The following is a 124,603-nucleotide window of genomic DNA, read 5'->3' on the forward strand; positions in this document are numbered from 1 at the left end:
CCCGAGGAGGACCTTTAATGTTGTTTCATCCCACATTAAAAAAGGAAAATCTGGAAATAACAGAACATTTTGTTGGTTCACAACTCTATAGGACTGGGGGAGCATCTGCTGTGACAGGAGGTGAGCATGGAGTGACCTACGTCAGATAACTTCTAGACACACTGGAGCTCTGCAGAAATGGAGACAAATTTCCACTATGAATGTTTATTTTCCTCTTTGTGAATAAAGACCATCTGAGAGCAGGAAAAAGCCTCCCACTGATTTCGGTAGTGCCTTGTGATCTCAGCTGTCTTCACCTATCAAAACAAAACAGGAATAGAAATATTTTTGCATCAAAAAGTCAGGACAAAATCACCAATTAGAAGTTGTGAACGCAATAGAATCACTTCTGCTTCGGGGGAGAGCTGCAAAATCGGGACCCAGAGCCACAATTAGTCAGTTTGATCCTAAACCTTATTTTTTTCCTTTTAAAAATAAACCTTTTCATTTGAAGATGTTAATAGGACACCCATAACTAGAACAACAAAAAAAAAAATCTTCAAATTCTCTTTTTTTTTGTTTCAATTAAAACTTTCAGAAACACGAGAACAAAAAATCTTGGGCAGTTCAAGGAACCCCACTACAAAAGCAAAAACAGTCAGAAGCTCATTGTAAGAGGAAAATGAGTTCAGAAACCCAGAGCAACAAGCAAAAAATCATGTGAATGGCTGTCAGTGGTGAAAAATTTCTTTAACTTTGCGAATATGGATCCCCATCCCTTTCCAGATTGTACAGACCATAATGCAATGTTTGGCTCTTTCTGACTGTAATAGTAGTGTGGGATTTTCGAAGATGCTCTGTGTTGGCTTCATTTCAGTTCTCACAAAGGCAGTGGAAGATTCTTTATATTTCCTCCTTTTCTGACCTTTTGTTTTGGCTGACCAAGCTTTGAGCACTCATGCACTGAGCCAGGTCCAAGAATCCTTTATTCCTTCTGGCTGCTGGTTAAGGACTCCTGAAAGGAGTTGGGGCACCCAAAGACTTTGCTGAGCTCACCTTTGGAGGCTGGATCTGAAATGCCTCAGTTCAACCACTACTGAGCTGAAGATGGAAGTTACACTATATTAACAGTGTAATATTCAAGATATATGGTTATCTTTGCTTAAAGACTCATTGCTGTCACTTAATTTCATCTCATCCCATTCAGGACACCAGGTTTGACGGGGTTTTGGTGAAGATCAGTTTGAGCTCTCACTGATACCAGCTCTGGTGAAGTTTGACTTTGATTGGAGGCTAATGAATGCAGAGTAAACAGTTGTCACCAGTCTACAGCTTCCAGATCTTCCAACACAACATTTGTTTGCATTGATAACATGTAGAAAAATTTGTCTGATGTCTGTCAAAGCAGTGTGTGGGTGAATCCCATCCAGAGTGTGGCTATCCTGTCATCTCTCAGTACTTTTCCCCTAACTAGGCAGCTGCTCTAAGTGCACCACAGACCTTGCAGGCACTGAACTGCCCTGCCAGCAATGGAGCCCAAACTCTCCCCAAGCTTGGAAATATTCATTCACTAATAAGCAATAACAAAAAGTTTAGTGAGCAGGGAAAGCCTTCTACCCTCATGAGCAGAAGTGACCCAAGCCCAGGTGGGAAATGCTGCAGAGGAAGACATTCTGTAGTGGCCCTGATGCCCCCAAAAATCTGGATTGAGGCTGGTGGATGGGCTGGGAGGTGACTCTGTGGAGTCACACCTGGGTGCCTGGGACTCAGCAGCACCTCGAGACTGGGAGAGCTTCAAAGAAGGCAGCAGAGAGGAGATGGGGTGCAAGGAGAGCTGAATCCACTTTAATGAGTCATGATGTTGATGCACTTATACAAGAATTTCACTGCACAGAGATTCTCTGCTCCCCCGAGAACACAAAGACAAGAACATTTCATTCCTTTCTCTTTGTGCTTACTTAAGAGTAATATTTAAAATTATTCCTTAAGAAATGCTTAAAACTAACAGTTCAACGAGTTATTCTGATTGAATTTGTGAAGCAGATGTAATGACCTCAACACAAACCAGGACCTAACTCATCACCAGTCAGGACAAAGAGTCTTTTACTTGATGTGAGCAACTGAATTTTTCTCTCTTAAAAGTTGCTGTGTGCAATATTGCTAGATATGGGGCTGGTGAAACCAAAGGATGGGCACTAAAACAGTATGTCTGACTTTTCAGTGGTATGCCTTTTTTTCAAAGATTAACCAAATCTTCACAATTCAAAGCAAAACAATTTCAAACCAAGGAAATTCAGTTTTCAAGCAAATGCGTCCTACATAGTTTAAAAATCATGTAAACACTATTAATTTCCTATTTACAGCACATAATTCTGTACTCTTTTTAATCATCTTTTAAACATGTAATTACTGTATATTGTAATGCACATTAATATCGTTTATTGTACATAGTTTATTTTAACAAAATAAATGTATTACGAAGTATTTTGACAGCATTCTTTCAGATACATGTGCTGTTGTGTTTGTTTTCCCAGATGCTAATCACATCCACCTTGCAGGATGTTTCAAGTAAGAAAAACACCTTTTTTCAGGTAGGAAAAACACCTGCAGGCATATTAGCAAGGAACATGATGAGCTGAGCTCCCTGTGGTCCAGCAGCCAGGGCAGGTGGAGTCAGGAGGGAAAGTGAAAGGTTTACAGTGATGAAGAAGTTACATGAGGAAAGACAGCCCTGCTGGTCTGGAAACAAAAATACTACTGGCTCCAGACTTCCAGGGATTCAGTGCAGAGGTGTGGATCTTGTCTTTTAAACAATAACAAAATTAATTTTTAAAAAAGTGCCTTTGTTACCCAACTGTTCATTAAAATTTGCTTCAAGACCAGAAGCAATCTCATTGACCACCTGTCTAGAAATCCTGCCATTCCTGAACAACATCCCTGATCTTGATTGGACCAAAGCAAGTTTCACCAGAGGAAAGCTCTTTTAATGATCCTGCAGCTTGTGAGCCTCAGCAGGTTTAACTAGCCCTGCCTGGAGCACTGGCAGAGAAAAAAACAAAGCATATCAAGGTCTATTCCTGATAAAAAAGAACTGCAGCCCAAATCCCTGGCTGCTATAAATGGTTATGTCCTCAGAGGAGCAGGACAATCCAAGAGGACACAGCATATAGCCTGGAATTTATTTTATTCACCTTCCCCCAGAGGAAGCTGGCATTACTCACCAGAATTCCCATGGCCTGATTTTATCTGGGAAGAAGTGGCAGGAGCACCCACATGTCTGAGGTTAACAGCAATGTGCCAAAGGCATCCCCCAGGGCAGAAAATTCCTAAATTGCTGCCAGACAAGGCTGGGTGGATGTAGCCAAGGGAAGGATTCCTCCATGCAGCCCTGATGCTTTCACATTTCCCTGAGTACCCATGGCTGGCCACACTCCCTGGCAGGACATTGGGTGAGACAGGCTTTGCTCTGACCTAGGACACTGTTCCAATGTTTTCATGTAAATGGGTTAACTGCACCACCTAATTAGTGGCATGTCTTCATTTTCTTTTGTCTTCACTCAGAGTCAGGATTTAAAACACAAAGGAGACAAATTTCTTGTGTTTGGACTTGGTTGTTTATTAAATCTCATCTAAAGTACAGAGAGTTCTGCAACACTTCTACCTACCAGCTAAAAGTGAGCAAAATTATGGTGAATCCAGCTAGTTGCAAGATCTTTTAAAGCTAAGCAGTCCAATAAGGAACTAACACCTATATTATTTATACTTTTGACCCAATAACCAAACTCCTGTGACTGCCTGTGACAGCACTAACTGTCCAACCAGAAATTACTGCCTGAAACCATGATGAAGAAGGAAGAAGACAGAAAGAAACAACACCCAGAAACCTATTACTATATTCTAAATATCTCAAATTGAAAACCCTTCACCATGTTAAATCACACACTTCTAACTACACACCAGAGATTTTAACATTTTCATGTGAGTACAATGAGAGCAGGAGGCAGCTGCCTGCCCCATCTTCCAAAGGGAAATCCAGTCAGTGCAGGGAGCATCCTGCCCTCCCTCTCATGGCAACTCAGCTCTGTAGGTGGGGTAAAACACAGATTTCTGTCGTGGTTGTTTGGGCTGGCACAGCAGCTGAAGGGGAGCTGAACCTCCAGGGCCAGAGGACTCTTGTGGCTGTCACAGAACAGGAGGGTGTTTTGATAAATAAAGCACTGCACAGCAGTGACAATTGGTGCTCAGGTTAAATGAGCTACAATAAACCTGAGGCACTGCAGGACACAGATGTGGCAGGTCACAAGGGGCATTGCAGCCTGTACAAGAAAAAACACACTGAAGAGAGGAAAAAAATCATCTGCAGCATCATTGCCAGTGCCCAAAAGGGAAACTGAGGCACAAAGAAATCCACTGCTTTTTGTGGGAGAGAGAACACCTGAGGTGTCATGGCCTGTGTGATATCTCCTTTGGGTGGAGATCTAAATCCATGGCTTTAAAGAGCATTAAAATGTTCCCAAGGAGGGGACATTTGCCTGGGAAGAAGTTTCTCGTGCTCTGAAGCACGTGGGCTGTGTTGACTGCCTACAGGTTCTGAGCAGGATGCAGCAGCTCAGCTGCAGCATTAAGGATGTGCAAACTGAAGACCTGGTCACAAGCTGTGACAGGACAAGGAGTAATGGTTTTAAACAAAAAGGGGGTTGGTTTATACAAGAAGTTATTTATAGTGAGCTTGGTGAAACACTGGCTAGAGAGGTGGTGGATGCCCCTGGATCCCTGGAAACATTCCAGGTGAGGTTGGACAGGGCTCTGAGGAATCTGCTCCAGTAGAAGATGTTCCTGCTCTTTGCAGGCAGGCTAGACTAGAAACAACTCACACTGTTATGTGATTTTAGGTATGAAAATTGATGTGAATTTAACAGGATTAAGACCTACTAGTGTCATAATTTCTGGGGGGAAATTTATAAATTTGCAATCTGGTGTTGATTGGGCTTCTATAACTCAGGGCAGACCCAGAGCATCTCTCTTGCTCTCCTCCTTGAAAGATCATCTCAAAGTGGCCTTTTGCTGCCTTGGTTTCAGTCGCTACATCCTTCCCACCTCCCCCTGCTGCTCCCAGCCTGGCTGCATCAGTCCAAGCCCTTTTCCCACCCTGCAGTGTTTTGTTCTGATCACTCGCTGAGGTTTCTCTGTCTCACCGTGTCCGGGTACAGCCCTGATTTCCTGCTGGCTGCAAAGAAAGGAAGTTTGCCACTTTCTAACCCTGCCTCTAATCCTCAGACTGCAGCAGCACAGCCAGACTCCATCAGAGAAACTCAGTGAAGGAAATGATTTCACACCAAGGAGATGTTTTGCAGGTGTTCACAGCTCTGGCAAAGAGTTTGTAGGAGCTTATAGATGTTCTATGTGAGAAGTCTCTGCACACAGAAAAAGAGGGACACAATGCTTTAAATTGCTTTCATACTACAGTTTTGAGGTTTATTAAGAACACAAAACAATTTGCAGGTTTCCCATAATAACTGTAATGCCAATTGACAAAACCAGAGGGATCATGAGATGCAATTTGAAACAAAACATGAGGGCTTTTTAAAGGGTAGTTAAACTCTCCATCAGCAAAGAAAACTTCTGCTGCTGCTGCTGGACACAGCAGTCTCTATTCAGAATTACAGAAGGTAGGGTGATAAAATCACCTCCTTCCTACTCAGTCATAGTACAGCCTTTACAGATTAAAAAAAAAATCAGCTGATAAATTACAGGTTAAATTTAATCTGTCTCAGTGTGGGTAGGACGCCTGGGGAAGTTTCAAGCATGCATCCGTGTCAATGAAGGTGACTGCATCCAGGAGACAAGGCACTGAGTGGGGGCAAACAGGTGCAGGTATTACTCTGAGCAGCAATTCTCTCCTAATGGCTATCTGAGAAGGTGTCTTTGTTTAGTGAGCTCCTGTGGGCCTCTCCCACTTGGCAAATCTTCCTTCGTTCACTTAATTTCCCATTTTGCTCAGGGGAGAAATGAGGGATGAATGCGAGTGTGTCCTCCTGCAGGTGGGAGCCAGGGAACAAAGGCACCAGTGTGGCTGTGGACACAGGGGGCTCCTGTGGCAGCTCCCAGGTGTCCCCCTGCTTTGTAAAAGTGGGTCAGAGGAGGTGTGAAGTGTCCTGTGGAACGTCTGCTCTCTTTCCTGTGCTGGACTTGTCCCACCCACCATTACTGGACACTGCACAGCTCTCCTGCCAGCACATCTGGCTGCCCCCCAGCTCTGTGTGCACCCCTGGGGGAGCAGGTCTCCATGGAGCTGAGCAGCTCAGGGAAGTGTGGGAACACCCTTCCTTAGCCCCCTCTTTCCCACCACCTCAGCCAGGGGCTCACTGACAGCAAACCAGCATTGTTGCATTTTGGCTGTGTCCCTGTGACTCTGGAAAGTGTCAGGAGAGATGCCTTGGGCTCTGCAGAGTCTGATTCCACGTGAAGCCATTTCCCCTCCAGTCCCTGGATAAAGCAGATGGTTCTGCACATTTAATGTGTTTCTCTCTTTTTTTCTTTTTTTTCAGGGATTGTCCCTTGTGAAGGTTTTGTTTTTTTTTTTTAACACAATAGCCCAATTAAGCAAAGCACAGAAATATATGCTTAACTGTAAAAGTCCACTGATATTAAGCAAAACACTTAATCATGAGCTTAAGTCCTTGGCTGAGTCAGGGCTGAGTATGCATTCTCCTTAATTTCAAGGTACTGATCTGAATATTTACTTCCATTTCATTTGCCTTGACACCTTTTTCTTTCAATGTTATTCCTCAATGACTGCAGGGTAAGATTAACTAATGGGAGGGGGAGGTGGTGGAAGTGCTGGTAACTGCATTTATGTGACTGGGAAGAAGCTGAACCCCAGATGAATCAGGTTGTTATGGAGGAGGCAATGCCCTTGTGGGGTGTTCCCAGACATGGCTGTTCTGTCCATGGGCACCTCAAGAGGAAAGGAAACTGCAACATTTCTTTTTACCACGGGATTTGCTATTGTAAGGCTGCGAGTTTCTACAGCAATAACGCTTTGAGCAGCATGAGGAGAGGGGATTAAGCCTCATCTGCCCAGAAAAGCCAGTGATTAGGAACATGACAGGGCAAAATCAAATTCTGGGAGGTCAGTAGGTCTCACACTCGGTGGTGGCAGTGGAGCAGATGTCACAGGCACAGCGGATGGCCACCGGGTAGGTGTAGGAGGGGTCCACGCCAGGGGCACACCTGGGCAGCGTCACCGTCACCATCCTGGTCTCGTTGTAGGTGCAGATCCGGTGGTGGGACTCGATGTAGGGCGGCTCCAGGATGGGTTTCTGTGCAGGAGAAATGCAAGACAAGCACCTGGAGCCCCACTTTGCTCAAGAGGATTTTGTGTAAATGAAGGAGCTACTGGGTCAGATGGAAGGGGCCATGGAAATAAATTTTAGGTTACATCCTTCAACGCTTTCCTCTTGGAGCCCTGCCATGGAGGGGAGTGGGTGCAAGTATGTGTTTCAGTTTATTTAAAGCATAAAGCTCCAATTAAAGCCTGCTTGAAGGAAGACAAAAGATTATCCCTAAAGCTGGTTTTTAGCAGAGTATGAGTGTTTCGATCAAACGCTGCCAAAAGCAGCTGCTTTCTTCCAAAAGCATTGATTTTCCATTAAATACACTCTGCTCCATGTGCACAAGCTGCCTAAAAGCAGAGGTTCATCCAGGTGCCAGAGGCTGGCGTTTTTTCTCAGCCAGACCAGTCTTCCCTGTCAGGCTGCACTTCCCAAAAATCCCAATGGCTGCATTGGGGAAAGCTCTTGGCACAGCAGCCAGCATAGAAATCTGTAATTCCTCCTGAGAAAATCAGCTTGGCCAGAGATCTCAGCCATCAGAAGATGATGGGAACCTGAAGGCCTTGAAATCTACCTTGCCCTGTGGTATCAGAGTGGCATTGGTTTTGCTGAGAAATGATTACAGGGACACCCATTTTCCAAGGACTCCAGGAATGGGCAGCACACACAGGAATGAGAGCCCACTGCCTAAGGTAACACAGCCAGCAGACATTTTAATTTCTTTTTTTCCCTCTGTGCTGTGCAAAGAGCTCTCCCTGCGAGCCAAGAAGGACAGAGTGGGAGAGAACAGGGGGAATATTTCAGCAAGAAGACGTGCAGACACTCTCCCTCTTACAAAGCCCCCATCAAACACATCCTGGTGCCTTCTGGAAGCTGTTGAACCCACAGCTGAACTACACCCTGGGGGTACTGCAGTACAGCAAGAGAGGCTGCAAGGTCTGAGCTGCCAGATGAGCTTGGGAGCAGGGGGCTCAAGTGATCCCTCAAAGGAACCTCACTCATCCCAGTGTGAAATCTGGCCACTGGTGGCCTTTCCCCTCATCCCACCAACTCATGAAGAAAGGGAGTCAGAGCTGGCACACAGATCCTGGCTCCTCTGGTCACTTATGTGGAGTCCTTGTCTTCATGTGGACAAAACCACTCTGAGTTACTTGAGGTTTTGTGAATAAATTAAACTGGGATTGGCCCCTTGAGCTTTCCAGTTGCAGAATGGCACAGTCAGAAACTTGTTCTCTGACGTGTGTGGATATACTTGTGCTCTTTCTTTCTCCCTCTGTACACCCCTAAAATTTAAGTGTTTCATATTTATACAGGGCTGTGACTTTAAACTGGACCAAATTAGAAACAGACATTATCTTTGGGATTTACTTTTTGGAACAAAATATATTACCCATCAATTGGGAGCTCCATCTTAATCTCCAAGGAACACTTTTTTTTCAAGTGAAGTAATAAAACCCCCCCTCTCCTTAAGTGTTCAAGCTGTAAGAGGCTTTCAGACTGCGTAGTAAGAGCATTACACAAGTGCTTCATTAATATCATCACATGGCTTCCATTCCCCTTTGGGGCAGTGGGGGAGGGAGGGGACAACCAACAACAAACGCGGACAGCGGCAGGCGGGGGGTGATGGACACTGTGGGTGGGTGTCTTTAGAGGGCTTTTCCTGGGGGACAAGTACCAGCCAGGGATGGCCCTGGGTCACAGCCTCACCTCCCAGGTCTCGCAGCGTCCCCAGCAGGCGTCCGTGGTGACCCTGAGCCCACGGCAGCCGGGTTTCCTGGCCAGGAAGGTGAATTCTCTCACGGCACAGCCCACGAACGTCCGCAGGTCAATGGCCGAGGCCTTGGTGGGGGCACCACGGCCAGACAGCAGCAGGATAAGGAGGGCTCCCAGGGTCAGGCAGTGGAGCTGCATGCTGATGGCAGAGGGAGAGGAGGGTTGGATTGGATTGGATCAGATTGGGTTGGGTTGGATCAGATTGGGTTGGGTTGGATCAGATTGGGTTGGGTTGGATCAGATTGGGTTGGGTTGGATCAGATTGGGTTGGGTTGGATCAGATTGGGTTGGGTTGGATCAGATTGGGTTGGGTTGGATCAGGTTGGGTTGGGTTGGATCAGGTTGGGCTGGGTTGGATTAGATTGGGTTGGGTTGGATCAGGTTGGGTTGGGTCAGGTTGGGTTGGATTCTGTTGGGTTCTGTTGGGTTGGATCAGATTGGGTTGATCAGGTTGGGTTGGATTCTGTTGGGTTCTGTTGGGTTGGATTGGGTTGGGTTGGATTGGGCTGGGCTGGGTTGCATCAGGTTGGGCTGGGGTGGGTTGGGTCAGGTTGGGTTGGGCTGGATTGGTTTGGATCAGGTTGGTTTGGGTCGGGTTGGGAGGGCCAGCACAGCCCAACAGGCAAGAAGTACAAGTGGACAGGCTCAGCTGAAGTAGGGGTAGCCCTTCCTGCCTTCAAACACAGAGCTACCCATCCTCACTCATCCTGGGACAAGAGGGGCAGGTGGAGGAATGAGTGGCCACCTCTCCCAGAAGTGAAAACCTCAGTAGGAAGGTCTGTCACAGAATGCAGCAGTGTGAAGACTTTCCCTGCAGAGCAGTGGGAGCTGGCCTGGAAAAGTCACCAGCCCCACTGAAATCTCCACATTACAGATTTGTTTTGCAGCACCTGCCTTTCTACCATCCTATATGGATTTTCCTGAGCTCCCACAAAGCCAACAGCTGCATAGCTGGGAGCCAAGCATCCCTGAATTTGTGCTATAATCTCAGGATTTCCCAGAAGTATTACTGGAGGTGCCAGTGCCAGCACCCTGTGCATTGGACTTGAGCCATTCCTCTCCCCAGAGGGACTGGCTGCCCCTTCAGCACAGCTCAGACCCAACCAGGCCACCAAGCCAGTGATCAGAGCTGGTCAGACAGGGGGGACATGGCCAAGGTGAGCAGAGGAACCCTGAACTCCTCACACCTGAGCAGCCCAGCATCTACCAAGACACTCTGATACCTGTTGATCTGTCTCAGCAAAGAAAGCAAGCAACTTCTCTGGAAGAGCTCCTCTGCCAAAAAAACAGAGCTGGAAAGTAGCTCTAAGCCATGAGGTCCATTTTACAATTCACATACTGTCCCTGCATTTAACTACATTTACCTTGCAAATACACCTATCTCTGAAACCCCACATTTGACACCTAATTTTGAGAAAGTCAGCTACTTCTTGGGGAACAGACTGATGTGTGCTGGGACCTGTCCTCAGCTGGACAGACCAAAATTAAATGAGCTGGGACTGCCATTTGTCTGGTTGATGCTTGAGTCTCTAGGCTCCTGTTAAACAAAATGATTTAAATTTGCTACATCAGAGCTTTAGATCAGCACATGATGTTTGCATCAAGCATGTTTCCATGCATACACAGGAGTCTTACATGTGATTGAAGAGAGTATGTTCATATATAACTTTCAACAGGGTAAAAAAATGCTAAAAATCCTTATTTTTAAAAGAAAATAAGTAGAGTAAAATATAAAAACTTCAGAACAAATCAAACATTTATGCTTTGCCACTTTAGCAAATTCTACAACTTTATTCATGAGCCAGAGCCATGACAGGGAGCAAACACAGACATGCACTCACCTAACTCAGAAGTCAGAATTCCTTCTGCAGTTTTAAATTGCAGATGGTGTTTCAGGATGTCAGAGTGAGCAGCACGAGACCTGCACTGCAATCTCTGTGTTTGTGATCAGCAGATCTCCCCAGCAGCTGCTACTGGGATGGCTAATTGCTCAAATTTATAGAAAGGGTCTTGTCAATCAAGGCAGATCCTTACTTGAACTACCCAAAGCATCAAAGTCATTGACTGTAAAGCAAAGCTCCCCTTTCCAGCAGTGATTACCTTCAAGGGATTTATTGTTTTTGCAAGTTATTGTTTCATAACCTGATCAAAAAAGGAGTATCTTGGTGAGTGAAATTATGAGCATGCACTGGGGCAAAATGGATCTTCCTTTCCATAATGGAATATCAACACCTTGGTGAAGGAATTGGAAGCTGACTCTGAAATTATCATTACCCCTCTAATTAACAAGCCCTAAGTAAATATCCTCAAGGGAGACTTCTCAGATATTTGTACCAAAAAAAAAATGCCTGGATTTTTGTCTACTGCAGAAGATTTTTTTTTTAACTCAATTTCTCTGTACAAGCAAGGGCAAGGGATGGGGGGAGTAGGTGTGAGCTTGCAAGGAAAGAAAGTGTTCTGTTGGAGAACCAGGCAGCTGAAACACAGGTGAGCACCACTGGGAAAGGAAATTTGGAAATCATGTCCTCTGCCTTCACTGTGCAAACCCAATTTTCAGCTGTCCACAGGACAGGGAGCAGCTGAGGAACCTGATTCTGTGAAAAACTTGCTGGTCAGTGAGTTCATAAAAGATGAGTGGGAGAGAGAATTGCTCCCACAAGCTCACACAGTGGCCTGGAGAAAGTCACCTCCCTTCCTCTCCACCATGGATGGACAGTGACTTCCCAGCTCCAGTACCCAGAAAAATCCAGAAAAGACAGGGCAAGTGTCAGGGATTATGGACCCCTCAGGATGATGCTGTCAGAGGCAGCCACAGCAATACACCCAGCCATGAGAATGGAGCACACAGGGGAAACCTTGATTCAAATAAAATCCTACAATTAAATTCAAATAAAATTCAAATTTGGAGCAAAAAACAAAATGAGTATAGAGCAAAAAAAGAGTAGAGGAAAAAAACACAACCACCAAAGTAAAACAGCATCTGTTGATGTCCAGAACGTGAATCTTATCTAATATGAAGCAGTGATTACTATGAGCTTGTTAATTTACTTCAGAAAAATCCAACACATACTTCTGATGGATTACATTCAGCTTTCTGTAGTGTGAGCTATGGAAAATGGCAAATTGTCTTTGAGGAAATGAGGTATTGAACCATTTAAGGTACACCACAGCAGTGCTCTCCCTTTTTCAGGGTGACTGACCCATGGCTCAAGGTCCTCGTTTCACTGCCCACATTTGGTGCAGCAGCAGAGCTCACACTTGTTCTCAAACCCCTGGGAACCCCAGAGCATTTTGCTGTGTTACATTATTCAGCTTGGAGCAGCCACACAAGCTGGAATGTAAAAATTTGGTCATTCACTCTCAAGGTCTAAATTAGGAAGCTGTGATTGGAACAAGTGAAAGAGGAAAGGGGTTGTCTGAAAAGCAGAAAAGCAGCAGGCATTTAGTGCTGTTGCCATATTGCCATGATGACATGGGATACAACTGCTTCAAATAATTAATTCACTTAACAGAAACCAAAATAAAAAAAAAAAAAAAAAAAAAAAAAGAAGGAACAGAATTTTTAATAAAAAATTTGAAAACTTAGGAGGGAGGGATTGTTTAAAATCTATCCCAGTATTCTCCCTCTTCATTGTTCCCAGTGTCACTGGCAGTAAAGGACTCCAGGTTCAAGCGAAGGGTGACCAGGTGAGACTTTGGAGTAGGAATGTTGAATGGAGGGGTCTTAAATGTCTCCATCAGATCACCAGACAATATCCCAGACATCTTTTTCCCCCATTGAAACCAATAGGGAAAAGCAGGAAACTCAAAGACTAATGAGATCACAGGGAAATGAAGAGGACCAGCCAAAGTCTATTCACTGATCTAAAATGATCAGCAGCTTTCTACAAAAATAACCCTAAAACTACTTTTCTGTAATTTTCACTGACCAAAAATAAAGCTAGAATATAAATTCCTAAAGCTTTGTTCAAAAATATACAGTTTAAAATTTCCTGACTTATGGGGAAAGCATGTAAAAGTGAAAATACTGAGCTTAAGTCCCCTTTATATGATTCTGGAAATGTGCCAGCAAAAATCAGCCCAAGATTAGAGGCAGGTACAGGAAATATGTGCCAGATTGCAGATGAACCAGCTTTGACAGATCCCTCTTCTTCCAGGGATTAAAAAACCAGGTGCTGTAGTTTTTGTGTAATTCAGCTTGGTTTCAGTGACTTCAGCTAAGTAAGATCCTGTTCTCATCTCCATTTGTACTGAACAGCCTCTTAGAGTGAAACAAAAGAGAAATTGCAGACTCTCACTCACTCTGTCTCTAGAAAATCCTGTTTGTGGGACAGACACCAGTTCCTGAAGGATTTGCTTTGTGTTGTCTGAAAAGTCTGAGTCCTGGCATTTTCCCACACAGAGTTTTGCTGTCTTGCTGTTCTGTGAATTTATCTCATTCAAGTTAATCAATAAATACATCAGTAGGATTTCAAATTGGGTTGGTCATGAGAAAGGAGCTGAGATGAGCTATTTAATGAGACAGACCAAGGGAAATACCAGTGCTGAGGGGCTGCACACTGAAAGCACTGCAGAGAATCGTGGGCTGTGGCAGGCCAAAAGAACCTGGGGACCATTCAGGCAAGACAAGACAGTGACCGGACAGGAGATATTATATATATATTTATTTATATATTTATATATAAGGTACTGCACATGAGAGGAGTTTGGAAAGGTGGGTTTTAGCTCAAAATTAAGACAGAAGGAGAAATGGGTGAGGAATCAAGGTGGTGTGGGATGGCTGGCCAAGTTCACAGGACGTGGCATCCAAGAGAGGTTAGGGTTCAGTTCAGAACAGTGATAAATCTATCATGTAGGATGCATAGCTATAAATGTCAGGTGCAATTTGATGAACTCATGGAAAAAAATAGCACTGGAATCACTTTTCCCTATTCAAGTTAACACCAGACTTTTTGTTAATAGGTTGTTTACTCCTTGCTGGTACTTTTGCAAAGAAGATAACCTTTATGTCCTGAAAACAGCATTTCAAACAAGTGCACTAAGATTGTTTAATCCATCCCCACAGCTGCTGCTTTGTCTTGCTGTGTTTGTCTTGGAGTGTGACTTTCTGTCATTTTCTACATTTTGAAAGAATGCAAAGAGTTGGTTTGTAAAGACAAAGCAGGTTTAACCTTGAGAGGGCATGGCTGATGTGTAAATGAAAATCAAAGGCAGCAAGTAAAGCTCCTTGAAAGGCTCTGATAGAAACACTGCCAAGTGCAAGCACAGGGAGCACAGTGCAGGAAATGCAGGAATTAGATAAATGTGGGCTCTCCCTGCTGACAATGGGACACCAGTCCCTGCTGAAGGTCTCAGGCTCACAAAGCCACTTCTGCTTTAAAAGACTTTCTGCTCATTTTGCTTCCTGGGCTTAGCACAACACGAGCTGGCAGCAGCTGAATGAGCATTAGGGGGAGAAGAATTCAGTCAGGAAAGAGGATTTCTTGAGGCTGCTGTGGTAGTAAATCACACCACACTCAGTACTCAGGGGAATGACCCCTCTCACAGAGGAGATAAACACTTCCTGCAGCTTTGGGGCTACCTGTGCTAGGAATGGCAGAACACACCTGTAAAATCCAGCCCTGCAGATCTGATGTGCTGTGGAAAAGCTCGCTGCTGACTGCAGCAAAATCCCAGCTGTCTCAGCACAGACACTGCCTCAGCAGCACACTGTTATAAGGCATCTGTCAGACACTATTCTTCTCTTCCTTTTCCATCAGACTTGGGAAATGAAGTCCAAGGGTGAGGCTTAACAGTAACAAAAAACACTAATCCACAGTTTGCTTGAGGCACATCTATCTTGGAGAGATAACCCTCTTCTGCTCAAAAAGGCCTGCAGCTATGATGGATTCAATCCACAGAGAGCTAATGAAGGTCCTGCAGACACTAGAAGAGCTGAAGCTTCTAAAATTTGGTAGTGCCCATCTCAAACATACAGGTGTTGGACCCAAAACAAGGTAAATACAATAATAATAAATCCACAGCAGAACTGCAGGTTCAGCTCAGAACCTGATCATAATCTGATTTGATACTATATGGACAAAAACTATAATTTGAACACATTTACTAAAATTCCTTTTTTATATGTTTATACACAGAGTACCTCAGAAAAGCTAATTTCTCAAACCTTACACTTTGAGCAAAGTGCTTTGCAAGCAGAAATCAGAAGGAAAAAATATGAAGGCCAGAAAGGAAGTAAAGACTCTCCATTGTCAAGAAAATAACAGGTTCCAACAAAATTCATCCTGACCCAATGGCAGAGGATAGCAAAATTTAAAACAAAAGATGTGGTAGACCAGACCAGTTTGTCTGATATCCATCCCAGTTTGTCTGATATCCGTCCCAGTCTGACTAGTGCCAATATTGATCCCAGAGTCCTGCTCTACTGTGGCTCTAAGTTATATTTTGCAAAGATTGACACACATTTCTGAAAGACTGACTGCCAGGAAGAATTCACCTGCAACAGGGGCATTCCTGGGGTGTTCCCTGGAGGTTTAGGGGTTGTGATAAATACAATGGTAAGAGGACAAACACAAAAACACATATCCAGGATGGATGAGGAGGAGACTAAAGGTACAACACTGAGCCCAGGCTGTGGAACTCCTTTGTCATGGTCCTTAGGAAAGCAAGGCTCATTTCCTCATTGCCATATCCTTGCTTGGAAAGGTGTATTTGTCAAGCATAGCTCCTGATAGCAAGCAATCAAACACCCCTGAGTTTTCTCAGTTTTCTCAGGCACTTTGGAAGTGTGTGCACCCTCACATTGTCATCAAACACAGCCACATATTCTTCCCTATTAAACTTCATGGTGATGATGCTGCTCACATTCAGCCCAGAATCTGAATTCAAGAATTCAAATCCAGTGGAATTGGCTGAATATTGATGTGGGAGAGAACTGGGCTCTCTAATTGGACACCAGGGAATTGCCTGGAGATTTGATCTGAGTTCACTGCAGTGTGGAAAAGATTTTTCCAATAAATACAGATGCTCTGCAAACTTCATGTGGCTGACATTAACCATGTTAACTCAAGTCACTCCTGCACTCCATAGCTTTCCTCTAATAGTCTTTTTTGAAAAGGCATTTTAGTCTTTTAGGACAGACTAGTGAGCAATGACACAGCTGCTCTGGGCTCAGAATTTGAAGATGAAACTTCTTAATCAAAACTACAGAAGTTCAAAGATACATTACCTTAATTCAATAATTTCCCTGCTGTTCAAGGCCAGCGCACTGGAGAACAGATAGCTTGTCTGACTCACATCATCCCTGTGCTAATGCTCCATTTTTAACATTGCCTTCGTGATGAGTGAGGTTTGCAAATTACACAAAGCTGGAAATGAAGTCTCCTGAAACAAAGCTACTGTCTCTTCCTGTGAATCCTGTCAGAATAAACTCCTAGAACTTTGAACTAATCCAAATCCAGCCAGGAAAACAAACATGATGAGAAGTCCCAAACTCCAGAGAGGCACTTGGCCAAATCAAACCTTGGCACAGCATAGACCCAGACAGCAACAGGCAAGAAATGTCAGAAGCAGATAGAACCAAATCTTCCAGCCTGAACTCTTCTTACCCTGTGGGGAAATGTAGATCTCAGTCAACACTTTGAGTCCTCAGACTATTTCCAGTTTAAATTCTTCACCCTGTTTCTACTGATCTCAACAATTCCTTGTGGGTGCAGATCCATCCCATGTCGTGGGGCCAGCAGGACTCACAGAGGCCAGGAAGAAAAACAGGTTCCAGCAGGCCAGGAACAAACCCCACCACCAAAGAGACAGCTGAGGTACCAGAGACTGCCCAGGTTTCTGTTTGTATTGAGTCAACAACTTATCAGCAACTGAAGGATCACCAGGGGAGGAAGATAAGAGGAGTGAGAGATAGCAAAGCTCCATCTTTCACCTCTGAGCATCACTGCCACAGCCACATCACACTGTGACAGGCTCACCACCCTCCCAGGGAGGAATTTCTTCCTAATTAACATCACTCACTATAGTTTACGTCTTCTTTACAAATTCTGATTTCACTGCAGTAACAATTTCACCTGAGCTGAAAGTTCAGGTCAGAGCCTGCACTTTCCTGCATATGGATTAATCAATAGAGGTTAACTGAAAAGAGTACCAGAAATTCAATTTTATGGTGCTAATGCTGCACCTCTGCCTTGCTTCAAGCATGCTTTTTATTCTGCAGCTTTGTAAGCTATGTCTACTTTCATTAGATCAGTCAGATAAATCCTGATAAATACAAAACACTTCTGTCATTTAAAGACACTTTCAAACCAGACATTAATTTATAAAGATTGGACAGTCTAACAAGACAAGTTTCGTGTTTCACAGAGCTTCATACAGTATTTGACAATGTCAGCTATATCCTCTGAAGTTCAAAGGTCAAATATGTAAATCACAGCTGAGTATAATAATTTCTTGCTTTGCTTGCAGCTGCCATGTGGCAAATAGATGTTGAAATCCAGCTGCTTAAATCCTCGATCATCCATTTAAGATTTAACCCAGCAGTGGAATGACTAAGAGGTATGTTTGCAGAGGTGTGTGCCAAACTGTGCCCCAGGGATTCCTACTCCACTCAAAGTACTAAAAGACTCTGAACTTCTTGGACATGTGAAGAATACAACGTACAGATGTTGCTTTATAAGGAAAATGCATTGCAAATGACTCACAGGTTAAGCTGGAAAGATAATAAAGTGGTGGGTTTGACTCGAAACATAAGGCTAGAAAATTAAATTTCAGGTTTGTCTCTTTAATTAGCATCAGGGATCATTTGTCCTGCAGGCTCCAGTTTTTGAACACTTTATAAAGCATCACCCAAGAGCAACAAGCACTGTAGGTTAAATTTACCAGGGTTAGCAATTGCCAAATCTCCACTGACACTGAAAGGGGAAAACTGCTGGTCTGTACTTCCTTTAGAAAACCCTTCTTACAGAGATTGGCAACAAGATGCCAAGAAGACACAGAACAAACTCCAGAGCCACAACCCAACATTTACTGATTTTCCTGCTTTGGGTGACATTCCCTGCATGGCATGGAGAGCTGGTGGAACTGTAATGTGTCTCTAAAGAGACTGGCACCAATGACAGCTTCTGGACATCACCATTTCACAGCCTTTTTCAGCTGAGAAATCACCTTATTCTTTTTAACCCAAGGAGTCAGAGTGTTGGCAGATAGATTAAAATTATCTAATCTGCTCTCTCCCCTCTTTTAAGTTGTTTGAGTGCATGCACAGGACCGTGTCCAGGCAAAGGTTTTCCAGACCTTCAGTTAATACATAAGAAAAGACAGTGGCTGCAGGGTGGGCAACACAGATTTTGCCTGACCCAAGGGGAACTCTGGAATAAAAGGGATTCTCCATGTCACAGGAAAGTGGGAACTTCAAACCATGGTCCACGAACCCTGCTTTAAGTGTGTGCTTCTTGACATCATTGTCAAGGGGTTTTATCACCAGAACCACTGGACACTGAATTTTCATACATATTTACAAAGGTTCAGGGCACTTATCCAGACAGGGCATTATTCACAATCTCTCCTCTGCCAGACCTGTTTGGCACATGCAAATAGGAAATTACTTGGGGCACTAAATACAGCTCCCCACTCCTTCTGTTACCCCTCCTCAGCACTGAAGAGAAGGACAAGAGCCTCTCTAAACCCCACACAGAGCTCAGCCTAAAATAGTCACATACAAGGACAGGTAAAACCATGCAAACATCAAGGATGGAAAATACTTTTAATATCATTGAGTCCAGCTATTAATCCAGCACTGCCAGGCCCACCACTAAACCACATCCCCAAGTGCCACATATGCAAATCTTTTAAATACTTCTAGGAATGGTGATTTCATTTCCCTGAGCAGCCTCTGCCAGTGCTTGACCACCCTTTTGGTGAAGGAATTTTTCCTAATGCCCAATCTAAATGTCCTCTAGCACAACTTGAGTGGTTTCTCTTGTCCCACTCCTTGTTGCTTGGGAAAACAGATTGACCCTCACCTGGCTACAGCTTCCTCCAGGGACTCTAGAGGGTGAAAAGGTCCCTCCTGAGCCTCCCCCCAGCTTGTGCTCCAGACCCTTCTCCAGCTCTGTTCCCTTCTCTGGACCTGTTCCAACTCCTCAATGTCTTTTTTGTAGTGAAGGGCCCAACACTGACCCCAGGATCTGAGGCTCAGCCTCACCAGTGCCCAGCACAGGGGACAATCCCTGCCCTGCTCCTGCTGGCCACAGTGACACAGGCCAGGTGCCACTGGCCTTTTTGGCCACCTGGGCACACCTGGCTCATGTTCAGCCACTGTTGACCAGCACCCCCAGGCAGGCAGAGCAAGAGATCCAGGCTGAGCTTTTGGCTGACCTGGCTGAGACCACCCTACCCTGATGCACTGGGCAATAGGAGTAAAGTGTTTTCTTGGCCATGAACATGTGACATGTTCAAAAATGCCTTGTCTCCTTAATTCCTTGAACATCTGATCACCTTTCAAGGCAGATAAATGTCTGAATGTTTGATTTTGGCTGGTCTTTTCATCTCACTGTAGCACCTCCAGCTCTAAAACTTCATTCCAAACCCACATTTTTCCCCAGTGTCCTCTCTCCTCTCAGGTCTGGGGCAGAGCAGCACACTCCATGCAAGGACCCTTTTTCCACAGTCTCCAAAGTGCTGGTCCACTTCCATCACAGGGTGCCAAAACAGATGGTACACACCTTGCTTCTCAGCATCAGTGACATTTACTGCAGTCCATACAAAATACCTCTCCTGGATGCATTTGATATTCTCCAAATACAGCAAGTGAAGTTATACTGCTTATTTTCCTTTTTTTTTTCTCATGTCAAAGAGTAAGTGAGCAGGTTTTTTCACAAGAGAGTATGTTTTATGTAATTAATAATAATGGAGAGTCTCAGAGGAGAAAAGTTTTGGTGACACCAGTCATGAAATGACAATTGCACCAGGAAAGGGCAGTTCCCTGCTCCTGAAAGAAAAAAAAAATCCTTTCCATTTCCCCAGTAGCAGAACAACATCTTTTGAACAATGCTGCCCTGTTCATAACCAAATTCTTTTGTAGGCAGACATTGTGTCTAGACAGCCTCAGAAAAACTGCCTCACTTCACATCCCAGGGCTGGGGCTCACTGTGTGTGCTGAAGTGTTCACCTGAATGCTCAGGTACAGATCACAAAGAATGCAGCAGAGGTTTATTCTGCATTAATAAATCCAGTTTTTCCCTGGAGCTGATGGGTGTCATTGTAAAATAGAGAGGAAGCAAACTGGGATCACATATTCCCTCTGAAGCCCATCTCCATAAAAGCTTTCTAGAGGTCAGGCAGACAATGTGCACACAATAGTGGGTGACATGAATAGGATCCATTTACTGCAGGAAGAGGAAATGAGTCCACGTCACCCCTGTCAGTGCTGTCAGTGCTGACCACTTTCCCACATAGACACGGCAGATTTGTCCAATCTTCTCACAGATCTTTATTTTACTTTTGGTGACAGCAACAGGACTTCCATCATTGACTCTGGCAGGAAGAGAATTAAGTCCTGCAGTTTACAGAAGAGCTGTACTTAATCTGTCTCATCATGTTTCTGTACTTGGAAAAGGAAAAATCTCCATCATTCAAGTTTATATTAGTGCAGTCATAGTAAAAATAATAAAATATTCTTTATAAAAAACCCCAAACCTTAGCCTTGGATAGAAAACCAGTTGATTTATCTTTGAGATTTAAACAAAATCCCCTTCTGAAAGGGACAAACCCTGTTCCAGACTAACACAAACCTTTTTTCTGCATCTCCTCCCCTCCAGGCATGTGATTCTTTGGGAAGTGAAGAACTCAGGGAAGTGTGTGGTGGGATGGAACACCTAAGGACTGGGGATCCAGTGGAGAGGGGGTGAGGGTTACTCCACAGCCCTCTCACCTTCTCAGTCTTCATTTTGAGGGCAAAGAAGAGCCTCAGCTCTGGAGAGAGACACTTCCAGAAGGCGAAGCACTACTTGGAAAATGTATTAGCATGAACGGCCTGATGGGGATAATGGATGGGAATGACAGAATGTGAACACATGGAAAACAATTCAAGGTTACAGTAAAGGAAAATACATTTTAAAGATGTGTTTTAGGGAGTTCATCTGCTGCCAAGTCAGGCAGCACAGGAGAAAAATCAGTGGGGAAGTAAGGTCACAGAAGTTTAACTGACTACCAGCATTTCCATAGCAAGCTTGAAATCTCTGCTCCTAAACCTTCTCTCTATTTTGCCTACCCTGGCTACTGAAAAAGAATGTTGCAATTGAAATGCTTTTCTTTCATCTGATTTTTCTGTTTCTGGTCAATAAAGCACTGGGATATAAAACTGAACCCATTTCTCCCTTGAACTACCCTGCCACAATGAATGAAGGTTGGCCCAACAGCAATCCCATGAAATCAGGTTTATGTTGAAGCAACAACTTAAGCATTAGAAATCAAATTTTGCTGATTGCTGCAAGATCTGGATTCCATGCCCACACTCCCTGCAGCACTGATGATGCAATCAAAACAGGATATTCTACATCAGCGACTAATTGACACCCAAAATGTCACTATGATATTAAATGGCTTATTTAATGGTTTATTTATTATAGATTCTGTTTTCCTACACAATTAATTCAAGCATATAAATTTAATTATTAGATTTAAAATCCTAGTAATAGATTCAATACTATCCCATGAAATTATATACAGCATAAATATCATTGTCAATGATTTTAGAAGGGGTTGGTAAATTAGAAGAGGAACTGAGAAGTTTGATGGTGCAGCAATATAAACTATAGCAATTTTTATTGGGAGGGGAGAGGAAAAATTGTGTGTGTTTCTACAGTCTGATTTAGTTAATCTCTTTTCCAAGCTACTGAAACCAGGGTGAATTCTGGGCACACCTGATTCCTGCTGAAGTGTTCTCCTGCACCTGAATGCCAGGGCTCCTTCTTGGTTTAGTCAAGTCTGAAGAACTGGATGTAAACCAGGGGGATCTTTGTTACCAGAGTGTATTTAAACTGCAGAGAAAGTCACTAACACACACCCAGTGCAAGGAAACCAGATGAAAAGTTCAGGGGAAACAAAGAAGCTGAAAAAGTTGAAAGTTGAGGGACTAAAATTCCTTGGGACAAGCAGCCACCTCTGCTCTCCCAAATTCAGACAAAAAACTACAAGCAAGCAAGAGCTCTTGCACGTACTTGGCCTGTCTAAGCTGCATTAGGAGAAGAATCCAAGAGAAGAATCCAGAATGTGCAGCTTGTGAGTTTTGGATCTTTGCAGATATTGTTCAGAGGACTTTTTACAATCATGTGTAGTGAGAGGGGGAATGGCTTCAAACTGATGGAGGGCAGGGCTAGACAGGATATTGGGAAGAAATTCTTTACTGTGAGGGTGGTGAGCCCTGGCACAGGCTGCCCACAGAAGCTGTGGCTGCCCCAACCCTGGGAGTGTCCAAGCCAGGCTGCACGGGGCTTGGAACAACCTGATCTGGTGGAAGGACCTCTAAAGAAATCCCATTTCTTTAGCTGACCACATGGAGAGGCATTTGCTTGAAAAAGCCTGAAATGCCCCGTGGTCTGTAGTTATGTTCCCCTTGCAACAATCTCAACTAGAACAGCACATTTTGATTAAATTCAGCCCATTACAAGTCCTTACACTTGTGTTTGCAGAACCTAGGGCAGCACAGGAGAAAGAGGGGCTGGGGGCACCACATTGCAGTGAGAAATATTCTTTTCTTTGTACTCCTGAGTAATTTTTGTCTGGCCAGAGCTGATGTTTGCAATGTGCATAACCACTCACTGTGACAATTATTGTCTGATGAGTGTCATGGAGAGAAAATAGCAATAATATCCCCTTGTGCTTGTGAAATAGTCTGTGGACTAACAAACTAATTACCTCTGTCTGAATTATACTTTTCCTTTCTCTAGAAATCAAGAGTGTCCTTTGCCAAGGTGCAGTTTACTCCAAGATCTGGCACCTGCAGACTTGAGCCTGGTGCCTCCAAGATGCCTGAAATGGAAGATTATGTAATGCAGATGCCCATATTGGTTAGAGACAGTTAAATAAATATACAGTGATTTTCCACTCATGCACATCACAGACATTGACAAATATCTAAAAAAGTAGGGGAGTTGCTGCATAGCCTTTGGGATGACAGATGAGCATAAGCTGTAACCCTGCTCAGTACACTTTGCAGAATTAGTATTAAAACCTAAATCTGAGCTGGATCATTTGTCCAGTTTGCTCACACAGCTCAACCACGTGTGCTGAAGGTTGAAAAGGCAAAGATTCAAACCTGACTCGAGCCTGCTCAGCTCACAAAAGGTTTGCAGGTAACCTCTGCCCTCACTGCTGGAGGGCTGCACAAATCCTTGGGCAAACACAAGGTCTTTCCTTCCTGGCTGTCAGAGCCTTTCTGCCCCAGCTGCTGCTGCTGTGGCTGGGGCTCCAGGAATGCTCACTGCTGGGTCACTGCTTCCTCTGTCAGGGAAATGCAGAGGCTTCATACACAAGGAAAAGCTTGCAAAGTAAGAATTTTGACAAGATTCAGGTGGTGCAAAGAATATTCCTTTCTCATTCTCTATTTGGAAGCCCTTCCCAGATCCAGGGATCTGGATCCAGGTTCCCAGACACTTTCAAGCATGTATCCAAGTATGAACCACTGTATAAAAAGCAGACATTTCTTTAAATGCATCCCAAGCTTTCCATCCTTCCCGAGTGACTCTGACCTTTCACACCTTCAGTGATTTCAAGGGGGGATAATACTGAATAGACAAGATGGACAGGGGGAAAACAAAACCAACCAAACATAAATACAGTGTGAGATAAAGTTTTTGTATGATCATTTTTCATGTCACAGAAACTCCCAGAAGAGCCTGTGGTCACTGCTCACAGTGGGCTAGTACACTTGCTTTCAAGGTATTCACTAACAAATTCATATGTTTGTTTCAGCTCCAGCTCCAGTGTTTAATCTTTAAAACGACAGAACATAATTTGAGACGTTGTATCATTGTCCAGTTTAACTCCCAAGCTATTCCTTCACAGTACACTGAGGAACTAATTACTGCAGCCTTGGGAACAGCCTTTATCTGCACACAGAACTATTTTCATACACTATTGTGATCTGAAGTCTTCACTTAATGTAAGACAAACCAGGCATTCTGCTGCTGTATGAGAAACCAAAACGACCCTGAGAAGGAAAGAACAAGATGAAAAATTAGCAAAGCAATTATCATTACTGAAAGCAGAATCTAATTTAAGTTTTTAATTCCAATCCTGTAAAGGTTGATTTCTAACTTGCAAGTAAGAAGACAAATCCTACCCTGGAGGCCAACTTACTGCATGTTCTCTTTTTTTTATAACTTCTTTAGAAAATACTTGCCTTGCAACAAGAAAGTAAAAAGACATGAAGTTGTTAAGTGATCTGAATATTGTCTTACAAGTATTTAAAGAGATTTGTAATAATGAGGTCTTCTAACAAAATCAGGCAAGATCCAACTGTTTAAAATTAAAGCTGAGGGGAAAAAATTGAAAGAATTAAGGATTAGACTATTGGAACAAATAATGTAAAAAAACTTATTTAAAAATCTGATGTTTAATAAATATTTTCTCATTTTATTGAACAGCCAGCTCTCCTACACTGCTGCTGAAGCTGTTCACCTGCAGTGCCCCTATCCATGGCTCTCTCCAGAGGGTCTCCCCATGTATGTGACCATCTCCAGCCTTTCCCTTCACCTCCAAATTGCAAAGCAGAACAGCACGAGGACTCAAACACGAGAATGCTGCCATAGAGGTACAAAGTCCTTCACCAGCTGCAAAGTGTAAGGCTCAGAGGGTTCCCAAAGAACACCGTGTGGCTTTAATGCCTCTTTTCTGCACCCTGACCTCCCTCACAGGGGGTTCTTTGAGGTGCAAGGATACTCACCATCACCAGAGGACCTCTGAAAAAAATTACTGAAAAACTAGTGTTTAACTATGGCAATTCTGGCTGAAACTTAAATTACCACCTCATTGCTTCGTTTTTCGGGGTATTTTTCTCCAGACAAGAGTCCTTACATTTGATACATGCAGATGGGTACCTGATTGCTGCAAGTTCACTGCTGAAAAGGCTGATCAAGTTTAGACAGGAGGAGGGGAAAAAAAAGCCAAGCACCTGGAAAACACTTCATTGCTTCTTTATTTAGATGCGCCCACAGTACAGAGCCTCTTGAGCATGTGCAAAAGAGGAAGGTAACACATTTATAGCTGGGAGCACCATTGAGTTTGAGTTTCTTTGATACCATTTTTAAGAAAGTAAACTGTTTCCAAAGAATGACATTTGAATCCAAGAGTTTAAGACCTGCTTGTACTTTATCCAGAGGTGGAAGATATTTTTATTATTACTTGGATGTAGAGTAGAAGACATTTTCACAGTCTGGTTGGACCAGTCTATATATTTTCATATGCACCTTTTAATATATATAAAAAAGTTTCGTTTTTCCCCCCTACCCATAGATAGTTAGATGCACCTAAGTTTAAAAACAGTAATGGGACCAGAGCATTCCTATGGGGAAAAATGAACTTTTGCTGCCCTCTCCTGCTTAAACAATGAAATGCTAAAATATTAAGATCTATGAATCTAATGCTAACCTTGAAACAAAAAGCATGACAGGCCATTCGCTATACTACAATCAAAAATAGGACAACAACAAGAAATGTACTGGTACTATTTATATTTGAAAACTCCTCATGGCTCCATGAGGTTATGAATACAACATATTTACAGCAGGTGATCCAAGTAACAAAAACTCTTACTCGGAGAGGTCGTGATAAAAAGCGCACGTTTCTGTGGACGGGAAGCAACACTTGGATAAAAGTTTTCAACCAAAAGTAGTTCCATTCTGTCTCAAGATGCTGTTTCATCAAGTTCAAAATGGAAAACTGGGCTACATAAAATCTGCTGTACATACCAACTAGGAAAAATTAATTCATGGCTCACTCCAGAGCTGCTAAGGGAAGCACATGAGCCAAATTAAAAAAGCTACAAGTAAATAAAAACATTCTTCAACCTTGAGCTTCATCACCTTTGTCTTCTTTAAGGGCAGCTGCTTTGGGGTAGTGGTGTCACACAATTAAGAAACAAGGGCATCTTTGTTTTCAAAGACAGAGCTAAAAGGAAGTTAGGTTAGTTTTACTTGGAGGGAGAAGAATCTCATCTTTCCCACTCCTCACAAAACAATGAGGAGCTTTTTACAGCTCCTAATATATTTTCTTTTCTATCGAGTGAGAGAGCCTAAGGCTGCACTTACGCACACATAGTGTAAGTACAGCTGCTGCCTTTCTTACTGAAGCAATTCTTGGCTCCAACATCCTCGACTTTTCCACATATGAGAACAGATAAAAAAATAAATTAAACCCTTTTACTTACGCTAACAAAACCAAGATTAAATTTACTGTAACCCTGCTAGCGAACGCTCCAATGGCATTAGAACACTTTTATTTAAAGCATTCCAACCTTTGGAAGAAAGACAAAAAACACTCGAAAGCAACAAAAGGAAAACAGCAAGGGGGACGTGCAAGATGAAGAAAGCAACGTGTGGTCAATTCAGAGTGTATGAGAGGAACTTTACTTGTACAGTTGTTACATCCCCATGACCCAACGCCCTCGCAGCTCCTTCCTGTGAGCACAGTGCTCAACCCTTCCCAGAGACCAATGTGGCCCAGGACACGCAGGACCACCCCACGCCTGCCGGACGAGCAGTCACCAACAACATGGACACAAACAAAGGTGGCTTGTGGAACTCAAGAAGCAAAGAGAAGCAGAATTTCTGACGCACTGATCACACTCGGGCCCAGGGGCTGCCTTCCTCTTGTTCCTCCTGCAGCTCCAGCGGGAGCCCCGTGGGGCCAGATTCTGGATCCTGGCAGCAGGTGCTTCTTCAGGTGCATCACCCAGCCTTTAGAGTCAAGTGACTTCACAACAGCACATCATCTCCTTCTCCTTAAAGGAACATTCCTTCTCAGAAGTGATAAATCGTCTACAAACGTCAGACACTCCCCGCTGTCCCCGCGGCAGAGGCCACGAAATATTGCAACCCACCAGGTTCTCCTCAGTTTTGTATGATCAATAGCAGAATGACATGGCAAAACCAAAAATAGATATGAACAAACAACACTCACCTAAACTCTAAGTACAGGACAAGGTGCTTTTTCTAATTTCACATTGTTGTGTTTTACTCCACCAGGTGAAAAACATGAAGCTTTATTCCTCCATTCTTTCTCAGTTTTTCACAATGGAACACAGTCTTTGAGCATGAGTTTGAGTCCACCCTCTTGTACTGTGAGTGATCATTTCACAGAGAAATCACACCAGGAAGTTTTTTTCTTTTGGTAACAGAAATAAAAGACTGTCAAAATCAATGGGCTAAGGGACATGATTTGTTATAAATTTATTTAATCTTCAGTATTTCAGCTTGCACCTTTGCTTCAGCACTTTAAAATAAAATGTTTCAACTATGACAGTAACTGCCTAATTTACATTGCGTCCCAGTCAATGTTCTTAAAAGCTCATAATAATCCCATAAAATCATGTTGTGTTTGGTGTTGCATATGACTAGTTCCACTTTTTTTTTTTCCCCAGAATTAACAGTGTCAAGTTCTTACAAAACCTTGAGTTTACAACATTTGTGTGTGCAGACCCAGGAGTACAAACTGTGACCTGATAATCCTGAAACAGTCAGTAGTCTAGGAGGGAATTCTTTTTTTACCTTTTTTCTGTGCCTGAAAACAAGAAAACTTCAAATTCTACTGTATATTTAAATGGTAGGAAGAAAAATATACAAGCTTGTATTTATACTGTATTTCTATCAATGGCAACAGGTCATAAATTCATGTTTGCAACTATCACAAAGACTCATGAACACCAATTCATTTTTATACTGTAAATACTGCTGGATTGATGGTTTAGGATTATCAATTCACTGTTGTCATATCAATAACAGTTCAAAAGCATCCTGGAGAAAAATCCTGAAACACATACCTTCCGGTATAGAATAATGCAACTGCATTAGCTAAATATATACTGTACATAAGTCTTATCAGCATTTTACCTACCAAAGATGTAAGATTCCACTTTCAAATACAAAGCAGATAGCCAATAATGTATATTTATAATACAGCCCTCTTCTTTGTTTTTGTTTTTTTTTTTTCCTCTTTTGTTTTAAACAATTTGGTCACAATGCACCTTTGATATAAAAGCATTTTAAACTTTATTATTAATACTCAGAACATTAGGATTTCCAGAATCTTTTTTTTTTTTTTTTTCAGTAGCATTTGTAGAACCACTTTTGGTAACAAATACAGTAGTTAGGAATGAGCATCCAGATGAGAATGCAGAAGTGTATTATCCAGAATCCTTTCCAGCTAAGACCACAGGGCTGGTACTGTGATGAGTAATAGTACTAGAACCACAAAAACACTAGAGTATGTTTCTTAGAGGCTACATCCTCTTTTGCTGGAACACTTTATAAATACATATTAAAAAGTAAGGCAACAACTCCAAACTGTCCAAACTGCTATCTCGACTCAATTTCCAATTAAATCCATGACCACTGGAGATACATTTCATGTTTGTGTTGTTTAGCATGTGTCTTTGTTCTTTCTGAATGGTCCAATAAGAACATACTGCAATAATTTAGCAATTGGTGTTTCTAAACCAATTCTGGTACTTGTGTCCAATGCTGCATCACTAATACTGGTTAGGTACTGAAGTCCAGGGTGTTACCACTGCCCTTTTCTTTTTCCAAGGATTGTGGACACGAATTTGGATTTGCAATAAATAGGTGCACGAATCCAAAGCTCCCTTTCCTACAATGTTTATCACCTACTTGTTTTTTAATTCCTAATGTTCAAATTAAGGAAGCACCAGAGACAGCCTGGTACTAAAAAATGCTCACACCAGTAAACAAAACTTTTATTCAGGACCAATGTTTTTCATGGCCCTGATCTGAATGGACATTCAACTTATGAAGATATGCAAAAGGAAAAGAAAGTCAAATTACAGTAAAGTTATCCAGAGAAGGAGGATGTTACACAAACTCATAAGGAAATGACAGTCTTTTTTCTCTTTTACTATAAATACACGTAACAGTTTAGCAGAAAGACAAGCTAAATTTTAAGATTGTTCACATTTGAAAGTTGTATTATACTCTCTGCTAACGATAAATAAGGAACAGGTCCTGACAATGGAATCTGACATTGCAATTTTCATCAACAGATCTTTGAAGACTGGTTTTAAAGAAGGGTTAAAACAATGATTATGTTTGCAAAGTTCTGAGAAGTCCATCTGTTGTCCAAACTTTGGATTAAAGTCCTTATTTTTTTCCTTTACTTAGAGACAGGTATATACAGTGCTGTTGTAATAATGAAACAAATGTGAAATCTACTGTAAAGTTGCACAATACAGAAAACTGTTGCTCCATCTTCTACTACATAAATGTGTGACTCCACAGGTTAATAATGCTGTTTTGTTTTTTTGTTAAGTTGGGATTATTCCATCACGTCTAAGACCTCTCTTTAATTCCAAATCCTCCAGTTTTTTCCACAGTTCTTCACGTTCTTTCTCTTTCTTCTTCTCACTGACAGATGAAATAAAACAAAGAGTTAGCAGGAGAGAAGACTATAATATTTGTTAAAAAACATGTAGTTGACATTAAATAGCTGCACTAATTTTCTTGAACACAACTGTAATTTCCTAATATATTATTTAACTTTTTAAATATTTTTTCCTTGTTGTTGCCTACATAAATATAACTAAACAAAGCAGTATGAGAAGAGCATAAAATGTAAGCTGAGCAAAGTGACAGTGTTCATAGACACTAATTTGCAATGAGGAATTACAAAAATGCAGTGGACTTTTACTACAGATCTGTCAAAACTATAAAAAAAACAGTTTGAACTAAGTTATGTCATTATTTTTATGTTTGCTTAAGATATACATAATCTTCTAAATCACAGCAACTTTCTGGAAAGCATTCCCTGATTCTTTTAGAATCACTATTTTTACTTACATTGACTGCTGGCTTCCCTATAGCTTAGGCACCAACCAAGGCAAAGTTCAACCTACAAGATGTGCATTTTGTTCAGTGAGTTACTCTTTTTCCACACCAAATTCCTGCAAGATCTATGTAGCATTTGCTTTAACAACAGACTTCAGTGGCTGATTTGAGAAAATTAAACAGCAAACCTAACATTTACTTTACCTGCATTGTTTGCTTTCTAAATTTCCTGTCTCTGCCACAGCACACTGTGAATAAATTTCCTTGAGACTGCAAGGCACAAAATACTTTCAAATTCTATGACATCACCTTGCAGGTTTAGATGAAATGGATATCTAACAATGACAGATACACAGATTCTCTACCAGTCACTTTACAGAAGTCTTGAGAAGTTTTTCAATAGATTAGAAATATTCCTACACAGTCTGATTCAACATACCAACATCTCATTTGTTTGGAATTTTGATTTCCCAAAAGGATTTTAAACATATAAAAAAATACAAAACAACAAACAATAACAAACAATTTTCAGATAAATCCCTGCAGAACAGTAAAGCAAAAAAAGAGCCTATTGTTACTAGAAAGTATTTGAATTCAAATACACGAATAAGGGAAATAGCCTTACATTTTCAGGCTACTTACCAATATTTATCTTCTAATCATTAGGAAATACATGCCTGCTTACCTAAAGGTCTATTAGAGGATGATCACCTCATCCAACTTGCCTATTTGATCTAGCCTAGTCATTAATATTGAAGGTATTTCTCCTCAAGCCTTAAGTGGTATCAAAGCTATCCTTTTGAAATGTAGTTTTATTAAGATGCTGAAGATTTTCTGAAAACATTAAGGTAAATATCCTGGTTTATGCATTCAGATTTTAAAATTCTAAGAAGTAAATAAAAATGGTGAAATAGTTAGCACCAGCCTTGTCAGCAGGTGCAAAAGAAATTCTTTGTGCAGTTCAGCCACTAAACTTTCCCCATTATCCACACAGGGGACACACCACTGCAGTGTCTGGTCCTGTTCAGAGCAGAATTTCTCATCTTCAGGGGCAAAGGGCAACCACAAATTGATTCAGGTCACTAAGCTGCCTTAGTGAATAACTGGATTAGATGAGCAGTCCTAAAACTCTCTGCATTTTATCTAGGAAACCACACAGTTTGTCTGAGCTGCACTTTGAGATTGGCACTTACTTATCAATACATATCAAGAACATCCGAGTTCTTAGTTTAAGTGCATCTTTAAACAAGTCTCTAGAAGTAAAATACCATATTAATGAACTAGCCTGTTATGTGCAGATCTTTTGGGCTATAAAACAAAGTGGAATGAAAGGTCAGTGTAACTCCAGTCACACAAGTCAAAAAAACAACAGCCAAGAGACTTTCAAGGTTGGACTGCCCTAAAAAATCTCTGCTGACATGGAGTGCCCTCTGCATTGCTTGGGGGAATCCTGAGTTGCAGCCAGGGATGACTTAATTGATGTTGCAAACTGTTCAAAGTTTCTGAAATTTGCTTCTTTTGTTCACCTAATCTTTGCATAAGGTGAAACTTTTTTGAGAAAAGATACTGCAGTGTAATGGAGAAATAAAGATCAGGGAAAATAGAAGAAGAGACAAGAAGCCACTAGAGTTGAACTAATGCCTCTATGAATGATGTATTTAATGGATCCTGCATAGTGAAAGATATATATAAAATATTTAATAAAATATATCTGACAGATACAGCAGGATCTCTGAATAAGAAATAAAAAGCTGAGAGATGCCACTCTGCTTTAAGACCTCATCCAGCCTACAAACAGCAGTTTGGAAAATCAAATCTTAGGGGTGGTCCCTCATGTCTCTTTCCAAACCTCAATGTAACTTCTTTTTTTTTAAAAGTCTTTAAGCAAAGAGTTACCTTTAAACCCTTGTTTTCCTTTTATTATTGAAGATCTTGATACTCTTAAATGTTTTGGAATGGGCAGTCAAAAAGGAATTGCATGAGGAATGTGGATTCCCAAGCAATGCAATGGATACTGTATTTAATAAAGGCTAAAGAACAACCTGCACACAAATTCACATCCCTGCAATGAGAAGCCTAATGAGCAGCCAAGGGCAAAAATGGAGCAGTGTCTACTTTGTCTGAGATTCTGCAACTGCACCTGAGTGTAAGGGGAGAACTAAACTGCAGGCCATGTGCACAGCTGACAAAAAAAAGCTTTAAAAGTTACCGCTGACGATCTGACTTGTAAGTGGCTGTCAGCTCGTCAAACATGGTGCTGTTCATCTCCATAAATGCCTTCAACACATTGTAGACTAAAGCCACAATAGCCCTGTGAAACATGGAAGAAGAAAGAAATCCATTAGTTTCAGGTGAAATCAAATGTGAAATAAAAAGCGTCTTCTCTTCCCAGCCTTTCTGTGACCAATTCTGTTCCTGCAAGTATGGTTATGTAAATTCCTCGATTTCAGTGAAACTCCTTTTGATTAACATACCTAAAGGTGAGAATCAGCTTTCATGTCCCTACTGACTACTGAAAGGGAGCAGGCCAAAACTCCAGGGTAAAAGGCAACAACAGAAAGCTATTACACATAACTACAGTCTCTTCTCTCATGCTGTGGAGCAATTCTGAATGCAACTTCAGAGATTCAAATCATCAATGCTGGCAGAAGGAACAGAATTCAAACACAAAATGAAAGTGATTCATATTTCCTTATGACTCTTCTATGAAGCTGAATATTCAGTGCATCTATGCAAAATACAAAGCTGTATTGCAAGAGTGATTTCCTTGTGCTCATACAGTTCATATTCATTTTCCCTTTCACAGTTCCTGATTCACTACTCTGGCTGCCATATTCAGACCCAGGGCTGCTGAAGAAGCAGCTCCTCAGCCAGGAGGCAGTGAATCAACAGCACAAGTGCCAGGAACCTTTGGAGCTAATCCTTACAGCACACAAACTATGTATGTGCCATCTCCCACGCACCCCTGTCTCCCTCTACTCTTTAAATAAACTTTCTTTTTTGTTGTCTGCATGAATTTTTTTTTATAAATATAAAAATTCATTTAATATGTCCTTTATTTTAGATGTGTGTTTAAAACTGTCTCATGTAACAAAATTTCTATGGGTATGAAAACTCTGAACTGTGGCACTGGAATATTCTCATTACCAGAAGCATCCCAGTGCATAATATAAAAGTTGGAGATTGGTAATGGGAGTGCTGTGCCATGGAAAGTGTCCTTTTTGACCTGCTTTCCAGCAGCACTAGATTTGTCATGTAAGCACACAAACTTGAGAGTTTGACTAGGTACAGAACAAAAAGACCAATGTCTGAAAAGATGAAACATTTTACAGTAAGGTCTCAAAGCAACTGGGACCTGAACATAGCACAGCTCATTAGAAATACTGGGTTTACTAAATGCTAATCATCTTGACTTAGAAAAACTTTCCAACTAAAATATAGGATATATGTCATCTAACTGTGGCAAAATTTTTCATTAAAACACTTTTTATTCTGCAATTCAGTTTAAAATGAAATTGCCTAATTATCATGATATCAATATAAATTAACTGCTCAATTATTGTCATAGAGAACAGCTGTATTTAAATAAATTTGGAAAAAACAACCTAAGAATATACTGTCTGTATGTTTAATGGATGTTTAAAAAAATGCCAACACCAAAGGTCTCCCAGAGGTATCAGTTGGTGATACAGCCACAAAGCTTTATTAATGTCAAGTGATATTCTTCTAGACAATTTACAATCAGGCTTAAGAGTCAACCCATTTATAAAAAAACTGCGTAGGAGAAACACTTGATGAGCAACATTTTTCCTTCAATAACAATGTAACATTTAATTTCTTCTTTTTTTCCTACTCTTGAGAAGGCCTATTTTTATCCCACAAGGTAGTGATTTTTGTACACATACCAGTTAATTAAAAACACTGAGACAAGCTCAAGTGCAGACTAATATATACTGGCATTAACAGAGTTGCACTTGCTCAGAGCAGCTTTGAGTCTGCATCTCTCCCATTCACATGTTCTTCAGCAGACATTCCCTAATTTTATCAGTGGGATGTCAAATGCTAAAATAAAGTGTAAATGCATAAACTTACGGATTCCAGTGCTCTTTAGAAATCCTGTAAAGGCTGGAAAACATGATGGGAAGTATAACATTTGAGTTCTCCTCTATCAAACTCATGATGTATTCGTTATTCCAATAATACAGCGCTCTTTCAGCCACCTTTGAGTCAAAGAAATAAAATGTTAACAGGAATTCAGAGACTTGTAATTTTGTGATTTCCCGAAGGAAAAACAAATCACAGAGAAACTCCACAAAGAGGAGCTAATAAGAGTCATTAGTTTTGGAATTAAATTCAAATCAGTAGCATAACATACATTAATGGAATTAAGTTCCTATCCTGTAGCTCTGATCCCACAGCACCCCCTCTATTTCCTGAGCAATGTGTTATTGCTCACTGAAGACTGGATGCAGACACAGCATCAGTGCTGCAGTTGAGGAGGGGAAAGAAGAGCAAAGACTTCCCATCACCCTCTCCCTCAAAATCAGGAAGAGTGCAGCTGGAAAAAAACCCAGCATCATTGGGATAGCTGAGGAAGGAAACAGAGAAAAGCCTAGTAGCTGGGCCAAGAGAGGAGAAATCTTTACTGTGGGGAAGGTACCAAGGACAGTAATTACACTGGAGAGGAGCTGGGGGTTGGGAAGGAGGATGCTGATCTGAATTATGATTTAAAAGAAGATGTAGTCCAAGGAAGAGCTGAAAAGTCACATCTGTCTTTGTGCCAGGACAGATCACCAGGCTTAATTCGGAGACACTACAGGCCATGAACTCTATATCCTCTTCACACATCCATTTACATCCCATTCATTCCCCTTCCTCCCATTATACAATGTGATTAGAACAAGTTACAGTTTGTGTCACCTCTAACCAGACACATGGTTACATGGTTAGAAGGAAGCAAGTCAGAAAACAAGAATTGCACAACACTGCACCATAGCAAGGGAGCAAAGCCATCCTCCCTGATCTCCAGGGCCAGCACCTGTCACTCACAGTTAGAAGGGCTCAAAGTCTGCTTGGACACAGCTTAAGGATTTGTGAGGGGCTCAGAAGGACAAGTTCTGTGCTGTAACCCCAAACACCTCCAACAAGTTATTCATGGAGCTCAGACCTAACCTTCCACCCCAATGTACCCTCTTCAACAGAAGACAAGTGTTTAAAAAAATAACATAAAATAATATTTACATCTGGGGGAGTTATGTTTGAAACTAAGACTATATTTTCCTATACAAACAATAACCTCTACCACTGACCTGAAAATGAGGGCTAGAGACACACTTGGCAATTTGTTTAAACAAGGGTTCCTGGATTTTGACAAATTGTGATGGTTCAATTACATCCAAGATTTCCTCCAGCTCTCCTAGGAACATGACCTAAAGACAAAAAAGAAAGCATTGAATATAAAACCTCCAAATCCTCTTGTTCTGCAGAATGCTGGTAACCTTCAAATTCTACTGCTTCAGGAAGAAATGGAAACCTCACTAGCTCAGTGAGACCCTCTCTCAAAAAATGTAATCAGTTCTATGTTGGCAGCTTTTGGATTCAGTCCCTTAAAACAAGGACAAGTTTCTTTTTCAAGTGCTGCATTTAAAGTATTTTGAATTCAGAATTGCACCAGTACATACATCCAATGAATACCTTGTCTCATACAAAGATCTGAACAACTAAAGCTTAAACCTTAATAACTAAGGAGATTCTCCTAATTTTACTTCATTTTTGAGAGCAATATTCAAAGTAACAGTTCTGCTGTGTCACAAAACCTCATTAGAGAAACTCTGATTTGCATCTGAAACAAAAATGCTCGTGCTTAACTGCATCTTCTACATGTTTAGTAGGTAAACACCACCTAGAGTATCTTTCATCCCCACTGGAAAAATACTGCTGTCAGATATAAACAATTTCAAGTGTGACAGACTTTTCCAACCTATCCTCAACTATGTTTATTTTCTCCTTTCTAAAAAATTCTCAGCAGAAGTACCAGGACTTATTTTATGAATAGAAACCAGAGCTAGCAAACTTTTCACAGTAAAACTGTTCAAAAAAACTAGAATTACAGTATTGAAAAATCATCTACAATACATAATACCAAGATTCACCACAGCATGTGCTATCAACCACAAATTATTTCAAGATTCCCTGCTTATTATGCTTTAGAGTAAAATAACTCTTTCTTTATTTTTTTTTTAATCCTAGCATAACACTTACCTCTTTCTGACTGCAGGTTTTTGGCCAGAATTTCATTAAACCTCTAATGACCTAAATTAGAAGGAAAAGAAATTAGATTTTTTACATTTCTCTCCACAGGGTAAGTCATTCATATTTTTAAAAAAAAATTATGAAAGAAATATTTACCGGTTCTGTGAGTGAAGGGTCTTTCTCCAGAAACTGTACTATGCAATACGCCAGCTGTGAAGAGGCAAGAATTTATTAAAAAAAAAAAAAAAAAATTTAGAGCATTTCTACAAAGAAACCACAAAACCCCAACTTTTTAAAAAAGAGACATTTAAAGCAAGATGCTATTCAGCTGTCTCAAACTACATCCAAATTTAGATTGAGATGCACAGTTTGCACTGTGAAAATCCATTCAAAGTTCAGTTTATAAGAAACAAGAGGACACTTTACAAGAACAATTAGACTGACAAAGTAGCATATAAAAATCAGAACAACTTGGAATTCTAAATACAGTCATACAAGCAATGTTTTGAAGCTTCTGCTACTCTCTTAAACTGCATCTTTTTACTAATTTTATACAGCAAAGTCGTGAGAATTCTTGCAAGATGAGTCGACACAGCTAAAACCTGGAATAACATACTTAGAAAGCAGAGCTTTATCACCATAAGAAATATTGCACTAACTGAAAATCAGAAAGAAAGGTAACAGGTAGCAGTTATCAGAGGGAAAATTACATCATGTAAGCTGGAGGTATAAAAAGATGTACGAGAGCATAAATGCAGTATTAAGGAATCCATGAGGGAGAATATGAAATGAAAAAATGGGGATATTAGTATTCAGAAGGTTGCCAGGGCGAAGAAGAGCCTTGACAGCACAAGACTAAGGAAACCCAAACATCCTCTTGGGGGAGAGAATGGGAAAGGCAAACTTGTGAAAATGAGAAAAGAGCAGAGAGGAAAACCTAGAGAGAGTTTAACTACTAAATAAAATTTCCAAAATATTACAGATGTATGTTATGCTTTCAATTATCTAATCAGAACAGAAGCTAGATGTTTGTCATACAAAGGATACTGAATTAATTTTGCAAAAATCTATTGTATTTTTTCCACATATAAAATTTTTCCCCACTTTATATGTACATGTAATTAAATTTAAAAAGCAACCTTAAAAAATATGCATATAATTCTTACTCGATAGAAAATATTTTCATAATTTCTACCTGTGCATGGAAGAGTGATAAACTCCTGACAGTGTGTAAAGGGATCAGCACCTTCACCAGAAACTGTTTATGCTCTGCCTTGAGAGGTAAAGCAAAACCATTGATAATACTGGAAATTAGAGAAGAAATATTTGTTAGTGTCATCATCACAGAGAGCAATACTGAGGTCTGAACAAGCACTTTCTAGATTAAAATATATTTAGCAGTCATCACCTGTTTACAAATAGCACTTGTAAACAGGTGCTGACTTTGGTCCTGCTTTATATTAGCAGGGCACTACATATCTAGGTAGCAATCCAGCTCCCATTAGGAATAATCACAAAAACAGCTGCACAATCCTGCTGCCAAACAGATAAAGACCTTGTCTATGTGGTCTGTAAATTCATGTAAGCAAGGTGGTCTCAAGTAATTAACCTACCAAAATTAGATTCACTCAAAACATTCACTCTGCTAAGTGTGCTCAGAAGAAAATAATCCTCCAGCATGTAAGGAGTATTTAATGCACTCATACACATAAAATCAATCCAACACTTTGGCTGCAGCTTCCATGTAGTTATATATTCTTGGCAAAGATGTGACAGAGATTTGCACATGGGCTTAAAGATGAGCATGTGCACACATCTGTTTTCAGAATCAGGGATTATCATAATACTTTTTCCGAACCTGACACTATCCTGACGTGTCCACAAGGGAAGTCTGAGTTAGATAATAAATAAAGACTTATTTACCTTCCTAAAATTTCCAACAGTTCAGCTACGCCATTGAAGTGTTCAGTTTCATAAACAAATCTAAAAAAAGAAAAGTTAAATATAAGTGATATATCAGTTTCCCAAAGCATTCATCAGTGAAAAGCACCTTCTTCCACAACTTACCGTAGAAAAATATTATTAATCTGTTTTCGGATAAATGCTCTAAGACCCAGGAACTTGCCATAAATTCTGTGCAAGACTGTTTTTAGGTAGTCTCGTTCTCGAGGGTCTTCACTGTCAAACAGTTCCAACAGCTGTGTTTAAAGGAAAAAGAGAACTGAAACAGGAGACATTTGACAAGTAGGGCACACAGACTTCAGTACAAAACTGAATTCATGAGAACACATAAATGAAAGAATGTGACATCCATGGCACCCAAAGAGTAGATATCCAGTATTAATAATCTGCTGGAATCTCAGTACAACATCACAAAACTCAGAATAAATTTGTGATTAACTAGCTTCAAAATGCTGCCTTCCTTCTCCCCAAAAATAAATATGATAAGACAGTTTGACTTTTACCATCCACCATTCCCTGACTCTGCAGAACCAGAAGATCCTCATTTGATCTAGTACTTTGTTCTCACAACACTGTGTCAAGGTCACATTTTTCTAATTGCTTGTAATTTATATGATGAGCTCTTAAGCCTTCCTAGTGATTGTGTGGCCTTCACACTGTGGAAAGAGTCAACAGGGAAGTCATGCCAGCACTGGATCTGCTGTTACAGGATCTCCACCAATTGCCATAGATCAAAAGCATCAGAGAGAATTAATCCTTCACTTTGAACAAAATGGTGATTTCATTATCAATGCTGATTAAAAAAACCAAAACAAAAGAATGAACAAAGAAAGAAAAAAAAACCAACAACAGAAAACCCACATTTACTAAGTAGCTCTTAAATAAATAAACAGCAAAATGGTTATGTGAGACTCAGTCAAGAGACAAGGTATTTTGGTGTCTAGTATTGTACAAAATATATCCCAAACACTGACACCTGAAGCTACATGAAATGAGCAGCAGGAATATCAACTGCAGATCTTTGTTTTGTTCCCCTTGAATCCCCTGCCACAAAAGTATGAGCTTTCCCTTGGCCACCTTCTTCGTTTTTTTGTGACACCACAATATTGGCTGTTCTGAGGATGTGAAGAATCAATTCAGAGGTAAACTTTACCTAAAAGCAAAAAGCACAACCAACTGCCACAAATGTGCAGAAAACAGGGAATTTTAGGTAATTTGTAGTAATCATAAGCAACCAGTATCTGTCTTGCATGAAAAAAACAGCAACTGTCAAGCAGTACCTATCTTGCAAGAGAAATAAAGATAGTTTGTCAAACAGGTCTTGCAAATGGGTGAGATGCTGTCAGAAAATCATTACAGGAGTGGCAGGAAACAAAATTATCTTAGATTCACAAACAGATAAATTATAAATACCTATTACAAGTAGATATGTCAGTGTGTGCATGCTACACCTGATCTCTGTTAAACTGCCACACAACTTTGAGCAGGTGAAAAATGCTAGGAAAAATAGGATTAAAAGTTGTTAGGCTGTCTGGGATTTTGCTTTCTAACATCCAGGTCTAGGACTGATGCACACATTGTTCCTCCTTGCTTTGAACATTTCTGCAGCTTGCAATGACACCTCACTGTATTTTCCTTGCAGCAAGAATCTGTGGTGGGAATTTCATGAGGGAAGTACAAGGTTTGTCAGCTGCCCTCCAGAGGTTATAAACACATTGCTTTGTTCAATTAGTTCTGGATTTAAATAAATAGTCACCTCATCCTTCCCCAAATAGCACATTGCAGCCTAAGACAGCAAACAGCTGGAAGCACTTAGGTTTTTAGTTTTCTTACTGGATTGAAAAGTATTTATATTTGAGTTCTCTTATGCAGATCCTCTGTGGAAACACTGCTAAACTAAGACTCAGTCTCTCATTTAAAAAATAAATAAATAAGACAATTATTTTTCTATGTCCAATTTGTTATTAGGTTTCAACAATAAAATCTTATTTTTATGGATAAGCTGCAAGACTTCCATAATTTATGTTGACTATTCTAAACATACATAGAAAAGGGAAATTAATTTTCCAAAATAGCAACCCACATAACACAGAGACTTGTGGATATATTTGAATAGTATGTCTCTTAGCAACCACTGCCAACCATTTCAAACTGTACATAAGCAGGATTTAGAAATGAACAGCTACACTGGTAAATACAGTATTTTATTAAAACATACAGCTGAAAGCCAGAAACACAGCTATACTTAAAAAAAAAAAAAAATCTAAAGCAAGTAAACAAGCAAAAAGTTTGAGAAAAGTCCATTAAAAAAAAACCTGGAACTTTTTAATATACTTTTTTCATACAGGCATCCTTACTGCCAAGAAACACTTCATTAAAATTTTAAAAAAAATTAAAAACTAATTTTGAGGAAAACCTGATTCCAAATACTCCAAATGTCCCAGGTGTGTTGCCAGTGTCACAAGACACCAAAATGCTCAATATTCTTAAGTCCCAAATTGCTCTCCTGTGTAAGGGGTCTCAGTTGTAGATACTCAGGAGTTACTCCTGACACACAACAAACACAACAGGAAATGGAAGGGCACCCCAGTTCCTATAGTTCACCACGAAGGATTTATACACATGCAAATAAATCTACTTTCTTGTATATGTATATATGGCTGAATAGATTTTTTTAATAGAAAAATGTGAATTTTAAATTGACACACTGTGCACAGGAACATAAAAATGTGCATCACCAAACCACATGGCAAGAACATAGAAATCCTTAGAACTCCTTTGACCTCTTAATTGTCATGTTTTCTGATAAGAAGGTTCTGATAAGTATCTCTTACAGTAGGTACTATTCTTCCATTTGGCAGATTTAATGAAAACCACGATTTAAAAAAAAAAAAAATTAAATCTTTGGTTTACACCCATTCCCCTGTGCCAAACTGACAGTTTTGAATGTCTTAAAAGGGTGTGAGTGGGATGTTGCCAGTCATGACCAAGTTCAGCAGCACACAACAGGAGCATCTAAGAATTATTCTTACTAGATTTTGAAGGAGAACACTTGCATTCATCCTAATGCAATCCTGCTCTATCTAATCAAACTAAAACTAGCCTGGAAAAACCTGTCAGGAGTCATTTATCATGCATATTCTTTTATCTCCAGCAGGTACTGGATGAACACATTGGTGCATTTCCTTGACAAATCAGTACTGAGAGGAACAAAAAGGAAACTACCAGAGATTTGATCCAGATGAAAAATGCTCTTAATGTTTAGGAGATGGATATAATAAAAATGTAAGTATATCCTATTGCTTTTTTAGGACAAAGAAAGTCTTGTGATACTGAGAAGGAAACTGAATTCCCTTCTTTGAAGCTTTGAATGTAAGGACAGAAATTGTTCTTTTCACTAAATTTTTCAGGTATTCTTCATCCAAACAACATACATGAACAGTAAAAGCACAACTTCTATTGCCTGAGCAGTACAGGGAAAAATAAAAGCTCCATGAGTGCTGAGGGGCAAGAGAAGGGTCTTCAGAAATGCTGAGCATCTCCTGCCAGCTTTAGTTGGTTTTTCATTCAAGTGTCAGCCTGCAAGGAACTCCCTTTTCTAACTAAACAGGAATCTTTCTAAATTCCCCTGATTTCAAAAGCAAGCTACAGACAGTATCAAGCAGAAAGTTCTTTCTGACTTTGCAGTTATACAAAAACTCACCAATGGAAAAGAAAACCCAAGACAGGCCTATTCTCAAATCTGAAGACAGAAAAATGTATGAATGGAGTACCCTGGTTTATCCCAGAAAACAACTTCCTTCAACCACCTCTGTTTGTATAAACAATACTAAGACACATTCAAACTGGTGTTTAAGTAGTCTCTCTAGATAGAGAGAACAGCATTTTGAGACTACTTGGTAGCAAACTTTTCATTTCTCAACAGTTACTGTTTCAGTTCTGTCTCAAAACCAGTAAGTCAAATATTTTGATTGAGGTATTGAAACTGGATCCAAACCATCTATTTTATGTATCTATAGCAACAGAGATTGACATATAAACACACACACCTTTTTGCACTACCTCCATAGATTGAAAACTTTCATTTCAGATGCTGGTTTAGCCTTTTTCTGTTGCAAATGAAGTTACACTTCCAAATTCTAAACAAAATCCTTTAAAGGATTTTTTTTTTTCAAAAGCGACACCAAGCCTTAAAGAAAACACACCAGCTTACCTGCAATACAAATTTCTGATCTATGTACTTTTTGGCAATGCTGGGCTGAAATTCTTGGCTTTCCAAAAATCGTATGAAAAACTCATATACAAGCTGCAAAAGAAAAAATAAACAAAACACAGGTTTATTTTATGACTTCATTATGCTTTTTTAATATTTTCAGTATTTCCCTAAGTTATTTTGTTAGAAGATTAAATGCTTATTTTTCCACAGTACAAAGGGTTTAAAAAAAGGGTTAAAAACATATTTTTCTCCTTTATTGAATTGCCACCTTTTAGTTAAAATTAATTACATGATCTTATTCAGCTGCCCTTGCTTATTTAACTCCAGTCAAAGACATTTCATCACCAAGAACAGGCACTGCCATCTTGTAATGCTTGTTATCATCTTGTAAAGCTTCCCAGAGTAATTGGGAAGCACATTTCAACTGCCCTCTGAACTGCTGAAGTCACATCAAATACAGACATTACAGTTCTGAAGGGGTTGGCAAAACAGTTGGAAATATTTAAATTAAATTAGAAACTGCTTAGAGTAGTGTTCTAGTACAACTTGAAACAGGAGAAGAATACAAACCAGAATTTATTCAGAAGTTCCTCATTTACTGTAAAGATTAGCCTCAGGGCTGGAGAAAATCTGCTTATTTTCATGCAATTCCATCTCAACCTACACTCTTCAGTGGGACAGCAAGACTTTTCATTCAGTGCAGAAAAGGAAGAGTATAAAACCCAGGGAACAAGGAAATGAAGTGAAACAGAGACTGCTGTGGCCTCTTAAGACAGCAACTCTGATCTGTCACTGGTAATGAGCTACCAGCCACCCATTCTCTTTGCAGAACCTTTTCATAAAGAGCAGTCATTGAAAATTTTCTCTTTTTTTGTCTTTAGTGAGTATGAATATTGATACTGAAAGGAGAAAGGAAGCTTAAAAATTACATTTTAACATAATTTTAAACTTTTCCATGAACAGCAATATGCTGCAAAACTGCTGCTGCTACTTTATAACAGCATTCTCTGACTTCTGAAAGGAAGCAATAGGAAATCAAAAAGCAGGAGAGAGGTTTAGAAAAAAAGTGACAGCTTACATAACACCAACATTAAATCATAAGGAAATCAATTCCATCGACTTTTCACAAATGCTTTGGTGAATTTCTTCTTGACAATGGTAAGTCATCCACTGGATGAGAAATTCCATCATTTCCATGCAAGTAATGACTTTTTGAACTACAGCACCAGTGTCACTGAATGTGCTGTTTCCAGGCAGGCACAGCTCCTCAGAGCTGCCTTGACGTTTTGAAGAGTCTTATTTTTTGTGAAATTTAAATATAAATGAGGGATGAACCTACATTTCAACAGATTCTGAATTAGAGAGCACAAAAGAGTGAAGCAAACCAAGTGAAGCACAATCACAGGATTGTGCATGCAACTGTAAAATAAAACCCTCATTTCAGGCTAAGATCAATTTTGCTCCTTTGCTCACAAAAACTCTCAAACTCCACAAACTTACTCAGGCAAACTTCTTGTAAATTTACCAGTGGTGTGAGTCATTATCCTGACTAACACAGGATCTTCATCTCTATTTTCTATAAAAGAATTTACTGCATCAGCATCAATGATGTTTTGTCCAGTTCAGTTTATGTTCTTCATTCAAAATCACAGAGCAATGGAATGGTTTGGGTTGGAAAGGACCTTAAAGATCCCCTCATTTCACCCTGCCATGGTAGGAACATTTCCAAGACCAGGTTGCTCATCCAAGCAGGGCTTCATCCAATCCAGCCTTCAACACTCCCAGGGATGGGGCAGCCACAGCTTCTCTGTGCCAGGGCCTCACCATCCTCACAAGTCAAGAACTTCTTAATAAAATGTAATCTGAATCTCCCCTTGTCCTATCACTACCTGACTGTGTAAAAAGTCACTGGAAGGCTGCAATGATGTTTCCCTGGAGCATTCCCCAGGATGAAGGCTCCTATGCCCACAGGACAGGTGCTCCAGCCCTCTGATCATCTCTGCACCCTCCTTCTGATCATCTTTTCACTCTTCTCTCTGGATCCACAATTTTCTTGTGCCAGTAACTTCAGACCTGCATGCAGTGTTATTCCACATGGGGGTCTCAAATTCCTTGTTTTGACAACTGGAATTCAGAGGAAGGGATGCTACCCAGTGAGCTTGAATCCTGCTACAAATACCTGGGAGCAAACCTTGACTCCAGGAGAGGAAGGAGTACTTAGATAGGGATGCAGCTTCTCATTCATTTTTCTGATCAGCTGCCAACACTAGTGCAGTTTCATATGAATATTAACCACCCTCAATAAACAAAACTGCCAGCAGTGTCATCCTCACAATGCCCATGCTGAAGTTGTTGAAAAACACTTCTGCATCAAAGCAGTTGGGAAAGCAAAAATTTTTAAATCAGTGAAGGAAAACAGGAATATGAGGGACACCATCAATATAATTTTGAAAGAAAGCTTTAACATTTTGCAAATATCATTAAGTTTTCTCCCAGAGAACTAGTTCTGATTCATAGGTTAAAAAAAAGCTGAGAAAAAAAAAAAGCTGAGAGAGTTATTAGATACACTAAACAATGACAAGAACTTCTGAGGTAAATAATCAAAAACCTGTAAATGCGGCCACGATGCCTCCAAGGTGGGCTCATCTTCTTCTGGATCAAATTCATTGCTGTCACTAGGTGGGAGAGTTCTGAAGATATTGCAAGATACCTGAAAAGGCAAAGAAAGCAGGATGAGACCCATTCTTCCAAGAGGTAATAGATTTCAGGGTTCTGTATATCTGCACTTGCTCTATCCTCCATCACTTTTCCTGCTGTCAGACAAGGATCTTTAGCAATGGCACAGCGCTAAGGAACCTGTCACTTTACAAACCTGCCACCAGCCTTGGCTTTTCTCCTTTTCTCTGATACCCCAGCATTATCCAGTCTGGCACAATGTTCCAGAGGAGCCCACCAACATGGGATTGACAATCCTGATGGCATCAATGGGAGCCAGCACTGCTTAGGAGTTGTAGGAAATACCATCAATGTGTATTTATAAGTGTTGTCATACAGCACTTGGTTATTTTTGTCTGTACAGAGAAACATTAATGATTAAGGTCTCATCTGTCAGCACTTGTTAGGAGTTGCCAGTGCTACTCACACATTACTGGACACCTCATGCCAAGTACAAAACTTGGTAATAAATGAAAGTAAATAATAGTATTTGCTCAACACTTAGCCTACATTTTATTTCATGGCTGGCTCACTTTGCCTAATCTTATTTAGAGGCACTTTGGTGAGACTGCCTGGCTTTGTGAGGTTCATGCTATCAGCAAAGACTGAGGCAGAGAGCTTTGCTGGGTTAATTAGAGTGCTGAATGGAGCGTACAGCTTATTATGCAGCAAATCTGATAAACTGCAAACATGCTATAGGGCCTCTCTGCACTTGGAAGGTGATGATGTGCCTTCCTTGCACTCTGCTGCTACGCATTTGACCCATCCCTAAGCTGGTTAATCAAACAGCTGGGAAAAGCAGCATGTTATCCCCTAATCTATACATGACCCCTTCATAGTAGTTCAGACAAACTAAGCTATTTAAGACACAAAACTAGTATGTTCTTCAGCATCCTTGTTTGTTTTTCCAGCTTCTTTGCTCCTGTAAATGTTTTAGTCTGTAAGGCATATTTTCAGTATGTTGGCAACACAGTGAGAAAGGGCACTTTAAAGCCCACAGTTTAAATACAATCCAAATACTGATAAAACCAGATTTAAATAGGGTGAAGTTTTAGAATTTGCAGGACAAACACAACAGATTCAGGCACTGCATAAACAGAAAGATGAAAGAGGTAAGAGCAGGAAAGCACACCGGTGCACCCGAGTGAGGGATGTTCACTGAACACAGAGAGCGAGCAAGGCAAACCAGGGAGCACAGAAAACAAAAGGCCACACTGGTTTGTGCTGGGACTTGTCCCTTCCTGCCACAAGAGGGTGTGTGCCACTGCAGTTCCAGTCCTGCAGGCTCTACAGAAGCCCCAGTCTGTAAAGCTCAGCATCGCTTTCAGCCTGGAGAGACACAGACTCACTCCAGCCTGTGCTGATGGGTGCTGAACTCCTCCTGCCTGTTCCCACACCAGCCAAGTGACTGCCAGCATTCTCCAGGAGATCTTCTCCTTCCTCCTTTCAGCCTCTTCCTCAACTCATTCACTTCTCTCAAGAGCCCCTTCACAAAGAAACATTTCTAATCTCATGAGGGGTCAAATAACTATTCCAGGAATACACACACGTTACAGTTTGTCTTTCCTCAAGGATTTCTGAGCTCTTCCTTCTACTATCCCTGATACGAAAATGCAGGGAGAGGAGTGATCAGAATTAGCATGACAGAGTTTCTATGGTACAACACAAAAGAGTAGACAGCCCAAAGAATTCCCAAGTAAAAAGTGGGAAATGTACCTTGAATCCAAACATCTGGTATTCTAAAATAGTTACTCAAACATTTTTTGTTAATGCTTCCCAGTAAAAAATTCCAACTCTTTCAGGATTTGGACCAAAATAAGAAACTAAGAAAACCAAAGTCAGTTTGGTTTTTTTTTTTCCTTTTCTGCTTTAAATTTCATTTGAAACAAAAAAAAAAAAATTCTGCAAATTCAACTACACATATATTGTTAAAACTTGTACCTACAGATCATTCATCAGCTGTTTTGTTTAGAAACTGGAAAAAATACTGAATTATGACAAAAAGAAAATCCGCAAGGTGAAGTATATACTTTCAGAATGAAAAGCTAAACAAAGACAAATTCCTGTAAGACTCAAATTAAGTCAAACCAAGCCTCAAGCAGTTACTGCTAGGGCCTTACCAGCATGATAGAAATATAAGAGGTTCAGCAACAATTAGTTAAGTGCCAGCACTGACACCTGGATCTTGAGCTTGGGACAAAATTAGTATGATTTCTGGAGAGTGCCTATTAAAAAATGCCAGTCCCAAGGCAACTCAAAAGCAGGTTTTTTTGCATAAGAAAATTAACATGTAGGAGCAAATGCAATGCAAGCTAGAATATGGTCCTAGTATGCAGTTTGTTCTCTTTAATTTTCTGTTTTGCATGAGGAGTAAAGATAAGCCATGTGGAGCTAAAATGCAGCTATTCTGCTGAGAACAGACAGAACAGGTTATCTTTAAGTGATTTCCCCAGGTTATCATAACTTTAGGAGATAATGTGTGCCATTACAGTTACATTAATCACCACAACACAGCACGATAGCTCATTTACATGCAGTGTCAATTTATAGCATGCTTATCTAAATCAGTAGCCTCTGGGTGGTTAATGTTTATAAGCCTCTAAGGGAGAACTGAAGGCAACAAGTCCTTCCATGCATGAACTGCCCAGCTGTACATTGGGACCCTGACAGCCACCACACTAAGACAGGAACACACTACATCAGATCTGGAAAGACTTTTTTCTCAGAGAGGCATAAGGCAGCTATTTCCTATTTATCCCTGGGCCCAAGCAACATGCCAAAATTCCTTCAGCTGGATAGCTGAATCATTTCTCTCCTGACCTCTCTTGGATCATCAAGCCAGAGGACATCCCTGCCAGCCTGCATACACAACCCCCAGTGCTCCTCTCCCAAAGCCAACACAAATGACTGTGGATCAATCCTGACTTCCGTCTGCCACTGATTAGGAATGCCTCCAAGCCCAGATGATCTTTTTGCAAGGCAAACCAGAACTCTAATATTCTACAAAGTTGTATCAAGACAAATGTCCCCTTTCTGTTCTCAAAAACACCTGCATCCCCCTCTACTCCATGGCTGTACCTTTCAGAAGCACACATCAACTTGGGTGTACAAAGACCACCACAGCTCCACCACGCAGATTCTGAACACCCAAGTGCCAGAAACCATTTAACAAACAGTTACATCTACCCATTATTGGCTCTGAATCTAAAGCATCCAAGATCAAACTGAAAATGCTGAAATGACAGATTTCTGGAGTGGAGATGCACAGAAATCCGAGCTGTGTGTCAGTATGTCAGTCAGGCACAACTCACAGACTCACAGAGTGGTTTGGGTTGGAAGGGACCTTAAAGGTCAGCTAGTTCCAATGCCCTGCCAGAGGCAGGGATGGCACCCACTAGACCAGGCTGCTCCAAACCCCATCCAGCCTGGCTTTGAACACTTCCAGAGACAGGGCAAATTCTCTGGGCAGCCTGTACCAGTGCTTCACTTGCCCTCTTAATAAAGAATTTCTTCTTAAGACCTGATCTAACTCCAACCAGAAGCAAGACAAAAACTCTCCCAGACAATTACAAGTCAATGTCAATTCATTAAGAACAAACAGGACAGGGAAGGCTGCTCTGTACCCCCCCAGAGAGTGAGCTGCAATTTCTGAACAGATCTGATGGCTGGTACCCAGCAATGCAGAACTACAAAATTGTGAACATACAGGTAAAAGCATCAAGCTTCAAGAAAGCTTTATCACCACATTTATACTTGAAATAACTTTCAGAAAAGAAGGTAGTAAGAGGCTCAAGTCTGAAATCAAAACTCATGTTTTGAGAAGTCCTCTTTGCCCCTCACTGGAGTGCCATAAAAGTAACAATGCTGTAACAGAAACACTTCACAAATTGAATTGCAGCTGAGCACTTCTACTCTGTGTTGTTTGAAACAAAGATTTTTATCAGTAATAGTCTTCCTGAATGAAAGCTGAAATGAAAACAAGCACACACACTGCAAAGTCTAATATATTCTCTATATAAAACCAGGCTAAGTGGATACCCATTTAGCTTACAGGGAACACCTGTTCTTCAATTAAAAATATGCGGAATCATCCACATGAACCCCATGTACATATAAAATTGAAACCCAGTATCTCTGCTCACAATATTTAAACTGCTGTGCATAATAATAACACAGAGAAGCAATGAAATGTAATTAAGTCATGAAGCCATGCTATCCTGGAGACAACACTGGTCCCTGGAAAAGACACTGGAACTTGTCCTTCTGAAACATATCTGCATATGTGAAGTTTTTTAATATTGTTTACAGATTTACATATTCTAGTTCCTGAAGCAACTACTGCAGCCACTCAGCTATAATCTCTCTATAAAACCCTCTGAATTGTTCCCAGAAGTTTGACCAAAAAACATCTTAACAAAATGTAGCACCTAATTTTATCTTAACAGATTATAAACTGCTCCACCAGCTCTCCTTTCCAGTTTCACTACTAATTTTACTACAGCACTGCTTCTGATCTCAAGGTTGAATCTGTCTGATATCCTGTTGCTTCTTGTTAAACCACCAGATCTCTTTTACACCTGTACATATATTTGCATATGCAGTGTGTGTCTATCTATAGATAGGTATTTTTATATAGACATGACAACTCTCAACCTCTGTGTCGTTAAATGGAAAAACAAAGCTCCTAAACCCAGGCAGTTGTTGGTTTCTCTGTTTGTTGTTAATCCTGTGATTATTTTTGCTTCCTTCCTTTGACCTCCCACCTGTGCACAAGTGCACAGGGGTATATATAAAGAGCCAGACCATCTCCCTCTTTTTTCCTGCATGTTGTCATATTAATTTATCAACATTCACTTCTTTGAACAGTGCAGTGTACCAGAAATTCGTATTAAGATACTCATGATAAGCAATCCACAATGTTCAGGTTCTTTTCTGCATCACTGCTTGCCTGAATACAGTCTTTCAGGGTTCAATATTATGTGCTTTCTTTTGCCCAGCAGCATTACTTTTGACTTGGCTGCATCAAAATGAACTACACTGGATTGTGAACACAGTCAAAAATCCAGATCACAGGCTGGGGGGAAATAGTTCACATTTTCCCTTGACCTTTTAGTCTACTAAAAATTCAATCAATAACCTGCAAGAATTTACCTCTGGATCAGGGCTCCTAAACTTGTTAGCTTACCATCACCCACTTCAGTGGTGGCAGCAGCTTCCATCCATACAGATGAGGAGCAGCAAGCCTGAGATCCTTGGGCAATGTTTCTCTTGGCAGAACTACAACAGGAGCGAGTTTGTAGGACAAAACAGCTGGTGCTCAGGTGCAATGTCCACACCATGCATGTTTAGAGGGAGCAGTTGCTTTCTATTGATATCCTGAATAAAGCAGTAGTTATACTCCTGCAGTGGATGCTTTGCCCAAAAGAAATCAAATTTACAAACCCTGAAACTTCCCACAGAACCACAAAATGGTTTGGGTTGAAAGGGACTTTATAGGTCAACTAATTTCAACCCACTCTGCCACAGGCAGAGCAGACCAGGCTGCTACAAGCCCCATCCAACCTGGCCTTAAACAAGGGATGGGGCAGCCACAGCTTCTCTGAGCAACCTGTGCTAGTGGCTCACCAACCTAATAGTCAAGGATTCCATCCTAACACATAATCTCTCCCTGTCCCCTTCCAAATTCAAGTCATTGCTCTTTGTTCTCCCCTTCCAGTTTAAAGCCATTATCCCTTGTTCTAATCTTGTTCACTCCAACAAGAATCAAGGTGGATTACAACACTTTGGATCTGAATTAGAAGCGTTAGCCCAGACCCTGCCTAGGAACAGCCCTGGGTCCAACCAGGGCTGCTGGAAATTGGTGCTCTGCAATTCCTCTCCAGGTCACCTAGACCTGAACTGTATCTGGATACCCTATCAGTAACCTCATTCATCACTCTCTCCTTGTAAAAAAGTTTTCAGACGATTCAGTGGAGGAATTTTTCATTTAATCTGTGCCCAGGTAATTCTAAAATACAGTCTGAAAAATTACAGCAGTAGTTCAAGTATCTTCAATAAATTAATGCACGGTACCAGCAGAAAGAGCCCATCACCTCTAGAGCAGGCAGGAGACCAAGTGAAAGGTTGCCAATGCATGAACTCAAACTCTAGACAGCATTGCAAAACTCATGCTGTCCTGGACTCCAAAGTAAAGAACAAAACATACAATTCAAAACCCAGGAAAACAATCCCTCAGAAGAAGATTAACACTATACTTGTCCGTAGACAAAATGCTTTACAGGTACTTAAGAGGATGACACAGCCAAAATAAGGTGTGGGGATGTAAAGGTCTTCTAAGTAAGTAAGTAAATAAATAAATAAATAAATGTAGCTCAAGTGCTTGGAACAAGAAAGTGTTTTTCCAGTTTATTTCTTTCCTTTAGACCAGTCACTGAACTGTTCTGCAGATAAAGTCTGACAGATGCAAGGCCCACGTAACCAACTGCAGGAATAACGGATACAGGTAAATGCAATTACAGACAACTGCTGCAAGAGGAGCAGCCTCCAACTGAGTTTTTGTGAGGAGCACAGAACATCAGTTCCTCTTCTTTTAATAAGCATTGTATGTTTAATACGAGCTAGGTGTATAAAGAATGTGAATAACAAAAATATCTAACAAAAGTATTTGGAAATAATGCATAAAGAAATCAAAGATTCTTTTCTTGCTTCTACACAATTGATAACTCTCACATTAAAGAAAGAAGAACAGAATTTAAAATATGATGTGATTTTTACGGTTTTTTTTTAAATAGCATGTTTGCTCCATTGTGGCTGCACCTACATGACAATTTTTTATTTAAAAAAAAAAAAAAAAAAAAAAAAAAAACATTTGGGTGGGTGGTCAAAGGACATTGCATTTTCCTTCCAGCATTTCAGATGGCTTCAAAATCTGTTCCACTTCTGAGTCAATTTAAGTTCAAAATTAATTCCTTATCTTTTACAGAATTCCTGAACTTATATAAAATTGCCATTACAAAGGGATACGATTTTTCAATTCATGTGAGAGTATATGATTTCATTTACTTCCCTTAGACTCAAAATCACATTCACTATTATATTTTGAAATCTAATACAAGAAGCAACAGGAACATACATGCAGGGTTTTTGTTAAATCAAAAAGGTAAGACTGAATATAGGTGGACCTGCAGAAATATCTCTATCCAAGAATATTCAATACAGAAACTCAGAAGATGCCATACTTAGTCATAAGGCATGGTTAAAGGTATAGAAAATATAAAAACCATAATGCCTATGAAGTCTAACAGCTAGAACACTTCCTAAAAATAGGTTCCTCAATATGCTAAAAAAAAAAAAATAATAAATCACGGCTTAGCAAGATATTCTTTATGTTTAATGGGTCTGTCACAAACAAACTCCTGAACAGACTCTGCCCTCACATCTGTTGAGACAAACCTGCAGTAAACTCAATGCAATCTCTCTAGATTTATGTCAGTAGAAAGAAGAGAGAAAAAAAAATCCAAACCAGAATCTGACATTTAAAATGCATTTTTTTGTGTTTATTTGGGTATTGATTTAACCAAGTTTCTTTCCTTGTCTTGCTTAACACAGTTTCTACACCACATGACATCTCCTATGTTTCACTCTGGCTGTACAGAAATTACAGGCTTATTTTACTCGACTTGCCGTTACAGAAAAGATAGATGACAATGGGAAGCCAGAGGCATTTCAGCACTTAGAAAAGAGAACAAAGTATCACTATTCCATTCTAAAAGATGTATCTGAAGAGAGTTTCATTAGCCATCTCCTGTGGGCTGGCAAACACACACTGATGTTGCACAAACGTCAGGGCCCTGGTTGACAATTTCTAAAGAAGCAAGTAGGAGAGCTGAAAGGTTGCTCACCAACAAAGAGATTCATCCAGACTTCTCAGCTGAACAGCTTGTCAATTTTTTCATCCAGTTTTGAAATTAAACAGATCAGTTTCCTCAATTTGTGTTTTAACATCCATCAAACACAAACAGCTCAACCACATACACCCTTCAGGATATCACAGATAATAACAAACATTTATTTCTTGCAACTACCACTGCTTAATCTACCAGCAAAAATCAGTATCATTAGTTTAAGCCTCCACATTTTGCTCAGACAGGGATAAATTTTAGATTAAGTGTCCAATTATTGGCTCAAAGTCCTATCACTGGCATTTCCTTCTTAGCAGAATGTGGCTTAATTGGCAAGGCCATTTTTCCTAAGACTTGCCTAATTCTAAAGAATGTCATCTACCCTTTTGAACAACACATCAAACTGCAGGGGAAGCATGTTGAGCAATACCCTCCTGAATAATTCTGTTCAGCTCATGGCCATTAACACAAATCCCAATCACTCTCCCATCAACTGATATTGATGACATGGATGAGGCCCCTGCAACTTGCTTTGGTGGTCATTAGGAGATTCCGGTTTATTTTATTTTTTTTAATAACAAATAACATGCCAGGCACTGTATCAAGCTAAAGAGGGTGGTTTAAGGAAGCAGATTTGCACACAGGTTGACAAACAGCCAAGTGGTTTCACATTTAGCTATACACAACATCATATCACATGCTCAAGAGAAGAAGATGAAAACATGTGATATTACAAGCATGGGTAAAGCTTTTAATGGCATAAATTTTAGATGATTAGCATGAAAAACATCCAGAAGTTATCTGGCTACTACAAATTACTCTTTCAAACCCTTGTATTTTAGAAGCAATTAAAAAATCTCAGTTCTTCTGAAGAATTCTACTGGTAACCTTTTCCTAGCCTAGTATGTCTAGAGCCAAAAACCTTTTGGGTCATCAACAGAGATCATTAACATACACACACAATATAAAACCTTAGAACAAAAGAAATCTCTTCCACAGATACTACTTTTTTGAACATTTTAGATTATTTAGGTGAGAAAACACTTTAGCCATTAATCCTTCTCTATGAATATTAGTAACTTTAAAAACACCAGTTTTAGATGGGTGTCACTTGCTTTTTTCCCTGCTCCTAAATGATGCTAAAACTCACAAAAGAACTTTTTTCCCTTCACCTTCAAATCACAGTAGCCTAAAAGAACAAGCAAGAAATATTAATTCTTAGATTCATAAACACTAAACATAACAGGGACATAGAAAGGGACATTTCAAAGGGACATAAAACAACTGGGTCCTGTTTTGATCAGTTTTAAGATCCTGGTCTTTCAATCAAAACACTCCCATGACAATTGTGGCAGGCAGGCAGTGGGGATGCTAATTTTGTCAGGATGTAGATGCTGTTGTTTTCTTCACTACATGACAGGTCTGAGACTGTCAACGTGACAGCTCCCTTGTGAACACAGCTGGAGACCTTGGTGGAAATCCCCAAAAGCATATGAAGGTGGTAGTTGCACTCATGAAGTAAACTGTGCACATTTAAGTCTGTCTCAATGTTTGATTATGGGCACAAAACTGCCTGAAACAAGAACATGTACTTAGAGCAAAGAACAAGTTAAAAAACAGTGCTTCAGCACCAAGTGACTCATGCCATCTCTTCACCAGGCAGCATGTGCTGAAAACTTATTCTATATAATATTAGAATAACTACCTTTCCCTCTAGGGCCTGTGTAAATGTGTTCAAAGTGGTACTTTAATAGGTGAGGACCAGCACATAAAAAGAGCATTTTTACCAGACAGTCTATCTGCAAAAAACAAAATACCTGCAAGCCTCAAAAGCCCTGGTGACGTGGCTTAGCAGAAACACTGCAATAGCATTCAGGAATCATTCATGCATCTGTTATGGATTCACTCACACAAATCCTGTACCAGAGCACTGCATCCTGCTGCCATGGAATACAATCACCAAAGGGGTTTTCCAGCAGCACATACTCCAAGAACACCACTGGTTGTGACAGGTACAATCAGGGGACTCCAGCTTTCAACTGCTTACGCCTTCACCAAAGCTCAGGTGGCTGTTGCAGGCTAGAGTTCCATCCAAAATTCAAATTACAATTTACAACTACATTTACTTAACGTTTTTTCAGGAAATTCTTTAGGAAAAAATCATGTTCACTTCCTTAAATACTTAAGCATCTTTTTACTTGTAAAAATAATCAGGTTTGAGTAGTCAGGGGCCACTGAGTAGCCAGACATAGGACATGAGAATATTCACAGCTCTCCCCTGCTTCAGTATCCTGGCACTGCAGAGGAAACAGCCTGGGTTCAGCACCACAAATGCAAAGCAGAAGAAAGCAGAATGAAGAAGGGCATGATGCAACGAAAGGAAAAGATGAGAGAACAGACTTCTATCAAAAAGGAGCTAAGCTGAAACTGGAATTTCTTAAGCTCCATTAGTAAATATCTATAAAATCCACTGGAAGCATTCAGGTTTATTTTCATTTCCAATAACTTCCAACATTGTAGATACAGACTATATTTAAGGAAATTATTCAAAACCATGCTTTTCTTTAGGCAATTCATCATTTCCTAAAGTTAAAAACTGTTGTCTGAATCAATACAAGTGACTGCAGGAACAGTAGGACATGATAATAAAGGGGTTTTGCATCTCTTCTACAGTTCAAAATCAGATTGTTCCACAGATTATGATTTATGATTCAAATTGAACTTTATAAGCAGTTAAAAATCAAATTCTTCTTGTTTCTTGGGGCCCAAGCTGAGGCAACACTAACTTGTAGAGCTTTTATTCAAGAGCTGATGCTGTAGCCAACAACTGAAGTCAACACAAGAACACAACCTCAGCAACAGAAATGCTAAAAAATTACTAAATTCTCTGAGGAGATAAGTTTGGAGGCATCCTCTACAGAAAAAGTCCCCCACTTTATTGTATTTATCTGTGCATCAACATCCTTTCCATGCAAAGGGTGTGATATACTTTGTTCATCACAAGGGGTACACATTAGATTAAACTAACATTTGCAAACCATTTAGATACTACAGTACAGCACCAGCAGAAAAATTCAGGGGAAAAAAAAAGTCATTCTATATTCTGCCTGGTATTTGAATGGTGCATGAGTTCACATACTGAAAAAATAGCACAGCAAGTAGTTCATTCACAAGACTGGTCGAGTGCAGAAGGGGGCAAGAGAGGGTGAGGGAGAAGGGGAAGAATCTGATCTCATAATTAGAAGCTTTCTGACAATGCATACACACACAGAAACCATATTAAGATTTTTTCATAAACCCTTAATTCTCTTTTTTCCCTTCATGATTAACTGCTTGATGGTTCTGTCACAATTTACAGCTATTTTTAAGTATTACAGACAAGCAACACAGCATGTATCTGTGTGTTAGAAAAGAAATGAGGAGCATACACAAAGCAATCCAAAAACTATTTACATTTTTCTTCTTACAGCACATAGCTAGAGGATTCCATGATGACAGAGTATCATTAGGAAACTGACATCACCAAATCTGTATTTAATTAATTGCTTTCTCATTTAGAGAACAGGTTATAAGGGTTCTGTACAGTAGCACAGAACAAACGTTTTAAAGCAGTGATTGAGATTTTGCCAGTTGCAATGAACATTCTTCACCATACAGCATCTGGTACTGTTTCCATTTTTAAATTGAAAACACTGTTATTTAACAATTTATATATATAAGGTATGGCTTTATAGTTGAGCAATCTTGGTCACTCTAACAACAATGAGTCCACATAACCCAGCCAGGACATTTTCCCAACAATCCTATACAACAATTTTAGCATTTATTATTTTAAAATTGTTACCCATGCATACTTTAAGCTATCTCTGCCTAAAGCAGACACCAAGAGCTGAGAGAAAGTTCAAAGAAAGATAAGAAACTTGCAAAAATTATTCCATTATTTATGCTGGGGAGGAGAGGGAAGGTAGATTGGAGAAAACGTGAGGGACTCTGATTTTACGGTTGCTGGTTTTCTCCATCAGGAAACAATCCAGATTTCCTTTCATACATTTGTGACACTATAATAACTACAATCTATTTCACTTTAATGAGAAATATATAAAAATTAATATTTTTGTCTTTGGAGAATTATCCCCAAGCAATGTCTATTAGCAAATACAAGCCAAAGGCATCATTTAATCCACCTACTCCAGGGTTCAATTTTGCCCACAGTGTGTAAATAGAATTGCAAGTGGATTTAAAAAGAGACCATGAGAAAAAAAGAACTCACCATTCTAACTACTTCAGGGTAAGTCTGCTCTGTCAAACAGCCTCTGCTTATTGTAATGTAGTCCACCAGTTCATTAAGAGTGGAGCGCTTGTATTCTTTCATTTTAAGGTCTGAAAGCGTGTCCATGAAGTCAAAAATGACACAGCACTGTTGAAGTTTCTTTAGGAACAATTCAGGCTGCTCTGAAGATGGAACGTCTATGAAACAAGAAAGGAAATCTTTGTGAGTCTGGCATCTTATTATACAAAACAGGATTTCTTTTTGAAGATCAATTTCAAAGGAAAGCAGCATTCATACAATTCTTGTAAAACAGAGCTCAGATTAACAAATGAACCACTTAGAGGAACTGTATTACTATTGTGAGTTTGAGATCTTGAATGTATTGTAGAAGGAATTTAATCACCAACTGCTATTAGGAAAATAAAGTTCACCAAGAAAGTCCAGGCTGAAGTAGAGAATGGAAACACACCAGCATTCAAGACTTAATTTTGCAATAAACAACTACTTTGACTGGAGGCTGGAATTCACCATCGTTAACTTAAACTCCAAAGAAGGATGAAAGAACTGTCAAACACATCAGGCTTGATTAATTTGTATTTCTAAAAACACTGTGTCATTTATAACCCTGTATGAATATACATGAATACATATATATGAATACACAGCAAGACCATAATTCCACAAACAACTTTTGAGTTTTAATCATTACCCCCACGCTGACACTTTCCATAGGAAAATCAATTTCACTGAAATACAGTGAGGATTTTTTTTGCTGTACTATGAACACATAACATGCATCAATAGGAACATTTTCACAAAAAATAATATGTGCTTGACCAATAAAGTAACAGAACTCACTACTTTTGCTCTGTTTTCTTAATTCTCAGGAAATGAAAGGACTTAATACTATAAAAGGAATGTCAACTTCTTAGTTGCTGGTTACTTTACCAAACACATTAAAAGAATACAGAGACAGATTCATTTATCCCATATTCATGTACACAAGAAGACAGCTGTAGCAGAAACTTGTAGAAATGAAATCCACATTTTTACTCTGAAGGTCTGTCCTTTGAGCTACCTGGTTTTATTTAAGGCACCAACGCCTGCCTCAGCAGCAAAATCCATTGGCTGACCTTCCTGATCTCACTTAAAAACTGTAATAGTGAAGATTTTATGTTTATTTCTCAAAACCTGGACTTCTAAAAGGCCAATCTAAGATGGAACTTCTCATTGCTGACACAGGAGTAAGTCACAGTAAAGAACACTTAGCAAATGCTGGGAGGTGGTAGTAATTGTATGGTAGTTTTAAGTAGTTTTAAGGCTTAAGTACCACGAATCTGTTTTGCTTAAACACAGTGCTTCAATTTAATTAAAACCAGTGCTTAAACACTAAAAAGAATAAACACGGATTGCAGTACAAATAAAGATGCAACAGTTTGTTCAACCTGTTTCTGTTTACAGCACTGAAGTAGTGACAGGATTCAAGAGGGAATCCACATGGGAGAAGAATCCTCCACAAACACCTCTGGAAAAAGAAGGTCCCAAAACCAGGCACCCTAAAGCTATTCCACTGGCCAGCTTTCTCACACGTTCAAACACCTCAGAGGAGGCAGAGCTGAAACCTGAGATGAGTCAAGGAGACAGAGAAACTCATTAGCCTTCACCTGCAACAAAAAAGATCATTTCTATGCACGACCTTTCTAAGGTTACAGCCCTACAGGACATAAAGGGCCTGGGGAAGGGATTCTGGGACTGCTCTCTTGACTACCTGCCTTCAAATAATAGAGAGATGAATGGACTTCAGAATTCACTGTTATTAACAAGCAGGCAACAGCTAAATGATGAAAACTTATTCCAAAAACAGCCTTATATACAGGCTGAAAAACAAAAAAGGAAAGTGTAATTGGTTACTTTTCAAAAGCTTTATTTTTAAAACTTACACTCTTTTCTTTATTACAACTATAATCCATCACAGACCTTGAAAATATTTAAAAGATACCAACACAATCCATGTTGTTACATGACCATAATGATCATGTTCTACATGATTTTTACATATTTGCTTTGACCAACAAGAACTTACAGTTAAAGAAAAACAGGCTGAAATCAAGTGAGAATCCATTAGGATACAATTCAGCACAAATTAAAACCAGACTCATACATATGACTCAAGATTACAGTCATTTTAAGCAGGGTTCATATTAAATAAAAATTTTTAAATTACTAAAGCATTAAAACAAGTCATAAACGTTTGTTTTCTTTTTCTTTCTCCAGTTAAGTGTCTGGAGGTGTGGGAACAAAACAAAGAATATAATTACATTCTTCTCAAGAAAAACCACTCTAAAACCCTTCATGAAATCCATGCCAGCCTGACTACATCAACAGACCATATGAACCATAGGTGAAGCTAAGAAACACCAAACCACAGCCAACCAAAAAACCTACAAACAAACAACAAAAAAACCTCAAAGCCCCACAGAATAAAACCCCACAAACCAATTGTTCTGGTCATATCTGCTTTTCTTTATTAAGCAAGTTGCCACTCACACTACGGAATACAACTCTAAGATGTTTCACTCAGTAATTTTTCTCAAATGTTCCTGGGAATTTGGGGTGCCTAGGGAACAGGGTTACCTAAGGCCAGAGGTTGTTTGTACTTGGAAACAGGGGAAGTATTTGAGAGTAAACATACTTGAAATATTAGGGGGTCCTAAGGAAAAGGTGGTACAAATAAATAAAATCACTTTTTCATGTTCCCAGGCTCCCCACACAGACCATGGCATTAGCTGGTGTGATATTTTGGGGTGGGGGGTTCTTTTTCTGGTATTTGGGGCACATATCTACAGACCCCACAGCAGAACTCCTGAACTCCTCAATGCAGCAACTTGGAATGAAACCCACAGTTCCTTACAGATGTTCACAGCTGGCTGATGAAAGACAGCAAACCCTTTTCTTCTCAGCAGACACTTAGAGCTTTCAATGAATTTTACTCCCATGCTAACACACAGCCAAACATTTAGCTCCCAAAATTTAATAACCTGCAATATTACCATTACCAGTATCTACTTTCACATAAAAGAACTGAAAATTGAGCAACCACTCTAATAAATCTGTGTAAATACACATAATACTTTAATAACCTATAAAATAAAATCAAAGTGACACTATTAAGTGGCATGTGTGATTTATGGCAAATGCACAGAGGAGTATACATTAATTAAAACCAAAATTTAAAGCAAGATAAATTTCTGTCTGGATGACTGTGAGAACTCTCCTCATTTTCAGGTCTTTGCTACAATTTAATTTTCAGGCTTGTCAGTTTTCTCTTTAGCCATTCAAAACTGTACAGAGCTTTTGAAATACAGGGAGTATTCACAGATTCAAAGGAAATCGGCTTAGTGAAAGCACATACATCTGAATGCTGATTATCAGGACAGAATCAGAGCTTTAAAGTCAAGTTTTCATAAAGTTATCAGAAAAACTGACAGAAAGTGCTATATACTTTTTTTTTTTTTAGACATGGACCATCACTTTTTACTGCAAGGGTCGAAATACTAATTCTAAAATGGCTAAAGCAATTCTGTTTCTCTCTTAATAGCCTTTTCCCAAAATAATCCTAATCCAAGCAGCCCATCCCTTCTCATCAGGCTCTGCCTTCTGCACCCTTTTATGAGCTAAAGACATAAAAATCTAGCACATTTTTATTGCAAGTCTCTAACATCAATAAAAACATATTAACATTTATACTACATTCATGTTTTAATTAAAGTAATTCACAAGTAACACATTTTGGATTATAGGAAACAAACTATGCACCAGAGAAACTGCATCCAGGGAAGTGAGCCCTGGCTCTCCTCTCCCTGGCAAGTGAACAGCCAGGAAGGGGGAGGACCTGGATCAGTTCCCTGATCCACTCCTGCCTGTAGTTTTGCAATGAAGGATACAATGCTGGGAAGTGAAGAAGTGAAGATGTGGGGAAGGATTGGGTTGCTCAAAGCAGCAGATGTGAGGAAAAGCCAGGAGATTGCAGACACAGGGCAGTATAGGGCTCAAAATCAGAATAAAACAAGACAAAACATGCAGATTATGTATCAAGCATTAAGCAGAACTAGAGTCTGCTCACACATGCTACCCTTCACCCACACATGCACTATCAGAACATTCATGAAACATTAAAATCAAAATGCTCAGAATAACTATTACTTCCAGTATATACACTACTGATATTCATTAGCTAGAAGATGACATTTGCATAGAGAATTAGCATCATCTTCTCATATGATAGTAAAAGCCAACACCACATTAAACATAAAAAATACAAACACATACTAAAACCAAAATAAGTTCAAAATGGGGAAGAGAGACTAACATTATTCACATTAATTTTAAGAACTTCCTTATAATGTCCCAACATCTGAGAACTCTGCATTCACTCCACCCCTGAGATTGTTTTGTTTCCTCTTTCAATTAAGTTGTAAAATTTCAACTTTCCCTTTCCAGTCAATAGCAAAGTAATTCCTCAACTCTTCTTCAAGTTTTCTATCTTCCAGTTACTAAGTAAACCAAGCACAATTATTTTCCTAGTTAAGTAAAATCTGCTTGTGACAAAAAAAATCTTCCAAACCCCAAAACTGCTTCTGCTTTGCTGCCACTCATCAAATCACATTAAATATAACCAAGTCCTGCATCAAGAACCTACCTGCACAAAGAGGGCAGTGGTCATAAAACTCTGCTACAGCTAACCCTCACAAATCACTATGAAGATTTTATTTTGGAAGAAGTTACTTTTCTAGTTTTCATTCCAATAAAACTGGCAAATTTGAATTTGAAAGCTCTTTGGTTTTCTTTGAGAAGCTGACTTCAAAAAAAGGCCTAGTGAAATCCAGCTCAGAGCTTTCCCTAACTTTCCTGAAATACAGAAAAACCACATTTCTATAGGTCACTTTTCACAGCAGAATATTGGTCTTAACATTCCAAGAAGTACAAATGTTTGCCCTCTTTTTCTTACACAAACACTTCTTGAGAAAAATATTCACTATCCTGATTGCATAGATTTAATTTTCCTAACTGGCTGTCAATATTATGAACGCTTTAGCAAGTCAGTAATCATTCATTTATAAGAGGTGCTTTTCTCAAAGTTGTTTTCCCAACCCATTCTCTAGACTTAATAATTATACAGGCAGGGCAGCAGTTAGGCACTGTGTTCCAAATATGTAAAATCTAACCAGCAAAATTATTCACACAGCAATAAATACAGTGAGACAAACTCAAGCTGACTTTCCTGAGTGAACACACTCAGAAAGAAAAAGCACATTACCATACCATTTCCAGCACATTCAAAGAGCATTATTAGAAATGCAACACAGGACTTAATCCACTAATTTCCTGACAATCACTGCCTCTTCAGATAATCTGTCACAAAACTGATAATTATTTCCCTGGACATAAATTTGCCCCTACTCAAAGTGAGCAAATTCTCACCAAGTGGGAGTCTCCTAGGTGGTTTCACAGGGATCCTGGATCCATAAATCCCTCCACTGCTTGTAACACTCCTCAGTCATTTCACAGATATTCAACAAACATCATTTCCTGGAGTGGGTATTCTAAACTCAGTGTAGATCTAACAGATCATTTGAGTGCCTTGAGTGCAAATGGGGTAGCACTACAAACAAAACAGGGTACTCTTCAATAGATGTATACTTAATCACATAAACTGCCCAGATTTTGTAATGTACATATATTAGTTAAAATTCTGCTTTTACTCACACATGTGGTACCTCAAGTTTCAGCCCCTGAATAGAATAATACATGGATGAAGTGCTAAAAACTAACAAAAAAAATTTAATAAACCATATTTTCAAAACGGTACTTTTGCACTTTATGAAGTTTCAGTTGAACTTTTTGCCTGTTTCCACAGCAGGCATGGTGCAGGCAATAATTTAAGTCTCTTCATTTTCATACAGCTCAATCCAGAGCCACAGTAAAGTTTCAAGGAAAAAACTCTGAGCTATGGTTTGTTAACCTGTGACAAACACTTGCTCATTCTCACCAAGGATGTCTGTGCTGTGAACATCCTTCCACTTGGAAGTGAACCAAGAGCACAAGCCTGGCTGTCAAAGCTATTTATGAGCCATAACAAAACATTATTCCATTAATACTCACTGCAAAAGGTCTGTGTTTGTGCAAATTGGCATTGATGATGTGCACCCTCAAGTGAGCAGAGACACTCCAAGGGACCTTAGGTTTTACAAGTTCGGGTACTCCCATCACTCATCACATGAGGAATCTGTTATCAAACAGCTACATCAAACAGCTCAGATAATGATATGTAATCAAGGAAATACATGGTGGATAGTGAGAATTCCTGAGCAATTAATGGGAGACAAGACTGCCAGGGTATTTTGGTACACCAACTGCTGTCCCATAAAAATAGAGACTCACGAGATATTTGGCCTATACAGTGTCCCTGATGCTTGGGTTGATAATCACCACTCAGCAGAACTGTCTCTCTTCATAATCAAGCAGCAATATCTTCATTTTTAAGTAAACTCCTTCATTTTTAAGTAAACTGACATTTTCAACACTTCCCCATTAGTTCTTCAAGAACTGGGATGAGTGTAATGAAATAACCCCACGACAGTCAAAGTTTAAATATTCTACCTGTAAGTCCATTCAAGTCAAAAATGATCCAGGTCAAAGAAGGGAAAAGAGAAGGTAAAGAAAAGGATTCAAATTATTTCAGAGCAAAATTGATGGAAAAAGAGCAAGTAGATGAGTGTACCAAAAAATTCCAGCAGAGATGAAATAATGGCAAAGAGGTTGAGAATATTATAAGGAGGGAAGTTAAAGAAGGCAGGGAAATAACAAATTAATAAAAGACCAGGAGAGAGAGAGAATGAGGTAGAGCAAGAGACTTGGAAGATGGAGGAAAAAAATGTTTGCAGAATATGTACACAATGAAAGTAGAATATTTTAAAAGGAAAAAAAAAGTAGTAGCTCAAAGTGTTTAAGCAAAACAAGAATGAACGAGTGAGAGGTTAGGGGCTAGATTTGATTAAGCAGCCACATATCTGGAGGTTCTTGACACTCTGACATCTTTAATATATCCAATTACATTACTTAGGGTGAGTTTGCCTAGACATCAAATTAACACTTATATTTTAGCCCCAGGCTGATCAAAGGTTTTGTAGGTTGCTTTCGCTCTCTCCCCCCCAGTTTTTACTAATATTTCAAAAACAATTACTAGTGATTTCCTTCTTTTCCAGGGAAGCAAGAAGGCTGGCAAAAATACACATAAGTATTATTTCCATTCCCTAAGTTGAACATGTGGCATAAAGTACCAAAAGAATACAAAAACACTTTGCTGAAACACTGAGAGTTACTGTGGTCAGTTTCTTGGATTGACTCAAGTTTCTTCTGTACTGGCTCAGAAAGCTCATGCCAGTTGTTTGAAGCAGGTTTTTACTGAACTGCACTTTCAAAGTACAAGTTACCATTCACTCAGTTGAAGTCACTGAGTTTGCTGAATAGTCACCAGAGATAGCTGCTGCCTTGAAAGCTGTCTGTGCTGCCACTTGGAAACACTGACCAGAGTTAGTGAAGAAGTCACCAGGATACCTTTGCCATGCACTTTCTGCCTAGTACCATCTGGAATTACATACGAAATACTTAATTGTTACTTTTCAAAGTCTTCTCTGAGAAAATGGGGAAAAAATGGATTGAAAATGTTCTTTATTAGAAGAAAGAAAAAAAAAATCCCCACTGTTTGTTTTCTAAATTCTACATGTATACAAATATAAGCAACTTTCCATTTGTTTTTTGTTTGTTTCTTGGATGCTTTATTGCTTCTGGGTTTTTTCTGACACTAACCTTTTAATTCAGCCAGATGTATTAAAAAAACCAAACCTGGGAGACAGCACTAAAACACAGCACAACCAGTTCATGCTTTGCAACTCCCAGAGCTGTTAGAACATTCTCAGTGTAAGAATCAAAATATCCACAAACTCAGATGATCTCCCGAATGTCAGCATCGTGCTCAGTTACAAATACAAGACTGACTCTACATGGGAAATCCTTGCAGTTGGGTTTTGTGAGGCTCCAGGATTAGACCAAGTGTTACTCCTTACATTTTTGCTCAGCTCTAGCTGGTAATGCCTCCAGTGCAGAGTCCTCCACCAGCTCCTTTCAGCCCTTACCAGGAGGAGCTGCACACCAGAATTAGTCAGGTTTTTCTGTAGATATTTGAATAGCAAAAGCCACAGGTAGAGTAAATGCGAAGTAAGAAGAACTTAACTACATGCTCAGCCCCCCTACCCTAAATCACATCCCAAAGACCAGAGGCAGGAGCACCATGTAAACAAAGCCACCTCATTTTCCAAGGCACTTCTCAAACACCCAATATAGAGCAAAGCTGCAAAATGGCAGCTTAGTGCTCCATGGAAATCACCCTACTGCTGTCTCCCTTTCCTATAAAATCTCTAACAGTTCAAGGTGCTTTCCAGTGTATTTTTAACTCCCTGGCTGCTCTCTAGGACCCTGCCATCCTCCATCCATTCCCAAGCTCTCAGCAGAGCACAGGAACCCAAAACATCAAAAGAGACACCAAGTCTCAGCTCGTTATTTCAACTTGGTCGTGCTGTGCTCAAATCTCTTTTATCTCATACTTTTTTTCTCTTAATTTTAGAGAGAATGATGGATTACATTCCAACTTCAACTTTATCTTGCTACAACGTGTGCAATTTTTTTTCTCATTGTAAATTAATGGCAGTATGGTGGCAAGACCAATCATTCATAACGAACAGGATATTGTTTCCAAGTTTCTTAGATGGCAAAACAATTAAAAATGTTTACAACTTCCAGGACACTAAGAAACAAACCTTTGCAAAAACCCCATGATGGCCTCCTGACCTAAGACACAAGAATCCTTAAGAGGATTATTGTCTTTCTTTTGATAAGATTCTTACCAGATCACCATTTTTTTTTCTGCATGACATGAGAGGCCTGTGCTCTGTAATGATGATTAAATATAAGAACACAAACATGTTTGTCACAGCAATCTTACAGTTACCTTCCACCTTAAATTCAGTCACAAGGCAGTCCAGGATTTGCATTGCAATTCATTTCTTCAGCTCATTAAGTACATAATGAAATAATGATAAAATTATATATCTGTACATGCTTCCTGTAAGAATGCAAAAATTGTATCTTGCTTAGTAAGTGCTCTGAAACTGCCATCTGTCCAAATAAAATATGCAACATTCATTTTGCTTCAACTACAGAGCTGTTCTATGAAATGTATACAGAAATGCCCAGACACTTCCAAAAAAGCTTGAACCAAGAGCACAGGAAACCAAACTCATAATTCTCATCCAAGCAGACTCAGAGCAAGTGCCAAAATTGCTACTTTGCTTGATACTGACCCACTAATTTATCCCAGAAGTCACAGGAATACTTCATTCTCAAGTGAAACAAATAATTATATGAGAGCTGTTCTACATACATAACCCACTGTCTAAGAGCTCAGGCTTATATTTCAAAATATTCATATTTATTAGCTTAAATAATATACATACACATAAAATATACATTTTGTAGCCCTGTTTATACATTGAGAAGAGTTTAATTGAACCCTGAAAACATGATTTCCATTCCCTTCTCATTTGGCAGTATAAACTTAGTCAGCAACATATTCTACTTTATGCTAATTTACCACAACAGTCTCCCAGCATTTTCCAGTAGCATGCTACACAATCCAACTGTTTGCTCTCACTCCCTCCACAGAGGGGACAATGTCTATACTGGAGTAGGGATTTTATGGAACTGCACATTGCTAAGACACTATGTTTGTGTAAGGAAAAACACCAGTATTTAGTAAACATATCCCAAAGTTATGACAAAAGGTGCAGAAACAAGCTAGGAATTCACTCGGAAGTCCCCAGATGGACACAGGGAAAGCTCAGCTTCTTATGCATTCTTATTCTTATCTCCTCTTTCCTGTATAAGCTCCAGCATGACATAACAGCAAAATCATGGGGTTTGGTTTTCATTATTCATTTAGGTTTTTTTATTTTAATTTCAGCCCACTGAGATGAGAAAACACCTTGAGCTGGATTCAGTGTTATGCCAAGAGCAAGCTGGGGCTGCAGGGGATGCTCCATGTGCAGCATCAAGTCCCTCAGGGACACCAGGAACAAAATCCCTGCTCCATCCCACCCCCGAAAACACAGGAAAACCTGAAGGTACATCCTGATCTGCATGCTGGGATGACAGCTCCTGGCCAGCTCAGAAAGCCCACAGCATTACTCAGAATTTGCTAGGTGAGGACTGGGCACAGCCCACAAACAATCCATGTGGTTTCCTTGTCAGAAAGGCAGCTCCCTCCCCGCTGGACACTCCCTGCCAAAGGCATCCAGAGCTCCACAGCCATCCTCAGACACGGTCACCTGTGAGCCTCACACTCTCTTATTCAACACCCTGTGACAATAACTCCAAGCAGCTCTTAGTTAAGGGAACACCCTTTTTTATACTGCCAAGCCCAGTACATATGTCTAAATAACAGGAAATAAATATATAAATCGACTTTATTTTGCTTTTGCAGTTGCTGTAGAGCTCTCTCGCATTCCCTGGTGCACAGAAATACATTGCCATTCTATACCACTTCTACAGCAACTTTTTGATCTTCAGATTATTCAGGATCTGGAACAACTCAGCAATAGATGGGAAAAACATGACATTTATATAATACTCTTCTATAACCTGTCAAGTTAATATGTGCTATGCTGGGTATTTGATGTTATTATGTATTATCATTACATATACCTATGTAAAAATAACAGCTATTCCTTTAGAAATGGGATCTTGTCCATCACAGAATGGCTCAGCTCCATTTCAAAGCAATGTAAATGAGAAACTCATTTACTAGTAATTATCCATCTTTAGAGTCTATTGCTCTGTTATACCTAAACCAGGTATTTTTGCTAAAACTTGCAAAATTGACTGACATAGACTATTAGGGCACTTCTCTCTCTTTTGAACAGAAACTTTTAATTTTGCTTCTTGAAGCCTAAATGGGATAGGCATTTTATCTCCCTGACATGGTTCTACAGATCAAAGACCTAATTTCAGAATATTTATAATTGTCTAAAGAACAACCTTTATCATAACCTTGCACTAGCATGATGAATGTGGACTTTCTTTCAGAGACCTTTACCTCTGAGCTCTTTAAAAACACTGAAGAAAATAATGCAGAGTTTTTAGGCAGAACATTGTTTACTTGCTTGTGTGCAAATCCATCATAGGGGGTTTTGTCCCTCAGAAATGCTGTCTGCTCCTGGACAGACAAATATATCTCATGATCACAGGGCCTTGGCACCTGAATTTCTCTAGAAGCTACTCAGACCCTCTGCAACATCACTATTAGTCTACAACAGCACACTGCTGTTAAAAATAAATATTTTACCCATAACAAATCAAAAGTTCCGTATCATAACCAAAGTTATAGCTCTGCTGGGTTTTGAGTCACTTTGCAAAGCCTTCTTAGTTTAGACTGTTACAAACATTAACCAGACATAACAGTTTAGGCATTAAATATAATTAAAACATTTCCTCTGTGGTTACCAAACAATACCCTTCATCATCAACTGCTACCCTCTCTACCTCTTCCAAGCTACTCATTAGTTAAGCTGCTTCTCTGTTGAAGATGATAAACTGAAATTAGATTTCCAGCAATACTTATCCCCAGCTGTGCTGTGGTCACAAATTTCATCTTGAAGGTGGCACTCTGGCCAAACTGAATGTTACTCTGGTTCATTACAACTGTGATTACACCTTTGCTCTAATTGGCAGAAAGTTCATTGCTTACCAGTGAAGGGAAAAAAAAATCACATTGGTTATGTGTTCCACAAAAAATTAACGGAGAAAAACTCAGTGTGTTCTGCAGGTTTATGCAAATATAAGTAACTCTAAAAGTGAGGTGATCTAAATATGCTACTGGTAAATTAGCATAACACTTTTAAAGGATTTTAATAGAACCTTTGCAAGTACAGATGAGCAAACATGCTTTGTATCTGTCCAAAGGAATACACAGATCACACCTTCCCTGGCTTGCCCATACTTTTCAGAAAGCAGCCAGCTCACTACTGGACCACTAGTGAGAAGTCTTCAACTCACACACATCCTTTGTATTTAAAGATAGGAGTTCAGGTGCATCCCTCATGCCTTCTCTTTCATCTAATTCACTTATTGCTAAATACTGAGTGAAGCAAGCCATTCACAATAAAATTGAGTATTTTAAGTTATTCCCTCCACTGGACTGAGGTTTATCAAGAGAAGGCAGACAGCATCCTAGGTTCTCTTTACACTCAGGCTGTTCCAGCAGGCACATATACAGATGGTCCTTTCCCAATCCAATAGCTAACATACAGCCAAAGTAGGTCAGTGGGCAACAAAAGAGTTTTTAACTATACTAATCCAACAGCTTCAGTATCCTGTGAAAACACAGAGAAGGACCATCGAAGCTCTTGTGGTCCCAGGACTAAGTTGTGACTGTAAAGGCTAGAAAGCAAAATCCCAGCCCATCCAGTTCTCCTCCCTGTACCTCACATGGTACTTAATTATTTAGTCTCAGAGATTCCAGCAGTAGTCAGCTAACTGCCTTCAAGCAAACCAACTGCAGCATCACTGGTGTGTGACTTACTCCTGCCTCTGACAGAGGCATTAATGTATCAATCTGAACAGAGGAGCTAACAATCTAGGGAGATGCACACCCACACCTCTGGTTCCTGTCATTTTCAGAGGATGCTACAGCTTGTTTCGTTTTCATATCAATGCCAGCCTTACGCTCTTGTCAAATGAGAGTAAGAACTCAGCTCAGGAATTCCTTTGGCAGCAGAGGCCTGCTGGTTTGAGGGTCTAATTTGGTTTTGCTTTTTGCCATTCCTCTGGGCTGCTCCTACCTGTGCCTGTTCATGGCATTTCTCACAGTCCTGTGCTACTCCTGTAACACTCCTTTCTGAAGGGTGCCTCCTTCTCCTGTTTCTCTCAGTCTACAGCTGAAGACCTCCTCCAAGCCAGCCCCCAGTTTCTCCAAATGCCATCCTATTTTTACCTAGGCACTGCCTTCTCATCCGGATGCTGCTAATTGGCCCCTTAGTCACAACTGGAAAAGTAACCTGGCTGAGTAACTCTTTCTGAGCTGCTGCATTGAGGAATCTGTATGTCTCACATTCATTCACACAAGGAAGTTTCCAGTAAATTTGTTCCAGAGTTTAACATAAATTAACCAGGATTTAGCATCTAAGATTTTACAGCAGTGTCACTTACAATTTAATTTTTTTTTAAATAATAGCCTTCCTGCACAAGACATTTAAAGTTCTAAATCCTTAAGAAAGCGCCATAAAAACCAAGAGATAACTGCAGTACTAGAGATCAACTTTACCCAGCCTATTCACCAGTTGGTTTTTTTTCCCCACTTATTACCTACACCAACCTGCAAACTTGCAAGGATTACTCAAATTACAGAAAACCCATGTAAATTTAGATTTTTTGAAGACTGAAGCAAGCAAAGACAATACACACATGAAACCAACCCATTCTGAGGAGGGTGCTTTTCCATATGGACTTCTTTCTTATGTTGGCTATACAGCTACAAAGTGATGCTTCAGACATCTCAGTGAGCTCTCCTTGTTTCTCAATCACTTTGCTGATGAAAAGTTGAAACATCTTGGAATTTCCTCCCAACTATTCTGCTACTGTACAGTTATCAACCAAATTGGTACGAACAGGAAAAACAGATCATGAGAAAGACTAGTTAGGCAGTTTTTACTAGGAAAACACTGGAGAAAAACATAACTAAATTATCTGACTTCATCCTTAATTATTTGACAGCCTTTGTAATATTTCATTATTCCACTAAAAAGCCAAATTTAAATGCTTGGTATTAAAAGCCATTACTTTAGAAATGCAGTACATAATTAGAAAATTACCATTTTATTAAGAGACCTTGACTCATTTTTACTAATAAAGACCACAATCATTTAATATTAATATAATGAATCCCTTCTAGAAATTCTGAGTTTACCACAGACAAACACATCATGTGTTTTTGACAACATGAATGCAACTCTCAGATATCCTGAATATCATCTGTAGTAACTAAAAGCAGAATTCTGACAGATTAGTAATTCTGGATCCAGCTCAATACTGGCAGGATTGATACGATTTCCTAGGACAAAAGAGAACTCCTGTTCCACCTTATGAAGACAGCTCAGGCTGCCAAGAGTAAAGGGAAGGACCTTCAGCTGTGGATCATTAAGAAACAGGCATTTTTAAAAACGGATGTTTTGGAGAACACAGCATCCGGTAAAGCGATGGAGTACTTTTTCCATGCTGGACTCGAGAGAACTTATAAATCATTTATTCTGCAAATGAGAAACTGAATGCTTCTATGATGGTTTGTTTTGCTGAGAAAGGAACTTCTTTTCACTTGAAATGAAGGCTAAAAGGATCTGCTTTAAATGTGATTCTGCTGAAAAGAAAGAACACATACAACAGACTGCAAAATCCTTGCCCAGCAAGCCACCACCACCATTAGCTGGCACATCCCCACTTTCCACTCTCACATTAGTGTGGTTTGGCTGGGGTTATTTCTCTTTTTAAAGGAACAGCTCCATATGGCTGTGTACAGGCTTGGTCCTGACTGAGGACTCAAGCCACAGAGCCAGGACTTGAGTTAATTACAGAACAGTTGTGCACATCTCTGGGGTCAAACACATGTAGGCACCTCAAAACCAATGAGGAATCTCTGTTTGCCACGACATCCAGGGCCTGGAGAGAGCAACAAGTGAGCAGAGGGAGAACAAGATCCCATAGGACACACAGAGCCCATCACAGGAGCACCAGGCAACCTGGGCTCTAGGACGCAGCTCAAGAGCATCCCTCTCACTTCAACTCCCAAACCTCATGGTTGTTCATCCAAGATGATGGAAAAAATGTGTGGTAGTTTCTAGCTGTGGACAAAACTGTGATGGGACAGACATGGTCACTCCTAGTTACATACTCCAACTCTCCAATGGTTCAGGAATACACAAATAGTTTTTGCCCAAGCAAAGGCCTGATGATTTTTTCATCATTTTACAGGAGACTCCTTTCATCCAATCTCTGAGGCAGACATCCTCTCTCACTGCACACAGTCTAACCTGGCATCCAGGCTGCCCTGGTCTAATGCAAGGTTTCAATCAGGATTCAGAAAGGCAGAAGAAATTAAAAAGGTTGCTTGAATAATGAAGAGGAAAATGACAGGTTCTTCTGCTTTGGGCACTACTCTTCCCGCTCTGAGATAATCCTTCCTTGAGGCACCAGCACCACTTTAGGGCACTCATGGGGCAAGTATTTACTCTTGGCCCTCCCTTCAATAGCTCAGATATCTGAGAAAAAAATCAAATTATTCCAAAATTCAACCAGCTGGTAGACAGAAGTAAGCTCAGGCATAGGCATTTTGATTAAAGTCATTGTAAGGCAAACAAAGCTGTAATATTATACAGTAGTGTATTACTGTAGGTTCAGGAATAAAATTTTATTATCATTTCTCCACATCCACACTATCTGCAAGGAACAACACAAAGCAAGTTGAGAATTTTCTTGTTTCCAGAGTTATGAAGTGCTTGGACTTTAAGAGCAGAGGGAAAAGCGGCTGAGCTCTCATGGCAAGCTCAGACAGCGCAGTTTGCCAGCAGCACTTCCCCCTCTCTCAGCTGCAGAATAAATGGGCTGGAGCAGAGCTGCCTCTGCCCCTCTGTGCTCATCCCACCCCTCCTGGTATCAGCTCCAGCTCCCTGCCCTGCACCTGATACAGCTCCTCTTATACAACAGGTCTGGCCAGTTCCTCTCTGCTTCCTCATTCTGTGACGGAGTAACAAACTTCCCTGGCTTTTCCTCCTTCCCCCATCATCCCACCTTTTACTTGGCACCACCTCACAAGCTGCCATTAACCCTTCAATTCCAGGTAAACCCTACAATATCATTGGTCATTTTCTAGTTTTGGGCTTCCTGACCCCTTAAAGCAAACAAAAAACAACCAACTAAGCACATCAACAACAAAGAACAGGAAGTTTATTTTCTCATTGTAAGTAATGAACTCACTGAAATCTGTAGGAAGAAGTTTAGAACTATTTGAAAATGTTTAGGGGGGGACAAAAGAAAAACAAAACCACCCTGTGACCACAGTAGATGTCTGACTTACAGACATTGAAACTCCTATGTTTTCTTAATGTCCACGGGGGAAAATACACAGGAGGTGTATGAAATTCCCACTGGACTGGTATGTTGAAACTAACTTACTTTTTTATTATATTATAAGCAATGCTGATGTCCTTTCTTAAACCCAACTGAAACACATCATTTCATTCCTATGAAAAATATTTAAGAACACATTACTGGAACAAAAATTTCTGGATGTATAACTTTCACATAAAAACTTTGAAAACTCTAATTTTACTTTCTATTTTAAGTAAATTTTACCTTTATTCTGAGCATAATTCTCTACCTCCAATAGGAGAGGAACCAACTCAGGCCCTGGAATGCTCAATGACAACTTCAAAACTTGTCTTCAGCCAAAAGATGGGCAAAAGATAAACTGAAAAATCTCTTTTGGATTAGAATACTAATACAGTCCCCCTTAATATCCTTCAACACAATGAACAGCTCTTGCTTTATTAAAATGTTACCACAAAACACACCAGCCAGAGTAACACAAATATTAACACTCACCTTCCTTCACCTTTCAAATACTGAACCTGATTCAGCAATCCTTACTCAGGCAAAGTGCTTATATAATCAAATGAGAATTGTTTCTGAACATCACAAAAACTGGTCTTAATTCTGAAACACAGGAGAAACTGCTGGAATGTGGGGACTGATCCTACACTTCTTCAGATTTTGGGCCTCTCAAGCCTAGGAGAACTCTGCAGATAGGATCAGATTATATGTTGATTTGATTTCCACCCACTGTCTCAAAGCTCTAAAAACCAGAAACAAAAGTATCACTTTAAAAAAGTAAGGCTCAGCTTTCCTCTGACTCCACTGCTTTGCTACAGCAAGCATAGATGAAATATTCTTAAACGGTATCAGCTGCTAAAGTAGTCAACTTAAGCTATAAACCAAACCAAAAAGCATCCTACTTGAAACTTAGAGCCTAAAACATAAATCACTAGGAAAAGTAAATAAAACAACACCCCACCAAAAAGGAATCCCTAACACCTTATCCTTTGTTCATGCAAGAAAATTTCAGAATTAGTCACACAAAGCTGTATTTCAGAAAATACACCTTTTAACTATATAAGAAAATACAATAAAAATTTCTTATTTTTACAGACCTCTCCAAATTGAAGAGCATTACCTTCATTACATCCACAAGATGAATATTTCCACAAGATGAATATGAAATTTCCCTCAACAAAGCACTCCAAAAACCATCCCTCCTTTTAACCTGAGTGTTTACTGAAGGTATGTTTAGAAGCCTATAGCCTAATTCACTTGTCTAACGAGTGAATTATATTCATAACTGGATGGTGATTAACACCAAACAACCCAACGCTCACACAAACAGCACAGCAAATCATTCTTTTCAAACTGCCAATCGCTGAGGTCAAAACATTCATGCTTTTAAGTCAAATTACAATCAACTTCCTCCCCACCCATTCTATTATTTCTTATTCATGCATTGACAAGAGCATGGAAGCCACTTCACAAAAAATCATAAGTCTCTTGGAAGAACCTACACTATTTAAAAACCAGAAGAGGGAAAGGGCTTCTTGATTTTTAGAAGCAAAACAAAGAAAAAATAACAAAAAAAAAACCAAACAAACAAAACCCAGTCAAATTTAGTTTCCACTTTGATTTGTTTTAGACTGTTCCTTTTATCCTCTCATCATTTTATCCTCTACAGTGCCCCTCAACTAAACCACCTTCAGGATCAAGCCAAACATTTGTTTTCTATTCCACTTTTTTTTCCCAGAAGTTATCCTGACTAATAGAGCAACACTTTGAATTACAAGCAATTCACTGAGTTTAGTTCTGGTGTCTGAGGAGATGTTAGGTTTAGATTTTTAAACTGTAGTTGTTAAAAAAATTGAGGAAATATTAAAAAAATGCTGCTTTTCTCTTCTCTTGGAATTCAGGTTCATGCTAGAGCCACTCTATCTTTCCAAACTATGTTAATGTAATCAAGTATTTTCCAACAAAATATTATCAACTTCCTTGAAACACCACTTCAGACAGCAGAGGGAAGACAACACTGTGAAGGACTTGTGAGAGCTGGAGTTTTTGGTGGTGGAGCCTTGCAGCAATCCTGCTGACACAGGTTTGGTTTGTGCTTACCCAGCCTGGATCCTCAGGGCAGCCCAGCCGAGGGAGCCACGGCCATGGTCCGGCTCCGCGGCTCCTCGCTGGCTCCAACTTCAGCCCAGTTTTCCTGGATAAACACAGGTCCTTTCATCATCTGCATAGTCCCAGCCTCGCTGATTGCTGCACTGCAATACCAGTGCCTCGGTGAGTTTTCTTCCCTGAATTATGGCCACGTAGAACATGACCGGGGGTGTGCCAAACAAGATGATTAAGCAGCAAAATATGACAAGGCGTGAGTTATATTATTAATATTCCTATCTAGCACTAGCCACAGAAACGAGGGCTTTGTGCAGCCAATAGCAGCTGTGCACAAAGCAAGCTCCTCCACTCTGACTCGCTTTCAAAATAAGAGCAACTATTTCTTTTCAGCAATTTTATTCTTTGGTTGCTTCGGCACTGAGCTGTATTTCAGCAGTTTACAAATTGCTTCCTTTTTCAAACTCTACCTTGAGACAGCGTTGGAGGAAACTCTTAAAAAGGCAGTCTCGAATTGCGAGCCTTTATTTTCAGAGAACAGGAGCATAACCATTTTTCAACAAGATATATTGAACAGCAATTCACTGATATAAACATTTCATATATTTAAGAATAGATAGATATATCAAATCTCTATAAATTTCAGATTCATCAGCGCATTGTTTCATGTTTCCAAACTTATTAAGGAATAAATCAAAAAGCAAGTTTTAAGGAGTTCATGAAAAATAATAAAACATCCAGAAAACCTTATTTAACCTTTTTTTTTTTGCTTTCCTTTTTTTCTTTTTTTTGGATGTATGAATATGTAACACATGACAATAAATTACTGCATGCTGCACTACCAAATTAGTAGAATAAACACTGAAAGCCCACACATATGAATTTTTTGATGCCATAAAACATCATGTCACAGTGTAGGGATGTGATGCTCAATACTCCATAAGAAAAGGCATTTGCTACTGAACTCCTTTCAGCTGGTAATGAGGATCTACAATGCATGTGGTATCAGCCCTGTCTTCAGCAGTAAACAAAAGAAGGGAGAAAGGGCAGGCAAAGATAGCTGTGCTCAGTCAGGAAGTGAGAAAATAGAAGAGCTTAAGCAGGATCTCAGTTTAAAATTATTTTAACGCTATGGCCTTTCTTTAACCTGGTGAGGCTTCCTCAAATGTGCTAAGGAGAGGAAAAAGATCCGGTGAAGCAACAAAATGAACTATGGATTTCAGGTAAAAATTTTTGAAAACCGTAAGAGTACACTACTCTTAGGAAAAAAAATAATTTTGCATAATAAAATCAGGAATTACTGTATTATATTAAACCCCAGAATAACTAATTTCAAAATTTTATTCCTAAAAATAAAATGGAATCTGATTGAAAAGCAAAGGACTTCATGCTCAAAATGAACCAAGGAAGCAACACTGCTCCAGTCTGGATACTTGAATTTCACTAGGCACTTCATCACCTCTAATCAAGACTTTTTAAAATGCTTGTGATAGTCTCATTTTTGAAGAGAAAAACAGAAATAATTCAATCAGATTTGTTTCTATTAAAATAAAATTAGAGCAATCTTTCAGTTACTTAGCTGTAATAAAAGCAGTGAATCTGAAAGAGTTAGCATAATGTCGTGTGCAATTTTTATCTTGTTTTTCCTCAAACATGACAATAATAACTTTTTTTTAAAGACTGTCATTTTTATGCTGTATTACTCACAAGACACCAATGTAAAAGAACGCTGAGAAATAAAGAGTCAGATTAAAATCATCCATTAATTCTCCATGCCCAACTGGAGACATCCTGATATTTCTGGATGCTTATTTAGCACTGTGTGATAGTCAGGACTAGCTCCCACCAAGTTCACTTGCACTTTGAGTCATCATCCATTCTGTAAATCACCACCTCGTGTTTCAGGCTGAGCAGCAAAACCAGCAAGTGAGCAGCTCTCAACAGCTAGCAGAGATTCACCCAAGATACAAAGAGCAGAGGAAACAACAGAGCTAACTCCTCCAAGGAAACATCCCACCAGTCTAACTCAGGAAAGCCTCACTTTTCTTCCCAAACTCCTTCCCGCCTTTCCAACAACTTTTACAGCTTCAGAAGTGGGAAAAGCTGGGATCTTAGAGCTGCAGATTTAGGAAACTGCAAGCTGGAAGAGGCTACCAAGGCAGGTAGTTTAACCTAAATTAACCCAGTCCCTATGATTTCCTACAGAAGCAACCCTCCACAAATAAATCTGGTAACATGTGCTCAACTACAGCATGTAGTCATGACTTTTGGGAAACTCACAGAGAATTTATCATCCATTTAAGCAGCTCCTGCCAGCACAGATTTTCCCTCACTACTAAAACCACATGGCTCCTGCTTTAGCTGACAGCATCACTACTTCTTCTATTTAACAAGTATTTCCTCCCCATAACACACTATGCCCATATCTGCCCACGAGCCTTTTAATAAACTATTCAAAATTATTTTTTTAAATTGTATTGCATAAGGCATTTTCTCTGGGTTTTCCATTATTTAATGGGTCTACATCTCTCTCATCCTCCTACAGCTCCTGCAAGTTTGGCCATGATGCATCCTCATATTGATCTTACCAGAGCCCCAACCAGATCTAACAACGATGCCTGTCACACCTCAGAGGAAACAAATCACCCTCATCTGCTCCAGGAGGATGACACACGTACACTCTGGTTAATAACAGATGCTAAAATGCCTGCTCATCCTTAATTATGATAACCCATCTAGCTGTTACACACAGAGGAATCTCTGCTGTCTCAGAACTCAGAACACTGGGTTGGTGTTCAGAGACAAGGCAAAAAGCTGACCTAGGGCACAAACACCACGCCTGGCAAACAGCAAGGGAGCACTAGGGGAGTTCTCAAGCACCACTTCATGTGAGTAAACGTGCACTCTTTCAGAAATACATTTTTATAAACTCTGAAAAACACCCCTGAAATTTAAGAAACTGTATACAGCTATTTTAGGCACATTACTGTATAGTGTAGTAGCAAAAAAAAAAAAAAAAAAAAGTAACCAAACAACAAAGAATGTATTTAAAAATTGAAAAAACTACTTTGTCTCAAAAGTAGAACTAGCAGGCAAGACAGATCAACACAGACTCACTGAAAAATCTCCTGTAATTTCTTTGCCTCACTTTAAAAGTGAATAATATCTTTTTTTTCTTTCATGTGATTTTGATAAAGTCTCCTAGGTTTTAGTTAAATTTGCCTACAATGAAATGATCATTTCTAGAATAAGTAGGCCATGGAAAACTCCATGTTCCATTTAGATTCAAACAAGAGATTGTCAGTCATTTGAATATTATTTTGTGGCTCAACTTGAACTTTGAGTGTGACATGCTGAAAAGATAATGTTTTTCTCTGGTTTCTATAGCACCTGCTAGAAGCTTCAGGCACACAAAATCAAACCTATTCCAAAGGTACAAAACATTAATCACCTCTTTTGACATTTTGCAGGTTAAGTATTGAACGTGCTCTACTGGAAACGCTTTGTTACCCACACGTGTGCAAACCTCTGCTTCAGAAGCAAAACTATCTCCCTTGAAGTTAACTATTTAATAACCTGGCACAGAGATCCTCTCATCAACTCTTCCCATGGAACAGGTCACAAAAGGAACCCCACTCAGAAATTAATTAGAAGTTTATCCTCCCTGTTAAATCAACTACCCTGCTCCTGAGCAATGGATTCCTAAAGCCTTTTCTCCATGTTTACTCAGGCTGCACACCACCTTCACACTACTTTTATCTCCTCTCTCCATTCCTAAAAGAGAAAATAACAAAAAAAAAAAATGCTGGGATACTTCATTTCATGTCTCCCACACAGCATCTTGCAGGTCAGAAGTGAAATGGCTAAAGAGCCTTTAAACTCTGGCTCAGCAACAGGGTGAGAAACCAGGGCAGCTCCCAGGATTTTCCAACCTGCAGAGGAGGCTCGTGCAGGGATGAAGAAAACTTCCCCTCTTGGATCATCCATGAGGTTCTACACACACCCAGCAGAAAGCCAGTCCTACCACCTCAGTAATGATGCTTATGGTCTTCTTATGGTGCTCCCAAAGGCTGCAGCACAAAATAAACCTTTCAGGTAAATTTTCATTGTGCTATGGCTTAGAAAAATGTCAATAGTAACACTGAGCTTTATGAAAACTTCAGAAAACAACACTCCACATCTTTCAAATAATCATGATCAGAAACAGTATTCCTCCCTTTAAAAATGAAGTTCAAAATGTTGCATAAACTGACATAATTTTTTTAAAAATTGTAAGACAGGTGGGAAGAGAAAGTAGGGCTTGGGGTTGGATTTCTTTTGCCATCCCATCAAGATCAGCAAAATATTTGTAGTTGAACTCTTTATACAACATGAACAGCAGATCACATCCAGACAGTAAGTACCTTTTTAAACTGCAAGTCCTCTGTCATATTTGTCCCACTAATTCTTCCAGTCATTAAATGTCTCTTTTTTTAGGCAAACCTACTAAACAGCTTCTTAATATTTTCAAGTAGTTTTGGTCCAGGTAGCATCTGCCAACCTCTGAGCTACATTTAGCATCCTCCCACAGTTGAAGCCTAACAGACTTCTCTATTGAGACTTAAATCAGCAGCCTCTTTGTCTCCATGCAACTGCTCTTTTACTGAAAATGGTATGGCAGCACAGGGAGCACAATATGAATTTAAGTAGGGAAGCTGGGGGAAAACTTCTTGTCTGAAAGAGAAAAAAAAAAATGAAATCCCACTTGCTTCCTCACTACAAAAAATAAAATGCAGGCCCTCCCTCCCTGCAGCCATATGGATGCCATCAGAGTGGCACATGCAGGTGGCAAAACAGACATTTCAGTGCTCAGAATCACTCACTGTCCTGTCAGCCAGTTCCCATCCCTTCCAGGGAAAGGATCAGACAGAATCATTTTTAAGGGCCATGTTTTCTACAAGGTTGTTTTTTTTTTCTACAAAAGAAATCTCTACTCATGTAAATAAGCTTCCCTGCAATTTACATCCCCTCACAGGATTGTCCTAAATTTTGAGTACAGCATACTGAAATTCCACACTAACTTTTTTCTTCTGTTTAGTATTAGAAGCCTGTGGGTTTCTCAGTATTATGCATGTTATTATAAGAACAAACATTAGGACTGATGAGCCAGATTTACTTAACATTGCTCATCTCCTTGCTTCTTCTACAATATGAAACCAGGAATATTTGTGTTTAACACCAACTACTTAAAAAAACCAAAAAAAAAATAGAAATATTTGTGGACTTTGAAGCCAGGCCTGCTGTGCAGAGTGGCTTCATTAACAAAAGACTGTGTTGTGCAAGTAGGCCATTTGACATGGTCATTACATTTATTCCCCCAAACACCTTATAAAATCAGATTATTTATGACTAGGTGAAATGACAAATCCATCATCCCCTAACAAATGGTACCTAATACCTTTTATTAGACAAACACAGACACCTGATCTTTGGCAACTTCTTTTATTTAAGGATAAAAAATAGTTTTCAGGAGTTTTTCTCCTTCCATTACTCTAAGGAAGCAATCCCACAGAAGCCCTTTGTGCAATCCTTAGCAAAACCTGCACCCCAAAGTGTTAAAGTCACCCTAAACAATTCCAGGACATGCTCATTTCTCCCAGGCACTTCAAGGCACGTGTGTGGATGCACACACCACCTACCTCGTACCCAAGGGTAAATTTGCTCACATTAATGCATCCACTCACTCCCAAGTGGTCAGTGCTAAGAAATGTGCACTCTGCTGTCACGCCACAAAGGTAAACATTTTGAAGTTCAACTTCACACAAGAACAATAAAACAGAAAAGAAATCAATTCCTTTTGCTTAACACTGTAGGAGATGTTTAAGATTAGCCAAGTGGGAAATTTCATCTTTAATTTTATATTACTTAGAGATGATATACTACAAAACCTCTTTGTTACTTATTATTTGTTTATTCCATAGGCATGAAAATATGAGTAGTTCTTTTTTTTACTAGTCATTTCTTTTATGTTATTTGCCAAAATCTATCAATCTGACCTCAGAAGTTTAATCTTCCCAAACTTTATAACCTTAGATACCATCTATCACACTATATCCTCCCCATTTCAAAGATTTAGTTCTGTAGGAGATAAAGTGGATTAAAGACATATTGAGGATTATAGATTATGCAGTTAGAACAAACACAGGCAAGTATTTCAAATAGCTGACCCTACAGAAAGGAATCACATTCTGTTCTCAAGATGATATACCAAAATAGAAAGCACATTCCACTAGGAAAATATTTACTTAATAATTTATCATTTAAGAACTACTACTGTACAAATGAAAGTACAAAAGACAGCATATTGAAATCCACGTGAAGATACATATGTAATGATCACAACACATCTTCCATTTCAATTGAGATTGGATTTACAAAGTTTACTCCATTCCAGTGTAAATCATATTTCACTTTTCCCTCAAAGTCCAGCATTTAAAAGAGATTCCCATTTTTTTGGATAGAAGAGGCTGACATACACAGTGCTGCCAAAAAATCTAGAAATAAAAGGCTAAAAGTCTCCAAGTATCCAACTAGAAAGAAATGCCAGTGAGATGTAAGAATCAATTTAGTCCAGACATTAATAACTTCCCTAATGATCTAATGATTAAAATAGCATATAGATAACATCATCCAAGGATATTAAATAGAGAACTTTGAGTAGCTGTAAAGTCAGAAATAATACAAAGGAACATAAGCAAATTCTTTACATGGCCAGAAAATAATGTGAAATTCAGTTTGGAAAAACATCAGCTAATACATCTGGGAAAAATAATCCCAAATATAGATATTCAATAAGGACAAGAAACCTGGGAAACAACAGTGCAGAAAAACTGCATTAACCCCAATTGTAGCATGAGGAGAAAGGAAAAAAAAAAAAAAAAAAAAAGAGGGAAAAAGGCCAAATTACTTCCCTTTTACCCATTTGACAACTCTCCCAAAATGAAGCACACATGAGTGGGTGCTCTATTCCACTCCTTGTTGCAGCTCTGGACACAACATAGCTCCTGCTCCTTCAGACATTTAAAATTACATGGGCAAAAAATACTATCAAGTACTGAGTGCTTTAGCTTAAAAGACCAACTGTAATGAAAAACAGTCTGTGAATTTTTTATTGTATGTGATGTGGTGTTTTAGAGCTTTTTTTTAATATTTGATATATCAGAGCTCTTTAATCCAGAAGTATAATACCTCTCCAAAAGCAAATAAACATGAAAATATGCTCATTTGCAAACAATTTGCTTTTTATTGACCATGAAGTTTTGGCACATCTCACCACAACTGAAATCACTTTGAAGATTTTGGCTCTCAAATGAATTTTTGCCATAGTGCAATGCCTGTCATGTTGGGAACAACTGTACAAAACAAGGGAAGATAAACCAATGCTGCACTCATGTCAAATGAGGTCACCTTAGAATCTATATGAAGGGCAATCCTCCTCTTTGCAAAGTCCTTGATTAATAAAGTTTCTGCAAGAGGAATGATTGTTCCTTACCAAGCAGAAAATAAGAGAAATTTGCATAGAGGTACTCAAAACCTGCTTCTAGTCATTTTTATTTTCTAGGAATTATGACATTCTTCCATTAGAATATACCAAAAACTTCAGAAAAATACTTTTACATTCTTAATGGAAATTAGAATCTCCCCAATTCCCTTACACTCAGAATCAGCTCAGAAGCATATACAGAAATTCTAAGTAATTTCACGATTATAAGCCGCACCTGATTATAAACTGCAATTCTGAGTGTTGGTAACTTTTCCTTCTTTGTCCATACATAAGCCGCACCTGATTGTAAGCCGCAGGTTACAATATAGAGTGTGATAAAAGGTATCTGTTCTATCACCATCTGTTGAGGGTGGGGGCAGTGATCCTTATCTCCGTGGGAGATATTCTGCTAATGGGCATCCATTGAAACCAGGCAAGGCATTGTTCTTTATCTTTTCACACCCCATCCTTCCTCCAGCCAGTCATTTTCTGCTCATGGCCATTGAGTCCCACTGTGGGACTGATAAAATTATTGCATCCCATTGGGAGTTGCTCCAGCCAGGGGAAAGAGCCCAACATTTCTTACCAAGATAAAAACAGAGGTGTGGGGGACACTAAGGTTGCCCTTTCTCCACTGGACTCCAGAGGAAAACCGGATTTCTCCACATCACCACTGGACCTCCGGAAGGAAACTGCACCTTGTACAGGAGCACTGCTCCAACTGAGCCACATCTGTCACTGCAGGAGGATGCAGCCACCATGGAATGGGACTGCTGCCAACACCCTGCCTGACGGGTGTCAGGTTGTACTCTGACTGTGTCAGGGTTTGGGGTTTGTTTCTTTGTAGTACTGTATTTCTATTTTAATTTCCCTAGTAAAGAACTGTTATTCCTAATTCCCATATTTTTGCCTGAAAGCCCCTTGATTTCAAAATTATAATAATTTGGGAGGGAGGGGGTTTACATTCTCCATTTCAAAGAGAAGTTCCTGCCTTTCTCAGCAGACCCCTGTCCTCCAAACTAAAACAGCAACTTTTTGTTCTTTGTCCATATATAAGTCACACCTGATTATAAGCCGCACTTTGGGTCAGGACCAAAATTTTAGTCAAAATGGTGCGGCTTATAATCGTGAAATTACTGTATTATTTGGGTTTTGTAGATTATTTTTCTGCTCTGAGGGTGGGGATGTTCCCCTCAAGAGTGTTAATTGGAAGATTCTGTCCCACTTGAGATGATGGGATACCTGAACCAAAGCTTAAACCTGGCCCATGAAGCAAGAGCTCCAAATGCTGTTTATTGAACTTGACGGTGCACATTATGGATGTGGTAGTTTAGGGACAAACAGGACAGTAAAAGAACAGGAAGAGAAACAGACTTTTTCTGAGAAATTCAACACATCTCTCTTGCCACTGGAATTTCCTACAGTTATAGAGAGAAAATATTAAAAAATATTAAAAAAGATTCTGACAAGATCATTGGCTCTGTGGCCATCTTTTACTTAAAAGATAGAATCTTTTTTATTTATTATTTGGGACACTTGTTTGTTCTTCCTGAAATTAAAGAAGAGTGTGAAATTTCACTCTGTGACCTGGAATTTCACAGTTAATAGGAGGATGGAGTAAACATAACCTCAAGTACTTTGTTCTTCTCTCCTTCCTTGCCACGATTCCCGCTGACTCATGGCAATGAAGTGTTTAGAATTTTTCCAGAAGCCTTTTCACTGCCTGGCTTATGCCTAACCCACAGTACAGAAGTCATTTACTCATTTCTCTAATATTAGGAGACTCACAGCAGATCTTTTTACTTGTGACTACAGAGATTTAATCTGGCAGCTCAGATCATATTCTAAAGCAATTTAGAGCAACAGACACTTCTGAGATTATGGTACCCAAAACACAGGCTAACAACCACTCAGAAAAGCTGACTGCTTGAGGGTCATCTAAAAAGCCCTGCATCCCAACCCTGTCCCACATATATAATGGATCTGCTCCCACATCTTTGTCATCCAGCCATACCAACCATTTATCCAAGAGCCAAGCCTAGGTGCTAGAACTCTAGTCATGGTCTCCATTACTTAAGGTACACAATTTTGGAGCTGCTCTTGTCAGAGGGAGTAAGAACCACTTCTTTCCATCAGCCTTCCTAGCCCTAAAAGGAGAAACTGAAACAGCATCTAGTCCAGAGCAAAATACTTGTTAAAGTCTGGGTGCAGTCAAAACAGCTACAAATTTGTAACTACGATTCCCTATTAAAGACAAATCACAGCACTAGCTATTTTTCTCTCGCTCTCTCTGCCTTTCTGCATCTTTTCATTCTTTCTGCACTTTTTAAAGATGAATAAAAACTTCAAGCACTGCACTTTCTTAGGACCAGTGAAGAAGGAGGTTTTGTTTCCTAGTAAACAAGAGGGGAAAAAAAGCAAGAAATACTCACAAGAGTGCATGGGGAAGAAAGGAAAATTATTGCATTAATAACAGATATGAAAGACTGTCTTGCAGCAAGGTCTGATTACTGCAAGAGGTAGGATGGAGCTGGCATGTTCTTCCAGGGTGGATCTCCATCCTGACAGGTCTAGTCTTGCCTCCAGAAATGCACACAAACAACCACTGCAACACATGGATGGAGCTGAAGATGAGCAAACCATTTTTTTCCTGTATAAATACAGCCAATATTATTATTTTGAATTTGTTAACAACCTCTGCAATCCCCTCCACCTGGAGTGGTCATTTTACCACGTGTGAGTTTTATCACCCTCTTGTGGAAAAATACCTTCTCGTATCAGTCAGAGGGTGCAGGAAGGAAAAGAAGTGGGAGTAAGGAAAGCAGTGATAAGGAACAAGGGATGGGCTGGGTGGAATAAAGGGAAAGTGAAGGAGAACCAAGATGACACAGTACCAACTCAACTTCTTCAAAAAGCTATCCCAAAAATGTTATTTGAAAACACCAAGAGAGCGAGCTGCCAAATTTACTCTCCCTTGGTAACACTGACAATATTCAACCAGTAAGTTTTGTTCTCTACAGCAATTCAAGTATTATCTCAGCTGCAATCACCATCTTTTGCATTTTTTTTCACACATAGATGGGAAAACATATTCTCTACAAACAGTTTTGAACAGTTAACTTTATATGAAATCAGAAAACACTAACTACACTTTCTAATTTATACATACTGCACATAACATCTATGTCCTGCTGTTGGAATGTGAAAGTGGAAAGCACATGAGCAAAACCTGCCAAGAAAACTAATGCAAGTTTATGAGTTCACAGTACATCCTACTGGGTAACATAAAGGAAAAATAAGAATATTCAATTCTTCTAAAATCTGAAATCATCCTTCCCTCAATCTCTGACTATCCACAATATCAATTTGTAATAGGAGAAATTTAAGTTGCAGTAGATTTCCTGAAAGTCATAACAACATTAAACTCATGACACTGCAAAACGTAGAAATCCCGAACAACAGAAGCACACCTCAGACTAGGTAGCTATACCACAAGCATTAAGAAAAAATACATCACACACAATGTATCCTAAAACTTCTTGAAAACCTTCCAGGAATCCCACAGAAAACTACAGACCACATCCAACACAAGTTACAGTTACTTCTTCTTAATGACACCAAAATTTTTTTCTGATACTCCTTAAGCAGTCAGAAACTCACTAACAATTCTAATGACATATCTCCTTAACCTTATGATAAAAAATACCCATAGAAATGCTTCCCCCAACACCCAAACTACATTTTTGTCCAGGTAGCCTTCATAATTGATAACCATGCAATTTACATTTATTTCATAGTTTTAATCAAAATCTGACAGCAAAGAACTTCCCCAGACAACACACTTAACCTTATTCTTATTCAACTTAACCTTATTCTTTACGATGGTATCTGATTTTTCAGAATAAAAATTGCTCTGAGTAGTTGATCATATCTCCTGCTGGGGGTCAAGCTCTAAAAGTGAAACATTCAACCAGCAGGGGCACACAGGGGTCAGCATTTACTCATCACCCCTGAGATACCACAGGGTTTATTTCAACTCCTGCAAAATACCTTCAAATAAGGACAGCTCAATCTTCAACTCATGTTTTGCAGGGGATGCACCATTTCCAAGTCATAAAAATCTTCAGAAATACCCTAATTCTGCACAAACTTCTATAATCATAGCAGCAACCTGCTTGTCTCCACCCCTTCTGTAACTCAGTCAGTTCTGAAGTCCAACACTGAGGTATTAGAACAAGCTCTTCAGCTGGGGGAACACAAGAAGCTGCTGTTACAGAAGAGCTGGCACCATGTCCAACCATGTAAAACAGACTTTACAGCAACCTGATATTCCAAGTTTTCTTTTAGGAAGCTACCCAGGAATGATCCATTTCACTTTTTTTGCTGTCTGCCCATTTAACCACATACAGTAACTCTGCCACATTATTTTCCTTCTCTGCCCCAGACTCCTGCAGATGCTACAGGAAGGACCTTGTACTTCACACACAAAGAAAATATTGCAGTTAAGAATCTGTCACACATATTGAAAAGGAAGTAGAGTGGTAAAAATCAATAAAGAGAATAAATACAAAATAATGATCCTTTTTAATAAAATGTATTAAAAATGTTAAAGTTTTAAAATAAAATCTTAAATACTTTGTTTCCAAGCAAAAAATCTAACATCTAATATCAGACATACTGTGACTTGAAAAACAAATTTACTACAGGAAATTCAAAAGTAAATTGATACCGATGTGTATAATTTTGAAAATGTATATACTCTTAGATTTGTTTATTATAACATTTAGAAAAAAAATTACTGGTGAAAAACCTTCCATTACTGTGGATCATTATCAAACTGATCCACCTTTAGAGACTTCAAGACTTCACTGAAAACAAACAAAATTTTCAACCAAGTGCAACAACTAAGGGCAGAGAAGTATTTTACACTGATTCTTTGGACAGCTGCCTTATCTTTTGAAACGCTTGATAAAGATCCTCAGACTGTAGCTGCACTATTTTTTACTTTAAGCAGAAAACCACACACACAGAAACTATCAACCCTACATAAATATCCACCAGCATTTCAGATCTGCTGAATTAACTGTTGGAGAGGACACAGGATCAAGCACATCACTAAAATCAGGAGGAGGTGGAATGTTTCTAACAATCTGTTTTACACTGTGGCCCCACAGACTCTTCTCTCAGCAGATGAGAGGCCTCACTTGGCTCGAGAACTTCTCAAAGAAATTTTGCTACCAGAAAAAACCCTCTTGTCACTGCACCTGCAACCAGACTGACACAACCAGGGAGATTTCAAAGGAAGAGGAACACTGCCATATCCAGATGAAAGAAGATTCTAGAATTTTTCTAACAGATTTGCTTTAACCTCTTACGAAGCAAAGTGAGCCCATGTGCTGATACTTGTGAGTTAGACAGTTACCAAGATGACAGTAATCCATAAATACCCACCCTACCAAAACTCTCTGAACTCCCCAAGTCCTCTCCTCTGTTACTAAGGAATTTTGCCTGATTGAGCCAAAGAAACAGTAATATCTTGAATGAAAAAAAAAAAAAACAGTAGGTGAAAGGAAGTTACCCTGAACCTAAAAATAGTTGTGTGTCCTCCTCCCACTCCCCAGAAAGCATTAATGAAAGTGCTCTTTTCTCAGGGAGGCAGGAGCTTACAATGGATGAATGTGAAAGGACTGCTGCCTTACTATGAAGCTCTACCAATGCACAGAAGCAATATCCCATTTTAAAAACAGAGGAAAAAATTAAATAAACTCAAAACCTAAACTTTGTACAAGACATTAAACATATCTATAGCCTATTTATATACACAGACATATTATACACATGTAATATACACAAACACAGATTTCATAAATACACACAATTTCAGAGATATGGAAAATGTGCTCTTTCACCACAGTAAAGCTCCATAACATAATCAATTATAAAGGCAGCACTATACTTCAACAATCATGTGCTCTATATAGAAATAATAGCTTGTCTGAACCAGAACTTGTATTTGTTGAAAGTACTTCAGGAAAGGAATATAAAGGAGGTACTTATTATAGAAACAGGAGGTTTTATTACACACCCATAGGGTTACACTTGGGCACAGAAAAGAAAATGGCAATATTATTAGAGAGATAAGTAGTACTGGGAAATGTCATAAAGACATACTGTACTAGTACAGACTGAAACCAAAAGATTTTCATGATGATGGCCAGGTTGGACAGAGCTCTGAGCAACCTGGCCTGTGGAAGGTGTCTCTGTCCATGGCAGGGAGTTGGAATGAGATGATCTTTAAGATCCCTTCCAACCCAAATCATTCTGTGACTCTGTGATTCCAATATCAAGTCTGAACATCCTGCAGAAAACTATTAAGGTTGTAGACTCAATCTTGTGAAGAATACAGAAACACACCTTACATAATTACAACTTACTTCATTTTAAAAATTATTAAAAAGAAAAAAAAGAAAAGGAAAAGGTGGGAATCATCATCACTAAACACTTCCAGAAGACAGACTGGAAAAAATATGGAAGTAAAACAATTACACTGGAGGCTTCAGAAGCAAAGCAAAACAAAACAAAATCAAACCACCTTCCCCCAAAAAACAAAAAAATAACCCACCACTACTCTGGCCACAGGAAAATTGGCAGTCCTAGAGAGACTCAGAAACATACAGAGAACTGACTGGAAACATTGCAAGACCAGGGGTAAGCTGGCAGAATTCTTCACCAACTGCACTTTCACTCATACACTGTTAAGATAAGAGGGTTATTTTTTTTACTTAACCTGCCCATTCTCTACAAATTTTGCATTATGAAACTACCTTCCCAATGTGGGAGACAGTAACAAGCAACAACAACAAAAAAAAAAAAGACAATGTAATTAGTGTATTGCCCTTTCTAAACACCATCAAATACTTTCTAGAAACAACCAAAAACCTTTAAGATTATTGGAAAAAATATTCTGCAATCAAGAGATGTAAACAGACTATGAAGAAAGTTAAGTGCATACACAAAAACCAGCTGACAAGAGCACAAAGAAAGTGAAGAAATTTATTACTTATGACTAGAACATCATACATATTCATAAAAAAAATACTTAATGGGCTAAGTCCTTCATCCTTTTGAGACTGTGGCCCTGTTCCCAAATCTTACACAGAGATGGCCTATTATGTCCAGATTTATATCAACCAGAACAGGCATAAAATTCCTAGAAGCAGTTCCAGGATTCATCCCTGATTATGTACATGCAGCTCAAAACAAGTTCCAGTGTTTCTTTCATGCAATAAATTAGGAATCCTAAGATCTATTTCTAGTTGTGTAAATAAAGCTGAATTTTATTTTGGGAAATCATAACCACTATGACCCTAAATTCCTGTTTATATATGAGAAGAAAGCATTTAGCTTAGCGATTTTATTAACAGTTTACTGATATTTGTATATCTGATATCTGTAAAACATTCCAGATTTCTCAAATGAAGAGCAGCACAGACAAGATAAGCAGGCAGCTCCCATGGAAGCCAACAGAAAACAGCAGCTCTGTCTTTCTTCTACAACTCAAATCATAACTATTTCCATATGAAGAGTTTTAGGTGGCATCCATAGGTCTGCAAAGGTCAGACTTTTTTCATGATAAAGGAATATTTTAAAAATTCAAAACTAACTGTATTTGAACAAGAAGGTGCACATCTTGCAGTTCTCAGTCAAGAGTCTTTTCAAAGTGTTAGAATTTTTTACTATTAAGGAACTTCAGTATTTGACCAATAGATAGGATTCATAAGAAAAGCTTATAATAAAATCTCAGCTATAGGGAAATAATTTAATGATCAAAAGCAAATAGCAAGTGGAAAGAGATTCTTCCCTTTTTGAGTATGCAATGTTCCTTTGTTGCCACTACACCAATTCTTTAATGCCATGGAAACTATCTGATAAATGTATTAGAAGCTCAATAAATTTCATAATATTGAGGTAGCAAAGCAATTGGTATTGTTGACAGAGAACTTCTGCTCTGAGTGCTTATTTGAAGGAGGAAAAATATCTAAAAATAAAAATCACACTTTGAAACTTTTTCAACAAAAATGTACAACAGTTGCAGAGAACATGAAAGTAACCTTCACTAATTATGTTAAATCATTGGAAAATGTGGAAGGATGACAGAAAAAAAAGCCACACCTTGAATTACAAAAATGGGATACAAATGATTTAACAATTAACAGTCTCACTTTTGGATGGTTTGCTTTGCCTAATTTCTGTATTTGTAATGAGGGCAAGGGGAGTGGGAACGATGCTGTGAGCTACATCCAAGTTTGCTGTGCAATTTCTCAGGATGCTAAATGTGCATTCCTAAGACACATGATGTTTTTAATCATCTCTGTGTATGTCTTCATCCTCTGAACACTCCCCTCCCTCTACAGATACCAGGAAGAAACATAAATGAACTCCCCCTTTTGCAGGCAATACTGAAATTGCTCTGTTTTCACATGTCCAGCACTACAATATACTCTTTTTCCAGCCAAATGCTTTCTAACATTGCACTCCTGCTGTTCCACCTCTAGAGACTTCTAAGTAAAAAGAGCAGCTATACAAAATGAAAGCAAAATAGCCCTCCAATAAATAATACACCTACCCAATGCATCTACAATCCTATTTTCCTCTACAGAACAAGCACAGATTTGAGGCAAGCCACAAACCTGGTTAGTAAACCTGGGAGGGAATCTAAGGCACACAGATGGAATTACTCAATCCCAAAAAAGGGCCCTTCACCAGGACTGCTCTGCCACAAGCCAGTTACCTAAGGCACCTGTCAGCCTGGGTGATAGCAGCAGCCTCTTCAAAGGGAAGCCAAAATCCATCATGCACTGCAAGATTCACCAGGGAAAAGCATGCAACCTTCAAAAAAATGCATGTGAGAAACATACAGAAGAGCACACAGGCAAAATGCAATTGTGTCACAACTCCCATGTGCACTTCTCAGCCCATTCCTCTACACTTTAAACCCAGTGTTTTCTCCTTTGTTTAAAGTGTTATGTTGGGCAATAGTCAGATTTTAAAAGAAAACTTCAAATCAGATTTAGTCACAATGCAATAAATAAAAATATAATTAAATAATCTAAAAATTTAAGTCCTTACTCTAGGCAAACAGCAGTTTTGTGACTTGGGGCTTTTGAAAGCCTGAACTCAGCCCAGTAGAGCCTCAGAAAGAACACCTTGTTTTCCAAATGCATTAAACGTTTATTTACAAACTTATACCATACACACACTTTTTTAAAAAATATGAGAGTAACAACTTCAATTCTCTATACTTTTTTTTTTTCTGAAATGAGCAACACTGAAAATTCCAGTTGTTCTTATTCCATTTCCTAAACAGCAGCTTATCCTTCAGACTTGTACACAGCATCAAAACATAGTATCTCTTTTCTTTCCCAAAATATTTTTATTACCAAATGAACAACAACAAGGCTGGTTTATCTATCTGTTTTTGCAATATAGGCATGGATGCTCACAGAAGGCAACAGACTGCATTAAAACACTACCAAAACAAGCCATTTCACTGTATGTGACTCTGCCCCTAGGGAAAGGAAGGAGAACAGATAAGATGTGACAGATGTGTAGTCACGTCACTTAATACACTACTGGAAGGTGCTCAGATCATTATGGTGACAGGCAGAGTATAAAAACTTGCAAGGAATGGACCAAGCAGTTACCCAGTTTTCTGCATACATGATTCTTGTAATCACAGAAGATACTGAAGGCCATAAAGTGCTGTTTGAGATAAGGCAGCCTGCCAAAGTCAATAAGCAATATATCCATAAAAAAAACCCACACCAAACCAGAAGGGAGCATAGCATGTATGTTTGTGTAAGCAAAAGCCCTCCATCATGCATATGAAATACATCTGATGAATATGAATTTGAAGTCTGTCCTCTAAAAATTTCCCATACTGAAGAGGTTTAATTAAACTTGAAATTTACCCAAACCAGGAAGCTTATCAATCGTACATCTCCAAACTAAGTTCAGTTTTCTGGGACTTTAAAAGGCTGTTTTGCTGGTATAACTTCTCTACGTCAGTTTAAAAGACAAAATTTTCCAGGATAAAACTGGAAATCATATGGTTACTGGACAGAAGTAATAGGACTGATCACTTGTTGGAAGGCGAGTGTAAACCTGAGGGTTAAAAATAATCAGGACTTTCATGAAGCTGGTCAAGAAAAGTATAAAAACACAAGAGAAAATAATTTCCTTGCTTCTTGCAGACTTTACAATCCTGAATGCTACAAATATTAATGTAGGTCAAGAATATTTCCAAACAGCAGTATGATTTTTAGTTGCCAGTGTCCCTTCTGCAGGGACCAACAGCACTGCTGTTTAGAGTGATTGTTAGGCCCAAATCCCACAAATTAATTGGCACAGGTAGATCCCTGCACCTCTGGGAATCCGCATTAAGGCGAAGAGGGAAAACTAACTCCCAGGATCAGATTCTTCATTTGAAGCTGGACCACTGTAACTCATTATGACACTAATCATAAATGTCTCACCAACACTCTCTGCTCCCCATCTGTTTGTTTTATCTTATTATAGTTTTATATCTCAATCCTCAGGACTGGCTGCAGTAGTCAAATTAAGCACCTGGACACGCCTGTGTTTCTGCAAGGCGAGGTTCTCACTGTTTTACTTCTGCTTGTGCCCATGCCTGGTTTACTCCCTGAATGGGACTACAGAATAGAGTGGTATAATTTCTTCATTTGTACAAATATAAATCTCAATGTTTTCCACTAATCCCATCGTTTAAGTCAAATGATAAACTCCAGACACCTTCCAAAATGCAGCAACTGGTATGAAATCACCTGAGAAAGTATAAAACTGAGCTTCAAAATTATTTGAAAGAATATTTGCTTCTTTATCATATTGTCACAAAACAACAAAAGAGTTCAACAACAAAGAGTAAAAATTTTTAGAATCATAGAATAACCTGAGTTGAAAGAAACCCACCAGATCAATGAAGTCCAACTCCTGGCCCTGCAGAGGACCACCCAAAGAATCACAAATAACATTCACTGCAGACTACAAAGTCAAATCCAGCGGCACCAACCAACCCTAAACTGAGAAATACTGCATAAAAGTCATCACCAGGCACAGTGCAGGGGGGCTGGGGGCACCTTTCATTTAACTCAGGATATTCTATTTGTGCATTCTTACAGGAGCCACAGAAAGAAGCCCACAATATTTTAATGACAACTCCACTGGAACTAATGCTAGAATCCTATTTTATTTAAAGACACACATTAAGATGAGAGATTTTTGGGTGTTTGGAGTTTCTTTTTTTTTTTTGCAACTACTGTATCTTACAAAGTGGAGTTAAGAACTAACCCAAGTGCAGTTCCATATTTATTTTATATTTCAATGCTCTGATCAACAAATTTGTCAAACAACGTAGATGAGAGAATGTGGGGAATATACTTGCCCAAAAAGCAAGGGACATACATAGTATTAAACCTATTAAACTTCCTATTTTCCACAATTATCAGCACCAGCCATGCCTATTTTCACTACTTACAGTAGAAATTAAGAAGAGCAATGAAAAAAATACAGAGAGGTAAATAAGCCATTTGGTAAGTCACTGTTGAAGACTTCTGAAAGGTGATTTCCCCTTCCTCACCAGACAGACACTCTGAGAGGTGCTTTTGACCCCTGGATTTGTACCAAAATTCAGTGACAACTAGAATTCAGGTGCAGCACTCAGGGTATCACAGAGATATTGGCATTTTTAAGAGCAGTATGCTGGATCATGTTCTTCCTTCACAAATTAGAGGTTAAACCTGCAGCAGAAACTCAACTAGTGTTGAGATATGCAAGATCTCAGAACAGTAGGGCCTTGCCTAAGACCAGATTGGCAGCATCTTTCCCCTTGAGGGGCTGCAGCTCATGGGACCTTTCCATTTCAAAATCAGCAGAAGGCAGGACCTGGGAGTTATCCATGCACAAATGGTATGAGAGAGATCCCACCTCCTCTCTTGCTGTAGGGGCTGTAGCTGGCACCACTATCACAGGGTGCACACACCAAGGAAAGATACTAAAAACCAGTTTCCTTCCACTCACAAATCCACTCATTTGCCCTTACCAAAATTACTGCTGATTTATGTCAACTGCTGAGGATTCACAAACCAGAACACCCTTGCACAAAGCCTGAAAGCCTTGAAAATTCAAGTCATGGTATGGGTTAACATCAGTATTTAAAACTTTCAAAAGTACTGCAAACAATTACCACACCCTCAAGTCACAGATAAAATATTTTGTAGAGCTTAAACACATATATATATGGCTTGAAAGATTTCTCAATGCTGGCAAAATTTCCCTGCAATTCCTTGACAACAGAATGCTTTGATTTTAGAAGTTAGTAGTACAGCAAAATTTGTTTTATTTATTAAAAACTGTGTTTGGTCTTACCTTTTAGCAGAGGCAGGGGAGTTAACTCGATAGGCTTGCCCTGAGACCTAAACTGGGAGGAGCTTTGTGACCTCTTCTGTCTGGCTTTTCTGACGGACTTCCGAGAAAATCCGTCTACTTTATCCACTGATGGAGGAGTAGTTGGTGCTGAGGACATATCCCTACTGAAGGAAAGCACATGTTAAAAATGTGTTCCAAATGAGTGAAACAGGTAAATTTTCCAAATAACATCTTCTTGCACTGCTTTCTTATTGACCACTCACACAAATAAGCCGTTAAGAGATGTAAACGATATTATGGATGGAATAAACTTAGTGGAACTTAATTATTAGTGTAGTCATTCCTCTTGTTTACTTTTTTATCTGTGTCTCCCATTTGCCAAAAATTTCAGACCTAATGCTGACATCACTGCATTCTGAACGTCATACACCTGTAGACCTGACTGTAGCTTTAATGATCCATTCTTTGGGATGAAGTAATTCCAATTCACTGATAAAGAATGGGTACACAAAAAGGCACCGATGGTTTTTTGGCATTAAGGTCACCCATATGAACAGGACAAAAAACACAGGACAGAACAAAAATTCCATTTATTCGCCACACCTACATAAAAGATTTTACAGAAATTTAAGAAACTATAGTAAAAAGTACTGCTATGTCTCACAATTTCACTAACACTGACAAACTGTACATATAACTTCTTTATTCTCCATTTCAGAAATACTCAGTTATTTTCCTGTGAGTCCCTTTACATGTTTAATTATTCCATGTCCTGGCATTTCTGGACGACTGGCAGTGTGGTAGCTGTAACTGCTCTAAGGGCATGAGACAGACAAGGTTTGCATGGAGAGGCAGAGAGCCAAAAAAGGCTTCTGCAAGCAAAAGTTTGTTTGTTTCCCAACTCCAGCTGGCCTAAGCAATAGGCATTGCTTCTTCCAACAAAACCTGCCTTGGTGGCACTCCTGCAGCTGATTCTGTACCACTAGCCAACACTGAGTTAATGCATCCAGCTGTTTTATTTACCAGTCTGGTCGTGTCTGTTAAAAAAGCCCATCAGAGCTTGATGAAACACATGAGTAATACTCAAGGGAGAGGAGACAGGAGGAATTCAGGCCTACATGTTACAAGCAGCTGGGTGCACAGTTAACTGCAGCAGCATGGGCAGCTCCACTGAAACCAGCAGCTCATGTGCATTAATGACAGACCATTAACGAGGGCAGCTCTGCTGATTTCGGCCAGGACAGACACCCGTGCAAAGTTAAGCATCGGCGTAAGCACTCGCAGGATCAGGGTCTTAGAGTGTCCTTGGAAAGCATTACTCATCCCCAATGTCTGTTGACTTCAATTACCAAAGTGACTCGTGTGCTACAAGAAGTTGATTCCACAACATACAGAACACTTTCGAGTACTTGTTATTTTTAATGAAATAGCTGGTTACTCGTGTGCTTCCCAGATTACCAAATCCACTGAAAAGGGCATTATTTGGGTTTGTCTTTTGTAAGAAAAGCTTTCGAAAGCATGATTTGTTGCAACAGTGTAAACAAGCTCCAAAAGATAAGAACTATTTGATGTAAAATTACGTATAGGTGCACTGAATCTATCAAAAATGGAGTATAAACTCCATAGCTTCTTCAAGGAAGCATGTGCAGCACCCAGAAGCTGAACTGTGCAGCTGGCATTACAATAACAAAAAAAAGCCTTATTTCATCTTTTTGATTTCTCCTGAGGTATTCTTTTGCTACCAGCTTAGGCTTTCTAAATATAATATACTATCAGCAACATGAACCCGTACCTTAAACTGGTCTTGTTTATCATCTGGGCAAAAAAAAAAAAATATGCCACCACCACCAGGGCATTCAGGCCCCAGCCAAGATTAATAAATAAAAAAGTCAGATAAACTGGAATAGAATGGCCTGTACTTTAGTAACCCACTTCTAAGATTTCAACAGTCCGCCAAAAAAAACCACACAAAGTTACCTGTTACATAAACCAAATTCTGAAAATATCAGCAAAAATATTCCCTAAACATGAATCGGTTTGGCCCCATCTCATCTCATCAGAAAGCTTCCCCTCCTCATCACGTGCATCATTAAAGTGTAACCATCCCTGCAGAAATGTTTGCACGCTCTCCCCAAATTAAATTACAAAAAATAATAATAATAATAATAATGGACAGCGACTAAAGTAGATCACTTAAACTGCAGGATCATTGTGTCAGCAAGGAGCTTTACTGACACTTCTCTGCTGTAAATTTAGTAACAGTTTCCCTAACCTGCTTTATAAATTATTAAAATCTAATTCTAATTCAACAAGACTACATCCAGCCTAACAACCTTACAGTAAACACTGATCTTTTTTTCGTCTCCCCAAATGAACATTCGCTGCCCTGCATACACTATCACAGGGAAATACTCTGTTTCCACCAACAGTGGGGGGGAGGGGGGGCGGGGGGAATAAAGCCCGAGATTATTTATTGTGTGCGAGGGGGAAAGCTGCAAACCCGGCCACCGCTCCCTGCTCCCTCCTCTCCATTCCCCGAGTATTTTGGTAAATACGAAGCCACGCTCATCAGATCCGCCGGTCCCGGGGGTGGGGGGGGGGTGGGGGGAGAAGTGAAAATACCGACGGATATCGGCGGGGAAGGGAGCAGAGGCGCAATTATCCGCTCCCGGCTGTCATTTCCAGACGGGATCTCCGCAGCTGGAACATGTCCTCCCGCAGCCCCCCGCGCCTCCTCCCGCACCGCCGGGCCGGCGATGGAGTTACCTTGGCGCTCCTGGTAGAGAAGCCGGAGACGGAGGGAGGCGGCGGCGGCCTTGGCGGAGCGCGGCCGATGCCTGGCGGCGGCGGCGGCCCGAGTGCGGTTCTCGCCGGGCTCGGTCGCTGCCGCGGCGGCGCAGGAGCCCTGTAGGCCTCGGCCTCGGCGGCAGCGCGGCCTCCCCGGCGCAGGGCGGCGTCGGCGGCGGGTTCAGGCGCGGGCGGCTCCGCTCAGTCCCGTGCACTCCCCGCTGCCTGCGGTGCTGCTGCCTCTTCACATTCCCGGAGAAGGGCCCTGCGAGGCGGGAGGGAGCCGAGCCGAGCCGAGGGGGAGCGGCGGGCGCGGGGTGGGGGCAGTGCCGGGCAGGGCGGGGAGCGCTGCTGTTCCGCCGGCGGCTGGCGCGGGGGAGAGCGAGCTGGGGGTCCCGGTGGGCGTCGGGGTCTCGCTCCTATTGTGGCTCTCAGCGGGCTCCGGCCATGGCACTCGCTCGCACGCACTCGCTCTCGCTCACAACCGAGCGCGCTGCTGCCACCGCCCCCCGCCCGCGGACCGCCCCCGACCGCCCACCGGAGCCGCCGCCGGGACGCGCCGCCTCAGTGGCGCCCGGAGCCGCCTTGGCCGCCGGGAGCGCCGGGAAAGGGCCGCCCCCTCCCCGGCAGCCCCGCGCGTCCCTCGCCGCTCTCGCCCTCGCATCGCTCGCATCCCTCGCCCGGGCGAGCGGCGGGCCCGTCGGCCGAGCAGTCAAACCCGGCGCTGCTGAGGGGGAACCGCGCCCAGGCTGAGGTAAAAGGCCCATCGGAGCCTCTCGGGGGCACGGAGCCGCTTCCCGGGGCGGGCTGCGGGCGAGGGGCCGCGCCGGGAGCAGCCGGAGGGACCGGCCCGGCGGGTCCCTGCTTTGGGAATCGCCCCTCACTCTCTGCTGCAGCTCTGCACCCTCGGGTTTCTTAGCCCAGTGGGTGATCGCTGTCTGCATCGCTTTGGGGTTTATTTGCCCCTCGGAACCAGGGAGCAGCACAACGAGTGCTTGTAGATAGCTTGGTTAAATACCCTAAATTTTGTTTAAATTTCTCTGCCTGATGGCTTGGTGTTCGATGGTTCTGGTTGGTTTGTTTGTCTGTATGTCTGTTTTTGTTGGGAGTTTTCCCAAAATACCTCTAATGGCTACAGGGTAGCGAAGCTGGGCAAGGGTGTGCAGCACACAGGTCCTGTGAGAAGCAGCTGAGGGAGCTGGGGATGTTTAGTCTGGAAAAAAGGAGGCTCAGGGGTGATTTTAGTGCTCTGCAACTCCCTGAAAGGAGGCTGTAGCCAGTGGTTCAGTCTCTTTTCTCTCAGACTACAAAGTGACACAGTAGGGGATGTCAGCGAACATCCCTGCTGAGCCAGGGGAGGTTTAGGTTGGACGTGAAAAAGAATTTCTGTACAGGGTGATTTGACATTGGAATGGGCTGTCCAGGGAGATTGGTGGAGTTACTGTCCCTGGAGGTGTTTAAGGAAAGACTGGATGGATGTGCCATGGTCTGGTTGACAAGGTGGTGATCAATCAGTCATAGGCTGACTCAGAGGTCTCTTCCAACTGATTGTGTGATTCTGTAATGGTGTTAATACAAATGTTATGTTTTAAAACAGGCTCCACCACTTCACCTCTATTTCTGGCATCCAAGTTGATGTCTATGAGAAGCAGCTCTCCTGTGTTGATATGACCAAATCCATCTGACATACAGTCTTTTTTTTTAGGAAATTAACTCAAAGGCAGTTTGAGAGCTGGTTTCTTTGGTGGGTCAGTCACATTCCTCCTGTTTGTGCAGGTACTGAATCCTCTCAACATTACTAACCCTGCACAGGATATCTAGTTGTTGTCCTACTCAGCTTCCTGACTCAGCTTTTGGCATAACGGAGGAAGTGAGACTGTGTCAGACTTGGTTTGAAGTCGTTTAAGCTGTTGTCAAACTACTTTCAAAACTGCTAATTTTCAGCCAGTTCCCTGGTCCAGCTCCCACTGAGGAACCTGCAACACTAGTTTAAAGCTCATAGTCACTGTAACTGAAGTATGACTGTAAGGGATGTGAGCAGTTTTGCCTCTCATCTCTCAAAATGCTCTTTATATCTCAATATATATGCCTCCCCAATTTTTTTTAACCTATAGACAAAGCAATTAGCTTCCTTTCAATCCTTCCTGGTGTGGCACAGTTTTAAATCTCTTAAGATGCTTATGTCTTCTCCTTGTGTTGTCTCAAAATTATTCACATCTTTTTTTTTTAACTGTAGCACCCAAGACTGGACTTCACTAAAATTAAGGCCTCAGCAATGGCAGCATCTGCTGTCCTGCCTGTCACAGCCCCCATTCCTGTTTACACACACCAATACAAGTGCTCTTGAGTCACTGATCTATTGACAACCTTGCTGACCTGTTTTACCCTCGCATCCATTTCTGCTGACCTCCCAAGCTAGGTATTTCTCCCTCAAGTAGACAGTAATGCTGCTTGAGAAATCATTTCCTGCAACAGCCCTAATGCTATGCCTTCATTTTTATTTTATAATCAAGCAGTCAAGACATCTTTTAAAATGAAATTCCACGTGATGTTAAGTCAGAGAACTGTAGAATTTGTCATCCTCTGTAAATCGATTGCACTTCTCGGAAGAATTGTATTTTAAAAAGCAAAACTAAGATTGAACTGTGCCATAGTTACAGAAGGGTTGTGCAACTCTAAATTTACAAGAGTGATTTGTACATATTTGTAGATATTTAAAACTTTAAATTTGCCTAGACCAAACCCGCTAAAATAATCTAAATGCAAACAAGGGTGGGTAACAAGGAATGTGGGTCAGAGTTATACCGATATAAGGTAAAATATGGCAAAAACAGTAATGTGTATTAATGAGGAACAGAACCTGTATTTGTATATGTTTTGCTGTTCCATGTGCTCAGTTCTGTTAGCTCAGAATTCCTCAGTTCTGTTCACTGTCCTGTGTGCTGCTTTTGACGTGGACAGTGCAATGAGCAGCCATAAACTTACTGGCAGCGCACTCTGCAGAAGGGAGGTTCTAGCACAGCCTGATGGCTACACTGGCACTTTAGGTGCAGTTGAGCAAGTCATTTTACATGATTGCACTTCAGTTTTCGTAGTATGAGATGAATCCATCTTTGTAAAACACCAAAAATCTAAAACTGAAGCCTGTGATGTGGGTATCCATTAAAATAACTGCCATAGAAGGGATAAAAATCTACAGTGCTGTCCAAGTCCGCTGTCCAAGTCCACTGTCCAGTGCACACAGATGTTTTTTACTCTTCATTCTGACAGAATATCTACAGAATTAGTTTTTCAGCACAGCTGAACAAGCTGGCAAATAATGCATTCAGCTAATTCATTTCTTAGATGGTCATCATGTGGTCTCTCTGGTCCATTTTGGCTGTGTAAAGCATTTTTATGATGTGTTTTATATCAGGTGATGTTTGGACAGTAACAATTCAAGAAAAAATACAGGCTTTAGCAGGGAATAAACAGAAATCTTACCTTTTCTTTATCATGTGGCCATCAGATTTTACACAGTAGGCTTCCCATTTATCTCCTGGTCGCTTTCTTTTTTCTACTTTAATTTGTGAAGTCCTCATCTGTGATGAAATTTCAGAGCACAACATAAGGGATGAATGTAAAACTGCTGATGTTTCAAAGGGGTACTGTTACTTGTCCTTCTCCTATTCTCTGTTTACCTGTATTTTGTAAAAATTGCTACTTTGAAAATGATTATGTGAATCCCAAGCAGAGATGGAGAAGAACTGAGTCCTACAGGTTTTTTACATCTGTTTTACAGTAGATGTGTATCTGTACATGTTTACATATGTGTTTGTATAAATATATGTAATACCAATTTGCAAGAATAAAAATTACATTTCCTCTGATTAAAGTTCACATGACCAACATCTCCCATACAAGTGTGTGGGCATATATATGAAAATAAGTGCAGATTCAGTACATGCAGCACTGGAGATCTACAAGCAATAATAAATCCTTTTGATCCGTGTTTTTCCATTGCCATCAAAGGTACAAGACAAACATATTCTTTTTAAAACTTAAACTGCCCCACTCTCCTACAAAAGGGCTTTTTAAAAATAGCTGGAAAGGAATTTTCAGGGCCAGCTCCTCACCAGTTCAGCTCTGCTTTTTAGCACCCAGACAGTTGGAACAGCAGTCAAGAGCCCTCCAGAACAGAGATTTTTGTACCAGTGACTCAGATTTGTGCCACTTCACGTTTTTTTGTGTGACTGGAGTTCCACTATAGACCATCTGTTATGGCCACCCAGGCAGGAATACAGGAGCTTTCATCCACATTGGCATTCTGCTCTTTGCAGAGCAGCTTATCAAACAGGATTGCTGCAGAGATACCACTGTGGAAGTCCTGCTGTATTGAGTGATAAACATAAATGGATCTAGCTGGAGCTTGTTTCACCTGGCACATGTGACATCTATTTGTCTGCAGGAAGGGTCATGTAATGCTCCATAAAGGATCTCCTATATGTCAAAAGAAGCATTATCAGGGTACCATGGGATTAGTCCAGATATTCCCTGTTCCAATACTAGGAAGCAAGAAAAGACTTGATCTCCCCAGAGAACTAATTATTCAGACCATCAGGAAAAAGACCAGCCAGAGAAAGTGGTATGGAGGAAGCAGCAGAGCTGTTTGAAGAGGCAAATCAGCATGAGAACAAGGCTTTGCTGATACATCTTTTAACAAAAATGAACACTGTGGAACGCTGCATCAAAGTAACAGTCCTGATCCATCACTGTGATTGAAAGGGCACAATCTGAGACTTTTTTGTTTACTTTTGAATCCAATTCACACATAAGAAAGAAAGCCTTCTGCTTAAGTTTGTTTAACTGCAGTTGACTCCTGATTCATGTTTTTGGTTTTGGGGAGGAATGGTGTGGGTTTTAGGCAGTGTTTTCAATTGCCATACCAAGTTTCCTTAATAATAAGCAAGTGCTTGTTACTCATTCCTCCTGCTCCTCCTCTTATCAGCTGTGCCATGGCACTGTCAGGCCCTCAGGAACTGAATTCCTGGTGGGTGTGGGGTGAGCATTTTAGGGTCACAGACACAACTACTGTAATGGGAACTAATTCTTCCTCTCTGTTTATAGACACTGCATCATTTGAAATCTGTTTCTGTAGTCAACATGGCAAGATAAGCAGGAGCTAGCTCGCCTTGGCTGCTGTCTCCTCCAGCACAGCACTGCTCTCACTTATTCCCCAATTCATGGGTTTGTTCCTACTTTTTTTCCCCTCCCCCGACATCTTAACTTGCCTCCAGGCCCCGGGCACTCCTTTAAGCCAAGTTTTCTGAATTTTTTTTCCCTTTCCATCGCTGCCTGTTTACCTCTTACCTTCCTGAGGCTTTGTGCTGTACGGCTGGGGCAGCTCCCCTCCCCAACTGTCCCTGCCTGCCCCAACTGTCTCCTCCAACTGCCTCAGAAGGTTCTGGTGCTGCCCCAGGCACAGAGCAGCACCCACAGGGGCAGCCTCTGGCACCTGAAACTGCCTTCAAACTGCCAAGTGTCTTATGTGGTCCCCTGTGCCACTCAGGGGTGTCTGAGTCTCAAGTGCAACAAGCTCAGCTTATGGTCTTTGCTTTGTGATCAAGAGTCCTTCAAGTGCCTGAAGGGAGCCTACAAGAAAGATGGAGAGGGATTTTCTGAGGAGCATGTAGTGACAGGACAAGGAGGAATGGCTTCAAACTGAAAGAGAATAGGTTTAGATTATGTATTACAAGAAAGTTCTTTACTGTGAGGGTGGTGGCACAGGTTCCCCAGAGCAGCTGTGGCTGTCCCATCCCTGGGAATGTTCAAGGCCAGGTTGGATGGGGCTTGGAGCAACCTTGTCTGGTGGAAAGGGTCCCTGCCATGGCATTGGGTTGAATGAGATGATCTTTCAGGTCTCTCAACCCAAACCATTCCTTGGTTCTGTCTCCTCAGTTACCTCTGCATTTAATGTGTTACAAACCAATATATACACTGCCATAAAACCATTCTCTTCAGGTGAGCACCTTCTACTGTGGCCCAGCTTCCTACTTAAATCATCACATTGGAAAGAACAAATGAATAAAACACCTCTGTGTATGTGTGCTGAAGGTGCCCACAAAGTGTGTGAACTGTAGCACTTCCAATCTCCTCTGAGCATCACCATCTCCCTCCCAAGCTTGGTGCATCTCTTGTGATCATAGCAGCAGTTGATAAAACTCTGATTTTTTACACAAGTGCAGAGACCCTGAGGATGGAGTAGGCTGAGACAGAGATATCTTGTTCTCTTTGTTGTAAAAGAGAACAGGCAAGTATTCATGTTGTATTTTTAAAACCTGATTTATCTCTGTCTCGTGGTACAGCTTTAACCTATTGGATACTTTTTAAATTTTCAAGTCACAGCAAATGAAAGTGTTTTATGATCAGTAGCTCAGCATTGTAAAGAATGCTTTACATCAGAGGGGGTCTATCAGCACTTAAGTTTAAAATACAAGTCTTAATGGGTTCCAAATTTTGCAGTAGGGATGAATGGATATGTAGGTATACTGCCAAAATGGGAAGATAGGAAAAGAAAGGTAATAGGAATATTTTCTAGAGTCTTCTGAGACCCACTGTCAGGTAAACAATTAGGATAATTTTGCCACTGAGAAAATTACATGAATTTGGAGGTTGTAGTTCTGTCATGACCCTGTACAGGAATTTCAGATACCCTATAAATGACCAGTAAAAACAGATTTTGTGTGAGACAGGAACTGGAGTTGAAATCCAAAGCTACAAATCCTAGAAAAAGGCAGAAAATCATTAGATTGAGATGGAAAATAGCAAAGAAACACCTGAATAATCTCATGACTAAGCAGATCACACAAAAATAGATAACTGGAACAAGAACAAAACTGGTGTTCTGTGCAAGCACTGGAAGTTTAAAAACTTGAAGAGATGAGGATGTCTCACTTTAAAGGAGCACTCTGATAGGACTGATTTTTGGGAAACAATGAGAAGGAATGTCATTAAAGCCTCTCCCATACTTGGTGGCCTAAAGAGATGAGGATGCCAAGGTTAGGAAAAGAATAGCAAATAAGCAGAAAATACACCACTGTACAAATCCATCGTGCATCCTTCCTTATCTCTAACTGTGTAATTTAGAAAAAGCCAAGAAATAAGATGGCTTGGTACAATTCCCTCAGAAGGAGAGGATTCACGCACTGGTGATTTTTATCTCAGGATTAAAAAAGCTTCATGCTGAATTTGACAGAGGTTTGTCAAGATCTTCAGTGGGAGACAGGTGAATGAGTGAGTTATTTATCAGAACTGCTTTGTATTTTTTGTTCTTATGTTACCTGGCAAGGTGGAATATTGCAAGCTTCCTCATCCTGTTGGGGAGGCAAAAGGTTTGAACAGATTCAATAAAGCAAAATTTTAAAAAACAGATGCTCAAGGGCACTGAGGAGATTAAATTATCTTCATATTTTAGTAGGCTGCTTTAATTGCAACATACATGACACATACAACATAATAATAAGTGGAGAAGCCTATCTAAATACTAAATAAAAATGCACCACTATCAGCTTTAAAAGTCTGCTCTACAGAGAAGTCTAGACACCAGATTTCAGGTAAGGTAACTCAGTAAATACAGAAGAATTGGAGCCAATATAAAATCTGTGATGTGGCAATATGTGACATATTGTTATTGAGTGGCTTCTTTGACATGCTGTGCAGTCCCCATACTTGGAGAATTTTCAACATTATTCAGTGTCAGGTGGGACTTGGAAGAATTTATAGCAAGAATCAATGGCCAAGACTCGAGTGAGAGCTGATCAAAAGCAGAGTTGAGATTTTCCTTTTTAAGAAGCAAGGAGAAGTTAAAACCACAGTTTGCTGGGGCACCAAGTAGCACCAGAGGACACCTCTGGAAAATTTGTCTTAAGCTATATTTAGTACATCCAAAGAAATTGTAGCTCCCACTTGAGCCATTTCAGCTCAAATACAAATAAATAAAGAAATATTTTAGAGAGTTGTGTGCTTCTGAGTCATGTTTAGTTCTAAAATGTGCCTTTCTAGGTGAGTTCCTGCCTTGGAGCAGATTCATTTCTAACTGCAGTTCTATAGGTGTGCACATGTACTCCATGTGTTAAAGTCCATCAAAAGTACACGAGGCACTGAAATTCTGGTATTGAAAGCTTTTAGTAAAATGGCTAATGAGAGCCCTTCAGACAAGCACTTCCCAGCAAGTTTGTTTTAGAATAATTAGCTTCTTGCAATTACTGGCTTTTAATGATAGGCTATTGAGACATTTTTTTAGTTCCATAATCTTTGTAGAGTCTTTTGTTCTTGAAATTTTATCACCATCTTGATGCATGAGTGTGAGATACTCCAGGGAAATGCTGTTCAATGCCTGCTTGAGTTCAATTTTAAAATGTAATTTTTTGTCTTTTCTCTGATTTACACCTAGGTCAAATTCATATTGCAATCTTGGGTTCCATCTTGAAAATTCACTGCAGCTTCATTCAGGATCTTAAAATATTATGTAAGTCACATCCTGGAAGATGTGAAAATAGGGTTTTTCATCTTCTACTTAAAGCATCCTTTCTGAGTTACTAAACTTTCTTCCAAAGCACACTGGTTTTGATCCAGAATTTCATTCCATGACATTCAAACTATTCTGATCACATCAAATGTAATTCCACCCCCACTGAAACCCACCTCAGGCCTTCTCCCAGCATGATCCAGCAATTGCTCTTTGGGATGTTACAGGAAGTTGCACACTACCATTCTGATACACAACACTTTGGAGACTTTTTAAAGAATTCCTAGTAGCATTGCAACTCAGCAAACTGGTTTGATGCATCTGTGTAAGCAATTTAACTTGTCCCCAGTTCCCTCACTGCTTTGCTTTTGACAAATTGACAGAATTCTGACAAATATACTCACCAAAGCTTTCATACAGTGCCTATCAACCCATTTAAAGGGTTTCTAGTGTGCACTAGTGTTAGTCCTGCTGGTGATTATCTACAGGGTATTTCAACCTCAATGCCACATATGCAGATTTTTTTATTTTATTTTAGTTGCAAAAATATTTTCCACTGGTAATATTCTCCACTTATTTAAGCCATTAGACAGAAATATAAGCAAGGTTGTTTTCTTTTGACAGAGATTTGCAAAAATCCTCATTACCTCCTGGGGAAAAATGGGTAAAAGACATTTGCAGAGAAAAGTGGGGCATCCATTGTTGCTGCATGTTTAATTTTGTTTGATTTACTATACTTAACTTTTTCCCTTGTTGGCAAAAGCAACCTTAGCTGCTGCTCATGCTGTTTGCCAGCATCTCCATCTGCATTTGGTTACTCCTCGGATTCGCTCTCCTCCTGCATTTGCAGAATGCTGCTTGCATCCTCTGTACTCCCATGGGAATGGTTCCCTTTGTGGCTCACATTCACAGCAGCATGAAGTTACCCTGGTTGTGGATGACATTTTCCTGCAGCTGCAGACACCTGAGCCCAGCTCCCTCTTTCATGGCCGTGGTGATCAGTGCCAGTGATAAGGGAATGCCTCTGTCTCGCCTTCGGAAGTCTTGCATTCGCGCTGTGAATCCACACCCACGTTTCAGTTCTGTCAGTAATCCCAAATCCCCCGTGGGAGACTTCATCTGAATTAATCTCATCTCGTCATTTTGCCATGTAGGTTTATTTTGCAACTGGACCATTCCTTATCTAACCTTTTGTGGATTTTTTTTTTCTCTTGGGAGTGGTTTCCATAAAACACCTCAGAAAGCATTTAGTTCAGTCTCAAAGTTAGTGCTGCATTTGCTTGGAATTTCTGTCTGGCCTGTTTTCTGCTGACCTTTACTTAAATGATTATGTATATGCATGTGTGCATGTGTTATTTGTAGTGCTTTCTATCTTGCTCAAGTTTAATTTTACCCCATAAGGCAAGCTTTCCTCCCGAGTGTGATGTCCCACTTGTTTTATTAGGATTGTGACAAGTCTGCTCACACAAGGCACATCCACAGCACATCTGAATGAAAGCAAACATCCTGTGTTCCTCAGCCTTCCCTAAACCCCAGCAGATGGCTGCTGCTTCGGCAAACTGTGTGCAATAGGATGGATCGCATTTCCCATGCAGCAGACTTATTTCTGGAATCCAAACCCAGTATACTTCCAGGAGGTGGGAACACACATCCAGCCACAAAGCCATTTAGCCCAAATCAATCCTATATGGTGACTCTCCATAGCTCAGCTCCTCTTGATTTTTGGGATGGATGTACAGCAGGGTTGAGCCAGCCAAAGTTGCAGGTGGACTGGTAACGCATCCACGTGCAAGTTATTAAACACCAAGCCTAAAAGTTCATTGTGTGTTTGTTAGAATCTGTGTATGTTTATTTTTTTCTCTCTGTGGTTAAGTATCCTGTGGAGATAAATGGTGTTTTTTTTAAATGCCTGGGTTTCCTTGATGCTCAGAGCCAGTCCCTGCTGAGAATCCTTGCAGGATCTGCAGGAGGTGATGTGGATTTTCTCTGCCTCAGGTAACACTCAGGGGACTTGTGCCACAGACCAACGTCCTTACCCTGGTTCCCTGCAGCAGCACTACCCTGACATGTCTGTGCTTAACCCAGGTCTGGAGTCAGGGGCACTTCAGTGTCTGGGTGAATTAGCAGGAATCACAGAATTCTGGAATGGTTTGGGCTGGAAGAGACCTCAAAGATCAGCTCATTCCACCCCCTGCTGTGGACAGGGCACCTTTGAGCAGACCATGCTGCTCTGAGGATCATCCCACCTGGCCCTGACCAGGCATGGGGCATCCACAATTTCTCTGGGCAACTTTTGTCAGCTTGAAACGTGACCCTGCATGTGTGTGGTGTGTTCAGGGACACATTATCACTCATTTTTTCTCTCAGAAGGAGGCAACAAAGGGATTATTTGGGCTGCAAGTCCAGGCAAATAGCCTCTACTAGGTCTGTTGAGAATGTTGTGTCGTGAGGAAAGGGCAGTTTGGGAGGAGGCTTCATCTTTTCTTGCTTAAAATTTTTCTCCACTGTCTGTCTCAGCCATTTGTGCCCACTTCCCATCACATGTTGGAGTATTTAGCATCAAAGAAGGCTTTTGAAAAAACACCTGCATTCTTCTACAACTTGTGCACTGATTTCTTTGCATGGATGATCTTCAATGGGCTACACATCTGTTCTGTTGCATTCAGAGGCCCTAAAAATGATGCCATTTGTTCAGAATCATAGAATCATTAGGCCTGGAAAATAGAAAATACCTCCAAGATCATCAAGTCCAGGAAGTAATTCTAAAGAATTACAAAATTTCTGATGTTTCTTCTCCAAATATACTGATTATAAAAATGTCTGTGTGCAAGCTAGGCTGTCATTAACTATCCTACATCATCCAGAACCTCTCTGGTCATGCAAACCCAATGCACATTAATGTGTATCTTGGGATATCTTCCTCCATAACACCAGTGTAGAAAGCTCCCAGTGGCTCTGGAGTGCATATTTCCATTAAGGATTCAGTAGGCCAGTCACAGTCCAAAATAGTCTTCATTATTTCCTAAATCAAAGTTATTCACACTTCCAATTTCCCTTACAATTCATTGGGGTTTTTTTAACTAACTGTTAAGCCCATCACACTGGTCACAACCTCTGACTAGCTGGAGTAAGAGATGAGATTGTTGATCCTGACTTCTAACAGCTGCTTCTGTACTTGAAGAGGCACTCCCTAGATGCTTCTGACTTTTTTTTCCCACTAATGGGACTAAGTGTCATTGACTGGGGTAGGCAGCTAAAGACTTTCCTGAGATTTTTCTTTTTTACAAAAGGTTGTGCTCAGAAAAATCAATATTACAGAAAAAAAACAACCTATCAACATTTCCCTTTATATAGAGAGCAGTTTCCATTTGTTTTATTTTATTATGTATCCCAGCCACAGAAGGATGGGCACTGAAATCAGGTGGACAACCTGCAGCCATGGAGCACTGCCAATAATTTAGTACCTTTTGCAAATTGCAGTATTTCTGGTCTTTATTTGGTTCTTTAATCAAGAGGAAACATTTACAATTGGTTGTACTGACCCACTCAAAGGTGTTTGTAAATAAAGCATGAGCCACAAAGCTGTATCTATTTCTTGTCCTTTTTCTTACAGTTTTTCACCACAGCAGTGGCTCTTTTTCAAACTCAGCAAAAGCATCTGTGAACCATTTTGCCTGCTGCAGTGAGCCACGTGGTTGTGCATCTGGGAAGAGAGACAACAGTATAAACAATGCAAAATGAGACAAACTTAAAGTCATACAATCATTTTGGTTGGAAAAGCCCTCTAAGATCATTGCTTCCAACCACTAATCCAGCACTGCCAAACCCACCATTAAACCATGTCCCCAAGTGCCACATTACACATTTTTTAACACTTCCAGGCATGGTGACTCCACCACTTCCATGGGCAGCCTGTTCCAATGGCTGTCAACCCTTTCAGTGAAGAAATTTTTCTTAATACTTTTCCACCACTAAAAAAAATTATGGTTCTGGCACAAGTGAACTTCAATTAAATTGTCATGAATGGTCAAAGGAGGCATCAAAATCATTTATTCCTCAAGGAGAGAGCTGGAATCAAGTGTAAGTACCTGAAGGAAGCCTACAAGAAAGATGAAGACTCTTCACAAGAGCCTGGAGTGACAGGACAAGGGGGAATGGCTTCAAACTGAAAGAGAACAGGTTTAGATTGGATATTAATAAAAAAATCTTTTCTGTGGGGGTGGTGAGGCCCTGGCACAGAGAAGCTTCCTCATCCCTGACCATGTTTAAAGTCAGGTTGGATGTGGCTTTGAGCAGCCTGGTCTGGTGGAAGGTGTCTGCCCATGGCACTGGGTTGGAATGAGGTGATTTCAGTTACATTCCAACCCAAACCATCTTATTGATTCCATTTCTATTGATGTTTGCTATAATCAGAAGCAAAGGGCTGTGTGCACAACCTTGCAAATTTTAAGTGGGAGAGAAGCTTCCTATTAAAATCCTGATCAGAGTCACAGCCTAAAACACACCCAGCCAGAATCCTTTGATGAACACTGAGCCTCTCACCTTCCTGCTCCATACTCATACACAGATCCCACACCCTATGCATATCCCACATCCAGCTCAGGATTTTCCCCCCTGTGACTGCTGTGTGTGCCTTACACTGCCCAAAATCTCCTCTACCCAGGCAGGGGCTCCAGCACTGCCACAGAGGAGGACAGCAAGGTGCAGCTCATCAGGCCCTTGTAGAGGGCTTTGACCTCTGTGGCTATTAAAGAAGGTAACAGTAGGCTCAAGCTGTTCAGGAGAGAAATACAAATAACTCCCTACAAGCACAAATAAGGCACATTCAAATGTGTTTAATTGTGCGTGCCTGTCTGGAAATCTGGCTCATCATTCCTCTCTCCATTTCTCAGAGGGTCACCAGTGCCTGAAAACACTGATGTGCCAAGGAAGCCAATTCCTTGTGGGGGCATGACTCTGCTCCACACAGACATTTTCCCTTCTGTCACTTGGCATAATACAGTATGTGACTTGAAAATTCAAAATATAAACAAGAGAGATGAACAAGGGCCAATCATGTTGCAAGCAGAAGTCTCAAACCCTCCCAGTGAGTGAAGAATACCTCTCCTCTAGAAATGCCATTTCTCCATTCTTTTCAGCTTAACCAGATCTCTTTGCAGCTTTTAACCTATGAGAAAACTGGGGCAAAAATACCATGGTCAAACAAACAGGTATGAATTATAAAACCACTCACTACCTCACAACACACAATTTATCAGGCAAGTTTCTCCCACCTCCTAGTTCTCTTATTCCTGGGAATTGCTTATTGCTTTTCTTTCTTCCTCAAGATCATTTTCTCCTGTAACTTTGTTGTTCTTTAATAATTCTATCACAGTTAAAAACCTTCAGGATATTTAGGCATAATTCTAAGAATGACAGAACTGTCCCCTATATTGTCCTTTAGTGGCTGCTGGTCATTCCCATGTTCCAGGATGCACCAAGTTATTGCAGCTTTTTCCTGAAAATTGAAAAATGATACACCTGAGCTAAACAAATAGAAAAAAAAGCCAAGAATTTATGGGAATGTGGATGGCATGATCCTTTCAGAGAATTATTAATCTGAATTAACAAAAGGGACAATTTTTTAACTAGGAAGGAAAGCAGAGAGAAGAATTCAATGAAAGTTAATACTCCTGGCTAAAAAATTGCATTTTGTCAGGGAAATTATTTTGAGGAAGAAAAAAAAAAGAGAAAATTTTACAAGTATATTAAAATATACTCAGATATATGAAATATATGAAAGTATATATGAGTACAAAAATATTTGTGATGCTTTAGTAAATGAGGAGTTGTTATCTCTTGTGAAGGAAACCTAATCTTAATTTTAGTATTTCCTGTGCTGTGGTCTTGTATGGCGTAGGCAGGTTGCTGAATGGTTAATTTTGGCCTCTGCCATTATAATGTACCTTATTTCTAATGAGAATTATGTCCAATTTTGGCTCCCAGGCATTCATCCTGTCATATGTTGATTACTGTAATAAATATTCTCATTACTGAATTTATTCCTATATGCAAACTGAAGATCAGAGTCTGCAGTGCTCACAGGATGTTTCAAACAAAATAAGAGCATCTTAAAACCTTCTGTCTTCTCTCCTGTGGTTTCCCAGCCCAGGAGAGGGGAAGGACTCCAGGGTCAGTGGAGAAGAGGTCCTGGAGCCAGGCTTGTACTTTTGGGTGTTGCTTTTCCCCTGTACATTATGACCTCTGCAAGGAAAATACTGATTAATTTAGGCATCCCTCTCTGGTAGTCATCCCACCAAACCTGAATTCATCAGTTCTCACAGACTTGTGGCAGGATTAGATACTTATGTTCTTGGCTGTTAATTAATTTTACTACTAATTGTGATGTCTTCACAGAAGCCTCTGTTGCAAAAGAAATTTTAAACATGCAGAAGTCTGGATGTTTGTCACATGTAAATAGATCTCAGTGGCACACAAGCTGTATTAAATACTGTATTTGAGTTAAAGCACCTAGAGAAAGGACAATTCTTATAGTGGGCTGATGCCAGGTGCCCACCAAGCCACTCTGTGAGTCCTCTCCTTCAGCAAGGGGAATTAAGATGGAAAAAATCCTCATGTGTCACAACAAAGGTAGTTAAATAAAGCAAAAGCAAAGGCCATGCATGGAAGCAAAGGAAAACCAAGTATTTATTCCCTACTTCAAGTATTTATTCCCTACTTCCCACCAGCAGGCAGGGTGCAGCCACTTCCTGAAAAGTGCTTCAGCGTGGAGCAGCTGTAAGGATGGAATGCTCTCTCTCTTTCCCCAGTCTCAGCTTTTATTGATGACCAGGCATGAAATGGTTTGAAACATCCTTTGGTCAGCTGGGGTCAGCTGTCCTGGCTGTGTCCTCTCCCAAATCCTTGCCCACCTGAGCCTCCTGGTGAGGGGAGGATGCTGGAGAGGCACTTGATGCTGAGGAGTGCTGGGCAGCAGCAGCCAAAACACTGATGTGTCATTCATCAACACCTTCCCAGCTGCCAATACACAGCACAGTCCTGGGAGGGCTGCTGTGGGCATCATTAACTCCATCCCAGCCAGACCCAGCACAGCACAAAAAACATCTCCAGCCTTCCCATGGTGGAGGCTGTGAACGCTCAGCCATTCCAGACCTGTCCCTGTTTCCAAGAACAATGATTTTAAAGGGATTGTCAGTGCCCTTAGGGCAGTAAATACAACACTGCTAAAGCGCTGGTAAGCAAACAGAGCCACAGGAGAGATCATGGGTTTTTCACACTAAAGTGAAATGAAACATTTGGTTTATCATCTCTTCCTACATAATGCACAATGGCACCAAGCACAGACCAGCTCCTGCACACACTCCATGCTGTATCCCAAATGTGTGTGGTGTTTAGAGCTCCCACAATTTCTAAAACCCACACAGGAACACAGCAGGCAAGTCAAGTCACTGCAGCAGAGGACAGAAGGCAACTTCTGTGCCTCAGGGTCTCTCATCTCACACCATTTCATATCACCCTCAGAAATCTGTGCCAGAGCTGATGAGAATCAAGAACTCCTGCCTCTCTCCCATTCCTCTGCTCCACGAGGCTGCTGCTGCTGCTTTGGCCTCTTGTGGAGTTTATAATGTCATCACCAGGGGTAATTTATTTTGTTAATTCCAAGATTTGAAGCTTGGGCTCTGGAACCCCAGAGGACAGAGAGACAAGGGGCAGAGAGATGATGCACTGAGGAATAAACCACCCAAGGAAGGGAAAAGAGATGAGAACAGCAGCAAGGGAAGTCACAGCCATCAAACCAGAAATCCCATTCAGCTCTTTAAGGACAAAACATACAAAAGAAAGCACCAAAAGGTTGCTTTAGTGCCACACATACAAAAAGCCTCTATTCATCTTTATCTTGAGGCTGCAGATGATCCCAGCCTGGACTTTGCAGAGGGCAGAGCTTGGTACAAGTCCTTGCTCAGGGAGAGGAGTCAGGCCAAGCACAAACCCAGCCCCACTGCCCCAGCCCCAGCTCCTGCTGGACTGGCACAAGAGGTTCCCTGCCTGTGTTTCCCTTCCCCTCATGCTCATTAGCAAGGAAAACAGAGCTGGCAGCAATCCCAGCACTGCGTTTGCTAAATGGATCTATTAAAATGTAAACAGAGATCATGTTGCAGGGCATCATCATAAAACACCGTGGGTGACAGCTCAGCTGGTTCCCAAACGCTGCACAGAGCTCCTCTTGCACATCTCAGTCACAGCTATCCTGACTCTTCCTCCCCTCTCCGAACATTTGCCCACTGGGTTTTTGGAAGGCTCATCATTATCTGTCAGTGCCCTGCAGCCTCAACCAACAGGAGCCTCGCTGCATCTCCAGCACATTTTGGAACAACACAATCCCTCTGAGGCTTTCTGCTTTGGGAAAACAGGAGTGGCACCTCAGAGCCCTTGCCATCCCTTCAGGAGCCCTTGAGTTTGCAGTTCAGCACTGATGGAGCACAGGACAGGCCACACGGGTTGCACCTGTCTTGCTCCTGCCTGATACACATCTAGGAGGAGTTTTATCACCTCTGTGTCTGACTGCCAAATGAACGTTTTCCTGCTCTCTGCCCTGCTGCCCCTCCTCGCTCTCCCCAGGGGCTCTCAGGAAACCACCAAGGCATTGCTGTATTCTCTTTCAAGAATTCTGTAACCTCATGTGTTCATCCACCTCCCTGCCACCTAGTCTGCAAAAGCTTGACAGAAATTGGAAGGGGCTGAGGAAAGATTGGGGGTTTCTGGTTTGATGGCCGTGACTTCCCTTGCTGCTGTTCTCATCTCTTTCCCCTTCCTTGGGTGGTTTATTCCTCAGTGCATCATCTCTCTGCCCCTTGTCTCTCTGACCTCTGGGGTTCCAGAGCCCAAGCTTCAAATCTTGGAATTAACAAAATAAATTACCCCTGGTGATGACATTATAAACTCCACAAGAGGCCAAAGCAGCAGCAGCAGCCTCGTGGAGCAGAGGAATGGGAGAGAGGCAGGAGTTCTTGATTCTCATCAGCTCTGGCACAGATTTCTTATGTGCAGCTGGGGAGGTTTTTTCCTCACTTTTCCTCTCTAAAATGAAAAATACAACATCCACTCTCTGTTTGAGAGACTCAAAGGACGAGATCTCTGGCAGGACAATCCACTGTTTATCCATAAAACACCACATGCAGCATGTGCAGAGCTGTTTATCCGTGCAGGAAAACCTTGAGTCCTGCTGGTCACAATGAACACCACGAGCAGCTGGGAACATGACACAAAAAAGTTAGTGCCGCTCAGAGAAGCCTTTCCTAAGGAAGCTAAAGAGAGATGCTGTGTTGTACCATTTTCTAAAGGCTGATACAATATTTATCAGCAGGTTTCAAGACCATTCTGCTCATGAAATATATAGTAATTAAACCTTCCTGATGGAACAAAACGTATATTTTTTATATTAAAAAAATCTGTGCTTTTAGAAACCTAGATTCCATTTGGGTTCTAAAGTTTAGAGGTTTTAATTTCATTGCTTGAGAATAACTATGTAACAAACTTTAAAAATGAGCTGTTGAATTTTACTTATACTGGAGATAGTGGAGGAGGGGGAACCCAGCTTAAATCCTGTCTAAAATCTGGGAAAAATAATCCTTGAGTGACACAGGACCATTTTCTTCCAGGAAATTAGCAATAGTTTATTATTCCAAGTATATATTTACACTATTCCACTTAACATAGTTGCTTTAATATCAACCATATTAAAACTTTTCTGATAGCTGTTTGCATTCATAAGTGATTGCAAGCTCCAAAAAGTGGAGCACAGAGCCTCTCAGAGTGCAGGGGTGCTCACACCTGATCCCTCTGCACATTCCAGCAGGTAACAGGGCAGGTGGGCACAACACCCTGCACTTCCCACTCCTCTTTAATATTCTGCATGAAGCCCCATGGCCCAAAATGTCAGGAAGCAAGAGAGTGCTCTTAGTAACATTCCTGCATTTTGGGATTAAAAATATTTATTTTGAAACAGCATGTTTCCTGTTTCTTTGGTGCTGTCCCAGTGTGGTGAGACAGGGAGTTGGGATTTTCCTGGTAATTGTCAAGTTCACCTTTGCTTAAAGAACAGAAATTGTTTGAGAACAAGAAGAGCAAGGCAGGGAACAGGAGGTTCTTAGAGATCACAGAACCACACAATCATTATGGCTGGAAAAGCACTCAAAGATCATTGAGTCCAACCATCAACTCAGCACTGCCAAGCCACCACTATACCACGCTCCAAGTGCCACATTACACCTTTTAAATCCCTACAGGAATGGTGATTTCCCCCACTGGGACTGCCTGTTCTGATGCTTGACAGCCTTTTCTATGAAGAATTTTTTTACATCCAATCTAACTCTCCCCTGGTCCAGTTTGAGGCCATTTCCTCTTATCCTATTCCTTGTTCCCTGGGAGCAGAACCTGATCCCTGTCAGGGACTGTAGAGTGATGTCTCCCCTTTTCTCCAGGATAAACACCCCCAGCTCCCTCAGCTGCTCCTCATCAGACTTGTGCAAAGGGTCTGGAACCCTTCCCCAGCTCTTCCCTCCTCCAGAGTCACTCCAGTCCCTCGGTGTTTTTCTTGCAGTGAAGGGCCAGAACTGGACACAGGGTTTGAGCTGTGCCCAGCACAGGGGACAATCATTGCCCTGACAAAGACCTGGATTCTGTCTCAAGTGTCAGTTCAGTAACATTCTTTTTGTAGTAAGATGACAGCAGGTTGCACAGGAAGTTGAACCATCTTTAAAAAATACGGAAAAGAATGGGAAGATATGAACACAGCAGCAACTGCTCTCGCCTCTTGCTCCTCTGGGCCAGCCATGTGTGCAGGATTTATTCTCCTAGACCCTGGGTTGTGACCCAGCAGAATGCTCTGGTTTGCACCCACATGAGCTCCCTGTGCTCCTGACCATGGCACAGGTGGAAACCCAGGATCCACACGGAAAAGCTGCACCGTGGCTGAACTCACCCAGTGCGGTGTTAAAAACGTTAAGAACTGGAGGGGGTTTGTACTTTGCAAACAAAAGGAAGTTCATTTCCTCTATTAGCTCACCATTGCACTATGTGCAAAAACACGCCTGGAGCTCTTGAAATACCTTCACTTATTTCTGTATCTACCAAATTTATTTATAGAGCCATCTGGAAAACACTGGCTCTTCATTTACAGGATACTACGGAGCTTTTTGGAATTGTTGCATCAACAAAACTCTCTAAAAACACCCCCACCTACAGAAATTGTCAACTATAATCAAGCTTCAGGAATTTTTTGTGTGTGTTTATGTATTTAAATAGCATTGACAAGGCAGTTAAAACTGCTGTATTAATGCATAAATAGGTAATTCTCCACTGCTAATTTTGCCATGCTAGTAAATTTATTAAATGTGTCTAATAAAAAATCAGCAAATGGGTCTAATACACACCCCTGTAAGAAACCACAAATACTTCAGCTATGTCTCGTTTAAATGCAGTCCTGGGGCATTCTAACAGTTCAGAAAATAAATGGGAGCAAATTCTTCTAAGAAGTAGAATAAACCTGCTGACTTAGAACATGTGGAACAAAAGCAAGGTGAAAGCTGGGAGACAGGAGTGTCCTGGCTGGCAGGTGGGACAAGAGAGGGAAGAGCAGCTCTCACCCCCTGCACATGGCCCTGAGCTCGCTCGGAACAACTGAGTTACAGCTCACTCACTGTCTAGGCATCCTGGCAATAAACCACAACAGAAATGTTAAAATAATAACACTATTAAGAATAAATAAGGATTTGGGCTTATTTTAGCCAAAATGTTTTAACAAAGCACCACTATTCATTCCTTGGCATCTGGTGGGATGCCTGTGTGCTCCTATTACTACATTCCTGAATTGCCTTCACACTTTCTCCTGTTTGCAACAGCTAGGACTCCATAAATTCGACCCAACTAAAGGAATTAATTCCAACAATGATTTCATCTACCTGTGGCTTAATAATCCCGCATCTAGATAGCTGTACAAGATCTTTATTACTGCCATGTTGATGGGTTGCTATCTCAAGGTATCCTCCTGACCACACATTATGTGTCTTCATTTATCAAAATAAGATTGTTTTCTAAAATGCTCATTCTTTTCTAATAAACACTAGGTTGTCCAGTGCTGGCCTCAGCCAGTCTTTGGTTTTTGGGATGTGAAGCACAACCACCATCCTAACTGACCCAAGGAACATCCCCCTATTTGTCCTGATCCATCATGTATCAGTTCTAAACTGAGACAGTTCACCCAGATCATTGATAGAGTGAAGCCCTGAGCCTTCCTTCTTTAAATGATGCCCAAATTACTCTTAGGAAACACTGCACTCTGCATTCTCTAAATGTCTGAATGAAAAACTTTTAAAGGAACCTTTGAGATCTCCATGTACCAGTCAGAGTTCCCAACAGAAAAGTGTGTCAGCCTCAGTTTTCCCAAGACATATCAGTCTACCTTTCTGCCATCATTTTTCATGTATCTGCATTACTGAAATCAAAAATATAATTTAGAACAACTGTGCTTGGTCCATGGGCATTGCTCTCCAGAAGTCCCAGTAAAAGTTAAGGAAGCCAATTCCAGATGTTTGCCCTGCTATGTGTGTATTCAATATTTTTTTATTTGGACCTGAAGTAGTGAGGGCTGTGTCTTAAATTGCAATACAGGATGTGATCAAAATTATCTATTCTATCACATCTGTTTTAAACCAGGTGGGGCAGTGATCCTTATCTCTGTGGGAGATATTCTGCTAATGGGCCATCCATTGAAACCAGGCAGGGCATTGTTCTTTATCTTTTTCAAAACCCATCCTCCCTCCAGGGAGGTATCTTCTGCTAATGGCCATTGAGTCCCACTGTGGGACTGATAAAATTACTGCATCCCATTGGGAGTTGCTCCAGCCAGGGGAAGGAGCCAAGCCTTTCCTACCAAGATGAAAGCTGAGATTTAAACACCAAGGCAGCCCTTTTTTCCACTGGATTCTAGAGGAAAACCGGATTTCTCCACATCACCACTGGAGCTCCGGAGGGAAACTGCACCTTGTACAGGAGCACTGCTCCAGCTGAGCCACATCTGTCACTGCAGGAGGATGCAGCCACCATGGAATGGGACTGCTGCCAACACCCTGCCTGACGGGTGTCAGGCTGTACTCTGACTTTGTCAGCATTTTGGGTTTTTCTTTGTAATACTGTATTTGTATTTTAATTTTCCTAGTAAAGAACTGTTATCCCTATTTCCCATACCTTTTCCTGAGAGCCCCTTAATTTCAAAATTATAATAATTTGGAGGGAGGGGGTTTACATTCTCCATTTCAAAAGAGAATTCTGCCTTTCTTAGCAGACACCTGTCCTCCAAACCAGCACAGCTGGCATCCGTTGTACAAGCAGGTATTCAATTCCTTCAAAAATCAAGAATTCCTGTATTAATCAAGAATTCCAGAAAATTGGACTCTAAAACTGCTTCAGCTTTTATCTAACATACTCTCCAAATCAGTAATATCAAATACATTACCTGGGATGCAACAGTCCTTCAGTGCCCTACTGTGCATTTTGAATTATTGGACCTTTTTTTCCCCACTTTTAGGACACTTCTCCAAATTATCATTTTAAATCAGCACTGAGAGCTCTCCTGAACTCCTCCCAGCACTTCTCACTGCCAGTTCTGAGTTCCTGCAGCCCCAGGCTGCTCAAGTACCACCTTTATGGGATTGGAGCTCCATCAAATCTTTAGTCAGAGTGCAAGAGAGTAAGAGTGAAATTGCTATTGAAAATGTAATCTAGTCCCTTAAAAATACTGGTGCCAAGATTGCCGGAAGAGTATACAGAATAGTATTTTCTGACATTCTATTTCTAGAAAAGTAGGCAAATTTCAAAATTGAGATTTCAAAGTATCCAAAGACAGAAGGAGGAAGGCTGGAAGAAACACAGGTGTAGAAATCCCAGCAGGACAGAACAGAACACCCTGCCAGAAGCTGAGGCCACGCCTGCAGTGGCAGTAACTGCAGGTAACTCCTCTCTCCTCAGCCAACACACCTGTGCCAGGTCTCAAACTGGTGCAGAAGAAGGAAACAGAAACCAAGAAGTTATCAAAGATCCTCAGAATTGGCTGATAGGTTATCAGCAAGTAACTCTGATAAGGAACCAGGGAGCTGTATAATCATCCCAACAGCAGCAAGTTCACAGACTGGATTGCTGCCTTTAGCTATCATCTCCACACCACCTCCTGCCCTCCTTTTCTCATGGTATTTGGGATCCCCAAATCCATTGGTTCCTGCAGAGCAGGGAGAGCAAGAGTGGCTCAAGCAGTGCTCACAGCTTGTGTAAGTAAAAACACCCAGCCCTGGCTGTGAACACCTGCCTCTCACACTTCACTGCCAAATCACACAGACCATCTCACAGACGAACAGGAACTGGCTTTTATGCTTAAAGGGTGTTTTATGTCTTGCATAATTTATTTGAGGTCCTATCCTGCTTACATCCAGCTCAACGTCTTACATGTATTTCAGAAGGCAGAGGGCCCAGCTCCTTACCAAGGAGCTTCCCTGGAGAGATGCCCTGTTGGAGGGTCAGCTGGGGCCAACCTCCCTTTTTCTTTCCTCCCTCTGCTTCCCACCCTCCATTTGGTGTGGTGGGGGAGTGCAGAGTCCAGCAGCCCATGCACAGGGCAGCAGAGCTCCCAGAGGAAAGGAACAGGACTCGCCTCTTCAGAACAGCAGGTGCCAACACAACTTGCCACTAGCCCGTCCAAAAAGGGAGCAAGAAGCCAAACAACAGAAGAGGTGGAGAAAAACAATTCCGAATTAACTATGGCAAATGTAGACAAGCTTTAGGAGATGGGCAAGGGTGTCAGTTCCTTCAGGAATACAAAACCTTTGTTAATGAACTGACACTGCAATTAACTGTGTACCCTCCTGAAAGAAGGGAGCCTCTCCCCAAAACACAAATATTTAAGGGTGAGTGCCAAGAGGATGGGGCCAGGCTCTTTTCAGTGACAGGACAAGGGGCAATGGGCAGAAATTGATGCACAGGACGGTCTATCTGAATATGAGGAAAAACCTGTTTATTGTGAGGGTTGCAGAGCACTGCCCAGAGAGTCGTGGAGTCTCTTTCCCTGGAGATATTCAAACCCTGCCTGAACACAATCCTGTGCAACTTGCTCTAGGTGAACCTGCTGGAGCAGGGAGTTGGACCAGATCATCTCCAGAGGTCCCTTCCAACCCCAACCAGTCCAGGATCCTGTAAAACACAAGATGCAGCTCCAGGAGTGTGCAGGGGCCAAATCAGCACTTCCCATGACAAAATGCATTGCTTCACACCACACTCTGACCTACAGAGCCACAGCACAGCAGGAGCCAAGAGAAAACTGTAATTTGGAACAGCATTTCATGTCTTTGAAACATTTTACTGTATCAGCTTCTCTGCTAAGGGATATTTGAATGCAGACATACAGTTTGAATACACAGGACATGTGCCATATACAATCTGGCCACAGAACAGCTTATGGCTGGAGACTGGCTAAATAAATTCCACCTAGAAATGAATTTACAACTTTGGATTTGTCAAATAATTTCCACCTCAACTCCAAGTGTGGGTAAAATCCTACAGTCAAGTAATTGAGGAAGTTATCCACAGATTATGGGATGTCATCCTGAATGTCTTTTACTTGAAAAACTGAGCATGCAAATACTGCACTTTAATTACAGAGAAAATAAAAAGAAACAAAAAATAAATTTCAGGATGTGCCAAATGCAAGTAAGTGAATTTTCATGTGTTTACAGCAGGATAATCTCCTGCTGCTCAGATACATCGTACAACAGGTTTACTATAAACTCTGAATAAAGACAGACATTGTTTTTTGCATTTAAATAGCCTATCTGGATTTTTGATTTTCATTTACTGGAACAAACCTGATACTGCTTCCGGAATTAAAGCTTCCCCTGGGGTCAAACAATTCACACAGTGATGATTTCCAAAAGCTACTTGCACATAACTTCAATTACGTAAGTTTTATAAAGGTCAGATCTGGATTCCTGCAAGGCCTTTGACACAGTCCCCTACTGCATCCTTCTGAATTGCAGAGAGATGGATTTGATGATGGACTCATTTGAGGAATTGGTTGGATGGTCACATCCAGGGGGTAATGGTCAACAGCTCAGTGTCCAGATAGAGGTCAGGGTCCCTCAGGGGTCTGTACTGGCACCAGCACTATTGAATTAATGGCACAGACAGCAGGATCGAGTGCAGCCTCAGATCAGCAGATGGTACCAAGCCCAGTGGTGCTGCTGACACTCCTGAAGGATGAGGTGCCACCCAGAGGGACCTGTGCAAGCTCAGGGAGCAGGACCATAGGAAATTCATGAGGCTGAACAAAACCAAGTGCTGGTGCTGCACCTGGGTCAGGGCAGCCCTGGGTACCAATCCAGGCTGGGGATGAAGGGATCTAGAGCTGCCCTGCCAAGGACTCAGTGCTGCTGCTGGAGAGGCTGGCCAGGGGCTGGCAGTGTGTGCCTGCAGCCCAGAAAGCAAACCCCATCCTGGGCTGCATCCCCAGGAGCCTGGGCAGCAGGGCCAGGGAGGGCACCCTGCCCCTCTGCTGAGAGCCACCTGCAGTGCTGCATCCAGCTCTGGGATCCCAGCACAGCTGAGATGGTCCAAAGGGGGCCACAGAGATGCTCAGAGGGCTGGAGCACCTCTGCTGTGAACACAGGCTGAGAGCTGGGCTCTGGACAGACCTTGCAGTCCTTCCATACCTGAAGGGAGCCTGTGGAAAAGATGGGGACAAACATTTCAGCGGACCCTGCTGGGATGGGACAAGGGGTAAAGGTTTTGAACTCACAGGGTAGATTCAGATTATATAAAAGGAAGGTATTTTTTACAATGAGGGTGGTAAAACTGGCACAGGTTGCCCAGAGAGGTGGTGGATGCCCTATCCCTGGAATGATTCAAGGCCAGGCTGGATGGGGCACTGAACAACCTGGCTGATTCAAAGATGTCCCTTCTCCTTGCACGGGGTTTGGACTAAATGGCCTTTAAAAATCCCTTCCAACCTAAACCATTCTGTGATTCCATGATTCAGAGTTTCTCACCAATGCTGAAGCCAACTTGGAGATGTCAAAATTAACCTAAGAGATTAACTATTGTCAGACAAATTAACCTGATTTCAACTCCATTATTATTTATGTGATCACACATAGATCCTACCCATGCTCTGTGGTCTATGAAATAGTGTCTGCAGCCTACAGAAGAAAGCAGTGCTAATTACTTGTTCACATGTGGTTTCCATCTATATTTATTTTATAGGTATTAACCTGAAATTAAGTCAACACAAAAGAAAAAGAGAAACAACAAAATTTAGTATTTTCAGAAGCAAGCCTTAGTCTTGCGACAGCTGCTCTGCCTTTGTGGAATTTTAAGATACAGACACACATTTTTTCCCTTCCACTGCTATTTCTGTTATGCATGTAAAAGGGAGAAATCAGCTTCCCAGGGAAAATCATGGCTTCAGCT

General features: G+C 40.5%; 2 protein-coding genes and 1 long non-coding RNA gene across 5 annotated transcripts; 1 reads left to right on the top strand and 2 right to left on the bottom strand.

Annotated features, from left to right (window-relative positions):
- Positions 1-7,112: 7,112 nt before the first annotated feature.
- Positions 7,113-9,224, bottom strand: GPHB5 (glycoprotein hormone subunit beta 5). The gene is made up of 2 exons (XM_033063889.1): positions 9,021-9,224; positions 7,113-7,301 (listed from the first exon to the last, which is right to left on the bottom strand). Exons 1-2 carry the CDS (start codon positions 9,222-9,224, stop codon positions 7,113-7,115), a joined length of 393 nt encoding a protein of 130 aa, XP_032919780.1.
- A 16,045-nt stretch (positions 9,225-25,269) lies between these two features.
- Positions 25,270-99,114, bottom strand: PPP2R5E (protein phosphatase 2 regulatory subunit B'epsilon). 3 transcript variants are annotated; one of them, XM_033062448.1, is made up of 14 exons: positions 98,569-99,114; positions 95,803-95,966; positions 57,462-57,658; positions 45,184-45,285; positions 42,573-42,665; positions 38,465-38,595; positions 38,321-38,380; positions 37,593-37,701; positions 36,554-36,607; positions 36,407-36,457; positions 35,455-35,574; positions 34,238-34,365; positions 32,355-32,456; positions 25,270-29,725 (listed from the first exon to the last, which is right to left on the bottom strand). In XM_033062448.1, the coding sequence occupies exons 2-14, from the start codon at positions 95,957-95,959 to the stop codon at positions 29,626-29,628; spliced, it is 1,404 nt and encodes a 467-aa protein (XP_032918339.1). In that variant the 5' UTR covers positions 95,960-95,966; positions 98,569-99,114; the 3' UTR covers positions 25,270-29,625. The 3 variants fall into 3 exon arrangements, with proteins under 3 accessions (XP_032918339.1, XP_032918340.1, XP_032918341.1); XM_033062449.1 differs by having other exon boundaries at positions 95,803-95,963; positions 98,569-98,668; XM_033062450.2 differs by lacking the exons at positions 95,803-95,966; positions 98,569-99,114 and adding an exon at positions 75,834-76,116.
- A 115-nt stretch (positions 99,115-99,229) lies between these two features.
- Positions 99,230-103,195, top strand: LOC116997554. The gene is made up of 2 exons (XR_004418200.1): positions 99,230-99,343; positions 100,295-103,195. It is a non-coding gene; the product is annotated as an uncharacterized LOC116997554 (long non-coding RNA).
- Positions 103,196-124,603: the final 21,408 nt, after the last annotated feature.

This window comes from Catharus ustulatus, chromosome 6 (genome assembly GCF_009819885.2).
Source record: "Catharus ustulatus isolate bCatUst1 chromosome 6, bCatUst1.pri.v2, whole genome shotgun sequence".
NCBI lineage: Eukaryota > Metazoa > Chordata > Aves > Passeriformes > Turdidae > Catharus > Catharus ustulatus.

Excerpts from the sequence above, each read along its gene's own strand:
- GPHB5 (XM_033063889.1), bottom strand. The coding sequence starts at position 9,224 with ATGCAGCTCCACTGCCTGACCCTGGGAGCCCTCCTTATCCTGCTGCTG. Across the intron at positions 7,302-9,020 it reads GACGCTGCGAGACCTGGGAG|AAACCCATCCTGGAGCCGCC; the intron begins GTGAGGCTGTGA and ends TCTCCTGCACAG.
- PPP2R5E (XM_033062448.1), bottom strand. The coding sequence starts at position 95,959 with ATGTCCTCAGCACCAACTACTCCTCCATCAGTGGATAAAGTAGACGGA. Across the intron at positions 38,381-38,464 it reads ATTAATAATATTTTTCTACG|ATTTGTTTATGAAACTGAAC; the intron begins GTAAGTTGTGGA and ends TTCTTTTTTTAG. Across the intron at positions 34,366-35,454 it reads TCTCTAGCCCTCATTTTCAG|GTGGCTGAAAGAGCGCTGTA; the intron begins GTCAGTGGTAGA and ends TTTGACTCAAAG.